At 43.2% G+C, this 144,179-nt stretch overlaps 3 protein-coding genes and 1 pseudogene across 5 annotated transcripts; 1 reads left to right on the plus strand and 3 right to left on the minus strand.

The window, feature by feature from the left end:
• Positions 1–22,122: 22,122 nt before the first annotated feature.
• Positions 22,123–29,970, plus strand: LOC120056689 (septin-4-like). The gene is made up of 11 exons (XM_039004896.1): positions 22,123–22,270; positions 25,599–25,695; positions 25,860–25,946; positions 26,117–26,240; positions 26,941–27,075; positions 27,221–27,338; positions 28,596–28,697; positions 28,807–28,903; positions 29,116–29,278; positions 29,431–29,542; positions 29,732–29,970. Exons 1-11 carry the CDS (start codon positions 22,187–22,189, stop codon positions 29,801–29,803), a joined length of 1,191 nt encoding a protein of 396 aa, XP_038860824.1. The 5' UTR covers positions 22,123–22,186; the 3' UTR covers positions 29,804–29,970.
• A 2,614-nt stretch (positions 29,971–32,584) lies between these two features.
• On the minus strand, positions 32,585–59,642 carry LOC120057412 (max-binding protein MNT-like). The gene is made up of 5 exons (XM_039006032.1): positions 59,327–59,642; positions 52,804–53,413; positions 49,638–49,791; positions 45,883–46,075; positions 32,585–33,375 (listed from the first exon to the last, which is right to left on the minus strand). The coding sequence occupies exons 1-5, from the start codon at positions 59,397–59,399 to the stop codon at positions 32,618–32,620; spliced, it is 1,788 nt and encodes a 595-aa protein (XP_038861960.1). The 5' UTR covers positions 59,400–59,642; the 3' UTR covers positions 32,585–32,617.
• Positions 59,643–60,299: 657 nt separating this feature from the next.
• Positions 60,300–61,011, minus strand: LOC120057628 (annotated as a pseudogene).
• Positions 61,012–64,923: 3,912 nt separating this feature from the next.
• Positions 64,924–114,168, minus strand: LOC120057413 (lissencephaly-1 homolog B). 3 transcript variants are annotated; one of them, XM_039006033.1, is made up of 11 exons: positions 114,004–114,168; positions 98,748–98,899; positions 95,370–95,454; positions 95,169–95,243; positions 88,811–89,017; positions 78,115–78,283; positions 71,345–71,447; positions 70,880–71,108; positions 66,744–66,845; positions 66,240–66,396; positions 64,924–66,063 (listed from the first exon to the last, which is right to left on the minus strand). In XM_039006033.1, exons 2-11 carry the CDS (start codon positions 98,777–98,779, stop codon positions 65,990–65,992), a joined length of 1,233 nt encoding a protein of 410 aa, XP_038861961.1. In that variant the 5' UTR covers positions 98,780–98,899; positions 114,004–114,168; the 3' UTR covers positions 64,924–65,989. The 3 variants fall into 3 exon arrangements, with proteins under 3 accessions (XP_038861961.1, XP_038861962.1, XP_038861963.1); XM_039006034.1 differs by lacking the exon at positions 114,004–114,168 and adding an exon at positions 113,879–113,955; XM_039006035.1 differs by lacking the exon at positions 114,004–114,168 and adding an exon at positions 102,491–102,511.
• Between the last annotated feature and the right edge of the window lie 30,011 nt (positions 114,169–144,179).

Consider the following 144,179-nt stretch of genomic DNA (forward strand, 5'->3'; position numbering starts at 1 on the left):
AAATCCATATGTACATGTACTAGCTAGCACTGTAGTAGTGCCTAATATAGAATAGTCCAAGACAGACGGACAGGCTGGCAAACAAACACACATACACACAATCTGAGACCTGGGCAAAATAGGCAAATGCTAAACAAATGTTGCTATTCATAGGTTGCACCTCAGTCATTGGGCCATGTCATGCCATTGGTGGAGTTCGTTTTGCATGTCCAGATGCCCCGGGTGAGTGGATATTTCACTTAAGAAATAATGCAATGGAATACAATTGACAACCTCCGCTCACCCGGGGCATCGGGCCATGCAAAATTAACTCCACCATTAAGAACGTTCTCAAGCCGCCCTCTACCGGTGGCGCCATACTGGGATCGGAGGGTCAAATTGGCATCTACACCCTCAGTTTTGGGATGCTTGCGCATAATGACAGGTGCGTGTAAATGCCCAAATGGGAAGGGAAGTGGAGAGGTTTGGAGGCGGACTTCAGGTTCCAGGAAATCGAGGAATACGGGAGAAAGAGAGCGTTGAGGTAGATATTGGTAAAGAAGAACATCAAGACGAAGTGGCTGCTTTACAAGTGGGATGCATTGTTGAGTGCTACATCCGGAGGGGTTTGTGCTGGTTGTACGGAGATTGTGACAGCTGGTTAAATGGTCATAAGGCAAGAACAAGATGTATGTCAAGAGAAGTGCAGCATTATCATAAGGAGAAAAAAGAGGCGGTCTGAGAGAGGGAGGAAGAGGTTGAGCTTGAGTTGGTTAAAAATTGTGGGGAAAAAGAGATGGTTTGTTAAAGAAGAATGGTAGAAAGTGTAAGCAGAGGGAGCTGAAGACAGGAGGAGAAATGGAAGTGAATGAGGGCGAAGTATTGGAGGTGGTTGGTGTGAAGTTCTCTGAGCCCGAGGCTTGCACCAAGGGTCAGGATAAAGATGAGTCTGTGACAATAGGAGTGAAGTTTTTGGTAAAGTGGACCCTTGCCTTTTGGCTGATCCATTTGAGGTTTCAGGGTGGTTGAAAACAGAGTTGGGTGCTGTGGAATCGGTGAGGGTAACCAGAAGTGGTCTTGTGATAATTGTATGTGTTTGCTGGTTAGAGGGAGCAGGTGCTCCGTGTTAAACGAATGGGGGCAAGAGATGTGAATTGTTTTGCTCTCAAGAAAAGGGTGCCATTGAAAAGAGTGATTACTGGGGGTAGCAGTAAATGTGAAAGCCGACCAACTGAAGGGGAAGATTCCCGGTGTTTGTGATGCTCGCCGCTTGGTGCGACGCAGACAGGATGGCGTGAGTGGAGAAACAGAGGAGTCATTGTCTGTTCTGTTGAGTTTTGATGTTGAGTCTTTGCCTGACAAAGTGATGTTAGGAAATATAAATGATCCTGTACAAGCTTTTGTGCCGACTACATTATGTTGTTACAGGTGGCAAGCTTATGGGCATGTGGCAGCAATGTGTTGGAGGGAGGTTCCAACGTGTGAGATGTGTGCAAAAGGGCATGAGACAAAGAAATATGTAGCATTGGGGAAAGTTGTGGTATGTGTTAATTGTAGGGGTGCCTATGGGGCTGGGGATCAGATGTCCAGTGCGAGAGAGGCAGGTTGAGGTTTCGAGTAGTGCAGAAGTTGTCATATGCTGAGGCAGTGAAGAAAGTAGAAGAAGATTGGTCAAGGGGGAGGGTTTCTGAGAGGAGGGGTGTGAGTAGTAGATCTGTACAAGTGATATATGTTTCAGTAAGATTGGATTTTTGGCATTTATAGTAATGGTTATCAACTGTACTGCAGGGATGGATTGTAAGTCGTGGAAAATAGAGGTTGTGGTGGCAGCTGCAGAGAGGTATTTGGGTGTGCGAGACTTCAGAGTAGTTACAGGGTGTTAAGTGGTGGTGTCCCATCCTTTCAGGCTGTTGGCCTGAAGTAGAACTAAATAGATTCAAATAGTGGAGTATGGTATTTATTGTTATTTTTTTGTGAGTATAGTGGTAGATGGTAGGGTATTTGTTGTTATTTGTATTATTATTATTATATATATACAGTGGTTGGCATCCAATAAATGTAGATGTCAATCAAAGAGGCACTGAGTTTGAAGGTAGGCCTTGAAATACATCCACAGGTACACCTCCAGTTGACTCAAATGATGTCAATTGGCCTATCGGAAGCTTCTAAAGCCATGACATAATTTTCTGGTATTTTCCAAGCTTTTTAAAGGCACAGTCAACTTAGTGTATATAAACTTATGACCCACTGGAATTGTGACACAATGAATTATAAGTGAAATAATCTGTCTGTAAACAATTGTTGGAAAAATGACTTGTGTCATGCACAAAGTAGATGTCCTAACCGACTTGCCAAAACTATAGTTTATTTACAAGAAATTTGTGGAGTGGTTGAAAAATGAGTTTTAATGACTCCAACCGAAGTGTATGTAAACTTTTGACTTCAACTGTATATATAGATATTTATACACAGTACCAGTCAAAAGTTTGGACACCTACTCATTCAAGGGTTTTTCATTATTTTTACTATTTTCTACATTGTAGAATAATAGTGAAAACATCAAAACTATGAAATAACACATGGAATCATGTAGTAACCAAAAACGTGTTAAAGAAATCAAAATATATTTTTGATTTTAGATTCTTCAAAGTTGCCACCCTTTGCCTTGATGACAGCTTTGCACACGCTTGGCCTTCACCTGGAATGATATTCCAACACTCTCGAAGGAGTTCCCACATATGCTGAGCACTTGTTGGCTGCTTTTCCTTCACTATGCGGTCCAACTCATCCCTTAACCATCTCAATTGGGTTGAGGTTGGGTGATTGTGGAGGCCAGGTCATCTGATGCCGCACCCCATCACTCTCCTTCTTGGTAAAATAGCCCTTTCACAGCCTGGAGGTGTGTTGGGTCATTGTCCTGTTGAAAAACAAATGATAGTCCCACTAAGCGCAAACCAGATGGGATGGCGTATTGCTGCAGAATGCTTTGGTAGCCATGCTGGTTAAGTATGCCTTGAATTCTAAATAAATTACTGACAGCGTCACCAGCAAAGCACCCCCACACCATCACACTTCCTCCTCTATGCTTAACGGTGGGAACCACACATGCGGAGATCATCCAGTCACCGACTCTGCATCTCACAAAAACACGGCGGTTGGAACCAAAAATCTCAAATTCGGACTCATCAGACCAAAGGACAGATTTCCACCAGTCTAATGTCCATTGCTCGTGTTTCTTGGCCCAAGCAAGTCTCTTCTTCTTATTGGTGTCCTTTCGTAGTGGATTCTTTGCAGCAATTCGACTATGAAGAACTGATTCACTCAGTCTCCTCTGAACAGTTGATGTTGAGATGTGCCTGTTACTTGAACTCTGTGAAGCATTTATTTGGGCTGCAATTACTGAGGATGGTACCTCTGCAGCAGAGGTAACTCTGGGTCTTCCTTTCCTGTGGCGGTCCTCATGAGAGGCAGTTTCATCATAGCTCTTTAGGGTTTTTGCGACTGCTCTTGAAGAAGTTCTTGAAATGGTCCATATTGACTGTCTTTCATGTCTTAAAGTAATGATGCACTGTTGTTTCTCTTTGCTTATTTGAGCTGTTCTTGCCATAATATGGACTTGGTCTTTTACCAGATAGGGCTATGTATACCAACCATAACTTGTCACAACACAACTGATTGGCTTAAGAAGGAAAGGAATTCCACAAATTAACTTTTAACAAGGCACACCTGTTAATTGAAATGCATCCAGGTGACTACCTCATGAAGCTGGTTGAGAGAATGCCAAGAGTGCGCAAATCTGTCAAGGCAAAGGGTGGCTACTTTGAAGAATCTCAAATATACTTTGATTTGTTTAACACTTTTTCAGTTGCTACATGATTCCATATGTGTTATTTCCTAGTTTTGATGGCTTCACTATTATTCTACAATGTAGAAATAGTAAAAATAAAGAAAAACCCTTGAATTAGTAGGTGTGTTTGGGGAAGGCCCTTTCCTGTTTCAGCATGACAATGCCCCAGTGCACAAAGCGAGGTCCGTACAGAAATGGCTTGTCGAGATCGGTGTGGAAGAACTTGACTGGCCTGCACAGAGTCCTGACAGAGCCCCAATCGAACACATTTGGATTGAATTGGAGGCGGGAGGACCAACTCCATATTAATGCCAATGATTTTAACATTAGATGTTCGACAAGCAGGTGTCCACATACTTTTGGTCATGTAGTGTAGATGAAGTTTGCAATTTTCTTACAGATTGACCAATGGTGTTTATATAAGTAGTGAAGTGAACACGTTCCAAAATTGACCCCTGTGGTACACCTTTATGTACTTTAAGAAATTCAGAGTTAACCCCATCAGTCACGTTAGCCCGAGTTCTGTCACTAAAAAACCATTTCATTTTAGTGTCTAAAGCATTAACAAGATCATTAACAACTAAAATGGTTGCTTTAATGATTTGATTTTGTTTTGATAAGTGCTATGCCCATGCATAAACCTTGACTGATTTACATTAAAAAATATTTTTCTCATACTTGTGGAATATTTCCTGATAACAATGTTAAGTAAAAAAGTGTGTTATTGAGCCAACAATGATGGGCGCTGCACACTTAAGCAGACCAGGATCCAATTGGTCGGACTCTGTGGATTCCTTGTCTATTGCTAGCAAAGCACCAGGACTTATTTGTCTATAAATAGCCTAAAAGAAAAGATTTGACTATCATTTCACTGATCATTCAGCAAGTTTACAGAGTAAATTCTTATTTACAATGACGGCCTACCCCGGCCAAACCCGGACGACGCTGGGCCAATTGTGCGCCACCCTATGGGACTCCCAATCACGACTGGATTCGAACCAGGGTGTCTGTAGTGACACCTCAAGCACTGAGATGCAGTGCCTTAGACCGCTGTGCCATCGGGAGCCCGCTGGAGTAAAATGATGCATCAATGATGGCATTTTCTTCCGAAATGAGGTCAGTGTCTTAATTAATATCTTGTGGCAGAGAGGAGGAAGTAGAACCCTTCAGGGATTTGACAATTTTCCAGAATTTAGCAGGGTTACCATGACGTTCTGATAGAGTGGTTACATAGTAATCAGATCTATCCATTCTGATTTGTTTTTCAAAATGATTCCTGAGTTGCTTAAAAAGCTTTTCAGTCTAGGCCTAAGACTGTGTTCCTGGCCTTGACCCAAGCATCATCACTTTTATGAATGACTTGAATTCTGGGGTGTACCCGGCATTCGGTCTACCTTTTAATCCTTAATTCTTTGAAGGGAGCATGATTTTCCACAACAGTATTGAAGACATCTGCAAAGAGGCAGCAGTCTAAATCAGGTTCAGGGATAGCTGAAATATAATCAAGGTCACTAAAATAAAGATCACAGAATTTTTAAATGTTCCTCTTTGTGATGACACGAGGCTTGGATTTTTGTATACACACATCTCTAACACAAACAACTGGGCAATGGTCACTAATGTCTTGGGCGAAGACACCAGTGTATTCATTAAATTAAGATCAATCAGAGTTGACTTTGCAGGATCTCTAGGGTTGGGCCTTGTAGGTTTAGTCACCAGCTGGGTTAGGTTTAGATCATTACACATGCTGTTTTGATTGACTGAAGCCTGCATTTCCCAATCATAATTTAGGTCACCCAGGATACTTACTTCTGGTTTAGTAAAAGAAGACAACAAACTAGTTAACCCCTATATCAGTTATGGATACATTTTTCCCCAGACCAAAGTAAAGAGGTAAAAATATAATTTACCCCTGAGTCAATACTTTGTAGAAGCACCTTTGGTAGCGATTACAGCTGTGAATCTTTCTGCATAATTATCTAAGAGCTTTCCACACCTGAATTGTGCAGCAGAATTGTGCAGCATGTCCATTATTCTATTGAAAATTCTTCAAGCTCTGTCAAATTGGTTGTTGATCATTGCTAGACAACCATTTTCAGGTCTTGACCTTTTTAAATAGAGTCAAGTTAAAATTGTAACTCGGCCACTCAGGAACATTCACTGTCTTCTTGGTAAGCAACTCCAGTGTAGATTTGGCCTTGTGTTTTAGGTTTTTGTCCTGCTGAAAGTTGAATTAATCTCCAAGTGTCTGATGGAAAGCAGATTGAAACAGGTTTTCCTCTACGATTTTGCCTGTGCTTAGCTCCATTCAGTTTCCTTTTTATCCTGAAAAACTCCCCAGTTCTTAACAATTACAAGCATACCCACAACATGATGCAGCCACCACTATACTTGAAAATATGGAGAGTGGTACTCAGTGAATTGTTGTATTGGATTTGCCCCAAACATAATGCTTTGTATTCAGGACATAAAGTTAATTTATTTGCTACAGCTTTACTTTAGTGCCTTATTGCAAACAGGATACATGTTTTTGAATATTTTCTTTTCTGTACAGGCTTCCTTCTTTTCATTCTGTCATGTTGTTGATCCATCCTCAGTTTCCTGAGGACATTTCAGCTTTTCATTTTTAATTAATTTGTAAAAATATTGTAAAACATAATTCCACTCTGAAATTATGGGGTATTGTGTGTAGACTAGTGACACATCTCAAGTTAATCCATTTTAAATTCAGGCTGTAACAACTTTTTCCACATTTTGTTAAGTGGTGTGAATACTTTCTGAAGGCACTGTAGCTTGAGCAAACATCCTACCCATTTGATTTATCATAGTAGGAGGCTAACAGAAGGCAGTATCAAGAAATGACCAGACCGAAACATGCAACTTCGGGTAAAATTACGAAGTGAAGCGAGTGGATTTAGAAATACATTGTCGCTTTATCCAGTCAGAGCAGCAGGATCAACGTACAGCCTGCCCATTTCTTTACAGACACATAGCACCTTGAATGTGATTGAAAGATGCGCGCTGGCACCCGATTTGAAAAATGATCACGGATAATAACAAAAAAAAACTCTGATCATAATCGTATCAGGACAATTTCCCATATCCGAAATAATACTTGTTTTGTCCAACTACTCGGCACACCCCTAATTGTCAGCTATACTCTGGTCATTATTTGAATTGGCCAACCAGCTAGCTAGCAACGAACCTGAAACATTGTTTAGAAAATTGCTTGTAGTTGCCTGGCTTGCTAGGTGTACATTTACAGAATGTTTTAAACGCATGGGTTTATTGGTGTTAACATTCTGGAGAGAAATGCACATATATATATATATATATATATATATATATATATAAACATAGCTGATATGGCTGACATGCTTTAAAAGAATTGGTTTCTACTGACAATTGAGATCTCCAAACTATGTCATAAGGGGACAACGAGCGGATAAGAGGTAATCTGTAATTTCGATTAAGACATTAATGAGCGAGCTAGGATGGACGTAGACAATAACTATTTGTTCAGCACTTTTGAAGTGTACAGCGACCAAATTCAGAATATGGGCCTTTCTTACAGTATTCTCCTTGTACACCAAGTCAGAACCGTAGGATAAATAAAGGGGGTATATAAGCAGACAATGAAAGCTCTTACAATATTCGATGATTACATTTCTCTAAAATAGACTATAGTCTACATGTGCACCATCAAGTCAGAACAGTAGGCTAAATTATGAGAGGGAAAGGGGGACCTAATTATTAGGTTGAGGCACATGGGCTACTAACAGCTTACTACGCAACATACACTTAGTATTATTATTTTGTTAGCTACAGTATACATATCTCCCTGGCATATTACATAATTTAAGCAGCAGCATACAATACATTTTTGGACTCACTTTGTTGTGCTGTGCTCACTTAAACAGGAAGGTGGCACGGCGGTCCTTCTTGGGAAAATTTTGTCATCAATGTCTAACATTCTCTGGATTTATGGTGCTTTCAAGACCACGGGGAACTCATAAAAAAAACAAGGTTGAATCATGACGTCAGTGATCTTCAGGTCAGAGCTCTAGAAAGAGGCCTGAGTTCCCGACTTGGAATTCCGAGTTGGATGACCGTTCCCAGTCGGAGCTCGTTTTTTTACGATTTCCCAGTTGTCTTGAACTCACTGAAGTCTTAGATTTCCCAGTTCTGAGTTTCCAGTTGTTTTGAACGCAGCAAAAGTCATGCTGGATTGACAGCATGTTCAATGTGGAATGTTTATCCTTTTAAGCTTGGAAGAGAGACCCTTTTTATTTTTTATTTCACCTTTATTCAACCAGGTAGGCAAGTTGAGAACAAGTTCTCATTTACAATTGCGACCTGGCCAAGATAAAGCAAAGCAGTTCGACACATACAACAACACAGAGTTACACATGGAGTAAAACAAACATACAGTCAATAATATAGTATAAAAAAGTCTATATAAAATGTGAGCAAATGAGGTGAGATAAGGGAGGTAAAGGCAAAAAAAGGCCATGGTGGCGAAGTAAATACAATATAGCAAGTAAAACACTGGAATGGTAGATTTGCAGTGGAAGAATGTGCAAAGTAGAAATATAAATAATGTGGTGCAAAGGAGCAAAATAAATAAATGCAGTAGAGGAGGAGGTAGTTGTTTGGGCTAAATTATAGATGGGCTATGTACAGGTGCAGTAATCTGTGAGCTGCTCTGACAGCTGGTGCTTAAAGCTAGTGAGGGAGCTAAGTGTTTCCAGTTTCAGAGATTTTTGTAGTTCGTTCCAGTCATTGGCAGCAGAGAACTGGAAGGAGAGGCGGCCAAAGGAGGAATTGGCTTTGGGGGTGACCAGAGAGATATACGTGCTGGAGCGAGTGCTACAGGTGGGTGCTTCTAAAACACAGATTTGGGCCACGCACCCACTCCAATGAATAGCAGGCTAGTGATTACTTTGCAAGGCTTGCAGTGAGCCACTGATTCCTTCCAAACCACTCATTGTTGAAAATGCAATTTCCAACTTGTTGTGTAATGGTTATGTCCAATGGCCAATGAGCACCGATACGTTTTATCTTCATACTTTCTCTTCATATGACAAGGATTGAAAATAATTTGCCAGTAGATTGTTGACTTGATTCATGATGATGACTGCTAGCTTGCTAGCTAAGATTTTGAAAGTATGATGTTGACATGATCAGTCCAATCAAAGCTACGGTAGATATAACCTGATTTGACATAATATTATCTGGTGCCAATGACCTTGAGCCTTCTTGGAGGGGTACTTCTAATGTAACTATGGCAGCACCCAGGGGGGTTGAATTTGAGTTATACCCGTAGTTTCTGCTGTGACGTAGAGTCCCCATGAGTGACAGAACACTGAGCCAATCACGGCGCAACTAGAGAACATTACCAACCCCTACGCTCCGTATTTTCTGCTGGTTGCCCCACCACCACAGAAAGCACTGAGCTAGGCTTAAACACCTGCATTTTAGAGCTCCCTTATACAAGAAAGCAAAAAAAAGACCATGTTTGTATGCAGAGCCCCACCTGTTTTGAGCCCCACCTGCCCTGAATGACAGGTCGCCACTGCATAGGCCTATGCACTTGTGATTTGAAACAATCCACAGCATTTTTTTAAAAAGAAGGTAATGATCCTGTGTAGCTAAGTATTTTTAAATGATTTCATTTAGACAGGAGTAATTATATAGTTGTGGAAAAACATCAATTTGGTTTAGGGGAAGTCAGCATCCGAACAATGCACCCACCAACTTTTCTTTCTAATTTGCAAGTGGCTGAAACCAGAGATCCATATATAATGACAAGGCGGTAATGCAGTCGACAAATTTAGGTCTGCATATTATTTTGATCGAAACGCATTGAGCTTATTCAGGACAGATTTTAGCGAGAGTGACCCCTCTCGCTTAGCCTCTCCCTCTCTGCTGAAACAACACCCCTGTCTTACATTGACTACATATCTGATACTGTCTGGACAGAAAAGGTGACACGCCATACTCCTTTTGTCCAGACAAAAGATTGAAACGCTATTAGCGAGCACCACCGCTAACTAGCTAGCCATTTCCCATCGGTTACACTGACTTCGGTAGTCAGTTGGACAGTGTTCCCTCCGACATATTGGTGTGGCTGGCTTCCGGGTTAAGCGGGTGGGTGTTAAGAAGCACGGTTTGGCGGGTCATGTTACGGAGGACGCATGACTCGACCTTTGCCTCTCTGAGATAAGATCGAAATTGGGGGCGAAAAGGGGGTAAACATTTTTTATAAAAAAATAACCTGCCAACCTGTTGTCAGCTATCAGCATACAGTTCCCTTAGAAAGCCTTCATAGTTGCATCCTTTCTAAAAACATTTTGGGGATGTCCAAATGCAATTGTTTTGTATTCTCATTTTTTTTAATTATTGTTAGATTACAAAACAACTTTTTCATAGCATGTTTGTCACATTGGTCTTCACACTGACTTTTGTGGTAACTTAAACAAAGACAACTTGGAGCTTATGATTCAGATGGTCTAAAGTAAATGCAAGTCTCATGTCCAGGGTGAATACATTTGTATTCATGTATATCAGACATCACACAGGTGTGTCAACTAAAATATATCCCAGACAAGATTGAAGAATGGGACAAGTAGACATTGTGAATATAAGTCAGTGATTGCATCTGTAGTGGTTCGCATGAATTTGAGTGGTTACATACAATGCATGTTGAAAGAATGGCTGTGAGACAGAGAGGGGCTTTGTGCTTACGGCACCACTGAAGGTGGAGTGCAGTGCAGTGGCCTGATAAGAATATGCCAATAAAAGCATTATGTACCTTTCATCACCAAAGCCATGTTAGCATTTACTGCACATGTTGCTTAACAATTCAACTCTTTTGTTAGTGTCATATAGAAATTCACATACAATATTCAGTTCATAAGCATTGACTAATGGTGTTTTCAAGACAACTGGGACCTCGGGAAGAAACAAGGTCAAATCATGACGTCAGTGAGCTTCAGGTCGGAAAGTCAGAGCTCTAGAAAGATGCCCGAGTTTCCGACTTGGAATTCCGAGTTGGATGACGATTTCTCCCCAGTCGGATCTAGTTTTCTTTCCGAGTTGTCTTGAACCCACTGAAATATGTAGGCAACCCTGGTCTTGGTGTGGCGCAGGCACTTCATGTTTGTTATTTAACCGACCTGGAAGACCAGGCGTGTTGAAGTGAGCTGATCAATTAGCTCAGTTGGTCAGGGCTGCGTTGAATACATAAAAATTGTACAGAACATCCAATTGAAAAGGAGCGGCGTAACCAGTTGAAAAACGGGGAAAGGTTGGCTTGTGGGCTCAAAATTCACCGCTGCCCTTTAAATAGGTCACTCGTTGCTGCAAGCCACACCCCCGCACACATATCTCAGTCTGTTCAAGAACGTTTTGGGAAAACGTGTCGTTAAGTACAAGCAGTTCTGCAGCGTAGCAAACGTTCAAGCAAACTGAACGTACCCCTGGTTTAAGGCCTAGTTGGATCAAAATCCGGTCATTGACGGAGCGAGTTTGTTTTGACAGACACGGAAGGTACGCGATCCAGCCGTCCGATGACCAGCTGACAGCGCACTGCACCGCAACATGGACCACATATCGACGCCTGTCAGGTTACGTAGCAGCTTCAAACCTGGTAAATTCGGGGTGCAGTCATGGGATCTAACACTTTGAAATAGCAACTGCAATATTATTGAAAAAGAGCCTACGCTCTGTTCTATGTATGATTTAACATTTTCTACTTTTACTTGCAGTTATGGTGGATAATGTTTTTTTGTGCAATAGATGGTCTATATTTTAGTTTATTCTGCTATAGTCTATTTCATTTTCTTTCTTTTTTCTGATATCCGTTTGGCCAGGTCAGACAGTTTTACATTGATCAATTCATCTCTTTATTGATTGAACAGCATGTTATCTTCCCATAACTTCTTGTGTCCTCCCTACCCTCTCCTCTGGTCTCTATTCTGCACTCTGTTCAGACATCCAGGTAGGACCTTTTAGTACCCCATTCATAGACTTTAGTGCGATAGTATCTTTGTTAAGAGCCCAACACTTCTTCTAAACATTAACTCACATTGCTTGCCGTACTGTTTTGGAAACATAAGGAATATATCTTTCATATCAGCAAGAAATAATAAAAAAACTAAAGGTAAATTACTACACACCTTTTATAGGGTTAAGGTTAGTGTTCCCACATTGCCAGATCTCCATGTTACAGCACTTGTTTTCGGGAAAGACTGGCCCCCACATATGCTAATTAGCTAACTGCTTTGAACACCTGTGTGTAGCTAACTGGGGAGGAAGTGTAGTTTCTCAACTGGAGGCACACACGGTGTATGGATCTGTGCAAAACTGCTACAGTAAGTGTATCTTTTTAATTTGAAAGATTCTCGTTTAGCTGAAAGATAAGAGGCACATCAGTATATGTTTAGAAAAACCTTATTGAAAGTGCTGATTTTTGACGTTTCTAAATGTTAAAATAGTGTCGGAATTGTAGTTTACACAGAGCCAAATGTGGGCAAATGTAATTGCTGAAAACCCTACATACGGAGAAGAAGAGTTTAAGATCTAGACCTTTAGTTACATCTATATTTGTTGAATTGTTGTAGGTTACAATGTACTGTAGTAGGTAAACAAGTGTGTGTTCGTGTGCTAGACTAAGTCGCCAACCCCCCCTCCCCCTCTTACCGGAGATCAGCGTATTAGAGAGAGCCTAGCGTTAAGCCTGTTGTAGTGGGTTGTGGGTAATATGATGTGACGGGTAGGATGTTGGTCCCATAGAATTAGAATGATTTAGAACAGTGGTAACCAACCGGTCACAATCGACTGGTCGATCTTCAAGGCATTCTTAGTCGATCACCAAACATTTCTGTAAAAAAAACAACGAAAACCTTGCATTACAATTATATATTTTTTGCGCTGTTGGTGGTAGGTGCACTTCAATTAGTAGCCCTAGCGCTGGGAAGGCAAATAGTGTCCAGAGAGCAAATCAAGTGCACATACAGGCTTACCACTGGCCAATCAGATATCTCAGATCCCTGTGTCTGTACAGTAGAGATCATCAACTAGATTCAGCCACGGCCCAATTTTTTTTCTTGAGCAGATGGTCGGGGATCCGGAACATAATTGCAAATCATTTGTAGACTGTAAATTGACTGCAAGAAGCCCAAACATATGTTTGACTAAAACATACATTTCCAACCTTGCTTACATTTGCACACAATCACGTGTCTCTTTATTATGTGTGGGAATACTTGGGAACAGATTTCTGAAATAAAATCATATGGAGCTAATTTCCTGGTGTTTTTACAGTCTTATGTCCAGCAATAAAAATAAAATAAATATATATATATATATATATACACACACACAATATACCAGTCAAAAGTTTGAATGCACCTATTCATTCCAGCGTTTTTCTTTGTTTTTACTATTTTCTACATTGTAGAATAATAGTGAAGACATCAAAACTATGAAATAACACATATGGTATCAGTTAGTAACCAAAAAAGTGTTAAACAAATGAAAATATATTTGAGATACTCCAAAGTAGCCACCCTTTGCCTTGACAGCTTTGCACACTCTTGGCATTCTCTCAACCAGCGTCATGAGGTTGTCACCTGGAATGAATTTCAATTAACAGGTGTGCCTTGTTAAAAGTTAATTTATGGAATTTCTTTCCTTCTTAATGCGTTTGAGCCAATCAGTTGTGTTGTGATAAGGTATGGTTGGTATACAGAAGATGTCCCTATTTGGTAAAAGACCAAGTCCATATTATGGCAAGAACAGCTCAAATAAACAAAGAGAAATGACAGTTCATCATTACGTTATGACATGAAGGTCAGTCAATCCGGAAAATGTAAAGAACTTTGAAAGTTACTTCAAGTGCAGTTGCAAAAACCATCAAGCGCTATGATGAAACTGGCTCTCATGAGGACCGCCACAGGAAAGGAAGACCTAGAGAAACAACTACTAAAATACCCTAATAAGAAGACTTGCTTGGGCCAAGAAACACGAGCAATGGACATTTATACTGATGAAAATCTGTCCTTTGGTCTGATGAGTCCAAATTTTAGATTTTTGGTTCCAACCGCCGTGTCTTTGTGAGATGCAGAGTAGGTGAATGGATGATCTCCACATGTGGTTCCCACCGTGCAGCATGGAGGAGGAGGTGTGATGGTGCTTTGCTGGTGATACTGTCTGTAATTTATTTAGAATGCATGGCACACTTAACCAGCATGGCTACCACAGCGTTCTGCAGCGATACACCATCCCATCTGGTATAGGCTTAGTGGGACTATTATTTGTTTTTCAACAGGACAATGACCCAAAACACACATCCAGGCTGTAAGAGCTATTTGACCAATGAGGAGAGTGATGGAGTGCTGCATCAGATCACCCGACCTCAACCCAATTGAGATGGTTTCGGATGAGTGAAGGAAAAGTAGCCAACAAGTGCTCAGCATATGTGGGAACTCCTTCAAGGTTGTTGGAAAAGCATTCCAGGTGACTACCTCATGAAGCTGGTTGAGAGAATAGCAAGAGTGTGCAAAGTTGTCATCAAGGCAAAGGGTGGATAGTTTGAAGAATCTAAAATATGTTTTGATTTGTTTAACACTTTTTTGGGTAATACATGATTCCATATGTGTTATTTCATAGTTTTAATGTATTCTCTATTATTCAAAAATGTAGAAAATAGTGAAAATAAAGAAACACCCTTGAATGAGTAGGTGTGTCCAAACCTTTGACTGGTAATAAATATATATATATATATCAGCAAAAAAAGAAACGTCATTGTCAACTGCGTTTATTTTCATCAAACTTAACATGTGTAAATATTTGTATGAACAAAACACGATTAAACAACTGAGACATAAACTGAACAAGTTCCACAGACATGTGACTAACAAAAATGTAATAATGTGTCCCTGAACAAAGGGGGGTCAAAATCAAAAGTAACAGTCAGTATCTGGTGTGGCCACCAGCTGCATTAAGTACTGCAGTGCATCTCCTCCTCATGGACTGCACCAGATTTGCAAGTTCTTGCTGTGATATGTTACTCCACTCTTCCACCAAGGCACCTGCAAGTTCCCAGACATTTCTGGGGGGGAATGGCCCTAGCCCTCACCCTCCGATCCAACAGGTCCCAGACGTGCTCAATGGGATTGAGATCCGGGCTCTTCGCTGGCCATGGCAGAACACTGACATTCCTGTTTTGCAGGAAATCACGCACAGAACAAGCAGTATGGCTGGTGGCATTGTCATGCTGGAGGGTCATGTCAGGATGAGCCTGCAGGAAGAGTACCACATGAGGGAGGAGGATGTCTTCCCTGTAACGCACAGCGTTGAGATTGCCTGCAATGACAACGAGCTCAGTCCGATGATGCTGTGACACACCGCCCCAGACCATGACGGACCCTCCACCTCCAAATCGATCCCGTTCCAGAGTACGGTCCTCGGTGTAACGCTCATTCCTTCGACGATAAACACGAATCCGACCATCACCCCTGGTGAGACACAACCGCGACTCGTCAGTGAAGAGCACTTTTTGCCAGTCCTGTCTGGTCCAGCGACGGTGGGTTTGTGCCCATAGTCGACATTGTTGCCGGTGATGTCTGGTGAGGACCTGCCTTACAACAGGCCTACAAGCCCTCAGTCCAGCCTCTCTCAGCCTATTGTGGACAGTCTGAGCACTGATGGAGGGATTGTGCGTTCCTGGTGTAACTCGGGCAGTTGTTGTTGCCATCCTGTACCTGTCCCGCAGGTGTGATGTTCGGATGTACCGATCCTGTGCAGGTGTTACACGTGGTCTGCCACTGCGAGGACGATCAGCTGTCTGTCCTGTCTCCCTGTAGCGCTGTCTTAGGCATCTCACAGTACGAACATTGCAATTTATTGCCCTGGCAACATCTGCAGTCCTCATGCCTCCATGCAGCATGCCTAAGGCACGTTCACACAGATGAGCAGGGATCCTGGGCATCTTTCTTTTGGTGTTTTTCAGAGTCAGTAGAAAGGCTTCTTTAGTGTCCTAAGTTTTCAGAACTGTGACCTTAATTGCCTACCGTCTGTAAGCTGTTAGTGTCTTAACGACCGTTGCACAGGTGCATGTTCATTAATTGTTCATTGAACAAGCATGGGAAACAGTGTTTAAACCCTTTACAATGAAGAACTGTGGAGTTATTTGGATTTTTACAAATTATCTTTGAAAGACCGTGTCCTGAAAAAGGGACGTTTCTTTTGTTGCTGAGTGTTTTATGTATACACATGAATAGAGTTGAAGTCGGAAGTTTACATACACCTTAGCCAAATACATTTAAACTCAGTTTCTCAATTCCTGACATTTAATCCAAGTAAAAATTCCCTGTCTTAGGTCAGTTACGATCACCACTTTATTTTAAGAATGTGAAATGTCAGAATAATAGTAGAATATTATAGAGAATATTAATAGAGAGAATATTTATTTATTTCTTTCATCACATTCCCAGTGGGTCAGAAGTTTACATACACTCAATTAGTTTTTGGTCGCATTGCCTTTAAATTGTTTAACTTGGGTCAAACATTTTGGGTAGCTTTCCACAATAAGTTGGGTGAATTTGGGCCCATTCCTCCTGACAGAACTGGTGTAACGGAGTCAGGCTTGTAGGGCTCCTTGCTCGCACACGCTTCTTCAGTTCTGCCCACGAATTTTCTATAGGATTGTGGTCAGGGCTTTGTGATGGCCACTCCAATACCCTGACTTTGTTGTCCTTAAGCCATTTGCCACAACTTTGGAAGTGTGCTTGGGGTCATTGTCCATTTGGAAGACCCATTTGCGACCAAGCTATAACTTCCTGACTGATGTCTTGAGATGTTGCTTTAATATATCCAAATATTTTCCCTGCCTCATGATGCCATCTATTTTATGAAGCGTACCAGTCCCTCCTGCAGCAAAGCACCCCCACAACATGAAGCTGCCACTCCCGTGCTTCACGGTTGGGATGATGTTCTTCAGCTTGCAAGGATCCCCCTTTTTCCTCCAAACATAATGATAGTCATTATGGCCAAACAGTTCTATTTGTGTTTCATCAGACCAGAGGACATTTCTCCAAAAAGTACGATCTTTGTCCCCATGTGCAGTTTCAAACCGTAGTCTGGCTTTTTTATGGCGGTTTTGGAGCAGTGGCTTCTTCCTTGCTGAGCGGCCTTTCAGGTTATGTCGATATAGGACTCGTTTTACTGTGGATATAGATACTTTTGTACCCGTTTCCTCCAGCATCTTCACAAGGTTCTTTGCTGCTGTTCTGGGATTGATTTGCACTTTTCACACCAAAGAACGTTCATCTCTAGGAGACAGAACGCGTCTCCTTCCTGAGCGGTATGAAGGCTGTGTGGTCCCATGGTGTTTATACTTGCGTACTATTGGTTGTACAGATGAACGTGGTACCTTCAGGCATTTGGAAATTGCTCCCAAGGATGAACCAGACTTGTGGAGGTCTACATTTTTTTTTTCTTCTGAGGTCTTGGCTGATTTCTTTTGATTTTCTCATGATGTCAAGCACAGAGGCACTGAGTTTGAAGGTAGGCCTTGAAATACATCCACAGGTACACCTCCAGTTGACTTAGGCTAATTGACATCATTTATCTGAAGCTTCTAAAGCCATGACATAATTATCTGGTATTTTCCAAGCTGTTGAAAAGCACAGTCAACTTAGTCTATGTGAACTTCTGTCCCACTGGAATTGTGATACAGTGAATTAATCTGTCTGTAAAACAATTGTTGGAAAAATTACTTGTGCCATGCACAAAGTAGATGTCCTAACTGACTTTCCAAAACTACAGTTTATTTACAAGAAATTTGTGGAGTGGTTGAAAAACGAGTTTTAAGTGTATGTAAACTTTCGAATTCAACTGTACATACAGTGCATTCGGAAAGTATTCAGACTCTGTCCCTTTTTCCACATTTTGTTACGTTACAGCCTTATTCTAAAATGATTTAAATAAAACATTTTCCTCACCAATCTACACACAATACCCAATAATGACCAAGTGAAAGCAGGTTTGTAGAAATGTTTGCAAATGTATAAAAAATAAATAAAATGAAATACCTTATTTGTGTAAGTATTTTAAACACTTTGCTATGAGACTTTAAATTGAGCTCAGGTGCATCCTGTTTCCATTGATCATCCTTGATGTTTCAACAACTTGATTGGAGTCCACCTGTGGTAAATACAATTGATTGGATATCATTTGGAAAGGCCCCACAGTTGACGGTGCATGTCAGAGCAAAAACCAAGTATTGAGGTCGAAGGAATTGTCCTTAGAGCTCCGAGACAGGTTTGTGTCAAGACACAAATTTGGGGAAGGGTATCAAAACATTTCTGCTGCATTGAAGGTCCCCCAAGAACACAGTGGCCTACATCATTCTTATATGGAAGAAGTTTGGAACCACCAGGACTCTTCCTAGAGCTGAGCAATCGGGGGAGAAGGGCCTTGGTCAAGGAGGTGACCAAGAACCCGATGGTCACTCTGACAGAGCTCCAGAGTTCCTCTGTGGAGATGGGAGAACCTTCCAGAAGGACAACCATCTCTGCAGCACTCCACCAATCAGGCCTTTATGGTAGAGTGGCCAGACGGAAGCCACTACTCAGTAAAAGGCACATGACATTCTGCTTGGAGTTTGCCTAAAGGACTCTCGGACCATGAGAAACAAGATTCTCTGGTCTGATGAAACCAAGATTGAACTTTTTGGCCCGAATGCCAAGCGTCACGTCTGGAGGACTCCTGGCACCATCCCTACGGTGAAGCATGGTGGAGGCAGCATCATGCTGTGGGGTTGTTTTTCAGCGGCAAGGACTGGGAGACTAGTCAGGATCAAGGGAAAGATAAACAGAGCAAAGTACAGAGAGCTCCTTGATGAAAGCCTGCTCCAGAGTGCTCAGGACTTCATACTGGGGCGAAGGTTCAGTTTCCAACAGGACGACAACCCTAAACACACAGCCAAGACAACGGAGGAGTGGCGTCGTGACAAGTCTCTGAATGTCCTTGAGCTGCCCAGCCAGAGCTTGGACTTGATCCCCCATCTCACATTTCTGGAGAGACCTGAAAAAGCTGTACAGCGACGCTCCCATCCAACCTGACAGAGCTTGAGAGGATCTGGGAGAAACTCCCCAAATACAGGTGTGCCAAGCATGTAGCGTCATATCCAAGAAGACTCGGCTGTAATCGCTGCCAAAGGTGTTTCAACAAAGTACTGAGGAAAGGGTCGGAATACTTTATATAAATGTATTAGTTTATTTTTGCTAAAATAAAATAACCTTTTTTGCTTTGTCCATTATCGGGTATTGTGAATAAGGCTGTGGAAAAATAATACTTTCCGAATGCAAGGAGCGAGGTGGAACTCAACAAAGTGCAGGATGCTACTGATGTCAGGGCAGAAGTCCTTTCCTAATTTTAAAGAAATAAAATACCAAACTGGTCTGGTCCTCCATAACACCGGACCAGTGGCAAGTGCCTGTGTGGCTGGGGCAGGTGAGAAGTGCAATCATATGGCTGGACTTCTGTTTGGGCTTTTGGATACAATCAGCACCGGCATCAACACTGCAGACCCAAGCAGTACTTCCCAGGAGCAGAGATGTTACCAGCCCTCCAGAAAGTTCAAGAAAAATACTCGACCAGTAAGAATAGTTAAGTCTCCTGACCTGTTTCAATAATTTCCAGTTTCGTAATGTCATCTAGACACTCTGTGGCTCCTCTCAAAAACAATAACACCAAATTCACACCTGCAATATACTTGTAGTACAATAATGTTGAACTGATCTTCATTCACTGTCTCCACAGTGCTTGAGGTGCCTTCTCCCACTGTGCACGGACCCAAGAGGAGCCTGAACGAGACAGAGGAGATATATTATTCTTGCCTCTCTGAATCAATAACACTAGTATAATATACACTGTTGCATGTACTCACAAATGTCCTACACAGCAAGGTGTTATTGTAGAGGTAAGTTATTAGGTCTATAGAGGCCTACGAGGCTTGGGCCTATTCCTATTTCCCTTTTAACCACTGTGGTAAGAATTTAATGCATGTGAAACAGACAAGGATCTCGTCCTTGCCCCAAACTGGGATCATGAAAGTCACATGGTCCAGCATGCTTTTTGAGGTGCAATGGGTAGCATGACTTCATGAACGCGTAGCAAAACCTTTTAGTGGCCGCTCTATTGACAGCAGAGATACATTTCTTAAGTTTTAGAGTTCATTCTGTGCAATTCACTTATTTTGCCTTGGGCGGAGAGGAAAATGAGCTGTTGTACAACAAATTTCCTGCAATTCTACACATTTTGCCATAGGCTGGAGAGAAATGTTTGCAGTTTTTAATATGATATCTGAGTGGGACTGACCAACAAAGTAAATGGGGGGGAGGGGCCCGGCTGGTAATTTAACCATGATAACAAGTTTAGATAGTTTAGCGGCCAGCTAATTCAGCAATCTAAAAAAAAATATCTGACATGGGCTAATTGACTATCAGTGACTGACCTAACAAGAGAGCTGCTAATGCACTATCCTAACTCGCAACAGTAGTTGAGACCTAGACCGAGTTCCTAAAAAAAAAAAGTGGAGGGGGATTGATCCGAGGGCCTTCAAAATGGGGACCACACATCCCTGCCCAAGACAGTTTTCTTTGTCACAATTAGATGACAGCCTCTCTTTGCTCACAAACTACTCTAAAGGTAAGTCACCATATTGGAACGTGTGGACTAGAAAAGCCTAGTTATTTATAAGCCTGTTATTTTAGGAGTACCTAGCTAGTTACCTAATCATTCTCTTGCAGTTCTTGGCCATTACTCAACACTTGATAAAAAATAAAAAATGTGGTTTTGAACAGTGTCTCTACTCTTAATTTTTTTGTTTGTAGGTTAGCCCAATACCAGATTGTGGCTTTAGGTAGCTATGAAGCTGTGTCTTGTAAGACCGCTACATAGATAAAGCCAGGCACAATCCACATTCAGGTATGGGCTGAATAAAGCAGAAACAGCCTCTTCATTATGCTTGTTTTAATATTATTGTTGGCTGCCAAAAAGAGCACCGTAAGCAACCTGGTTAGCTACAAAAGATCTGTTAACTAGCTAGCTAATTAACAACAACATGCGTCAAGCTAACTTAGCTAGCAAGCAGATGATGGTCCTCTTCATCTGGGCGCAGCTGGTTTCTTCCAAAGGCCTTTTACAGTCGATGGGGCAAGTTGGGGTTCATTCAGGGGAATTTGTGCATTAGGGTAGGTCAGGTTGTGTTTTGATTATGTCAGGCCATTCCTTGAACCAGGGAAATATTGTTGACGTATTCTGGTCATATGCCCTGGCACCCCCTCAAAATGCAGTTTACATACAGATGTCCACTTACTACTTTTACGTATGTCGTTCCGAATTAAAGTGTTCCAAATTGCTTGTTGTTTTGGGTTAGTCTGTAGTTGGTGAAATTGCACGTTGTGTCGTGTGGAATCCAACCGGCAGTAGGGTACACAGCAGTTTACTTTGGATATGTTGTGTCAGCACAGGACCCCGTGTTTCACCTAACTCAGTCAGTGTTTACCTCAGACTTTGCAAATTTACCACCTATCGATCCCAGAGTGAAACGCACTGTTTAAGGTGTGAAGTAGGGCAATTCTGTGGTTAACTAGTGTGAGAAGGTAGACGGGCCTGTTGATCAGACAGTTAGTGTGAGCTGACTGTGGATTCTTCCCTACGAAGCCCTACATTCAGCACAGACCCCCCCCCCGCCAGGAAGCGATGCTTAGGCCATTTCCTGTACATCTCAATAGTCTAAAGAGGCTTCCTTTACTCATGTCCTTTAACATAAAAAAACGAGACAGATGTTAGTAATGTGGTGGACAATCTGTTCTGCCTGTATATATCCTAGTTTCCCTCCTCCACTATGTTTCTGCTTTGCTTGCGCTTCAGTGTCTAGGCCGGTATTTGTTAAGCACTTTCAGACAACTGCTGATGTAAAAAGGCTATATGATTGATATTTGGCTTTATAACCCCCTCCTCCCCCAGTTGTCCAGTCTGTCTATCGAGGAGCCAGAGGATGCAGAGCTGGCCTACACCATGAGAAACCTGCCCCCCACCCCCCCACCCCGGGGTGCATCTGTGGACCAAAACACAACCCCGGGATGCCACACACCTGTCGTTGACCGAGAACCAGAGGGAACTGGGCTCGAGATGGGGCGACCCCCTCACACCCCAGGAGGGACACCCCTGCTTTCTCGGCCCTCCCCTGGTGGCCCCCCTCCCTTCACCCCCCCCAGGACCAAACGTGCCCCCCTGGAGGGAGAGTTTGAGCCGCTGCAGCTGAGGAAGTACCAGCTGACCTCTATGGGGTCGCGGTCCATGGACTCCTCCCCTCTGTCCCGACCACGCAGCCCCTGGGGACACTTTGACCCGTACGACTCTGCAGAGGTGGGTGAGGGGTGGACACGTGTGTGAGTGAGACCTATGTGTGCACAGATGTAGTGCTAGAATCATTCTGAAAACTTCAGGAAGAGTGTGCAGAAGTGTGATAGCATTTGCATCTAATGATGTCGTGACCAATAAGCATCTTTTATAATGTGAAACTACAGTGCTTTCGGGAAAGTATTCAGACACTTGACTTTTTCCACATTTTGTTATATAACAGACTTATTCTAAAATATATTGCATTGTTTTCCTCCTCAATCTACACACAAGTGAAAACAGGTTTTTAGAAATGTTTGCAAATGTATTACAAATAAACATACCTTATTTACATAAGTACTTAGACCCTTTTGCTATGAGACTCTAAATTGAGCTCAGGTACATCCTGTTTCCATTGATCATCCTTGAGCTGTTTCTACAACTTGATTGGAGTCCACCTGTGGTAAATTCAATTGATTGGACATGATTTGGAAAGGCACACACCTGTCTAATATTAAAGGTTCCACAGTTGACGGTGCATGTCAGAGCAAAAACCAAGCCATGAGGTCGAAGGAATTGTCCGTAGAGCTCATGGACAGGAATGTGTCGGCACAGATCTGGGGAAGGGTACCAAAAAATATCTGCAGCATTGAAGGTCCCCAAGAACACAGTGGCCTCCATCATTCTTAAATGGACACAGTTTGGAACCACCAAGACTCTTCCTAGAGCTGGCCGCCCGGCCAAACTGAGCAATCGGGGTAGAAGGGCCTTGGTTAAGGAGGTGACCAAGAACCAGATGGTCACCTTCCAGAAGGACAACCATCTCTGCAGCACTCCATCAATCAGGCCTTTATGGTAGAGTAGCCAGACGGAAGCCACTCCTCAGTAAAAGGCACATGACAGCCCGCTTGGAGTTTGCCAAAAGCCACCTAAAAGATTCTCGGACCATGAGAAACAAGAATCTCTGGACTGATGAAACCAAGATTGAACTCTTTGGCCTGAATGCCAAACGTCACGTCTGGAGGAAGCCTGGCACCATCCCTACGGTGAAGCATGGTAGTGGCAGCATCATGCTGTGGGGATGATTTTCAGCAGCAGGGACTGGGAGACTAGTCAGGATCGAGGGGAAAGACGAACGGAGCAAAGTACAGAGAGATCCTTGGTGAAACCCGGCTCCAGAGCGCACGGGAACACAGCTGGCCCTTTTAAAAGTACACAGAGAGCTAAAATTAATGACATGCATGTCAGTCTCTCATGGCTTAAAGTGGAAGAGAGATTGACTTCATCACTACTAAGCTGAATGTAACGAGCTGTCTGTTTTTAAAATAGTTGGACATCCATGCATACCCCACAAGACATGCTACCAGAGGTCTTTTCACAGTCCCCAAGTCCAGAACGGACTGTGGGAGGCGCATACTACTACACAGAGCCATGCCTACATGATATTGTTGTATGGTGGTATCAAATATTTTGTATTGTAGATATGTTGTACTGTTATCTTTTGTTTTATATGTAATGTGGGTGCTTTAATGTGTCTGGACCCCAGGAAGAGTAGCTGCTGGGGATCCCTAATAAATACAAATACCTTAGACTGGGGCAAAGGTTCACCTTCCAACAGGACAACGACCCTAATCACACAGCCAAGACAAATCAGGAGTTGATTTGGTACAAGTCTCTGAATGTCCTTGAGTGGCCCAGCCAGAGCCCAGACTTGGACATCTCTGGAGAGACCTGAAAATAGCTGTGCAGCGATGCTCCCCATCCACCCTGACGGAGCTTGAGAGGATCTGCAGAGAAGAATGGGAGTAACTCCCCAAGTACAGATGTACTTGTAGCGTCATACCCAAGAAGACTCGAGACGTTAATCGCCGCCAAAGGTTCTTCAACAAAGTTCTGAGTAAAGGGTCTGAGAATACTTATGTAAATGTGATATTTCACTTTATTTTTTATATATTAGCAGCATTTCTAAAAACCTGTTTTTGTTTTTCATTATGGGGTATTGTCTGTAGGTTGAGGGAAAAACTTTTTCCCTTTTTAGAATAAGGCTGTAACAAAGTGGAAAAAGTCAAGCAGTCTGAATACTTTCCCAATGCACTGTAAATGGCCCAACATACAGTGCCTTCAGAAAGTATTCATACCCCTTGACTTATTTCCTGTTTTGTTACAGCTTGAATACAAAATGGATTAAATTGATATTTTTGGACATTTATTGAAAATGAAATACTGAAATATTTAATTTACATAAGAATTCACACCCCTGAGTCAGTACTTTGTAGATTCTCCTTTAGCAGCGATTACAGCTTCGAGTTGTATTGGGTATGTCTATCTTTGCTTTGCAGATTTTCTCAAACTCTGTTAAGCTCTGTTTCTCAAGCTCTGTCAACGTCAACAGTGAAGAGGAACCTCCGGAATGCTGGCCTTCTAGGCAGAGTTGCAAACAAAAAAGCCATTTCTCAGACTGGCCAATAAAAATAAAATATTAAGATGGGCAAAAGAACACCGACACTGGACAGAGGAACTCTGCCTAGAAGGCCAGCATCCCGGAGTCGCCTCTTCACTGTTGACGTTGAGACTGGTGTTTTGCGGGTACTATTTAATGACGCTGCCAGTTGAGGACTTGTGAGGCGTCTGTTTCTCAAACTAGAAACTCTAATGTACTTGTCCTCTTGCTCAGTTGTGCACCGGGGCCTCCCACTCCTCTTTCTATTCTGATCAGAGCCTGTTTGCGCTGTTCTGTGAAGGGAGTAGCACACAGCTTTGTAAGAGATCTTCAGTTTCTTGGCAATTTCTCACAAGGAAAAGCCTTCATTTCTCAGAACAAGAATAGACTGATGAGTTTCAGAAGAAAGTTCTTTGTTTCTGGCCATTTTGAGCCTGTAATCCAACCCACAAATGCTGATGCTCCAGATACTCAACTAGTCTAAAGGAGGCCAGTTTTATTGCTTCTCTAATGAGAACAACAGTTTTCAGCTGTGCTAACATAATTGCAAAAGGGTTTTCTAATGATCAATTAGTCTTTTAAAATGTTAAACTTGGATTAGCTAACACAACGTGCCATTGGAACACAGGAGTGATGGTTGCTGATAATGGGCCTCTGTACACCTATGTAGATATGCCATTAAAAATCAGCTGTTTCCAGCTACATTTGTCATTTACAACATTAACAATGTCTACACTGTATTTCTGATCAATTTGATGTAATTTTAATGGACAAAGATTTTGCTTTTCTTTCAAAAACAAGGACATTTCTAAGTGACCCTAAACTTTTGAACGGTAGTGTGAGATATTTCTGTATTTCATTTAATACATTTGCAAACATAGCGTGTTTATATCCTGTCTTCTGTCTTCCCTACAGGACATGGACAGGGAGTATGTGGGCTTTGCCACTCTGCCCAACCAGGTACACAGGAAGTCAGTCAAAAAGGGTTTTGCCTTCACCCTCATGGTAGCAGGTGAGACATCTAAATTACTCAGATTACTACTGAAATGAATTATAGACAGAGAATAATCTATTCCAAATAACTTTGTTTTTTATTTAGGTGAACATTGCCCAACGTGTATTTGCGCAGAGAAAAGTAGATGATAGAAGAATGACTGATTTGCCTTCTTTCTCTAGGAGAGTCTGGTCTGGGTAAATCCACTCTGGTCAACAGTCTGTACCTTACAGACCTCTACAACAACAGGAAGGTGCTGAATGCAGAGGGTGAGACAGAAATATTGTCAGTAAAACTCATTTCTCAATGTGTCCGTTACTATTAACTACTATTATTGTTTTGCTAGAACAGCAAGTTGTGTCCTTTTTGGAATGATTTGCCTCTACTGTTACAACCCTGATCTTCAAGATTGCTTTTATACATCCGTGTGTGTGTGTAGAGCGGATCGCACAAACCGTGTTCATCACCAAACACTCCGTGGGTATCGAGGAGAAGGGGGTCAGACTCAGACTCTCCATCGTAGATACACCAGGGTTTGGTGACGCTGTCAACAACACAGAGAGGTACATGGGTTATCTAGGCCGGAATCATGGTTATCTCATGATGATTTGCTGCTATCATTGTCCCTCATGGAATGAAGATTCAGTGGCCACGCCCCTCTACTGGGGCACAGATGTAAAAAAAATCCCTCAATCTGCCCGTTGGCACCAAGTCACATTAGTCCCAAGGTTATCTTGTTAAATCTTGTTCCTACTTTTAAATGAAATACTCATTAGCTAGGAATGCTGTTTGAAATGTCTAATACAGCATACTTTGGTGATATTGTTATCAACCTGCTGCATACCCCTTAAAAATATAAATGTACGTGTGCAGGTTGTGCCAACACTCATTAATACAGACTGGTAGATTAGCTAGCATAGCTAGCCATTGCTAGCATTCACTGGTTAAGTAACTTTTGAGTGTAATGGAGTTGACTGGTAACTATAACATATACTTGTGTGTGTTTACTGTATATCATTCACGACATTTGGACGGGAGCTATGATTGAAGAAATGCTTTTAACTATGCACGTTGTTATTGCTTGAACTCGGGCTTGTCTTGACTACTTTCAATGGGGTAAGATTGCTTCTATGCCCCACTTCCGTGATTTTCGTAGAAAACGTCACTTTGCCGTGTGGAGCTATAGTGGAGAGTGTACATCTATCATCATGTTGATCCACCATGTTTGTAGTTTCCTCTGAGTGGTGTTTGTGCTCTTTATAGTTGGAAAGAGATAGAGGACTACATTGACCAGCAGTTTGAGCAGTACTTCAGAGACGAGAGCGGCCTGAACAGAAAGAACATCCAGGATAACAGAGTCCACTGCTGCCTCTACTTCATCTCTCCCTTCGGACATGGGTACCAGACTACACACACATGCTACACACACAATACATATTTTCTTTCTCTCTCTCGACACAAGTATGAGGTAGATACACACAGTTCTTTCACAGTAAACCTGCTTTTCCACGATTTAATTTTGTCTGTGTGTGTGACTCTCCAGTCTGCGGCCGTTGGATGTGGAATGTATGAGGGCTCTGCATGAGAAGGTGAACATAGTCCCTGTTCTGGCCAAAGCTGACAGCCTCACGCCCACTGAGGTCCGCAGGAAGAAGATGAAGGTAAGAGACTGTACTGTACCTGTGTTATGGTAATCTTTAATCATCTTTACCAGTGCTAATTTTTTCCTGTGATATTCCTATCTGTGCTACAGAATTTCTGGAATCTATATCTGTTCTATAATGTTTGGTTATATACTTGTGCTGTAATGTTGGGTTATATACTTGCCCTGTGCTATAATGTTGGGTTATATACTTGCCCTGTGCTATAATGTTATATTATATACTTGCTCTGTGCTATAATGTTGGATTATATACTTGCCCTGTGATATAATGTTGGGGTATATACTTGCCCTGTGCTATAATGTTGGGGTGCAAAATGGGATTCCAATGGATTTGTCTTCTTTTTTTTTTCAATCTACACAAATTACTCTGTCAACATGGAAGAACATTTTTAACATTTGTAAAAAAGAATATGAAAAATAAAACACATATCTTGATTAGATAAGTATTCAACCCCCTGAGTAAGTACAGAATTACCTTTAGCAGCGATTACAGCTGAGAGTCTTTCTGGGTAAGTCTCTAAGAGCTTAACACACCTGGAATGTACAATATTTACCCATCCTTCTTTTCAAAATTCTTCAGCTGTCAAATTGGTTGTATATCATTGCTAGACAACCATTTTCAGATCTTGCCATAGATTTTCAAGCAGATTTAAGTCAAAACTGTAACTCGGGAAAATTCACTGTCTTCTTGGTAAGCAACTCCAGTGTAGATTTGGCCTTGTGTAGTAGGTTATTGTCCTGCTGAATGGCGAATTCATCTCCCAGTATCTGTTTCTCTAGGAATTTGCCTGTGCTAAACTTCATTTCTTTTTTATCCTGAAATGACCCAGTCCTTAACGATTACAAGCATACCCATAACATGATGCAGGCACCACTATGCTTGAATATATGGAGATTGATACTCTGTAATGTGTTTAAGGTAAATCCAATACAACACTTCATATTCAGGACAAACAGTGAATTCCTTTGCCACATTTTTTGCAGTATTTCTTTAGTGCCTTGTTGCAAACAGGATGCAAATTATTGTGACTTGTTAAGCACATTTTTATTCCTGAACTTATTTAGGTTTTCTTAAAAGGGGTTGAATACTTATTGACTCAAAACATTTCAGCTTTTTATTATTTTATTCATTTGTAAAAATCAAGACATCTATTTGACATTATGGATGCAATTGAATCCATTTTAAATTCCGTCTGCAACACAACATCGTGGAAAAGTCAAGGGGTGTGAATGCTGCATGTGTGTGCCTGTGTAGATCCGAGAGGAGATGGAGAAGTTTGGCATCAACATCTACCAGTTCCCAGACTGTGACTTTGATGAAGATGAGGAGTTTAAACAGCAGGAGCAGCTGCTCAAGGTGACTTCAGACCTGGAGAGGATAGAAGGATATTAGGGCATCTGTATGTGTTTTGTCCATTGCATATAACGCTGACCACATGAAAACCTCGATCTCTCTCTCTCTCTAGGACAGTATTCCTTTTGCTGTAATAGGCAGTAACATCCAGGTTGAGAGTAAAGGACGCAAGTTCAGAGGTCGGCTCTACCCCTGGGGTGTGGTGGAAGGTACGCTGCACAGGCACACCTTCACGTTTACACTACAGATCTCTCACACACACACACACACACACACAACTGAACTTTCCTCGCTGCGGTGAACAGTAGAGTTGGGCCTCACTGAGCTTGTCTGTAAAAAAAAAAATCGATTTCGATTGAATCCCAGCCTAAATGTCTTTCTATGAAAACACACTGACCTAATACCAGTGTTGTGTTGTCAGTGGAGGACCCGGCCCACAGTGATTTCCTGCTGCTGAGGAACATGTTGGTGAAGACTCACATGCAGGACCTGAAGGATGTCACCAGAGAGACACACTACGAGAACTACAGAGCACAGTGTATACAGAACATGACACGCATGGTGGTGCAGGAGAGGAAACGCAGGTTGGTACTAGACACACACACACATAGAATAGACGTACACAGAATTACCCAGCCCCATACACACTAAAGTTGTACTGATGTACAACACATTTGGCACAACGGTTGTGCACAAAAATAATGACATTTATTTTACCTTTTGTTCTGTGTGTTAGCTTGCGTGATAAGATTGGGAGTGAGAGCAGCGTTGACTTCCCCATGACCCCACTCCCACTGGCTCCCGTAAACCGCGAGACAGAGAGGCTCATCTGGGAGAAGGACGAGGAGGTGAGAACACACACACACACGCGCGCACTCCTAGACCGACACCATACACACCTGTACCTGGATGTATTGCACTGCATAGAAGTTGGTCTTCTTCCAGTCTACGTTTGGAACGTTCTTCTTCAGCGTCTCAAGAAACCTAGACCGACACACACACACACTCACTTTCCTTACCTTCTCTCTCACCTCTAGTTGAGGAGGATGCAGGAGGTGTTGGAGAGGATCCAGGAGCAGATGCAGCAAGGACAGAAACCAGACGACTGATTTACCAACAATCCTCCCGGGCCTCTGAGATCCATACCGTAGACACCTAGAAAAGGGAAGAAGAAATTTGCATCAAGAGGAAGAAACGTGATCACCTCACTCAAACCAGCACCATTCACCTCATTGGTGTATCAGCCTTTCGAGGTCTCCATGGAGATGAGATCAGGCAGGAATCCTCTGCATCTGAATGTTCTGAACCCATGTCATCCCCCCCCCCCCCCCCCCCCAAACTGTTTTATGAGAAATAAGGAGGGTCCTGTAAACGTTTGTTACTAATGCTGTGGCCTAGTCTTGATTCCCTACATACCCGAGGTGTCAATTCAGGAAGTGAACTTAGACCGTTGGAAGTGTCAGGAAAAAAAGAAGCAGCACAAACAGTGTGTAGTAAATGTAATATGATTTATTAAGAATCTTCATTATTATTTGTTTTCATCATACTTTTGTCCTAATGACTAGTTTGTAGTACTGTTGTTATCTTTTAAACATGGTGGACAGTTGGATCCGAAAGGCAGCCCAAAATGTACAGGCGATATATAACTTCAACTTTCTCCATAGGGAAAACATCTGTGTTTTTATATTTATATATAATAACATTGTAGCATGAGGTCCAACATCCTGCCCACATCATACAATATTGTACATGGTCCCGGAAAGAAAGAAAAAAGTACAAAAAAAAAAACTACATTGAAACGGAACCTAAAATCGCAATCTACATGCAAGGTTAAAGAGTAAAATACACACACGTATATGCAAAACAGCGTGCATACAATCACACATATACAAAAATACATCCATACGTACCTACACACATATTAGAAAAGGCAAACATCAGAGTGTTCCAAAGAGAAAATATTCAGTTCCTCCACGTTTCAGTCTCTCTCCTACCAAACACACACACTTGAACACAAAAAGGGACATCACACACCCACTGCTATTCTGCTTGCTCTCAGATCATCTCCGTGCGTCGATCAAGGTTGTCACAGTGCTATGGTTGAAGGAGAATGTTTTATGACTGATTACACACCGACAGGAGCGCGCTGCATGCACACACACGTCAAAATGCTACAACAAAAATAGAACCATGCACCAGGAACAGTAGGTTTATCCACCGTAGTGTAGAATAGAAAACCTACTGAATATAGGCATACGTACACACACACCTGAAACAACCAGTAGGACCATATGAGATTGCTTACATACATATATGATGGTGACTCGAACGTAGTCAGACATGCATAGGCTGGCAAAGGGGCATATAATTCACTATCTCTTACACACACACACAGCAGGTATGCTATGTGTCCAGCCCGCAGAGCTGATCTCTTGTTCTAACACCAGGATAAGGTTTTCAGTGGCTATGATGGGAGAGGGGCAAAAGGGGGGGGCTATTGAGCAGGAGAAGAGAAGTCCTTCCGGATGAGACTGCCATGTTGTGGTACTGTTTTATGAATGAGTAGGGACCCTGATGCCTGAGTGAATACTCATCTTATGTTAGTGCGTCTGAGGAGATGAGGGAAAGAGAAAGACTGTCAGCGGGTAGACTGAACCTCTACCTGTGTCTACAGATAACTTCTACCCAAAGCAGGCTCTGGCTGTAACAGGAGTCGGTGTCCTCTAGAACAATTCATGTATGAGTTCATCCACGGTTCTGTCCCAAATGGCATCCTATTTCCTATTCACTTCCTATTTTGACTAGGGCCCATAGTAGTGCACTATATATGGAATAGGGTACAATTTGAGTGCTACCCATAAGTCTTGAGAGTTAATGTTCTGGGGAGGAATGTTCTGGTCACAAATCCTGTAGTCTGAATCAACCTGATGATGTACTCCTTGGTACCTGGGATCAATGCTCCAATGAGCACCAATGCCTTCGCTCGCTCTTTCTCTTCCTGCCCTGTCCGTCAGGTTGTGACCAGGGTTGCATTCAGTACGGCAGAACGGTGTGCAACGTTGAATTCAGCGGAAATCGTACTGAACGACCAGTTGATGAACTTTGATTATGGAGGCAAAGAGGGCGATTACTATATGGTGTGCTGCATGAGTTTTGCGAGTTTTTCAAATGGTCACACCCATATTGATCAGGCCACACCTCGCTATACTCACCAAACGGGAGCAAACGTTGAAGAATGGTACAAACGTCACACTGTGTAGCAAACGTTGAAGCGAACTGAACGCACCCCTGCTGTCCCCACTCTGTCGCGCCCTCCCCCTCTCGCGCCCTCCCCCTCTCTCTCTCTCGCCCTCTCTCTCTCTCGCCCTCTCTCTCTCGCGCTCTCCCCCTCTCTCTGTCGCGCCCTCCCCCTCTCGCGCCCTGCCCCTCTCTCTGTCGCGCCCTGCCCCTCTCTCTGTTGCGCCCTCCCCCTCTCTCTCGCGCTCTCCCCCTCTCTCTCTCGCGCCCTCCCCCTCGCTCTCTGTCGCGCCCTCCCCCTCTCGCGCCCTCCCCCTCTCGCGCCCTCCCCCTCGCTCTCTGTCGTGCCCTCCCCCTCGCTCTGTCGTGCCCTCCCCCTCGCTCTGTCGTGCCCTCCCCCTCGCTCTGTCGCGCCCTCCCCCTCTCTCTCTGTCGCGCCCTCTCTCTCTCTGTCGCGCCCTCCCTCTCTCTCTCTGTCGCCCTCCCCCTCTCTCGCTCTCTCTGTCGCGCCCTCCCCCTCTCTCTCTGTCGCGCCCTCCCCCTCTCTCTCTGTCGCGCCCTCCCCCTCTCTCTCTGTCACGCCCTCCCCCTCTCTCTCTGTCACGCCCTCCCCCTCTCTCTCTGTCACGCCCTCCCCCTCTCATTCTGTTGCGCCTTCCCCCTCTCTCCCCTCCCTGTCCTGTCTCTCAGGCCAGTTTGAGTGTGCTAACAGGGAATGGTGGTACAGTCACCATGGTGACTGGGTTGAGGACGGTGGTTTGTCCCACCAGCTGTGGGTGGTGGTGGTGGTGATGGTGGTGGGCCAGCATGGTTGTGGGCTTCCCCAGGGACGAGCCACACTGGCCAGGCACTGCCGCCCCATTGACCTGGGGCACGTTAGCGGTAGCATGGCTAGCCTGGACGTGGGGAAGGGTGTGGTGGGTGAAGGTGTGGGTGATATGCCCCAACACTGTGGGCTGGGAGACCGTCAATCCCTGGGGGTACATGTGGGGGGGCAGGGGACCCCCCAGGTGGGCCACAGGGTGGACGGTGATGTGTCCGATGGGCTGGGCCGTGATTGTCTGGTGGGCAGCGGCGGCGGCTGCTGTGATTGGCTGCGAGATGGAGGAGGCAGGACTGGGGGAGGGAGCGATGTGCGTAAGGTGTTTGTGATTAGCCGGGAGGACGTGATTGACAGCCTGGATGACGGAGGGGTGGGCGATGACTTTGGGCGAGACTTGGACTGTCGGATGGGGGTGAGGTGGCGGGGCGGGGGCGATAGCTTGGGGGTGAGGAGGGGGGGCCAAGAGGGAGGGGCTGGTCAGAACCCCAGAGGAAAGGGTCTTGTGTGTGATGGAGAGGTGAGGAGTGAGGAATGATTTGGCCTGTATAATGGGGAGGGAGAAGGGTGGAGGAGGAGGGGAGAGGTCTTCATCAATGTCCTGGTTAAAGTTGTCTTCCCCTTCTGAAAGAGAGAGAGGGAGAGCGATTACTCATACGGCACATGTCACTATAAGAACACATCACACATATTGACATGTATGTCTACACCAGGGTTTCTGTGGTGCTGGACAGCGTGACCGGGAAGATTTCAATTTACCCTCCATCTGACAAATGACCCGGACCCATATGCATAACTGTGGTGCGTAACCCATTAGGGAATCCACTCACTGTGCTCAGAATGACAAAAATCACATATAGATTATGGTCATTCGTTTTAGAAGAACATGCAACTCCTGTATTGAAGTAGCCAATAAAACACAATTTTCAAACAAAAATGTAATTTGAGGTAAAAGTCTATTCTAAACAGTGAAACTGAGAAGAGCAGTTGTGATAGAGATGAAAATCTGTTAAACTTAGATTTGTTGCTAATATGACTTAGGATAATGCCTTTGGCTTCTGGACAACGGAAGAAAGTTGATATGAAAACCAATAGAACAGGAGAGAAATGGCATATGAAGTCAAATAGGCTAGGAAGTAGACAAAGTTATAAATAATTACTCCTGTCTATACATCAAATAAATCACCAGAAAGCATGACTTAGCCACAAAGGAATCGAGGATCATTCACTTTTTTTTATTTTTTTATTTTTTTATATATAGCTGTGGATTGTTTCAAATCACAAGCTTGTAGGCCTACGCCTATTTGGGAATAAGGCAATTTGGCCAGAGCGCATGGCAATAGGCCTAGCTGATTGAGCTGCGGCTGTCAGTGAAAAGTATCTAAGATATGTGTGAAGATAAGGTGCCTCGAGTATAATTTAAAAATGTTGAGACAAGAAGGGAAGAGGTGTGTGTGGCATAGATATAGGTGAGTCTCTCTCCAGAATGGCTGGCTCAGCTGTCTCCTGACAATTCTTGCACATTCATTGTGTAAATTATTTGCCCTTTTGATTGTTAATTTTAGTTGGTCAATTCCCCATTACATATGTCCCCAGCAGTAAACGTATGTAGGCCTAATGGGGAATTGATTAAAAAAAAGAGAGAAAGGGGGGCAGTGAGGCTGAGTAGAGAGATGAATGAACCTGAATTGATCTAGTTTTTATTTGTCGGGTTTTACGCATTTCGACTTAGTTGAAAATGGAAGTTACAGGCCTACTGCTGCATTGGCCTATAGACTATGAGTTCCATGCGCTCATTTCTTTAACTGCCAAAGGATCACGTGTATCAATGTGACGACGTGCTCTCGCATTAGTTACATTTTTACTTTCACATTTTTATGATGAACCACGTGACAATGATTTTGAGAAACAAAAACGGTGTCATTGAAATGAAACTGTTCCACGAACATGCGCATATGAAAATCATGACTGGCACACAGATCGATTAGAAATGGTAGGATAAATTGTAAGGTTCCCAAAATGTGAAACTCACGCGTCGCCTATGAAGTCTATAAAATAATTGCCTCCGCGTTTCCATGGTCAGATTTGCCTATAGGCTGCTATGAAGCAAGGTAAGATGTCCCTGGTCAGATTTGCCTATAGGCTGCTATGAAGCAAGGTAAGACGTCCATGGTCAGATTTGCCTATAGGCTGCTATGAAGCAAGGTAAGAGGTCCTTGGTCAGATTTGCCAAAAGGCTGCTCTGCTATGAAGCAAGGTAAGATGTCCCTGGTCAGATTTGCCTATAGGCTGCTATGAAGCAAGGTAAGAGGTCCTTGGTCAGATTTGCCTATAGGCTGCTCTGCTATGAAGCAAGGTAAGACGCCCCTGGTCAGATTTGCCTATAGGCTGCTCTGCTATAAAGCAAGGTAAGATGTCCCTGGTCAGATTTGCCTATAGGCTGCTATGAAGCAAGGTAAGACGTCCCTGGTCAGATTTGCCTATAGGCTGCTCTGCTATAAAGCAAGGTAAGATGTCCCTGGTCAGATTTGCCTATAGGCTGCTATGAAGCAAGGTAAGACGTCCCTGGTCAGATTTGCCTACAAGCTGCTATGAAGCAAGGTAAGATGTCCCTGGTCAGATTTGCCTATAGGCTGCTATGAAGCAAGGTAAGACGTCCCTGGTCAGATTTGCCAATAGGCTGCTCTGCTATAAAGCAAGGTAAGATGTCCCTGGTCAGATTTGCCAAAAGGCTGCTCTGCTATGAAGCAAGGTAAGACGTCCATGGTCAGATTTGCCTATAGGCTGCTCTGCTATGAAGCAAGGTAAGACGTCCATGGTCAGATTTGCCAAAAGGCTGCTCTGCTATGAAGCAAGGTAAGACGTCCATGGTCAGATTTGCCTATAGGCTGCTAAGAAGCAAGGTAAAACGTCCCTGGTCAGATTTGCCTAAAGGCTGCTATGAAGCAAGGTAAGACGTCCCTGGTCAGATTTGCCTATAGGCTGCTCTGCTATGAAGCAAGGTAAGATGTCCCTGGTCAGATTTGCCTACAGGCTGCTATGAAGCAAGGTAAGACGTCCATGGTCAGATTTGCCTATAGGCTGCTATGAAGCAAGGTAAGATGTCCCTGGTCAGATTTGCCTATAGGCTGCTCTGCTATGAAGCAAGGTAAGACGTCCATGGTCAGATTTGCCAAAAGGCTGCTCTGCTATGAAGCAAGGTAAGACGTCCATGGTCAGATTTGCCTATAGGCTGCTCTGCTATGAAGCAAGGTAAGACGTCCATGGTCAGATTTGCCAAAAGGCTGCTCTGCTATGAAGCAAGGTAAGACGTCCATGGTCAGATTTGCCTATAGGCTGCTATGAAGCAAGGTAAGACGTCCATGGTCAGATTTGCCTATAGGCTGCTCTGCTATGAAGCAAGGTAAGATGTCCCTGGTCAGATTTGCCTATAGGCTGCTATGAAGCAAGGTAAGATGTCCCTGGTCAGATTTGCCAAAAGGCTGCTCTGCTATGAAGCAAGGTAAGACGTCCATGGTCAGATTTGCCAAAAGGCTGCTCTGCTATGAAGCAAGGTAAGACGTCCCTGGTCAGATTTGCCTATAGGCTGCTCTGCTATGAAGCAAGGAAAGACGTCCATGGTCAGATTTGCCAAAAGGCTGCTCTGCTATGAAGCAAGGTAAGACGTCCCTGGTCAGATTTGCCAAAAGGCTGCTCTGCTATGAAGCAAGGAAAGACGTCCATGGTCAGATTTGCCAAAAGGCTGCTCTGCTATGAAGCAAGGTAAGACGTCCATGGTCAGATTTGCCTAAAGGCTGCTATGAAGCAAGGTAAGACGTCCCTGGTCAGATTTGCCTATAGGCTGCTCTGCTATGAAGCAAGGTAAGACGTCCCTGGTCAGATTTGCCAAAAGGCTGCTCTGCTATGAAGCAAGGTAAGACGTCCCTGGTCAGATTTGCCAAAAGGCTGCTCTGCTATGAAGCAAGGTAAGACGTCCATGGTCAGATTTGCCAAAAGGCTGCTCTGCTATGAAGCAAGGTAAGACGTCCATGGTCAGATTTGCCTAAAGGCTGCTATGAAGCAAGGTAAGACGTCCATGGTCAGATTTGCCAAAAGGCTGCTCTGCTATGAAGCAAGGTAAGACGTCCCTGGTCAGATTTGCCTACAGGCTGCTATGAAGCAAGGTAAGACGTCCATGGTCAGATTTGCCTAAAGGCTGCTATGAAGCAAGGTAAGACGTCCATGATCAGATTTGCCAAAAGGCTGCTCTGCTATGAAGCAAGGTAAAACGTCCCTGGTTAGATTTGCCTATAGGCTGCTATGAAGCAAGGTAAGACGTCCCTGGTCAGATTTGCCTATAGGCTGCTATGAAGCAAGGTAAGATGTCCCTGGTCAGATTTGCCTATAGGCTGCTATGAAGCAAGGTAAGATGTCCCTGGTCAGATTTGCCTATAGGCTGCTATGAAGCAAGGTAATACGTCCATGGTCAGATTTGCCTAAAGGCTGCTATGAAGCAAGGTAAGACGTCCATGATCAGATTTGCCAAAAGGCTGCTCTGCTATGAAGCAAGGTAAAATGTCCCTGGTCAGATTTGCCTATAGTCTGCTATGAAGCAAGGTAAGACGTCCCTGGTCAGATTTGCCTATAGTCTGCTATGAAGCAAGGTAAGACGTCCATGGTCAGATTTGCCAAAAGGCTGCTCTGCTATGAAGCAAGGTAAGACGTCCATGGTCAGATTTGCCAAAAGGCTGCTCTGCTATGAAGCAAGGTAAGACGTCTCTGGTCAGATTTGCCTATAGGCTGCTATGAAGCAAGGTAAGACGTCCCTGGTCAGATTTGCCTACAGGCTGCTATGAAGCATGGTAAGATGTCCCTGGTCAGATTTGCCTATAGGCTGCTATGAAGCAAGGTAAGACGTCCATGGTCAGATTTGCCTAAAGGCTGCTCTGCTATGAAGCAAGGTAAGACGTCCATGGTCAGATTTGCCAAAAGGCTGCTCTGCTATGAAGTAAGGTAAGACGTCCATGGTCAGATTTGCCTAAAGGCTGCTATGAAGGAAGGTAAGATGTCCTTGGTCAGATTTGCCAAAAGGCTGCTCTGCTATGAAGCAAGGTATGATGTCCCTGGTCAGATTTGTCAAAAGGCTGCTATGAAGCAAGGTAAGATGTCCCTGGTCAGATTTGCCAAAAGGCTGCTCTGCTATGAAGCAAGGTAAGACGTCCATGGTCAGATTTGCCAAAAGGCTGCTCTGCTATGAAGCAAGGTAAGACGTCCATGGTCAGATTTGCCAAAAGGCTGCTCTGCTATGAAGCAAGGTAAGACGTCCATGGTCAGATTTGCCAATAGGCTGCTCTGCTATAAAGCAAGGTAAGATGTCCCTGGTCAGATTTGCCAAAAGGCTGCTCTGCTATGAAGCAAGGTAAGACGTCCATGGTCAGATTTGCCTATAGGCTGCTCTGCTATGAAGCAAGGTAAGACGTCCATGGTCAGATTTGCCAAAAGGCTGCTCTGCTATGAAGCAAGGTAAGACGTCCATGGTCAGATTTGCCTATAGGCTGCTAAGAAGCAAGGTAAAACGTCCCTGGTCAGATTTGCCTAAAGGCTGCTATGAAGCAAGGTAAGAGGTCCTTGGTCAGATTTGCCTATAGGCTGCTCTGCTATGAAGCAAGGTAAGACGCCCCTGGTCAGATTTGCCTATAGGCTGCTCTGCTATAAAGCAAGGTAAGATGTCCCTGGTCAGATTTGCCTATAGGCTGCTATGAAGCAAGGTAAGACGTCCCTGGTCAGATTTGCCTATAGGCTGCTCTGCTATAAAGCAAGGTAAGATGTCCCTGGTCAGATTTGCCTATAGGCTGCTATGAAGCAAGGTAAGACGTCCCTGGTCAGATTTGCCTACAGGCTGCTATGAAGCAAGGTAAGATGTCCCTGGTCAGATTTGCCTATAGGCTGCTATGAAGCAAGGTAAGACGTCCCTGGTCAGATTTGCCAATAGGCTGCTCTGCTATAAAGCAAGGTAAGATGTCCCTGGTCAGATTTGCCAAAAGGCTGCTCTGCTATGAAGCAAGGTAAGACGTCCATGGTCAGATTTGCCTATAGGCTGCTCTGCTATGAAGCAAGGTAAGACGTCCATGGTCAGATTTGCCAAAAGGCTGCTCTGCTATGAAGCAAGGTAAGACGTCCATGGTCAGATTTGCCTATAGGCTGCTAAGAAGCAAGGTAAAACGTCCCTGGTCAGATTTGCCTAAAGGCTGCTATGAAGCAAGGTAAGACGTCCCTGGTCAGATTTGCCTATAGGCTGCTCTGCTATGAAGCAAGGTAAGATGTCCCTGGTCAGATTTGCCTACAGGCTGCTATGAAGCAAGGTAAGACGTCCATGGTCAGATTTGCCTATAGGCTGCTATGAAGCAAGGTAAGATGTCCCTGGTCAGATTTGCCTATAGGCTGCTCTGCTATGAAGCAAGGTAAGACGTCCATGGTCAGATTTGCCAAAAGGCTGCTCTGCTATGAAGCAAGGTAAGACGTCCATGGTCAGATTTGCCTATAGGCTGCTCTGCTATGAAGCAAGGTAAGACGTCCATGGTCAGATTTGCCAAAAGGCTGCTCTGCTATGAAGCAAGGTAAGACGTCCATGGTCAGATTTGCCTATAGGCTGCTATGAAGCAAGGTAAGACGTCCATGGTCAGATTTGCCTATAGGCTGCTCTGCTATGAAGCAAGGTAAGATGTCCCTGGTCAGATTTGCCTATAGGCTGCTATGAAGCAAGGTAAGATGTCCCTGGTCAGATTTGCCAAAAGGCTGCTCTGCTATGAAGCAAGGTAAGACGTCCATGGTCAGATTTGCCAAAAGGCTGCTCTGCTATGAAGCAAGGTAAGACGTCCCTGGTCAGATTTGCCTATAGGCTGCTCTGCTATGAAGCAAGGAAAGACGTCCCTGGTCAGATTTGCCAAAAGGCTGCTCTGCTATGAAGCAAGGAAAGACGTCCATGGTCAGATTTGCCAAAAGGCTGCTCTGCTATGAAGCAAGGTAAGACGTCCATGGTCAGATTTGCCTAAAGGCTGCTATGAAGCAAGGTAAGACGTCCCTGGTCAGATTTGCCTATAGGCTGCTCTGCTATGAAGCAAGGTAAGACGTCCCTGGTCAGATTTGCCAAAAGGCTGCTCTGCTATGAAGCAAGGTAAGACGTCCCTGGTCAGATTTGCCAAAAGGCTGCTCTGCTATGAAGCAAGGTAAGACGTCCATGGTCAGATTTGCCAAAAGGCTGCTCTGCTATGAAGTAAGGTAAGACGTCCATGGTCAGATTTGCCTAAAGGCTGCTATGAAGCAAGGTAAGACGTCCATGATCAGATTTGCCTATAGGCTGCTCTGCTATGAAGCAAGGTAAGACGTCCATGGTCAGATTTGCCTATAGGCTGCTCTGCTATGAAGCAAGGTAAGACGTCCATGGTCAGATTTGCCAAAAGGCTGCTCTGCTATGAAGCAAGGTAAGACGTCCCTGGTCAGATTTGCCTACAGGCTGCTATGAAGCAAGGTAAGACGTCCATGGTCAGATTTGCCTAAAGGCTGCTATGAAGCAAGGTAAGACGTCCATGATCAGATTTGCCAAAAGGCTGCTCTGCTATGAAGCAAGGTAAAACGTCCCTGGTTAGATTTGCCTATAGGCTGCTATGAAGCAAGGTAAGACGTCCCTGGTCAGATTTGCCTATAGGCTGCTATGAAGCAAGGTAAGATGTCCCTGGTCAGATTTGCCTATAGGCTGCTATGAAGCAAGGTAAGATGTCCATGATCAGATTTGCCAAAAGGCTGCTCTGCTATGAAGCAAGGTAAAATGTCCCTGGTCAGATTTGCCTATAGTCTGCTATGAAGCAAGGTAAGACGTCCCTGGTCAGATTTGCCTATAGGCTGCTCTGCTATGAAGCAAGGTAAGACGTCCATGGTCAGATTTGCCAAAAGGCTGCTCTGCTATGAAGCAAGGTAAGACGTCCATGGTCAGATTTGCCAAAAGGCTGCTCTGCTATGAAGCAAGGTAAGACGTCTCTGGTCAGATTTGCCTATAGGCTGCTATGAAGCAAGGTAAGACGTCCCTGGTCAGATTTGCCTACAGGCTGCTATGAAGCATGGTAAGATGTCCCTGGTCAGATTTGCCTATAGGCTGCTATGAAGCAAGGTAAGACGTCCATGGTCAGATTTGCCTAAAGGCTGCTCTGCTATGAAGCAAGGTAAGACGTCCATGGTCAGATTTGCCAAAAGGCTGCTCTGCTATGAAGTAAGGTAAGACGTCCATGGTCAGATTTGCCTAAAGGCTGCTATGAAGGAAGGTAAGATGTCCTTGGTCAGATTTGCCAAAAGGCTGCTCTGCTATGAAGCAAGGTATGATGTCCCTGGTCAGATTTGCCAAAAGGCTGCTCTGCTATGAAGCAAGGTAAGACGTCCATGGTCAGATTTGCCAATAGGCTGCTCTGCTATAAAGCAAGGTAAGATGTCCCTGGTCAGATTTGCCAAAAGGCTGCTCTGCTATGAAGCAAGGTAAGACGTCCATGGTCAGATTTGCCTATAGGCTGCTCTGCTATGAAGCAAGGTAAGACGTCCATGGTCAGATTTGCCAAAAGGCTGCTCTGCTATGAAGCAAGGTAAGACGTCCATGGTCAGATTTGCCTATAGGCTGCTAAGAAGCAAGGTAAAACGTCCCTGGTCAGATTTGCCTAAAGGCTGCTATGAAGCAAGGTAAGAGGTCCTTGGTCAGATTTGCCTATAGGCTGCTCTGCTATGAAGCAAGGTAAGACGCCCCTGGTCAGATTTGCCTATAGGCTGCTCTGCTATAAAGCAAGGTAAGATGTCCCTGGTCAGATTTGCCTATAGGCTGCTATGAAGCAAGGTAAGACGTCCCTGGTCAGATTTGCCTATAGGCTGCTCTGCTATAAAGCAAGGTAAGATGTCCCTGGTCAGATTTGCCTATAGGCTGCTATGAAGCAAGGTAAGACGTCCCTGGTCAGATTTGCCTACAGGCTGCTATGAAGCAAGGTAAGATGTCCCTGGTCAGATTTGCCTACAGGCTGCTATGAAGCAAGGTAAGACGTCCCTGGTCAGATTTGCCAATAGGCTGCTCTGCTATAAAGCAAGGTAAGATGTCCCTGGTCAGATTTGCCAAAAGGCTGCTCTGCTATGAAGCAAGGTAAGACGTCCATGGTCAGATTTGCCTATAGGCTGCTCTGCTATGAAGCAAGGTAAGACGTCCATGGTCAGATTTGCCAAAAGGCTGCTCTGCTATGAAGCAAGGTAAGACGTCCATGGTCAGATTTGCCTATAGGCTGCTAAGAAGCAAGGTAAAACGTCCCTGGTCAGATTTGCCTAAAGGCTGCTATGAAGCAAGGTAAGACGTCCCTGGTCAGATTTGCCTATAGGCTGCTCTGCTATGAAGCAAGGTAAGATGTCCCTGGTCAGATTTGCCTACAGGCTGCTATGAAGCAAGGTAAGACGTCCATGGTCAGATTTGCCTATAGGCTGCTATGAAGCAAGGTAAGATGTCCCTGGTCAGATTTGCCTATAGGCTGCTCTGCTATGAAGCAAGGTAAGACGTCCATGGTCAGATTTGCCAAAAGGCTGCTCTGCTATGAAGCAAGGTAAGACGTCCATGGTCAGATTTGCCTATAGGCTGCTCTGCTATGAAGCAAGGTAAGACGTCCATGGTCAGATTTGCCAAAAGGCTGCTCTGCTATGAAGCAAGGTAAGACGTCCATGGTCAGATTTGCCTATAGGCTGCTATGAAGCAAGGTAAGACGTCCATGGTCAGATTTGCCTATAGGCTGCTCTGCTATGAAGCAAGGTAAGATGTCCCTGGTCAGATTTGCCTATAGGCTGCTATGAAGCAAGGTAAGATGTCCCTGGTCAGATTTGCCAAAAGGCTGCTCTGCTATGAAGCAAGGTAAGACGCCCCTGGTCAGATTTGCCTATAGGCTGCTCTGCTATGAAGCAAGGTAAGACGTCCATGGTCAGATTTGCCAAAAGGCTGCTCTGCTATGAAGCAAGGTAAGACGTCCCTGGTCAGATTTGCCTATAGGCTGCTCTGCTATGAAGCAAGGAAAGACGTCCATGGTCAGATTTGCCAAAAGGCTGCTCTGCTATGAAGCAAGGTAAGACGTCCCTGGTCAGATTTGCCAAAAGGCTGCTCTGCTATGAAGCAAGGAAAGACGTCCATGGTCAGATTTGCCAAAAGGCTGCTCTGCTATGAAGTAAGGTAAGACGTCCATGGTCAGATTTGCCTAAAGGCTGCTATGAAGCAAGGTAAGACGTCCCTGGTCAGATTTGCCTATAGGCTGCTCTGCTATGAAGCAAGGTAAGACGTCCCTGGTCAGATTTGCCAAAAGGCTGCTCTGCTATGAAGCAAGGTAAGACGTCCCTGGTCAGATTTGCCAAAAGGCTGCTCTGCTATGAAGCAAGGTAAGACGTCCATGGTCAGATTTGCCAAAAGGCTGCTCTGCTATGAAGTAAGGTAAGACGTCCATGGTCAGATTTGCCTAAAGGCTGCTATGAAGCAAGGTAAGACGTCCATGATCAGATTTGCCTATAGGCTGCTCTGCTATGAAGCAAGGTAAGACGTCCATGGTCAGATTTGCCTATAGGCTGCTCTGCTATGAAGCAAGGTAAGACGTCCATGGTCAGATTTGCCAAAAGGCTGCTCTGCTATGAAGCAAGGTAAGACGTCCATGGTCAGATTTGCCTAAAGGCTGCTATGAAGCAAGGTAAGACGTCCATGGTCAGATTTGCCAAAAGGCTGCTCTGCTATGAAGCAAGGTAAGACGTCCCTGGTCAGATTTGCCTACAGGCTGCTATGAAGCAAGGTAAGACGTCCATGGTCAGATTTGCCTAAAGGCTGCTATGAAGCAAGGTAAGACGTCCATGATCAGATTTGCCAAAAGGCTGCTCTGCTATGAAGCAAGGTAAAACGTCCCTGGTTAGATTTGCCTATAGGCTGCTATGAAGCAAGGTAAGACGTCCCTGGTCAGATTTGCCTATAGGCTGCTATGAAGCAAGGTAAGATGTCCCTGGTCAGATTTGCCTATAGGCTGCTATGAAGCAAGGTAAGATGTCCCTGGTCAGATTTGCCTATAGGCTGCTATGAAGCAAGGTAATACGTCCATGGTCAGATTTGCCTAAAGGCTGCTATGAAGCAAGGTAAGACGTCCATGATCAGATTTGCCAAAAGGCTGCTCTGCTATGAAGCAAGGTAAAATGTCCCTGGTCAGATTTGCCTATAGTCTGCTATGAAGCAAGGTAAGACGTCCCTGGTCAGATTTGCCTATAGGCTGCTCTGCTATGAAGCAAGGTAAGACGTCCATGGTCAGATTTGCCAAAAGGCTGCTCTGCTATGAAGCAAGGTAAGACGTCCATGGTCAGATTTGCCAAAAGGCTGCTCTGCTATGAAGCAAGGTAAGACGTCTCTGGTCAGATTTGCCTATAGGCTGCTATGAAGCAAGGTAAGACGTCCCTGGTCAGATTTGCCTACAGGCTGCTATGAAGCATGGTAAGATGTCCCTGGTCAGATTTGCCTATAGGCTGCTATGAAGCAAGGTAAGACGTCCATGGTCAGATTTGCCTAAAGGCTGCTCTGCTATGAAGCAAGGTAAGACGTCCATGGTCAGATTTGCCAAAAGGCTGCTCTGCTATGAAGTAAGGTAAGACGTCCATGGTCAGATTTGCCTAAAGGCTGCTATGAAGGAAGGTAAGATGTCCTTGGTCAGATTTGCCAAAAGGCTGCTCTGCTATGAAGCAAGGTATGATGTCCCTGGTCAGATTTGTCAAAAGGCTGCTATGAAGCAAGGTAAGATGTCCCTGGTCAGATTTGCCAAAAGGCTGCTCTGCTATGAAGCAAGGTAAGACGTCCATGGTCAGATTTGCCAAAAGGCTGCTCTGCTATGAAGCAAGGTAAGACGTCCATGGTCAGATTTGCCAAAAGGCTGCTCTGCTATGAAGCAAGGTAAGACGTCCATGGTCAGATTTGCCAAAAGGCTGCTCTGCTATGAAGCAAGGTAAGACGTCCCTGGTCAGATTTGCCTATAGGCTGCTATGAAGCAAGGTAAGACGTCCATGGTCAGATTTGCCTAAAGGCTGCTATGAAGCAAGGTAAGACGTCCATGATCAGATTTGCCAAAAGGCTGCTCTGCTATGAAGCAAGGTAAAACGTCCCTGGTCAGATTTGCCTATAGTCTGCTATGAAGCAAGGTAAGACGTCCCTGGTCAGATTTGCCTATAGGCTGCTCTGCTATGAAGCAAGGTAAGACGTCTCTGGTCAGATTTGCCAAAAGGCTGCTCTGCTATGAAGCAAGGTAAGACGTCCATGGTCAGATTTGCCAAAAGGCTGCTCTGCTATGAAGCAAGGTAAGACGTCTCTGGTCAGATTTGCCTATAGGCTGCTATGAAGCAAGGTAAGACATGCCTTTATAATATGAAGTAAAACAGTCAGGTTTCGAACTATTAAGTAGGTCTGTGTGTTCAGAATGCATACTGCCTCCAGCTCACATTGTAAAGTGGTGGTGACGCTCTGGTAGCCTGTTGCCTGCCCTTTAATGGTGAATGGGAGGTGTGCTTCAATATGGCTACCAGTTGACAAATACAAATAGTACGCCTAGTTCTTTTTAATTGTTCACCGAAACTTAACACAAGATTGCATTTCAAATTGTTGCACAATGAACGGGCTTACAAAAGCACACGTTGTACTTCAGTAGCACCAGCCGAGGAGAAACATCCTGCTCAAAATAGGCACTGTGTGCTGTGCACGTGTGACAGTTGTGTTGGATAAATAAGAGAGGCTACATGATGACTAACGGAAATACACACACACACACACACACACACACAGCAATTTAATTCCACAATATTATGCAAATGAACCGGTAGGCCAGCATTTCCCAAACTCGGTCCTGGGGACCCCAAGGTGTCCCTGTTTTGGTTTTTGCCCTAACACTACACAACTGATTAAAATAATCAAAGCTTGCTGATTATTTGAATCAACTGTGTAGTGCTAGGAGACCCTTTGGGGTCCCCAGGACCAGGTTTGGGAAATACTGCTATAGACTGATAAGCATGACGGTCAAATGTGTTTCTAACGGAAACCCTGGTATGCACACAGCATGCTTCCTTCTGCAAGTGTCTGTGTACCTGAGGCAGTAGAAGTAGAAGCCTGGTCGTCCTCTGGTTGTACGGTCTGTCTGAGGACCTTGTCTATCTCCATAACGTCCATACACTGACTTAGCTCGTTCTTCAGCTCAGCCAGTCTCTGTTGCGTGGAGATCTTCTCTCTCGCCAGACGCTCCATCTCATGTTCATACTCCTTCTCCTTTCGCTTCAGAGTCTGGGGGACAGGGAGACACACACACCGGCATATGTAATACCAACACACTTGTTACACGTGACCATAAGTTAAACTCATTCACAAAGTCGGAGAAAAGGGACATGAACACACTCCTTGCTCATAACACACATGCAAACACACACATCACGTAAACCAATAACAGCTGCCCAAAACTGACCCACCCGTGTGTGTGTGCACTCCAGACAACACGGAGAGAGGAGAGTAAACTTATGAGAGGGAGCGAGGGAAAGAAGTGATGGGGGAAAAGGAAGGGAGAGAGAGGTGCGCAGTAGTCATGCAGACAAATGGTTCTCCGGCCAAGTTACTGAGTGGTCTGAGGGGCTCCTAAACACAGGCACACGCAACTCTCTACTGAGAGGGAGAATGGGGGAGTGAGAGAGCACAGGGTGGAAAGAAAGAGTTAGAGAACAGAAGATCACAAGATGGCGGCGATAATAGAGATGGGATCGAGGAGAAGACGGATAGAAAACAAACGAAAAAGGGAGAGAGAGAGAGAGGGACATCACATGATCCGACTACAGGGCACTGAGTTCAGTGAGCAAAGCGGTTTACTCTTAGCAGGCACGTGATGGAGTCCCACACGCGAGGTCAGTTTCTCTCCCCACCCCTCCAAATACACTACATTCACTGCTAGCCAGGAACACTCCATTCCGGCTCAACATTCAAAGGGCTCCCATTTCTCTCTGCAGAGGTGTTACTGGAGCTTTGTAAGAGAGCTGTGTGTGTAGTCCAGTGATCAGGATTAGCCTATACGCTTGTACCGTCTGTGTGGTTTGTTGTACCATTAATCATATTGATAATCCTATCATGTGAGACAAAGCATTCCTTTTTACATTGCCTATTCATTCATCAATATCCGCGAAGAAATGAAACGAGTCATTTTGATAGCTATATGTATGATAGCCTTTCCTTCTCTCCGTGCACTACTGACTATTCATTGACCAACTGGCTCGGTGTCTGGATGCGAGTGTGTTTGTCTAACTGTGTGTATTGGTGTAATTGTGTGTGTTGGTGAACAGACCAGCTCAACACACACACACCTTCCCGATGATGACACGCATGGTGGTGCAGGAGAGGAAAACGCAGGTTGGTGGGTGTGTGTGTGTGTTCATTAGGTCTACTTGCGTCTCCAACACCACGGCAACAGCAGCCACACATAGCCGTTTCCTTGGTAACAACATCCACAAGGGTTTCTGCGGTTGAGCAGGGGAGTGACAGTATATAAGGAGGAATCTAATTGGAAGATATAAAGGTGTAATTTCATCTAAAATGTCATGTAATTGGCTGTTTTCCAGCTTACTGCTCTAGCTGACGTCTCCCCTCTCTTCCTTAATCCCCCCTTCAATCCCCCTCTCCTTTCCTCCATCCCCCACTTCCATATACACTATAAGGCCAAAAGTATGTGGACTGGTCGTCGAACATATCATTCCAAAATCATGGACATTAATATGGAGTTGGTCCCCTTTTGCTGTTATAACATCCTCCACTCTTCTGGGAAGGCTTTGCACTAGATGTTGGAAGATTGGAATCAAGTCCCCGCAGCATTCAGCTGAGGTCGGGCATTGATGTTGGGCGTATAGGCCTGACTCGCAGTCGGCGTTCCAATTCATCCCAAAGGTGTTCGATGGGGTTGAGGTCAGGGTTCTGTGCAGACCAGTCAAGTTCTTCCACACCGATCTCAACAAACCCTTTCTGTATGGACCTCGCTTTGTGCACGGGAGCATTGTCATGCTGAAACAGGAAGGAGCCTTCCCCAAACTGTTGCCACAAAGTTGGAAGCACAGAATCATCTAGAATGTCATTGTATGCTGTAATGTTAAGATTTCCCTTCACTGGAACTAAGGGGCCTAGTCCGAACCATGAAAATCCAGCCCCAGACCATTATTCCTCCTCCACCAAACTTTACAGTTGGCACTATGCATTTGGGCAGGTAGTGTTCTCCTGGCATCCGTCAAACCCAGATTCGTCTGTGGGACGGCCAGATGGTGAAGCGTGATTCATCACTCCAGAGAATGTGTTTCCATTGCTCCAGAGTCCAATGGTAGGGAGCTTTACACCACTCCAGTCGACGCTTGGCATTGCGCATGGTGATCTTAGGCTTGTGTGTGTGGCTGCTTGGACATGGAAACCCATTTCATGAAGCTCCCGACGAACAGTTTTTGTACTGACGTTGCTTCCTGAGGCAGTTTAGAACTCGGTAGTGAGTGTTGCAACCGAGGACAGACAATGTTTATGCGCTACACTCTTCAGCGGTTCTGTTCTGTGAGCTTGTGTGGCCTACCACTTCGCAGCTGAGCCACTGTTGCTCCTAAACGTTTCCACTTCACAATAACAGCACTTACAGTTGACCGGGGCAGCTCTAGCAGAGCAGAAATTTGACAAGCTGACTTGTTGGAAAGGTGGCATCCTATGACGGTGCTACGTTGAAAGTCACTTCATTATAGCCATTCTACTGCCAATGTTTGTCTATGGAGATTGCATGGCCGTGTGCTCGATTTTATACACCTGTCAGCAACGAGTGTGGCTGAAATAGACATCCACTTACATGAAACTTTTGGCCATGAAGTGTATCTCCTACCCCCCTCTAAGGTTCCCTCATCCCTTTCCCTCATCTCTCTTTGCTCCCCCTCTCTCTCTCCGTCACTAGGATGGAGATCTCCTGTCGATACCCTCCCAGAGATCATTGTATCAGTGACCAGTGTGCTTCCAGAGATATCATCCTCAAAACAACCACAGCACCTGTTTTTGAAAAGCCTTCGTCATCATGATCCTCATCATCAATCAGCATAATATTTTTCATTTTGTCTGCCCTTGTTAAAAGGAGCAGTGTGCTGGTGTAAGTACAAAGCCTGCAGACTTAACACACAATTCCACAAACACATCCTTGAATAAATACACCCGTGAACACACACACACACACACACACTGAGTAAAGAACTGGACCTCCTGCAGTGTTCTGACCACCTGCCGCCTGTCTCTATGGTTACCAAGTGTTCTAAAGGGCAGAAACCGAGAGAGGGGGGAGGAGAGGAAAAGGGGGAGAGAAAGGGATGTATAACTGGAAAGAGAAAGCATGAGAAGGAAAGAGGGATGACAGTGCGAAAAAGAGAAAGAAACAGAGGTAGACAGAAAGAGAGAGAGGGAGGTAGAGAAAAAGAGGAAGCAGCAGAACAGTGTGCTCAGTGTGTCTCTCCCACTCTGCCATGAGGGCGAGGGAGGGGCATAGCCAAGCGGGCCAGAGGGAGGGGGTAGAGGGAGGGAGGGTTGACTTCACTGAGCTCCCGTTAGCCATGTGCTCTCAACTCACGTGGCCAAGGATCCAGGAAAAGAGAGGGAGGGAGGGAATGAGAGAAAAAGGAAATGGTAGCTTAATTAGAATACAGCTCAGATCGCTTTGTTTTCCGTGAATTTTGGCTAATAAAGAAAAAAACATTTATTTGAAATGGAAGCGAGAATGAGAGCAAGAAAAGCAAGATAAAAGGCAGAGGGAAAGGGAAAAGGAGAATGCACCACCCTAACGTCACACACACATGTAGCCTACCTGTATGTATCTCAGGGCGCTGCGTAGAACACTGAGGTTGGAGGTCTTCTTCTCATCTACGTTTGGAACGTTCTTCTTCAGCGTATCAAAACAATCCTTCAAGTGAGCTCTTCTGTTCTTCTCCAGTTTGTTGTGCACCTCTCTGGTTCCAGCTCTGCAAAACACAACATCTGCATAAAAACTGACTTCCACACCAATTGTTGGTGTTTGACTACACTGTGCGTGTTCGATGACATGCCATCATGTTTGACTACACTGTTTGTGTTTGATGACATGCCATCATGTTTGACTACACTGTGCATGTTTGATTACATGCTATCATGTTTGACTACACTGTTTGTGTTTGATGACATGCCATCATGTTTGACTACACTGTTTGTGTTCGATGACACGTCATCATGTTTGACTACACTGTTTGTGTTTGATGACATGCCATCATGTTTGACTACACTGTTTGTGTTCGATGACACGTCATCATGTTTGACTACACTGTTTGTGTTTGATGACATGCCATCATGTTTGACTACACTGTTTGTGTTCGATGACATGCCATCATGTTTGACTACACTGTTTGTGTTCGATGACATGCCATCATGTTTGACTACACTGTTTGTGTTCGATGACATGCCATCATGTTTGACTACACTGTTTGTGTTCGATGACATGCCATCATGTTTGACTACACTGTTTGTGTTCGATGACATGCCATCATGTTTGATTACACTGTGCGTGTTCGATTACATGCCATCATGTTTGTGTTCGATTACATGCCATCATGTTTGACTACACTGTTTGTGTTCGATTACATGCCATCATGTTTGACTACACTGTGCATGTTTGATTACATGCCATCATGTTTGACTACACTGTGTATGTTCGATTACATGCCATCACGTTTGACTACACTGTGCATGTTCAATTACATGCCATCATGTTTGACTACACTGTGCATGTTCGATTACATGCCATCATGTTTGACTACACTGTGTATGTTCGATTACATGCCATCATGTTTGACTACACTGTTTGTGTTCGATTACATGCCATCATGTTTGACTACACTGTGTATGTTCGATTACATGCCATCATGTTTGACTACACTGTGCGTGTTCGATTACATGACATCATGTTTGACTACACTGTGCGTGTTCGATTACATGACATCATGTTTGACTACACTGTGTATGTTCAATTACATGCCATCATGTTTGACTACACTGTTTGTGTTCGATTACATGCCATCATGTTTGACTACACTGTGCGTGTTCGATTACATGCCATCATGTTTGACTACACTGTTTGTGTTCGATGACATGCCATCATGTTTGATTACACTGTGCGTGTTCGATTACATGCCATCATGTTTGTGTTCGATTACATGCCATCATGTTTGACTACACTGTGTATGTTCGATTACATGCCATCATGTTTGACTACACTGTTTGTGTTCGATTACATGCCATCATGTTTGACTACACTGTGTATGTTCGATTACATGCCATCATGTTTGACTACACTGTGCGTGTTCGATTACATGACATCATGTTTGACTACACTGTGCGTGTTCGATTACATGACATCATGTTTGACTACACTGTGTATGTTCAATTACATGCCATCATGTTTGACTACACTGTTTGTGTTCGATTACATGCCATCATGTTTGACTACACTGTGCGTGTTCGATTACATGCCATCATGTTTGTGTTCGATTACATGCCATCATGTTTGACTACACTGTGCATGTTCGATTACATGCCATCAAGTTTGACTACACTGTTCGTGTTCGATTACATGCCATCATGTTTGATTACACTGTTTGTGTTCGATTACATGCCATCATGTTTGTGTTCGATTACATGCCATCATGTTTGTGTTCGATTACATGCCATCATGTTTGACTACACTGTTTGTGTTTGATGACATGTCATCATGTTTGACTACACTGTGCATGTTCGATTACATGCCATCATGTTTGACTACACTGTGCATGTTCGATTACATGCCATCATGTTTGATTACACTGTGTATGTTCGATTACATGCCATCATGTTTGACTACACTGTGTATGTTCGATTACATGCCATCATGTTTGACTACACTGTTTGTGTTCGATTACATGCCATCATGTTTGACTACACTGTGCATGTTTGATTACATGCCATCATGTTTGACTACACTGTGCGTGTTCGATTACATGCCATCATGTTTGACTACACTGTGCATGTTTGATTACATGCCATCATGTTTGACTACACTGTGCATGTTCGATTACATGCCATCATGTTTGACTACACTGTGCATGTTCGATTACATGCCATCATGTTTGACTACACTGTGCATGTTCGATTACATGCCATCATGTTTGACTACACTGTGCGTGTTCGATTACATGCTATCATGTTTGTGTTCGATGACATGCCATCATGTTTGACTACACTGTGCGTGTTCGATTACATGCCATCATGTTTGTGTTCGATGACATGCCATCAAGTTTGACTACACTGTGCGTGTTCGATGACATGCCATCATGTTTGACTACACTGTGCGTGTTCGATTACATGCCATCATGTTTGTGTTCGATGACATGCCATCATGTTTGACTACACTGTTTGTGTTCGATTACATGCCATTATGTTTGACTACACTGTTTGTGTTCGATTACATGCCATCATGTTTGACTACACTGTTTGTGTTCGATTACATGCCATTATGTTTGACTACACTGTTTGTGTTCGATTACATGCTATCATGTTTGTTTGATTACATGCCATTATGTTTGACTACACTGTTTGTGTTTGATTACATGCCATCATGTTTGTGTTCGATTACATGCCATCATGTTTGACTACACTGTGCATGTTTGATTACATGCTATCATGTTTGACTACACGGTGCATGTTCGATTACATGCCATCATGTTTGACTACACTGTTTGTGTTTGATGACATGTCATCATGTTTGACTACACTGTGCATGTTCGATGACATTCCAATTTGTTCAACTACACTTGTGGTGTTCCACTGTTGACTGGCTGATCTACAAATCACCTTGCATCCTAAATAACTACTCATTTATTATTTGTAGATCATTCAGTTTCCTTAGTCGGTGATCAGTGAAAATCCATGCAAAATGTATGCCCTCAAAAACGAGGACTCTCTCTCACCCTCCAGGTCGTCTCTTCCCGTCCAACCCTCTCAGGTCATCCATGATGGTTCCGTTTGGGCGTGGCTGCGTGGGAATGGCTTGCTGGGGAAGTAGTGCATGTTGGGAAGCGGCTTTGGTGATGATGGAGGTCGGGTACGGAATCTGAGTTGGAGGTTGGGATTGGCTAGGGCTTCCGCCCGTCTGTGGCGTCATCGAGTTAGGCTCCGCCTTCACCTGGACTGCCAGCTGGCGCTGGATTGGCTGCTGCCGAGTAGGGGAGGAGCCTCCCTTCATCACCTGGGCGCCTCCGAGGTGGAGTGAGGTTGCCGCGGCAGCGATCGTTGTGATGACGGGAAGGGGCGGTACAGAGGGCGTAGCGGTGACAACGGGTACCATGGGGATGACAGCGATGGAGATGGGGGGAGGAGGGAGGGAGAGGGGAAGAGGGTGAGAGGAGGGAGAGAGGTGCTGGTGCTGACAATGTTGTGATGACTCAGGCCAATGCTGTGATGACCCCCAGGTGACATGGTTGAATCTGATTGGCTGGTCCGCACAGGTCACAACCTCTGCTCGTCTGGACTCTGCCTCCCGGCTGTGAAGCTCCGCCTTCTCTCTGCAACGCTCCTCCTCTTTGGGCGAGGAGAAGAATAACATAACAGGAAAGAGAGAGGGGGATGATGGTTAGAAATGTAGGGACTTCAAGGCTTCATCTCGTATAGCAGTACAAAAATGTAGTAGAATTCATATTTCACAGACAAAACTGTCTTAGGTGAAGTGGTGAACACACACCCACTCCCCCCCTCCCCACACACACACACAATGATGTCATCCTAGAGGCAGACCGACCGATGGGACGTGAGGACAGGGTCTCTCGCTGAAAGCCCTTGGTCCAGGCCTGTGATAGGCTGGTGGGTTGAATGGGGCGTTGGCCTGGGGTGGTTGTAATGGGTCTACCCAGCGGTGTCATTGGAGCCGGCAACATACGGCAATCCACACTAAACACGGTGTGCGCTTACACACATGCACACGTACACACACAGGTCAACACATATGCACATCAATAAACACAGCAGACACACAGGCAAGCAAAATCACACACACACATACACACACACACACTAGACAAAAGGGGTTTGTCTTAAATGAGCATGCTCAATGAAACGGCAGTAACCATAGATCCATAGCAAAATTAGATGCACACGACACGAGGGATCCCACAGGCAAGAACACTAACTAAAAAGATGACACACGGAGTTCACTCATGCTTAAATGTACTACATATCAAATATACACCGTACATACAGTATTCACGTTACTAAACCAACTGTGTGTACATTGCTAGAAGTTTGACAGGCACGCACACACACACATTGGAAAAAGACGCAAGTTTCAGTTTGTTCCACCTGAGCGAGTCTGACCACAAGTCAGAGACCATATTGACACCAAATGGGTTTGATGAATCGCTGGAAAAGGCTTTTGTAGGCTACAGTCCAAGCTATGTCTTCCAATGGTGTGACTGCTGTCAGCATCCAAGGATTATCCAGTACATCCAACTGGAGGTAAGGACGACAGCAGGGGTGTGGCCTACGGGCGATATGGATATCACTTATTATTGATATCTACATAGCACAATGATGTGAATCACACTGCTGCTCTCTCATTTAACTACAATCCATAAGGTGCAATTAGCTGTTTTTATTTAACCTTAATTTAACTAGGCAAGTTAGTTAAGAACAAATCCTTATTTACAATGAAGGCCTACCCTGGCCAAACCCAGGCCAAACCCAGGCCAATTGTGCAACGCCCTATGGGACACCCAATCACGGCCAGATGTGATTCAGCCTGGATTCGAACCAGGGACTGTAGTGACGCCTCTTGCACTGAGATGCAGTGCCGTAGACCGCTGCGCCATTCAAGAGCCCGTTGTTGTGGAAGGCTGTAAACAAATGTAGGCCTATGTCTGTATTTTAACCCAATAATAGTTGAATTGAAGAAGTTTAAGCTGCCTTTCAAGCATCGTTTTAGCAACCAGTGGACAGCCAGTGAAAAATGTGCTCTTGCAACAGCTGCATAGTGATTATCCAGTCTGTGGAATAAACGTTTGAGGGTGTTTCTCCCTTCTAAACTCCTCCGTGGTATTGTGCTTTACATACTGGCAAAAATGACTTTAATTTAACACGACCATGACTGGGGCTTTTATTGCTCAATCTAATTTGTCCTGGGATTTTTTCTTCTTCTTTTTCATAGGGCTAACGGACACATGCTCAAACTCGCACACTTTCGATGGACTTAAACAGCTGCAAATGATCAAGATATCAAAGTGTCACCAACAAAAACCGTAAACAATAGGCCTATAACAAATGTAGCATATTGCATTCATTTTCACATGCAAATAGACCGCCATTGTAAATAAGAATTTGTTCTTAACTGACTTGCCGAGTTAAATAAAAGGTACAAAACAAATGTTGGGTAGTGCACAAAGCATGCCATTCCACGAGAGCAGTACTTATTTTTCAACTCGAAGCAATGAGCCCCGATCAGTTCTCCATGACAACAAAATCATAAACAACAGAGTAGGCTAATAAGTCCTTTGTTTTTGGGTTATGCTCAGGTAAAACAATTTGGCTAATCTATATATTTCTAAGTCCTATTCTTGAAGATCAAGTGGTATTAAATGAATTGGAATGACTAGAAATCTGACAGCCTTTGGTTTTTAATGTAAAGATATAGCCTAATCAAATGAATATCTCTATTGAAGTAGAAAGCAATGAGTTAGAAGAATCCTACATAACCCATACATTTAAATGCAGCATCCATTTATGGCCAGCTATGTAAACTCTAAGATTGATTATCCTAATATATATATGTTGTTTTTATGGGGAATATATGGAAATTGTATGTCGTTCAATTGGTAATATTAATTTTGGTCTAAAAAGTAATCTAAAAGTTACTGAAAGTAATTAGATTACGCTAATCCAAAATTGTTACTGATTGCAATTTTGGACATGTAACTAGTAACTAATGGATTACATTTAGAAAGTAACGGATAAGTAAACGAGAAAACAAGAGAGAGGTAGGTTGGGAGGGAGAGATGGACCTCTGCATTGCAACAGGGGGGGGGGGGGGGGGGAATAAGCACACTTTTTCAGACTCCCTGACCTTTCTCTTCTGCTCTGAAAAGGTTCTCACACATACATACACTATATATACAAAAGTATGCGGACGCCTTTTCAAATGACTGGATTTGGCTATTTCAGCCACACCCGTTGCTGACAGGTGTATAAAATTGAGCTCACAGCCATGCAATCTCCATAGACAAACATTGGGAGTAGAATGGCCTTACTGAAGAGCTCAGTGGCTTTCAACATGGCACCGTCATATGACGCCTCCTTTCCAACAAGTCAGTTCGTCAAATTTCTACCCTGCTAGAGCTGGCCCGGTCAACTGTAAGTGCTGTTATTGTGAAGTGGAAATGTCTAGGAGCAACAACGTCTCAGCCACAAAGTGGTAGGCCACACATGCTCACAGAACGGGACCGCCGAGTGCTGAAGCGCGTACAAATCGTCTGTCCTCGGTTGCAACACTCACTACCAAGTTCTAAACTGCTTCTGGAAGCCTGGAAGCAACGTCAGTACAATAACTGTTCGTCGGGAGCTTCATGATATGGGTTTCCATGGCCCGAGCAGCCACACACAAGCCTAAGATCACCATGCGCAATGTCAAGCATTGGCTGGAGTGGTGTAAAGCTCGCTGCCATTGGACTCTCGAGCAGTGAAATCACATTCTCTGGAGTGATGAATCACGCTTCACCATCTGGCAGTCCAATGGACGAATCTGGGTTTGGCAGATGCCAGGAGAACACTACCTGCACCAATGCATACTGCCAACTGTAAAGTTTGGTGGAGGAGGAATAATGGTCTGGGGCTGTTTTTTTGTTCTTTTTCTCTTTTTTTAATTGTACCCCATCTTCTCCCCAATTTGTAGTTATGATTTTGTCTCATCGCTGCAACTCCCCAACAGGCTTGGGAGAGGTGAAGGGCAAGTCATGCGTCCTCCGAAACATGATCCGCCAAACTGCGCTGCATCTTAACACACTTAACCGGACGCCAGCCGCACCAATGTGTCGGTGGAAACACAGTTCAACTGATGACCGAAGTCAGCTGGCAGGCACCCGGCCAACCATCGCTGAAGGGAAATCTTAACGCTACAGCATACAATGAAATTCTAGACAATTCTGTGCTTCCAACTTTTTGGCAACAGTTTGGGGAAGGCCCTTTCCTGTTTCAGCATCACAATGCCCCTGTGCACAAAGCCAGGTCCATTCAGAAATTATTTGTTGAGATTGGTGTGGAAGAACTTGACTTGCCTGCACAGAGCCCTGACCTCAACCCCATCGGACACCTTTGGGATGAATTGGAACGCCGACTGCGGGACAGGCTTAATCGTCCAACATCAGCGCCCGACCTCACTAATGCTCTTGTGGCTGAATGGAAGCAAGTTCCCGCAGCAATGTTCCAACATCTAGTAGAAAGCCTTCCCAGAAGAGAGGAGGCTGTTATAGCAGCAAAGGGGGGACCAAATCCATATTAATGTCTGTGATTTTGGAACGAGATATTGGATGAGAAGGTGCCCACATACTTTTGGTCATGTAGTGTACATACATGCAACACACACACACACACACACACACACTGTTTCTGTTCAGCCCTGCTCCAGATGTAAAAACATGCAAACATTAATTACATAACTCTTTCATTGAGAGAGGGAGAAAGGTGTCCATATACTTTTGATTTGAAAAAAAGGGAGGAGATAGAGGAGGGGGAGAAAAGAGAGAAGGGGGTGTTGCCCTACTTTCCCCCCACTGTGACCTGTGCGCCAGTCATTCTGGCATGCACGTGGTGGTCGGGGGCAGGCCCTCTAAGGCACATGTGCCACTAGGGGCGTGTGGATGAACTGACACGTCACCAGATGAGTGAAACAAAAAGCCCTCTTCCCAATATGTGGCGATAAATCACCAACCGTCGATGAAATATCCTGTGAATAACTGTGATTCAGTTCTCAACCCCGTTAAACGAACACCCATGCTGTGTTTAACGTTTCACACACACAGCTCTGTCATAGGGAGGGAGTTACTTTAGTGGACAGGGAGTAGGGTTGTGTGTGTGTCCCGCCCCGGAGTGTCATAAGATATCTGAGCAATGTCAGAGCATTATGTAAAAGAGAGAGCCTGCTTGCAGGAGCCTCTCCGGTCGTTCTGCTGCCTGCCACCGCCCTATGCAACCTGGTATCAGATAATTTTGTATTATTCTGTACGTAAGTCAGAGACACTCCATTTAGTGTGATATGTTATGTTTCGTATAGTATGTACTAATTTGTGGATGTCCAGCACCCATTTCGTACGATATGTTACAAATTACAATTCATAATATATCATACGTTTAGCAAATTCGTAACATATGTTACAAATTCTAGTTAGGTGGCTAACGTTAGCTAGCTTGCTAACATTAGCTAGGCCAGGGGTTTGGGTTAAGTTTACAAGTTAACTACATATTAAATAGTTGCAAAGTAGCTAGAATGTAGTAAGTAGTTGAAAGTTGCTAATTAGCTAAAATGATAAAGTTGTCTGTGATAAAATTTGAACTCACAACCTTTGGGTTGCTAGACTTCCCATTATACACCCACCCGTGTCCACCTCAACCAACCACCCTTCTTTCGTTTTTGCCTTAACATATCATAAGACAGATGGTTACTTATGTTTGGTATGGTTACATATTAAATAGTGTCTCGGATTTATATAAAGAATAATACGAAATGCTCTGAGACCAGATTGCAACATCGACCATCAGTAGCCTTGCCAAAACTCTGCAATCATTAGTCTACTACTGCAAAACAAGCGTAACATATCACCCTTCTAGACCTATCTTTTACGCCCAAAACATGTTTAGAATTTCCAAGAGTATAAAAGACTGAACGCTGTAATGACGACATAGTATATGTAATGGTACTGTTGTAACATAGTAACACGCGTGTGTGTGATCCACAGTTGCAACATTGTAGCAAGCAACAACACACGCTTTGAAGCCAACCCGAAACAAACACAGAATGGTTCTGGAGTGCAGAACGCGCGGCAATATGTCAGTAGATACAGCGTAACTAGCCACACACAGACAGAGTGCGCATATGAGTAGCAGCGACGCTATATATAGCCGGGATTTAACCCGGAAACCGAGGTAGAAAAATACCTCCTGCTCCCCGTATTGATAAATGAAAATAAATGCATTCGTCAAAACTATAGAGGGTCAGTCAGGCTATGTTCATGAATGACCGATAAAGGGTCCATGAACAGGCTATTGAGTGAAAACGATGTTTCCCAGCAGGACGTAGGCTGATCGCTGGGAATGCATGACCGTTCGGGGTTAAAGTAGGTGTGGACCCCCCCCCAATAAACCGACCAAGCCAAATCGTGCTATTCCAAAGGCTTACCTAGACTGTGAACTCCCACAGGCCCCCCGCCGGTTCCCACCCGAGTACCTCGTTCTTACCATGTGTGATCTGTTGTTGCTGGGCTTGCCATTCCAGATATCTGGCCGCTTCCAGAAGAGTGTCGATGCTCATCGTGCGCCCCTCACCGTAGGCTACCCGAACGCCCAGGACAGAAGAAAAAGGCACAGCCGAGATCCGCCGGGGAGCACTGTCTGGAACGCAGCAGACACGAACGCGCACTCTGTTTATTCCTTTCTTCCTCTCACCGGAAAGAAAATGAGTAAAAATATATTCCTTGGATAAATGATTTCTCACACGTAAAAGATGGATTGCAACAAGATGGCGATGCGATCACGGGAATACATAACAAGGCGAATGCAGTCAGGGCCCGCCCTCCACGTTTCTACCCCTCCCTGTTACTACAGCCTGGGGTAAAAGACGGCTGGCGAGCGCTACTGTATGTAGAGGACATCAGACCCAAACAGAGGGGTTATCCCGCCTGTGGCCTGCTGCCTGCACACACTACAGGCCAGACACCGTCGCTCCAAAAGTCCAACGTTTATTGCGTCTATGAATATGAAAGCGTTTGGGTCGCTTTTTGACGTTAAACTGCGTGGCATCAACGCCTGGCGGGACTCTGGAGTCCCTGAGAGATTCCGTCCGTGTGATCCACTCGGGACCGCTCTCCAGGGTTTAGCCCCGCCCCTGGCCCGCAGCGCATTAAAACATGTCGATGCGAATTGGCCAATGAGTGCACAGAACAACAAGGCATGGTGCCTGTCCACATGGGCACCCGCTCCGCCCGAGCGCGGCTCATTTACATGCGCTCTCTCGGGTCCAGACCTGTCAGTCACACATAGAGGGGGGCGGGGCATCCGCTCGACAACATAAAGATGTCATGTTATATTTGTAATCGTGCTAATCTGCTTTTAATGTCTATGGTGCTAATATGGGATAGGCAAAAATAGACGTGTTTTTGTTCGGGAACAAAACATTTCATGTGACAGTGTCCCAAAGTGTCATTTGTTTTTCTTATATTTTGTGTTTCCATTTTTGTGTGAGCCTTTTCTTGCCCTTCCTGTCCTGCTTGGCTAGTTTATCCTTTTCATTTGGTATCTTGTCTGTTTCTTCGTATGTAAGTCTTAGCCTGGTCCCTCTGCTGCTTCATCCTGTTCAGAACCTCCTCCATGTTGGAGTTGTTAAACAGGGATTTATCACCACTGGGGGGAAGCAGCTATTGGCATATTGAGCCAGGATTGCTTCTTTAGCTCATTTCCTCTTGCTGGACTTCTGGTTCACCACAATCTGCGCCTGCTAATCTATCAGACTGGCAATGGTCAGTACGTCAATATCATATTTGTTCTTGGTTGCAGACTGAGCACAGCTCTCTACCCACTGCCTTATGATCCCTTCAAGTTTCTCACCCTCCAGAAAAACGCAGATAGTATTCCAAGCAGTGTGTCGTCCTTCTCTTCGTGACTCTCCTCCTAACCTAACATAGCAGGCGTAAAAGAAAACGCTTGAGTGGAGTTCCCACATCCGGTTTTCAGCAGAAAAGGAAGCTAGGTTGGTTTTCAGGGACACAGCTAATTCAGATACATCCGCTTGTTAGCAACTCCGCTAAGACCACTCTCCTACTTTTAAAATATAAGCTCCATACACCTCCTGGTCAACTTCTAAGGAGTCTAGTCGTTCATTCTGGCTACTTCTCAAACGCCTCGGCATCTGCTATGGACACCGCCATCTTGGCCGTTCCACATCCTCACCCTACCCGACCACTATGACCAACAGCAGAAAGCAGCACTAATGGATATCACTGCCCATTTCTTTACTTTGTAAAAAATCGGATGGTCATTGTCTTGATGTTAAGGCATTTTTGTAGTTGTTGCCACTTGCAATACTACCTCGATGGCCAACCATTCTCTCTCTGTCTCTCTCTCTCTCTACCATTTACTTTCTATTTCTCTCTCCCTAACTCTTTTACTTTATGTCGCTCCCAGCTACTCTCTTTCACTCCTTCTTCTACTTCTCTCACCTCCCACACGCTCACCCCTAATGTTGTCATTTTTGAGACTCGGGGGATGGCTCAGAGTTTCAACACAAGCGAGGGAACCTGTGTGTGTGTGTGTGTGTGTGTGTGTGTGATGTTGGAAATGCATTTGTGTGTCAATATGAGTTGTTGACTATGCATGTACAGCGTGTGTGTGTGTGTGGATGTGCTGGTACAGTGTGTGTCCCTGCATGGTAACAGTCTGTGATTGGACAGAGCTCAGTGGAATACCCTCTGCTCTCATCACAGATTCGAACTGTCTCGACCAATCATAACAACTGCTCAGAAGTGCGTAAGGGCTGCTCTAGCTTTACTGCACGCTCTTTCTCTCTCACACAGACACACACACACACACATACACACACGTATGGATACGCCATTTACCCTCCTCATTAACACTGAACACAGACATTATCCCCTACCACCAATGTAGGTGTGAAAGAGTATGTGTTTGTGTGTAAGCGTTTGTGTGTGAGACTCAACGAGCACATTGGCCTCAGAAAAAGCCACAAAATGCACACACACCAAAGCCATGCACGATTCACTATGATCAGTTGAGGGAGAAATATTCCACCTCCATGTTGATTACAGACAGAAAAGGTGCTGATCAATTGATGAGTGCAGATATATTTGTGGTTCAGCCATTTACCCTCTTCATTAACACTGAACACCGACACTACTAGAGGGAGGGAAGAGAGCAATATAGATGAGAGCGAGCAAGAAAGAGAATATAAAGACAGAAGGAAAAGACTACAGATTCATGAAAGAGACAGGAGCGGAGCACAAGCGAATGAAGAGAAGGAGAAAGACGGAGATTGTATGTCAGACAACGGTCTTTCCAGGCACATTCCAAGACCAACTGGGGATGGACACAGACAGACACGTACACGCCAGATCTGTTGTTCTCCGTTCGGACAAAATAACGATCAAATCAACTGATAAATACTGTACCAAATTAGCATGGGTATGACAGTCCTGGTTTGTTATCTCTGGGATTAGTTTCACAATGTTGCGGGTGTGGAGAAAGAAGTAGGCTAGTGTTTCTGCTCGAGTGGTTCTCTTGAGTAACAGAGTTCGACTCAGGGCAACCTGGGTCTAGGTAGGGGTCTCTACTCCAACCCCTTCACACTCCATCCTTCCTCTCATCCCCTTTCTATCTCCTCTCTATCCTTCATTTTAACTCCACCTCCTTTAACTCTGTTCTCTCCTCCCATTTCCCCTTTATGATACACTATTTTCTTCCTACAGTTTTGTATTTGTATTTATTAAGGATCCCCATTAGCTGCTGCCAAGGCAGCTACAACATCTATGTGTAGAGTGTGTGTCTTATCATATGTATGCGTGTCAGTGCCTGTGTGTGTGTCTCTTCACAGTCCCCGCTGTTCCATAAGGTGTATTTTAATGTTTTTTCAAATCTGATTCTACTGCTCGCATCAGTTACCTGATGTGGAATAGAATAGTGCTGTGTGCCTCCCATAGTCTGTTGTTGACTTAGGGATTGACAATCCACCTCTCTCTCTCTTTACCAAGGCTGCAAAAGGTGCTCATGCATTCACCGTTGTGGCAACTGTTGCCAAGATACGGTCCTCCGTGATACAGTAATAGCTCTGTGGGTGAGTGAGGGAGGGAGTGAGCAGGTGTGTGTGAGCAGTGAACGGTGCATTATTAATAATGGTGACCTGAAAATTTGGACACACCTACTCATTCAAGGGTTTTTCTTTAGTTTTTACTATTTTCTACATTGTAGAATAATAGTGAAGACATCAAAACTATGAAATAACACATATGGAATCATGTAATAACCAAAAAAAAGTGTCATAAATATATTTTATATTTGAGATTCTTCAAAGTAGCCACCCTTTGCACAATCTTGGCATTTTCGCAAGCTTCATGAGGCATTTTAGGCCATTATTATAAATAAGAATTTGTTCTTAACTGACTTGCGTAGTTACCTCAATATTGTTTTTTATTTATTTAGTCACCTGGAAAGCATTTGAATTAACGTGTGCCTTGTTTAAAGTGAATTTGTGGAATTTCTTGCCTTATTAATGCGTTTGAGCCAATCAGTCGTTTTGTGACAAGGTAAGGATGGTATACAGAAGATGGCCCTATTTGGTAAAAGACCAAGTCCATATTATGGCAAGAACAGCTCAAATAAGCAGAGAAATGACAGTTTCTTCAAGTGCAAGTGCAGTCGCAAAAACCATCAATCGCTATGATGAAACTGGCTCCCATGAGGCCCGCCACCGGAAAGGAAGACCCAGAGTTACCTCTGCTGCAGAGGATAAATTCATTAGAGTTACCAGCCTCAGAAATCGACAATTAACTGCACCTCAGACTGGAGCCTAAATAAATGCTTCACAGAGTTTAAGTAACAGACACATCTCAACATCAACTGTTCAGAGGAGACTGCGTGAATCAGGCCTTCATGGTCAAATTGCTACAAAGTGGTGGCGTGATGGTGCTTTGCTAGTGACTGTCAGTGATTTATTTAGAATTCAAGGCACACATAACCAGCATGGCTACTGTTAACTCGAAATGACACAACGACAAGGTTCCAGTTTAACAAAGTTTACTCTACTATATGAACACACTACAAGGTAGCCATTACACTCAAGGCTAGGTCCAACAACGACAAGACTTCCTGTGCATGCGCACTCTTGACTGAGTGATAGCCCCGTAATAACAGAAATATAGGGATACTTAAAACATGAACTTAACAGCTACTGTCATGGAAATTCTTACACAGGGACACTCAAAGTCAATCTTAAATGAATCATCCTTCATTGGGACCTCTCCAGTGCGCTGACCAATCAACTCAATGCAGCATGGTACATGTCAGTCAGGAGCTCTCTTTGGGCAGACCCAGCAGTTGTCTGTGTATAGCCGTATATAAGACAAGTTATATATGCACGATTTAGCATAATTCATTAATCATTACCGTTTTGTTTCATTCATGTGACCGACCAATACCGCACAAGGCTTCTTCTCTCCAAGCTGAGACCTTGAAACAGATATCTTTTGTTCTCGTTCTCAAAATAAGGTCTGGGTGTACTGCCAAATTCCAGATACTGATAAGTGAGGATTCGTTAAATCAGTCACTTGCATGAACACATCCATTGGTTATTAGAACAGCACATGAATACAGCACATGAATAGAACACAGAAATGAGTTATCAGAAAAGCACAAACATTGAAATTCCCATTACACTACCAAAGCATTCTGCAGCGATACGCCATCCCATCTGGTTTGCGCTGAGTGGGACTAAGGAAAAGCAGCCAACAAGTGCTCAGCATATGTGGGAACTCCTTTGAGACTGTTGGAAAAGCATTCCAGGTGAAGTTGGTTGAGAAAATGTCGAGTGTGCAAAGCTGTCATCAAGGCAAAGGGTGGCTATTTTGAAGAAACTAAAATATATTTTGATTTGTTTAACACGTTTTTGGTTACTACATTATTTCATAGTTTTGATGTCTACAATGTAGAAAATGGTAAAAATAAAGATAAATGCTTAAATGAGTAGGTGTCCAAACTTGACTGGTACAGTAGTTTGGTGTCCTGAAGCTGTGCAAAACTTATACACCATTGATACAAAAAACAAGGCCAACTTTATATTTACAGATTTTTATTTTTTAAATTATGGTGCAAACAATGACATCCAGATATATTGATACACAATTTTACTGTGCATGTGTGTATGTGCATCTGTGTGAGTATGAGTGTATGTGTATATGAAAGAGAGAAAGAGCGCACAGAACTTAGTGAGCATACTCTTATGAGTAGCTACTAGAAGCCAGTCAGTCAGTCAGAGAGTAAAAACAGAGGGAAATAAGCCTTGCCTCCACACAATTCTCTACCTCTGTATAAACAGACGACCACAGAGAGAGATAAGAGGTTATCCTATCATTATGTACACACATGTACAGTACGCATTGCACGCACGCAGACGAACACACGCGCACACACTTTGTCACCTCAACTAAAGGACTAAATGTCCATTTCAATTTTTTCCCCCGCTCTTCCCCCCCACATCTTTTATCCTACTCCTTCTCCTCCCCACTTCATCCTCTCTTCCTTCTTTCACAGTCCTCTCCTTCCCTCTCTCCCAGGTAGCGTCAGACTATAACAGCGGAGGCAAGATACTAAATTAAGGGTTTTAAGGACATACGTGATTGGGTTGCGTGCACTGTGTCACAATTACCCAGCATCCACTGGGGCAGAACACAAACCATTTACCCCCCCCATCAGGACGTCATGACAATGGTATGCAAATTTACAGTATACAAGTTTTGGGTGAATTCACCATGCAAGGAATACTTTTCTCTTTTAGTGTGTGTGTGAGAGAGAATGTGTGTGTTAAAGAGTGTGTAACATTTATTAAGCGTACTCTATATCCAGAATAATTTACATAAAAGGACAATATTTATTTGAACAGGGCAGGGCTGGAGAGCCTGGGTAACCATGGTATGGTGTGCGAAAGGTGGGGCTTAGGTGAGTGTCAAAGAGACAGGGTAGGATAGGGGGGGAAGAGGGGGTTATAGGGCTGCTGTTTGGGGGGTATAAAGGAGGAGGTTGCGGTGAGTTTGTGGGAAAAGAGGTGGTTGGGGGGGGGGGTTATAGGGCTGTGGTTGTGGGGTAGAGAGGACGATGAGGATAGGGAGGTTGCAGGCAGACTCAGCGACACTCCCACACTTTGACTGTCTGATCAACGCTGCCTGTTACCACGTATGGGGCAGTCCGGTGCATATCTGGAAGACAGAGATACAGATGTAAGAGACAATGGAAGATGGACTGGGTGGAGGCAGAACTGTGGAACTGGCAGAAGTGGATTGGCGATTACACACACAAATAGGTGGTTTTGACTAGACGTACAGCAATTTGAGGGAATGCACACAGACACATGGACACAAACACACACTCTTACCCAGAGAGGTAACAAAGTGTTCATGGGCACAAAGGGTCTTCATGCAGCGCTTGTTCTTGTAGTCCCAGATCCTCAGAGTCTTATCATCAGCACAGCTCACTATGAACTTGCCTCCAGGGTGCACCAACACACCACGCACCCAGTTATCATGACCCACCTAGAGAGAGGATAGAACACGTTACACACACTAGACCAGTGTTTCCCAACTCCAGTCCTCGAGTACCCCCCCAACAATACATGTTTTTATTGTGGCCCCAGACAAGCACACCTGATTCAACTTAATCATCAAACCCTTGACTTGAATGAGGTGTGATTTTCATTGTAGCCCTGGACAATGTGTACGGTTGGGGGTACTGGAGGAGGGGGTACTGGAGGAGGGGGTACTGGAGGAGGGGGTACTGGAGGCCCGGCGTTGGGAAACACTGTACTAGACCAACCTGTGAAAAAAACACTGGAAACCAAATCGGCTTACCTGAGGAGGAGGTAACACACACACAAACTCACCAGAGTCATAAGGCACATGCCAGTGCTAATGTCCCACATCTTGATGGTCTTATCTCTAGAGCCAGAGAGAAGGAACGGACCAGACTTCCCATTCTTCTTACTCTACAGGGAGAAAGGGCGAGAGACAGGGGGAGAGAGAATATGCTCATCATTGAAAAACAAGAGTGTGTATGCACTGTTACATTGTTAACCTACAAAAGTACGCAAGGTTTTGAAATTAATATCTAGAAAATTACAGAGGGTTACAGAATGGTTTGACACTAGCTGCCCTTTTAATTTCTCCTGGTTAAAATCCTGCAATCTTGTGGCCTAGTGGTCTTAACCTGTCTAGGACTGGGGTGCCGCTAGCGGCACCCCCCCCCCCCCCACTGAAAAGCCAGGGCGCGAAATTCAAAAAAAATATTTTTTTTAAAATATTTAACTTTCACACATTAACAAGTCCAATACAGCTAATGAAAGATACAGATCGTGTGAATCCAGCCAACATGTCCGATTTTTAAAATGTTTTACAGGGAAGACACAATATGTAAATCTATTAGGTAAACACCTTAGCAAAAGAGACCATTTTTTCTTTGTCCACCAACACCACTAGCTATCACCAATTCGGCTAAACTAAGATATTGATAGCCACTAACCAAGAAAAAACCTCCTCAGATGACAGTCTGATAACATATTTATGGTATAGGATAGGTTTTGTTAGAAAAATGTGAATATTTCAGGTAGATATCATAGTTTACAATTGCACCCACCGTCACAAATCGACTAGAATAAATAGATAGAGCAACGTGTCTTACCTAATTACTAATCATAAAACATTTCGTAAAAATACACAGCATACACTAATCGAAAGACACAGATCCTGTGAATACAGACAATATTTCAGATTTTCTAAGTGTCTTACAGCGAAAACACAATAAATCGTTATATTAGCATACCACATATGCAAACGTTACCCCAGCATTGATTCTAGCCAAAGAGCGCGATAACGTCAACATCGCCAAAAGATATTAATTTTTTCACTAACCTTCTCAGAATTCTTCAGATGACACTCCTGTAACATCATATTACAACATACATATACAGTTTGTTCGAAAATGTGGATATTTAGCCACCAAAATCGTGGTTATACAATGAGAAAAGTAGCCGAGCTGGTCAGAAAATGCCGTGCGCCATATTAGACAGTGATCTAGTCGTATACATAAATACTCATAAACGTGACTAAAAAATATAGGGTGGACAGCGATTGATAGACAATTTAATTCTTAATACAATCGCGGAATTACATTTTTTAAATTATCCTTACTTTTCAATACAGTTTGCGCCAAGCGAAGCTACGTCAAAAAAGATGGCGTCCTAAGCCACTAACATTTTTCGACAGAAACACGATTTATCATAATAAATTGTTCCTACTTTGAGCTGTTCTTCCATCAGAATCTTGGGCAAAGAATCCTTTCTTGGGTCTAATCGTCTTTTGGTCGAAAGCTGTCCTCTTGCCATGCAGAAATGCACATTGCGTTCGGCATGAACTGGAACGGTGCCCAGAGATTCACAGTGGCTCAGAAATAAATGTCCCAAAATCGCACTAAACGGATATAAATTGCTATAAAACGCTTTAAATTAACTACCTTATGATGTTTTTAACTCCTATAACGAGTAAAAATATGACCGGAGAAATATAACAGGCTACACTAATGCTTGGAAAAACAGTAGGTCGGTATCCTCCGCGCGCATGACGCACCTAGAAAAGAGGTCCTACCTACAGGATTTTTTCATTTATAGTGGCTGTGATTGGGCAATCGATACCATTCAAAGCGTCATCACGTAAAGGCATCCAGGGGAAGACGTAAGCAGTGTCCGTATACTAATAGGAATAACAGTGGCCTTAAAACTGACTCCAGAACAGGGGCCAAAATGTGTGAAATCTGACTCCATGTCAGGGAAATTGCTGTAGAATGAGTTCTGTTCCACTTAGAGACAAAATTTCAACGGCTATAGAAACTATAGACTGTTTTCTATCCAATAATAATAATAATATGCATATTGTACGATCAAGAAGTTTGTAGGAAGCCGTTTCAAAAATTACACGATTTCCATAAATAGTGACAACAGCACCCCCTAGCCTTAACAGTTAAACCACTGCCTCAGGATCACATTTACTGCTGTAGCATGGGTTCGAATCCAGCCCACTGCTATTGCACCAAAAATCATCTTTCTACGGTCTCTTCTCTATCCAATAAAGCATAAAATGCCAAAAATATGCCTTAAAAAAAAATCTGCTATCTTATTGGTTGAGCTCTGGTACTATGTTCACTGGTTTTCAAAGACACCACCAGAGAGTCTTTAAATTAATTACAGGGTTGCAAAATTCCAGGTTTCACAGACATCCTGGTTGGAGGATTACGGATTTCCTGCTTATTCCTTCCTGATTCAGGGAATCTTCCAACCAGGATTTCTGGTAAACCTGGGAATTTTGGTAGAGTTACCAAATCTTTGCAACCCTAACAAAATGTGACTCACCATCTGGATTTGGTCTTATGTAGCAACATTTTAAATTGTGTTTTTTACATTGGATAGTAGAGACAAAATGGTTTATCATACACTGCATTTTTGAGGAACAACGGGAAAGTAATTCTGCTTTGAAAGTTGATAAACTTGTAAACTCACTTTTGAGAAAATCGCCTTTGAATATTTTTGGTACCTACTGGAGAGCTCTTCTTTGTCTAAACCCATTCAGCATCGTTCACACCCTCTTAAGCTTTAGCCCCACCCATCTCCTTGCGTTCAGAGCTCACACTTGAGGCTCTGGTTGATGATTTGTTTACCTCTGGATAACATGAAAACGGCCTAACAAGCTCTGCTGGCAACAATTTCATTACACTTTTTTTGCCGACGTTTACTGACACTGACCATTTTCAACGCGTGTTGTATCCTTTAGCTTAAAACATGTAGCTAAACAATTAACCTAGCTAGGTAAACAACATGTAAGATCACACATGTCACGTAACGTTAGCTAACGAGCCAGCCAGCAAACGTTAGCTAGTTAAACAATAATGAACATAGTGCCAAATCATGCCGCTACTACCCTGCATGAATCTGCTGGGAGCTAACCAACCAGGTTCAATGTTAGCTAGCTAACATTAGCCTTTAACTAGCAAAGCAAACGGTTCTGTGATACGAATAGTCATACACGTAATGTTAATTATAGAGCCAGCCAGCTAACGTTAGCCAACTAGCTAACAGTACACTTTAGCTTGAAATGTAACCACTTTCTGTCAAAATTAGAAAATTAATATCTGAAAACGTAGCTAGCTAGACTATCTTACCCTTATACATCCTCGTGCATGGACGTGTCTCCCTGTCATGAAGACCATGCCACAGTTGCCCTTAGTTTGACGATGTAATCCAGAGACAGGTGTTTTCTCCATCTCTTTAGCTATCATACTCTAATTCCACTGATTTCAAAACTCAATCCTCCAGAAAGTGGAGAGCAACACTTATGCAGCTCCACTACACAATACATTATTAAAAAAGCCACATTCAACAGGATTACCAACACAGACTGACCAGCTCAAATAGACAGAAGCCTTCTATATGGCAGACCAATCCAAACTCCTCTCTCTGCATGTCCAGCCCACTCATTATCAATTATCAATAATGGCTAGTGGGAAGGTTGCTGGATTTTTCTGTGTGCTTAACCAACAAGGCTTGTAATGTAACAATTGTATTTGTATTTACAGATGGCATACACGTTTGTTATTAAGGCACATGAAAGTTCACATGTACAAGATGGCATTTCGATTAAAAAATAAATAACTTTCAAATGGCTCTCCTGTGAAGTCGTAACTTGCGACATACGCCAAGTTTCCTGAAACGGGTCACAAATAGGGTTACTGCAGTGTTTCCCAAACTCGGTCCCGGGGACCACAAGGGGTGCATGCTTTGTTTTCTGCTCTAGCACTATACCGCTGATTCAAATAATGAAAGCATGATGATTAGTTGATTATTTGAATCAACCGTGTCGTGCTAGGTGAAAAACAAAACGTGCAACCCTTGGGGTCCCCAGGACAGAGTTTGAGAAACACTGGGTTACTGAGTCAGGATTAGGGTTAGTGTGTGTACATATAGGTTCTCCTCACCTCCGAGCTGGTAGCCTCCAGGATGGTAGGGTGAGCAGTATCGGGGGCCCAGGCGATACACTCCACCACATGTTCGTGCTCCCGCAGCTCAGCCTTACACTCCTTGGAGGTGGCCACCCACACACGCACCGTCTGGTCGTTGGAACAGCTGGCGATAAGAGAACCATCCTGGTTGGGCCGGACCATCCTCACCCACTCCCTGTGGCCTGTAAATGTCTTCACACAGTACCTAAAGAAAGAAAACACTCAGAGTTATATACATACACAAAGACATACACACCTGCAGCAACACTCAAATACGGGACATTTTGCAACACCAGAATGTGTCTGCCACTGGATTGATAAAACATGAGATTAAGTATTTCAGCACCTGATAAGTGAGATAAGTCAATCAAATGTATTTCAATCAAATGCATTTATAAAGCCCTTTTTACATCAGCCGATAAGTGTGTTTGTGTGTCTCACCCAGTGGCCACCTCCCACATTTTGATGGTCTTGTCTCTGGAGCCGGAGACTATGTGGTCTCCGTTGGGCATGATGGCTACAGACGACACGTTATGGTCATGACCTGAAACAGACAGACGGAGGAGAGAGGGAAAGAGATATTAGTAAGCCTAATACAAAAGAACCAGGTCCACTTTACAGTAATTACATAGTACTAACCAAATATTTAGACATATTTATTAAGGGTTTTCAGGTCATATTTCATACATACACTTCATGACCAAAGTATAAGGACAACTGCTCGAACATTTCATTACAAAATCATGGGCATTAACATGGAGATTGTCCCCCCTTTGCTGCTATAACAGTATCCACTCTTCTGGGAAGGCTTTCCACTAGATGTTGGAACATTGCTGTGGGGACTTGCTTCCATTCTGCCACAAGAGCATTAGTGATGTCAGGCACTGATGTTGAGCGATTAGGCCTTCCTTGCAGTCAGCGTTCCAATTCATCCCAAAGGTGTCCGGTGGGGTTGAGGTCAGGGCTCTGTGCAGACCAGTCAAGTTCTTCCACACTGATGTTCAAGAAACCATTTCTATATGGACCTCGCTTTGTGCAGGGGGCATCATCATGCTGAAACAGGAAAGTACCTTCCCCAAACTGTTGCCACAAAGTTGGAAGCACAGAATCGTCTAGAATGTCATTGTACGCTGTAAAATTCAAGGCACACTTAACCAGCATGATTACCACAGCATTCTGCAGCGATACGCCATCCCATCTGATTTGCGCTTAGTGGGACTATCATTTGTTTTTCAACAGGACAATGACCCAAAACACACCTCCAGGCTGTGTAAGGGCTATTTGACCAAGAAGGAGAGTGATGGAGTGCTGCATCAGATGACCTGGTCTCCACAATCACCCAACCCAATTGAGATGGTTTGGGATGAGTTGGACCACAGAGTGAAGGAAAAGCAGCCAGTGCTCAGTATATGTGGGAACTCCTTCAAGGCTGGTTGAGAGAGTGTGCAAAGCTGTCATCAAGGCAAAGGGTGGCTACTTTGAAGAATCTAACATATTTTATGATTTGTTTAACACTTTTTTGGTTACTTCATGATTCCATGTGTGCTATTTCATAGTGTTGATGATGTTGCACACTATTATTCTACAATGCAGAAAACAGTAAAAGAAAAACCCTGGAATGAGTAGGTGTTTCCCAAACTTTTGACTGGTACTGTATGTGTTTGTATATATAAATAGTACACATTTCATGGTTTACAATTTCAGATAGATACAATGCATTCGGAAAGTATTCAGACCCCTTGAATTTTTCAACATTCTTACGTTACTGCCCTACTGTAAAATGGATTAAATAAATTTTTCCTGAATCTCCACAATACCCCATAATGACAAAGCGAAAACAGGTTTTTAGAAACGTATATATATATATATATTTTTTTAAACGTACTTACATAAGTATTCAGACCCTTTGCTATGACGCTCGGGATAGTCTGAATACTTTCCAAATGCACTGTATCTTTAGATGGGTTATGTACATTCAAGGATTTAGACATTTTCACATTGTTAGAAGGCAGTGCTTCTGTAGTCCCGGGGACCAAAATAGGTGCACCCCCCCTTCATACATCGAACTCCAATGAGAGGTTTGATGGGTCCCGAGGGCAAGGACCAAGAAGCACAGCTCAAAGATGTATGGACAGGTATGGTAGCAGATTCTCAGCGGGACCAAGCCATAAATAAAGTCAAAAGTCAAAAGGAGGGTTTGGTCTTTGTAGGTCTACTGTGGAATGAAATACAATTGTTTTCCCTTTTTAAGGTAAAACATATTTTTCCAGTTTTAAAAAAGTCAAACAAATACTGCTGCCATTGACTACAATGGAGGGTGGACCTTTTTCCACTCAAGAACTACAAGTATCTTATAGAAAAACCAGCTGCACTGGCCTGGACACCATTAAACCAGTAGGTGGTGGGCCAAAAAAAAGGCCAGCGGAGGGCACAATTATACACTGACTCCAAAAATTACAGACAATGTTGCAAAAACATTTGGCCAAAATAGGGATGGGCATTTGACTTTTTTTTTTTGTCCTGTTCAGTACACATTATATACTTTTTAGTATTCAAGTACTCGAATAAAAACAAATAATATTTAGAACAGGCCCACATAGATAAATACGTACACTTTTTTTTTTTTTTTTTCAATCAACCTATGCCAACAGTGCGCAACTAACACCTCATTTATCATAACCATTACAGATAAATTATGATTGCAACATTTCTCCATATATACTGAACAAAAATATAAATGCAACACATAAAGTGTTGGTTCCATGTTTCATGAGCTGAAATAAAAGGTCCCAGAAATATTCCATATGCACAAAAAAGCTGATTTCGTTCAAATTTTGTGCACAAATTTACATCCCTGTTAGTGAGTATTTCTCCTTTGCCAAGATAATCCATCCACCTGACAGGTGTGGCATATCAAGAAGCTGATTAAACAGCATGATCATTACACAGATGCACCTTGTGCTATGGACAATAAAAGGCCGCAAAAATATGCACAACACAATGCCACAGCTGTCTCAAGTTGAGGGAGCGTGCAATTGGCATGCTGACTGCAGGAATGGCCACCAGAGATGTTGCCAGAGAATTATGTTAATTTCTCTGCCTCCAAAGTCGTTTTAGAGAATTTGGCAGTACGTCCAACCGGCCTCACAACCGCAGACCACGTGTAACCATGCCAACCCAGGACCTCCAAATCAGGCTTCTTCACCTTCGGAAGCATCTGAGACCAGCCACCCGGACAGCTGATGAAACTGTGGGTTTGCACAACTAAATCATTTCTGGAGGCACATTGTCATGCCATTCATCTGCCGACATCACCTCATTTTTCAGCATAATAATGCACGGCCCCGTGTCAAGCTGAAAATGTCCCAGTTCTTCCATGGCCTTCATACTCACCAGACATGTCACCCATTGAGCATGTTTGGGATGCTCTGGATCAACGTATACGACAGCGCATTCCAGTTCCCGCCAATATTCAACAACTTGGCACAGCCATTGAAGAGAGGGACAACATTCCACAATCAACAGCCTGAGATGCGAAGTAGATGTGTCACACTGCATGAGGCAAATGGTGGTCACATCAGATAATGACTGGTTTTCTGATCCATGCCCCTACCTGTTTGTTTTTTTACGGTATCTGTGACCAGAGGTATATCTGTATTATCAGTCATGTGAAATCCATAGATTAGGGCCTAAGTCATTTATTTCAATTGACTGATTTATGTAGTGGCAAGAAAAATTATGTGAACCCTTTAGAAATACCTGGATTTCTGCATAAATTGGTCATAAAATTTGATCTGATTGTCATCTAGGTCACAAGAATAGACAAACACAGTCTGCTTAAACTAATAACAAACAATTATAGGTTTGTCTTTATTGAACACACAGTGTAAACATTCACAGTGCAGGGTATGTGAACTCTTGGATTTAATAACTGGTTGACCTTCCTTTGGCAGCAATAACCTCAACCAAACGTTTTCTGCCGTTGCGGATCAGACCTGCACAACGGTCAGAAGGAATTTTGGACCATTCCTCTATACAAAACTGTTCCAGTTCAGCAATATTCTTGAGATGTCTGGTGTGCACTGCTCTCGAGGTCATGCCACAGTATCTCAAATCGGGTTGAGGTCAGGACTGACTGGGCCACTCCAGAAGGCGTATTTTCTTCTGTTGAAGACATTCTGTAGTTGATTTACTTCTGTGTTTTGAGTTGTTGTCCAGTTGCATCACCCAACTTTTGTTGAGCTTCAATTGGCGGACAGATAGCCTAACATCCTCTTTCAAAATGTCTTGATAAACCTGGGAATTCATTTTGACGATAGCAAGCTGTCCAGGCTCTGAGGCAGCAAAGCAGCCCCAAACCATGAGCTTTTAGAGATACTTTTGTAACCCTTTCCAGCTTTATGCAAGTCAACTATTCAATCTTAGGTCTTCTAAGATGGTTCACATCAGGCAACGCCTCGTGAATAGCAAACTCAAATTTTGTGAGTGTTTTTTATAGGGCAAGGCAGCATCTCCATTCTCGTCTCATTGATTGGACTCCAGGTTAGCTGACTCCAATTAGCTTTGGAGAAGTCATTAGCCTATGGGTTCACATACTTTCCCCAACCTACACTGTGAATGTTTAAATTATGTTTTCAATATAGTTAATAATGTGTGTGTTATTAGTTTAAGCACACTATGTTTGTCTATTGTTGTGATCAGATCAAATTTGATGACCAATTTATGCGGAAATCCAGGTAAATCCAAAGGGGTCATACTTTTTCTTGCCACTGTATATGAACTGTTACTCAGTAAAATCGTTGAAATTGTTGCATGTGTATATTGAAAAAAAAAAAAAAAAAAAGGAACGAAATCAGCGATAAACCTTTGTAAGACATTCATTTTCACAGTATTTATGCATCCAGATAAAAGGGAAGAAGCAACCAGCGCTCAAAGTCAAGATCTAGTAACTTCTTAAAGTTTGCCTTTAGGTCTTTAAAATGACAGGTAACAGACAACCAGTATTCAGACCCATTCACTTTTTGTTGATACGTTACAGCCTTATTCTAAAAAGGGCTCAAAAAATTGTTTTCCCCGATTCAAACTACACACAATACCCCATAATGACAGTGCAAACAGGTTTTTAGTTTTTTTTGTGTGCAAATGTAATACAAAAACAAAAAACAAGGTATTTACATAAGTATTCGAACCCTTTGGTATGAGACTCTAAAATGAGCTCATCCTGTTTCCATTGATCATCCTTGAGCTGTTTCTACAACTTCTGTGGTAAATTCATTTGATTGGACATGATATAGAAAGGCTATAGTTTGTCCAGTTTGGCCGGGCGGCCAGCTCTATGAAGAGTCTTGGTGGTTCCAAACTTCTTCCATTTAAGAATGATGGAGGCCACTGTGCTCTTGGGGACCTTCAATGCTGCAGACATTTTTTGGTACCCTTTCCCAGATCTGTGCCACGACAAAATCCTGTCTCGGATCTCTACGGACAATTCCTTCGACCTCATGGCTTGGTTTTTGCTCTGACATGCACTGTCAACTGTGGGACCTAATATAGACAGGTGTGTGCCTTTCCAAATAATGTCCAATCCATTGAATTTACCACAGATGGACTCCAATCAAGTTGTAGAAACATCTCAATGATGATCAGTGGGAACAGGAAGCACCGGAGCTGAATTTAGAGTCTCATTGCAAAGGGTGTGAATACTTCTGTAAATGAGGTATGTTGTTGAAAACCTGTTTTCGCTTTGCCATTATGGGTTATTTTGTGTAGATTGATGGGGGGGAAAAATGAATTTAATCCAATTTCAAAAAAGGCTGTAATGTAACAAAATGTGGAATAAGTCAAGGGGCCTGAATACTTTCCGAATTCTCTGTACAATATTAAACAGGTGTCTCAATTTTTTTTATTTTTAAGAATGCACGTTTTGAATAAATCCTGTCTGATCGGGGTTGATTATAGAAGGTAAGTGCTAGGGTTTTAGCTAATATCCAATCCAAAAGCGAGAGGGTCCTCAACTTTCTTTAGAATGAGTGATATAGTGGCTCGATAAAAAGGCTGGGGTATAGAGATGTATCAAAGCAGTGGGAGTAGACTGAAGCTAATAGTGGACAGAGTTGTTTAGAGAATGTCTTCAAATTCAGCTGAGAACCCGTCTCGTCCCGGTAAAATTTCTGAAGTGGTAAATGGTTAATCAAGATCCATTCTCACTGCATCTGTTAGCTTGGGTATTGGTAAACTTGAGAGGAAAGCATCTGTCATCTCCAGAGGCTTCAGTGCGATATAAATCAAATCTCATTTGAGATCAACCCTGTTTCGGTACGATATTAGGCTGTGGATTGTCTTAATTGGTGGGCTAGAATTCTGCTAAAATTCTATTTCTATGGTAGTAACCATGTAAGTACACTAACAACAGTGTAGGTAGATCAGGGTTTCTGTTAGCCGGTAAATGCCGGCTTTAAGACATGCTGTAGGTCATGTAACGGTTTGTCACATGCAATATGCTTTGTGGACTTCACCGGACAGAGGTTGCTCTCCGGTTTTGTGAGTAAACAAAAAGGTGTGGTATCTTCATATTGTCTCGGCCTTAGGCATATACCACGGCTCAATCATGGCTAGAAGGGATCCAGCTTTTGTCAAATTAACGTCAAAAGTTGATTTTCTTACCATTTTAGCTAACCTTAACCCCAACTCTGTTACCCTTACCTTTTCCTAGCCTTAGCCGGTTAGGATTATTAGGTTATGTTAATTATCCTAACCTGCTGCCTAAATTCTCCTAACCTGCAATGAAAAGTCAAATATGACGTTATTTGACAAAAACTGGATCGCTTTAAGCCATGACCTGCCGGCCCTGCTGTTTGCAGACAGTCATGTTTTGTTATTTATTAGGCCTAATTAAAAATGTTAATGCCTAGGCTAAATTAAAGAGGCCTAACATTTTCAAACAAATAGCCTATAGGACAGGTCGTTTGCAAATAATATTATACAAATATTATATTTTGAAGTAGTGCTTTATTACTATATATATACTATATATGGATGGCCAGTATATTTCTCAAATGTCCAGTAAATTCAAATCTTGCCGGTCACATTGTCCTGCGCCAAAACATAAATCCTGAGGTAGGTACACATTGGTAAATAGTGCTTGTTATGCTGTTATACCACTTGGAGGAACACACAACCACACACACATACACACACACACCTCAGCCCCTCACCGTGCATGGTGCGGATGCACTCGAAGCCCTGGAAGTCCCACAGCTTGATGGTCATGTCTGCAGAACAGGAAGCCAGCAGCTTGCCCGTCTGGTCAAAGGAGATGTCCTGGACAGAGTCTGTATGGCCCTTCAGTGTCCGCTCAAAGTCCCCTGCCTCATAGTCCCACACCTAGAGAAATACACACACATTACAAACACACAGTCAGTTAATATCGCTTTGAAACATTTTCAATATGACAATAAACTTCCTCTGGATCAATGCAAATGAGCATAAAATGTTTTGGAAATTGGAATCATACCCAATGCAAGTGAGAGAGAAAGAAAGGAGAAAAATAAAAGAAAGAGTAGAGGGAAAGAGAGACAGCGAAAGAAAAGAGAGAAAGGCGGTGAAAGAAAGAGCAGGAGGAGATTTGCATGTATCCCAGGGTACAGTGCTCGGTGCTCTGCCAACGTTGCCCCTGGTTACCAGAGCATCACCCCATCTCAACGTAGATAAGCAGTGACACAGCAGAAAAGACAAACGAGTGAGGGAGAGAGATTGAGAGAAAAAGCAAGAGAACAGGCTGAATGAACAACAAAACACTGAATGGAATATGAAATATTTTGGGGAATGGCCTCGTCTCCGAGGGAAGATGGCAGGTAGCCCTATGTGGGGCTGCTGGCATCGAAACCCACCCCACTGGGGGAGAGGAGCTCCAATGATGGGCCTTAAGGTTATTATAGCTGGTGGTGGTGAGGGTGGTGGATGGTTGTCGAAAACTGTTGCTGAAAAACAGCAAGTGAGAGAACGAGGGTAAGTTGACACACACTTAGGTTGGAGTTATTAAAACTCGTTTTTCAACCACTCCACAAATTTCTTGTAAACAAACTATAGTTTTGACAAGTCGGTTAGGACATCTACTTTGTGCATGACACAAGTCATTTTTCCAACAATTGTTTAGACAGATTATTTCACTGTATCACAATTGCAGTGGGTTAGAAGTTTACATACACTAAATTGACTGTGCTTTTAAACAGCTTGGAAAATTCCAGAAAATTATGTCATGGCTTTAGAAGCTTCTGATAGGCTAATTTACATAATTTGAGTCAATTGGAGGTGTACCTGTTGATGTATTTCAATGCCTACCTTCAAATTCAGTGCCTCTTTGCTTGACATCATGGGAAAATCAAAAGAAATCAGCCAAGACCCCTTGTGAGACCATATGCTGACACATGCACATTTGTGGCCTGCTGGAGGTCATTTTGCAGGGCTCTGGCAGTGCTCCTCCTTGCACAAAGGCGGAGGTAGCGGTCCTGCTGCTGGATTGTTGCCCTCCTACGGCCTCCTTCACGTCTCCTGATGTACTGGCCTGTCTCCTGGTAGCGCCTCCATGCTCTGGACACGACGCTGACAGACACAGCAAACCTTCTTGCCACAGCTCGCATTGATGTGCCATCCTGGATGAGCTGCACTACCTGAGCCACTTGTGTGTGTTGTAGACTCCGTCTCATGCTACCACTAGAGTGAAAGCCAGCATTCAAAAGTGACCAAAACATCAGCCAGGAAGCATAGGAACTGAGAAGTGGTCTGTGGTCACCACCTGCAGAACCACTCCTTTATTGGGGGTGTCTTGCTAATTGCCTATAATTTCCACCTTTTGTCTATTCCATTTGCACAACAGCATGTGAAATTTATTGTCAATCAGTGTTGCTTCCTAAGTGGACAGTTTGATTTCACAGAAGTGTGATTGACTTGGAGTTACATTGTGTTGTTTAAGTGTTCCCTTTATTTTTTTGAGCAGTGTATATCCACAGTAAAACGAGTCCTATATCGACATAACCTGAAAGGCCGCTCAGCAAGGAAGAAGCCACTGCACCAAAACCGCCATAAAAAAATCCAGACTACGGTTTGCAACTGCACATGGGGACAAAGATCGTACTTTTTGGAGAAATGCCCTCTGGTCTGACGAAACAAAAATAGAACTGTTTGGCCATAATGACCATCGTTATGTTAGGAGGAAAAAGGAGGAGGCTTGCAGGCCAAAGAACACCATCCCAACCGTGAAGCACAGGGTGGCAGCATCATGTTGTAGGGGTGCTTTGCTGCAGGAGGGACTGGTGCACTTCACAAAATAGATGGCATCATGAGGGAGGAAAATTATGTGGAAATATTGAAGACACATCTCAAGACATCAGTCTTGAGGAAGTTAAAGCTTGGTCGCAAATGGGTCTTCCAAATGGACAATGACCCCAAGCATACTTCCAAAGTTGTGGCAAAATGGTTTAAGGACAACGACGTCAAGGTATTAGAGTGGACATCACAAAGCCCTGACCTCAATCCTATAGAAAATTTGTGGGGAGAACTGAAAAAGCATGTGCGAGCAAGGAGGCCTACAAACCTGACTCAGTTACACCAGCTCTGTCAGAGCTGGAGGAATGGGCCAAAATTCACCCAACTTATTATGGGAAGCTTGTGGAAGGCTACCCGAAACGTTTGACCCAAGTTAAACAATTTAAAGGCAATGCTACCAAATAATAGAGTGTATGCAAACTTCTGACCCACTGGGAATGTGACTAAAGAAATAAAAGCTGAAAAATCATTCTCTCTACTATTATTCTGACATTTCACATTCTTTAAATACAGTGGTGATCCTAACTGACCTAAAACAGGGAATTCTTACTCGGATTAAATGTCAGGAATTGTGAAAAACTGAGTTTAAATGTATTTGGCTAAGGCGTATGTAAACTTCTGACTTCAACTGTAAATGCATCCCAGGATTTACACCCATTGGTTGAGAGAGAAGAAGGTGATAATTGCAAGAGTGAGCCCATAGGCTGAACAGCAAGCATGAGGAATGTGCATTTTTGTAAACAGGGTAAATAGGTGAATGATATTCCGCACATGGTTAATAGGAAAGAGGAGAAGAAACAAGACGCCGGTAGAATAGGAAAAAGTGAATTGTGTGATTACTGGATGAAATCAATCAAGCATTCAGCCTTCCTGGTAGAACTATCGTAAACTACAGCGCATTCGCAAAGTATTCAGACAACCTTATTCTCAAAGTGATTAAAAATAAAAATAAATTCCCGCCCGCAATAAATCTGCACACAATATCCCATAATGACAAAGCAAAAACAGGTTTACACATTTTTGCTAATGTATTAAATGTAAAAAACTGAAATATATATTTTTAAGCAAATATAATAAAAATAAACTGAAATTACATTTTTAAGTATTTACTCAGTATTTACTCAGTACTTTGTTGAAGCACCTTTGGCAGCGATTACAGTCTTGGGTATGACTCTACACGCTTGACAACTGTATTTGGGGAGTTTCTCTCATTCTTCTCTGCAGATCCTCTCAAGCTCTGTCAGGTTGGATTAGGGAGCTTCGCTGCACAGCAATTTTCAGGTCTCTCCAGAGATGTTCGATCGGGTTCAAGTCCAAGCTCTGGCTGGGCCACTTGGACATTCAGAGACTTGTCAGAAAAGCCACTCCTGCATTCTCTTGGCTGTGTGCTTAGGATCGTTGTCCTGTTAGAATGTGAACCGTCGCCCCAGTCTGAGGCTGTGAGCACTCTGGAGCAGGTTGTCATTTTTCCCTTGATCCTGACTAGTCTCCCAGTCCCTGCCACTGAAAAACATCCCCAAAGCATGATGCTGCCACCACCATGATTCACCGTAGGGATGGTGCCAGGCTTCCTCCAGACGTGACGCTTGGCATTCAGGCCAAAGAGTTCAATCTTGATTTCATCAGACCAGAGAATCTTGTTTCTCATGATCTGAGTGCTTATAGGTAGGTGCCTGGCCAATCTACCATAAAGGCCTGATTGGTGGAGTGTTGCAGAGATGGTTATCCTTCTGAAAGGTTCTCCCATCTCAACAGAGGAACTCTGGGGCTCTGTCAGAGTGACCATCAGGTTTTTGGTCACCTCCAAGGCCAAGTCCATTCTCCCCCTATTGCTCAGTTCGGTCGGGCGGCCAGCCAGCTCTAGGAAGAATCTTGGTGGTTCCACACTTCTTCCATTTAAGAATGATGGAGGCCACTGTGTTCTTGGGGACCTTCAATGCTACAGAATTGTTTTGGTACCCTTCGCTAGATCTGTGCCTCGACACAATCCTGTCTCAGAGCTCTACGGACAATTCCTTCGACCTCATGGCTTTGTTTTTGCTCTGACATGCACTGTCAACTGTGGGACCTTATATAGACAGGTGTGTGCCTTTCCAAATCTTGTCCAATCAATTGAATTTACCACAAATGGACTCCAAGTTGTAGAAACATCTCAAGGATGATCAATGGAAACAGGATGCATCGGAGCTGAATTTAGAGTCTTATAGCAAAGTATCTGAATACTTATGCAAATAAGGTATTTTATCAATTTGAAACATTTCTAGAAACCCGTTTCATTTTCTCATTATGGGGTATTGTGTGTAGATTGATAAGGACATTTTTTGATTGAATAATTTTTCAGAATAAGGCTGTAATGTAACAAAATGTGGAAAAAGTCAAGTGGTCTGAATAGTTTCCGAATGAGGAATAAGGAAAATGAGAGCAACAGAGCAAGAGTAGGAGAGAGAGAGAGAGAGGATATAGAGAAGATTATGAGGACGAAAGCTAATGGACAGGGTGGGGCTGCTAAGAGATAATATCTAATGGGACACAGTCACTGACATACAGTATGTGTTAAAAAAAAAATTAAAAAAAATTGTGGACCAGGGAACCGTAGGCCTACATAAGATACATAGACCTATTGAAACAACCAGCTTGGATTGGAAACAATACTACCATATAAAAGGTTCAAAGAAATACTTTGTTTCTAGGAGTGACCGAAGACAGACAGACAAAATGAATAAAGTGAGCAAAAGAAGCATATTGTCATATAAAGTGTATAAACTCACAATCTCAATTCAATTAGACCCCCAAATAAAGTTCTGAATGTCCAAGTCCCAAACCCAACAAAAAATGAGCAAAATTCAAAATTCAAAATACAAAAATATAAGTAATCCAATATAAGCACAAACTAATACAGTCAACAGGATCAATCTCACCGGATGGTTGAGGAAGAGGAAAATCCCGCCTGGTGGAGATTTCCTTATCAAATCAAACTTTATTTGTCACATGCGCCAAATACAACAAGTGTAGACGTTACAGTGAAATGCATACTTACAAGCCCTTAACCAACAGTGCCGTTCACGAAGAGTTAAGAAAATATTTCCCAAGTAGACTAAAATAAAAAGTAATAATAAAAATAACACAATAAGAATAAAAATAATGAGGCTATATACAGGGGGCACCGGTACCGAGTCAGTGTGCGGGGGTACAGATTAGTTGAGGTAATTTGTACATGTAGGTGGTGGTGAATGCATAGATAATAAACAGCGAGTAGCAGCGGTGTACAAAAGGGAGGGGTCAATGTAAATTGACCGGTGGCGATTTTATTCACTGTTCAGCAGTCTTATGGCTTGGGGGTAGAAGCTGTTAAGGAGCCTTCTGGTCCTAGACTTGGCGCTCCGGTACCACTTGCCGTGTGGTAGCAGAGAGAACAGTCTATGACTTGGGTGACTGGAGTCTCTGACAATTTTATGGGCTTTCTTCTGACACCGCCTATTATATACAGTTGAAGTCTGAAGTTTACATACACTTAGGTTGGAATCATTAAAACTTGTTTTTCAACCACTCCACAAATTTCTTGTCAACGAACTATAGTTTTGGCAAGTCGGTTAGGACATCAACTGTGTGCATGACATGTAATTTTCCCAACAATTGTTTACAGACAGATTATTTCACTTATAATTCACTGTATTACAATTCCAGTGGGTCAGACGTTTACATAGACTAAGTTGACTGTGCCTTTAAACAGCTTAGAAAATTCCAGAAAATGATGTCATGGCCTTAGAAGCTTCTGATAGGCTAATTGACATAATTTGAGTCAATTGGAGGTGTACCTGTGGACGTATTTCAAGGCCTACCTTCAAACGCAGTGCCTCTTTGCTTGACATCATGGGAAAATAAAAATAAAATCAGCCAAAAAAATTGTAGACCGGCCTCCCGGGTGGCGCAGTGGTCTAGGGCACTGCATCGCAGTGCTAACTGCGCCACCAGAGTCTCTGGGTTCGCGCCCAGGCTCTGTCGCAGCCGGCCGCGACCGGGAGGTCCGTGGGGCGACGCACAATTGGGCTAGCGTCGTCCGGGTTAGGGTGGGTTTGGCCGGTAGGGATATCCTTGTCTCATCGCGCTCCAGCGACTCCTGTGGCGGGCCGGGCGCAGTGCGTGCTAACCAAGGGGGCCAGGTGCACGGTGTTTCCTCCGACACATTGGTGCGGCTGGCTTCCGGGTTGGAGGCGCGCTGTGTTAAAGAAGCAGTGCGGCTTGGTTGGGTTGTGCTTCGGAGGACGCATGGCTTTCGACCTTCGTCTCTCCCGAGCCCGTACGGGAGTTGTAGCGATGAGACAAGATAGTTATTACTAGCGATTGGATACCACGAAAATTGGGGAGAAAAGATAAAAAAAAAAAAAAATTGTAGACCTCCACAAGTATGGTTCATCTTTGGGAGCAACGCATGAAGGTACCACGTTCATCTGGGCAACCAATAGTACATAAGTATAAACACCATGGGACTACGCAGCCGGATTAATACTAGGTTTAAATGTCAGGAATTGTGAAAAACTGAGTTTAAATGTATTTGGCTAAGGTGTATGTAAACTTTCGACTTCAACTGTAGGTCCTGGATGGCAGGAAGCTTGTATATTTGGACCATGATAGTTCGTTGGTGATGTGGACACCAACGAACTTGAAAAACTCTCGACCTGCTCCACTACAGCCCGTTGATGTGAATGGGAGCCTGTTTGTCATGCCTTTTCCTGTAGTCCACGATCAGCTCCTTTGTCTTGCTCACATTGAGGGAGAGGTTGTGGTCCTGGCACCACAATACCAGTTCTCTGACCTCCCTATAGGCTGTCTCATCGTTGTTGGTGATCAGGCCTACCACTGTTGTGTCTTCAGAAAACTTAATGGTGCTGGAGTCGTGCTTGGCCACGCAGTCGTGGGTGAACAGGGAATACAGGAGGGGACTAAGTACACACCCCTGAGGGGCCCCAGTGTTAAGGATCAGCGTGGCAGTTGTGTTGTTGCCTACTCTTACCACCTGGGGGCGGCCTATCAGGAAGTCCAGGATCCAGTTGCAGAGGGAGCTGTTTAGTCCCAGAGTCCTTAGCTTAGTGATGAGCTTCGTGGTCACTATGGTGTTGAACGCTGAGCTGTAGTCAATGAACAGCATTCTTACATAGGTATTCCTTTTGTCCAGATGAGAAAGGGCAGTGTGGAATGCGATTGAGATTGCATCATCTGTGGATCTGTTGGGGCGGTATGCGAATTGGAGTGGGTCTAAGGTGTCTGGGAGGATGCTGTTGATGTGAGCCATGACCAGTCTTTCAAAGCACGGGGCAGAAATAATTTAGGCAGGTTACCTTTGCTTCCTTGGGCACAGGGACTATGGTGGTCTGCTTGAAACATGTAGGTATTACAGACTCGGTCAAGGAGAAGGTGAAAATGTCAGTGAAGACACTTGACAGTTGGTCCACACATGCTTTGAGTACACGTCCTGTTAATCCGTCTGGCCCAGCGGCTTTTGTGAATGTTGACCTGTTTAAAGATTTTGTTCACATCGGCTACCGAGAGCATTATCACACAGTCTTCCAGAACAGCTGGTGCTCTCGTGCATGCTTCAGTGTTGCTTGCTTAGAAGCGAGTGTAAAAGGCATTCTCTGCCTCTAACCCTATTACAGGGGCTGAGTCACTGGATTACTGGTGCTCTTTCATGCCGTCCCTAGGAGGGGTGCGTCACTTGAGTGGGTTGAGTTACTGACGTGATCTTCCTGTCTGGGTTGGCGCCCCCCCTTGGTTTGTGCTGTGGTGGAGATCTTTGTGGGCTATACTCGGCCTTGTCTCAGGATTGTAAGTTGGTGGTTGAAGATATCCCTCTAGTGGTGCGGGGGCTGTGCTTTGGCAAAGTGGGTGGGGTTATATCCTTCCTGTTTGGCCCTGTCCGGGGGTATCATCAGATGGGGCCACAGTGTCTCCTGACCGCTCCTGTCTCAGCCTCCAGTATTTATGCTGCAGTAGTTTATGTGTCGGGGGGCTAGGGTCAGTTGGTTATACCTGGAGTACTTCTCCTGTCTTATCCAGTGTCCTGTGTGAATTTAAGTATGCTCTCTCTAATTCTCTCGTTCTCTCTTTCTTTCTCTCTCTCTGAGAACCTGAGCCCTAGGACCATACGTCACGACAAACCGGGCATGATGACTCCTTGCTGTCCCCAGTCCACCTGGCCTTGCAGCTATTCCAGTTTCAACTGTTCTGCCTGCGGTTATGGAACCGCCACCTGTCCCAGACCTGCTGTTTTCAACTCTTAATGATCGGCTATGAAAAGCCAACTGAAAATTATTCATGATTATTATTTGACCATGCTTGTCACTTATGAACATTTTGAACATCTTGGCATAGTTCTGTTATAATCTCCACCCGGCACAGCCAGAAGAGGACTGGCCACCCCTCATAGCCTGGTTCCTCTCTAGGTTTCTTCCTAGGTTTTGGCCTTTCTAGGGAGTTTTTCCTAGCCACCGTGCTTCTACACCTGCATTGCTTGCTGTTTGGGGTTTTAGGCTGGGTTTCTGTACAGCACTTCGAGATATTAGCTGATGTACGAAGGGCTATATAAAATAAACTTGATTGATTGATTGATTTAGCTTGTCTGGTAGGCTCGCGTCACTGGGCAGCTCGTGTCTGGGTTTCCCTTTGTAGTCTGTAATAGTTTTCAAGTTCTGCCACATCCGACGAGCATCAGAGCCGGTGTAGTAGGATTCAATCTTAATCCTGTATTGCCGCTTTGCTTGTTTGATGTTTCGTCTGAGGGCATAGCGGGATTTCTTATAAACGTCCGGTTTAGTCTCCCGCATCTTGAAAGAGGCAGCTTTAGCCTTTAGCTCGATGCTGCCTGTATTCCATGGCTTCTGGTTGGGATATGTATGTACAGTCACTGTGGGGATGACGTCGTTGATGCACTTATTGATGAAGCCTATGACTGAGGTGGTGTACTCCTCAATGCCATTGCATGAATCCCGGAACATATTCCAGTCTGTGCTAGCAAAACAGTCCTGTAGTGTAGCATCCGCATCATCTGATCACTTCCGTATTGAGCGAGTCACTGGTACTCCCTGCTTTAGTTTTTGCTTGTAAGCAGGAATCAGGAGGATAAAATTATGGTCAGATTGCCAAATGGAGTGCGGGGGAGAGCTTTGTATGCATCTCTGTGTGTGGAGTAAAGGTGGTCTAGGATCTTTTTTTCTCTGGTTGCACATGTGATTTGCGTGTAAAAATTTGGTAGAACTGATTTAAGTTTGCCTACATTAAAGACCCCGGCCACTAGGAGTGCCGTTTCTGGGTGAGCATTTTCTTCTTTGCTAATGGCCTTATAGAGTTGGTTGAGAGCGGTCTTAGTGCCAGCTTCGTTCTGTGGTGGTAAATAGATGGCTACAAATAATATAGATGAGAACTCTCTTGGTAGATAGTGTGGTCTACAGCTTATCATAAGGGACTCTACCTTAGGTGAGCAATACCTCAAGACTTCTTTAATATTCGACATTGCGCACCAGCTTTTATTGACAAATAGACACACACCCCCACCCCTCGTCTTACCAGAGGTAGCGTCTCTGTTCTGCCAGTGCATGGAAAATCCCGCTACCTCTATATTGTTCGTATCGTCGTTCAGCCACGTCTCGGTGAAACATAAGATGTTACAGTTTTTAATGTCCCGTTGGTAGGATAATCTTAAATCGTAGGTCATAAATTGTATTTTTCAATGATTGCACGTTAGCAAGAAAAACGAATGGCAGTGGGTGTTTACTCGCTCGCCTACGGATTCTCAGAAGACTGCCCGATCTGCGGCCCCTTTTCCTGCGTCTTTTCTTCACGCAAATGGCGGGAATCTGGGCCTGTTCCAGTGAAAGCAGGATATCCTTCTCGTCGGACTCGTTAAAGGAAAAAGTTTATTCCAGTCCGCGGTGAGTAATCGCTGTTCTGATGTCCAGAAGTTATTTTCAGTCATAAGAGACAGTAGCAGCAACGTTATGTACACAATAAGTAAAAAAATAAGTTACACAAAACACAAAAAAACTAACTAAATAGCACAATTGGTTGGGAGAATGTAAAACGTCAGCCATGTTCTTCGGCGCCATCTTATAACATCTCAATGTTCATGGCATCCTCCAAAACGCCCAACATATAAATGATTTGTAGTTAACAATTCACAAATGATCAACAATTATTACATGGAATGACGAATATAGGTTCTTAAAAAGGTTTTTCCAAACAAATAGAACCTCAGCCAGGTATACACCAAACATTAGAAAATTCTCCTCCATTTCTAAAATAGACATGCCGTCTTAAAAGGTATAGCCCACCAAACTGACAATGGCAGCCATCTTAGATTTGACAGTGAAAATAATGCAGTCTAAACTGGCAGATACATAATACAACAGCATGAAAATGAAAATATACATAAAGTTTCACCTTGCAAGGATTTTTAAAAATCTTTCAAACCTGACATAATTATATGTCTATCACCTCATACTTGTGCCAGCATCCCAACTATGGCTCCCTGGTCCACATACACTTTTGCTGTACTTTTAAACCAAGAGCTTAGCAAATAATTGAAGCACACACCTTGATGGTGGCGTCCTCGGAGGAGGTGACCATGACGGAGAAGACAGGATGGAAGATGACCCGTGTGACGGGGGAGCGGTGGCCGCTCAGGGCGTATCTCTCTGGAGGACGGGGGATCCACTCCTTAGGGTCCCTCTTCTGGGCCACCGGACCCCCTAGAGTGATCTCCTCTTTGGCCTCATTTAGCTTCGACTCCAGCTCCATCACCTGGAGGAGAGAAGGGGTGGGAAAGAGCGACGAGAGAGGTATAAAAAGAAGGAATAGTTGGAAGATTAGGGGTGGAAAAGAAGACAACAAGAGAAGAGAGGAATAGAGGTGATAGTTCAGTTGGTTGTTTATTATTCTCCAACAGTGTTGTTTCACGCATACTCCAGATAAACAGTGCATTCAAAGTATTCAGACCCTTTCACATTTTCCATATTTTGTTACGTTACAGCCGTATTCTAAAAAAAAATGTATACAAAAAATGTGTCTACACACAATACCCCATAATGACAAAGCAAAAACAGGTTTGTAGAAATGTTTTCAAATGTATTAAAATTTAAAAACAGAAATACCTTATTTACATAAGTATTCAGACCCTTCGCTACGAGACTCGAAATTGAGCTCAGGTGCATCCTGTTTCCATTGACCATCCTTGAGTTGTTTCTACAACTTGATTGGAGTCCACCTGTGGTAAATTCAATTGATTGGACATGATTTGGAAAGGCACACACCTGTCTATATAAAGGTTGACAGTGTATGTCAGAGCAAAACCAAGCCATAAGGTAGAAAGAATTGTTCATAGAGCTCCGAGGCAGGATTGTGTCGAGGCACATATCTGGGGAAGGGTACTAAAAATGTATTGCAGCATTGAATGTCCCCAAGAACACAGTGGCCTCCATCATTCTTAAATGGAAGAAGTTTGGAACCACCAAGACTCTTTCTAGAGCTGGCTGCCCGAGGGAGAAGGGCCTTGGTCAGGGAGGTGACCAAGAACCGATGGTCACTCTGACAGAGTTCCAGAGTTCCTCTGTGGAGAACCTTCCAGAAGGACAACCATCTCTGCAGCACTCCACCAATCAGACCTTTATGGTAAAGTGGCCAGATGGAAGCCACCCTTCAGTAAAAGGCAGATGACAGCCCGCTTGGAGTTTGCCAAAAGGCACCTAAAGGACTCTCAGACCATGAGAAACAAGATTCTCTGGTCTGATGAAACCAAGATTGAACTCTTTGGCCTGAATGCATTGTGTCTGAATACTTATGTGAATGTGATTTAAGTTGTACCTTTTTAATACAATTTGCCAATATTTCTAAAAAACAGTTTTTCTTTGTCATTATGGGGTATTGTGGGGTATGGGGTATTGTGTGTAGATTTTTAAATCAATTTTATAATAAGGCTGTAACATAAAATGTGGAAAACGTGTAGGGGTCTGAATTAGGGATGCTCGATATATCGGTAAGCATATAGGACTGGCCGATATTAACTAAAAATGCCAACATCGGCATCGGCCCGATGTGTAGTTTAACGCCAATGTGCAAAACCGATGTCAATGCTGACGTGCATACAGTGGGGCAAAAAAGTATTTAGTCAGCCACCAATTGTGCAAGTTCTCCCACTTAAAAAGATGAGAGAGGCCTGTAATTTTCATCATAGGTACACTTCAACTATGACAGACAAAATGAGAAAAAAAAAATCCAGAAAATCACATTGTAGGATTTTTTATGAATTTATTTGCAAATTATGGTGGAAAATAAGTATTTGGTCACCTACAAACAAGCAAGATTTCTGGCTCTCACAGACCTGTAACTAACTCCTCTGTCCTCCACTCGTTACCTGTATTAATGGCACCTGTTTGAACTTGTTATCAGTATAAAAGACACCTGTCCACAACCTCAAACAGTCACACTCCAAACTCCACTATGGCCAAGACCAAAGAGCTGTCAAAGTACACCAGAAACAAAATTGTAGACCTGCACCAGGCTGGGAAGACTGAATCTGCAATAGGTAAGCAGCTTGGTTTGAAGAAATCAACTGTGGGAGCAATTATTAGGAAATGGAAGACATACAAGACCACTGATAATCTCCCTCGATCTGGGGCTCCACGCAAGATCTCACCCCGTGGGGTCAAAAGGATCACAAGAACGGTGAGCAAAAATCCCAGAACCACACGGGGGGACCTAGTGAATGACCTGCAGAGAGCTGGGACCAAAGTAACATAGCCTACCATCTGTAACACACTACGCCGCCAGGGACTCAAATCCTGCAGTGCCAGACGTGTCCCCCTGCTTAAGCCAGTACATGTCCAGGCCCGTCTGAAGTTTGCTAGAGAGCATTTGGATGATCCAGAAGAAGATTGGGAGAATGTCATATGGTCAGATGAAACCAAAATAGAACTTTTTGGTAAAAACTCATCTCGTCGTGTTTGGAGGACAAAGAATGCTGAGTTGCATCCAAAGAACACCATACCTACTGTGAAGCATGGGGGTGGAAACATCATGCTTTGGGGCTGTTTTTCTGCAAAGGGACCAGGACGACTGATCCGTGTAAAGGAAAGAATGAATGGGGCCATGTATCGTGAGATTTTGAGTGAAAACCTCCTTCCATCAGCAAGGGCATTGAAGATGAAACGTGGCTGGGTCTTTCAGCATGACAATGATCCCAAACACACCGCCCGGGCAACGAAGGAGTGGCTTCGTAAGAAGAATTTCAAGGTCCTGGAGTGGCCTAGCCAGTCTCCAGATCTCAACCCCATAGAAAATCTTTGGAGGGAGTTGAAAGTCCGTGTTGCCCGGCAACAGCCCCAAAACATCACTGCTCTAGAGGAGATCTGCATGGAGGAATGGGCCAAAATACCAGCAACAGTGTGTGAAAACCTTGTGAAGACTTACAGAAAACATTTGACCTCTGTCATTGCCAACAAAGGGTATATAACAAAGTATTGAGATAAACTTTTGTTATTGACCAAATACTTATTTTCCACCATAATTTGCAAATAAATTCATTAAAAATCCTACAATGTGATTTTCTGGATTTTTTTTCTCATTTTGTCTGTCATAGTTGAAGTGTACCCATGATGAAAATTACAGGCCTCTCTCATCTTTTTAAGTGGGAGAACTTGCACAATTGGTGGCTGACTAAATACTTTTTTGCCCCACTGTACTTATATAACGTACACACTACCGTCCAAAAGTTTGGGGTCACTTAGAAATGTTCTTGTTATCCATGAAAACATACATGAAATGGGTTGCAAAATTAATAGGAAATATAGTCAAGACATTGACAAGGTTATAAATAATGATTTTTAACTGAAATTTAACTGTGTCCTTCAAACTTTGCTTTCGTCAATGAATCCCTCATTTGCAGCAAAATACAGCCTTGCAGACCTTTGGCATTCTAGTTGTTAATTTGTTGAGGTAATCTGAAGAGATTTCACCCCATGCTTCCTGAAGCACCTCCCACAAATTGGATTGGCTTGATAGGCATTTCTTATGTACCATACGGTCAAGCTGCTCCCACAACAGCTCAATAGGGTTGAGATCCGGTGACTGTGCTGGCCACTCCATTATTGACAGAATACCAGAATACCAGAATACCTCTTCCCTAAATAGTTCTTGCATAGTTTGGAGCTGTGCTTTGGGCCATTGTTCTGTTGTAGGAGGAAATTGTCTCCAATTAAGAGCCGTCCACAGGGTATGGCATGTTGCAAAAGGGAGTGATAGCCTTCCTTCCTTGTGTATAAGGTAGTCATTGTGAATATGTTAGATTACTTGTTAGATAATTCTGCACTGTCGGAACTAGGAGCACAAGCATTTCGCAACACTCGCATTAACATCTGCTAACCATGTGTATGTGACCAATACAATTTAATTTGATACCCTGTACAAATCTCCCACTTTACCATCACTAAAGCACCCCCAGACCATCACATTGCCTACACCATGCTTGACAGATGGCGTCAAGCACTCCTCCAGCATCTTTTCATTTTTTCTGCGTCTCACAAATGTAATTTTTTGTGATCTGAACACCTCAAACTTAGATTCGTCTGTTCATAACACTTTTTTCCAATCTTCCTCTGTCCAGTGTCTGTGTTCTTTTGCCCATTTTAATATTTTATTTTTATTGGCCAGTCTGGGATATGGCTTTTTCTTTGCAACTCTGCCTAGAAGGCCAGCATCCCGGAGTCGCCTCTTCACTGTTGACGCTGAGACTGGTGTTTTGCGGGTACTATTTAACGAAGCTGCCAGTTCAGGACTTGTGAGGCGTCTGTTTCTCAAACTAGACACTAATGTACTTGTCCTCTTGCTCAGTTGTGCACCGGGGCCTCCCACTCCTCTTTCTATTCTGGTCAGAGCCAGTTTGCGCTGTTCTGTGAAGGGAGTAGTACACAGAGATCTTCAGTCTCTGTGTATGAGATCTTCAGTCTCTGGCAATTTCTCGCATGGAATAGCCTTCATTTTTCAAAACAAGAATAGAGTGACGAGTTTCAGAAGAAAGTTCTTTGTTTCTGGACATTTTGAGCCCGTAATTGAACCCACAAATACTGATGCTCCAGATACTCAACTAGTCTGAAGGCCAGTTTTATTGCTTCTTTAAATCAGCACAACAGTTTTCAGCTGTGCTAACATAATTGCGAAAGGATTTTCTAATGATAAACTTGGATTAGCTAACACAACGTGCCATTGGAACACAGGAGTGATGGTTGCTGATAATGGGCCTCTGTACGCCTATGTAGATATTCCATTATCTACAATAGTCGTTTACAACATTAACAATGTCTACACTGTATTTCTGATTAATTGATGTTATTTTAAAAATGGACACAAGTGACCCCAAATCTTTTGAACGGTAGTGTAGGTAGGTGACGTAATGACGTCACAAAAAATACAGCGCTACACGTGCAACACGGCATTCCAAACCTAGCCCACAATGTCTGCAGTGTGGATCTATTTTGAAGTTTCAAAGGAAGATAAAGGCCATTTGCAACATTTGTGCTGCTATTATTTCCAGAGGGGAGAAAGTGAAATCTTTCAATACCACAAACCTAATTACTCATTTGAAAGTGCATCACCACCAGACGTTCAGCGACTACTTAGAAAAAAAGCACAAAAAAACTAAGCGCACAATTCCAACAACTAAACAAGTTAAAGTCGAGCAGTCATTTGAAAGAGTAAGAACATTTCAGCGAGACAACTCAAAGGCGAAATCCATTAACGCCAAGATAATGGGATTCATTGCCCTTGACAATCAACTGTTCTCTGTCGTGGATGATGTTGGCTTTCGCCGACTGTTCGAGCACCTTGAGCCCCGGTACACAATACCAAGTAGGCGCTATTTTTCATATGTTACCCTACCGGAGTCACACATTATTGTTGAAAAGCACATCCATGAGCTACTTGCTGTGGGCATCACTGCTATTAGCTTCATGACTGACATTTGGACCAGCGATGTCAGCCCCATGGGCATGCGGAGTCTGACAGCACAGTGGGTCGACGAGGATTTCGTAATATGGAAAACAGTATTGCATGCTCAAGAATGTGCTGGTTCTCATACCACTGCTGCCATTTCAATGGCATTTGAGAACATGTTTGAAACTTGGAAACATGAACACACTCCTAGCGCCATTCGAACAACTGACTCGAGAAATAAGCTCATCAACTGTCTGCAGCAGATGTGATACCCTCTGTCATGGCATTGAAACGCCTGCTCAACTAAACTGCCGACACAGACCGTGGGGTTATAACTTGCAAAAGTACTCTACTTGTGGCTGTGAACAAGCGATTCGGTGTCATTCTCTCTGAGCCTCTTCACTGTGTCGCCACCATGCTCGATGCTAGGTACAAGGGCCGCTACTTCAATGCAGACAAGAAAAAGGGTTTTTACGTGAAATGTTAGACACAGCTGGACAAGATGGAAACGGACACAGTGACAGTGTGCACCGAGGAAGAGGCCACTGACAGACAGAGCTGAATCTTCACTGCTTGACATGTATGATGAAATCCTGGTTGAGAATTAAACAACTGAACAAATGAACAACAAAACAGCACAGCAAGTAAATTAAAGAAATAGGTTTTGATTATGTTTTACTGGTAATGGGGACATACGTAAATGCCAACAAAATAACTTTTTGGTGTGTGTTTCAACTATTTAACTTAACTAGAATGCTTAAAAAAGGTAGCTAAACTGTTAAATATCAGTTATCGGTATCTGTTTTTTTGGCAAGGAAAATATCAAATATCGGTATCGGCCAAAAATTTTATATCAGTGTATCCCTAGTCTGAATACTTTCCGAATGCACTGTTCACACATACAACAGTCACAGTCAACTGACATACACATCAACTACCATAACGCCACAAACGTGACGTCAACAATCACCTTCTTCTGTAATCTGATGACAGAGGTCCATTTCTTTTCCAAAAGACCAGCGTACTTCTTATCTAACTCCTCATTCTGTGGAAGAGAGGGAGGGGAGACAGAAATGGAAATATGAGAGAATGACCGAGGTTTAAAATTGTTGTGAGGAAATAAAAGAATAGGTTAGTGTTGGTTAGTTAGTGTGTGTGTGTGTGCTCTTACCATATCTAATTCAGCCTCTTTCTTGAAGGTGGAGTAGGCTTCCTCATAGCCATTGGAGCGTAGGTAGTCTGCTATTGCTCGGTTTCTAACACACACAGAGAGAGAGAGAGAGAGAGGAAGAGAAAACAGATCTGGTAGTCCTTTCCACTCACAGCCCATCATCCCGTAAACGTGTTAAATGGCAGATTGTCCTTTATACGCGCCTAAATTGGAATGCAGTGGCTGTACAGACACATGCTATACATAACGTCAGGGCTCAGGTTCTCCGCTTCACGGCACTGTATACGTTTTGACTGACAGCCATTATAAAGTTGAGCAACACACGTGACAAAATGCCTCCATCCCTCTCGCTAATTGGGCTACTTTTGCACATTTGTTGTCTGAGTGAAGGAAAAATTGAGTATTGTAACACTGCTTTGATGTCACAGAAGCAAACCACACACCCTTGAGTCCAAATGTGCACTACACATTTTCATTATCAAATATTTATGACTGCCATGTTTGATCCACAGTTACAAGGATAACATGCGTGACATCCTGGGTTGTCCTGAACAGAATGAGCCTGTTTGTCATATTGTGAAGAACATCTGCTGTGGAACAAGCACTTGAAAGCACTCATGATTGCATTCTATGCGCACCAAAATTACAATCCGTTTGTCTGAAGTACCTTCTGAAAGCCGAACACTAAAATCCGATTTTTTTAACAACCCATGTTGGATTCAAGTTACGCGCACACCTGACCCAGATTGGGATTTATAAAAGGAACTTTTGGGGATTGCGTAAACAACAGTAATTGTGTTGGGGTGTGGACGCAGGGCGGTATTCCAAACAAAAAAACTGCAAGTGTGCTTGCTTCAGTTCCTCAACGGCAAAGCTAGGAGAGCTAAAAGAAAGCACCTCTTTCCTTGAGTCAAAAGTGCATTGAAATGACTTAGGAACTGTGCACAGTTTGGAGGGGTGTGTGGCCACTTGGAGACACCAGCTAGACCTCTCACTCAAACCCTTGTAAAAGCGTTCTTTTAATTACTGCCATGGTCATGCATATGCTTTTTAAAGTTCTTCCATATTAGGCCAATTTCCAAGAGTGTAAGGTGCTAACACACACATAATATTGCAAGGTTTTCAAAGTCTTCATAAAAAGGTATGTAACCTACAAAAACTATCTGTAACGTACATTGAGTTAGTCCACCATTCCAGTTTCAACCGAGCATGTTTTATTGAGTCAGTGTTTTCTGTGATGACTTATTGCTAAATGTATCCTTGAATGACAACAGTGACATCAGCAGTTCCACCTTAAGAGAAACCTCAGTTCCACCTTAAGACAGAAAGAGACCACACCCTGTCTGTCTGGCAGAAGCTGTGCTGCAGTGAAAGTGGGTGTGTGTGCTGGAGTGTGATGTCCAGTGATATGTTTCCTCTAGGAAAACCACACCGAGAATTGAATCACAGATGGTGTGTTTATGGTTGTCAAGGAAACATGGCGACACTCAGGAGAAGCAGATCGACCAACGCGACCAAAACCGCATGCGCACACACAGAGTTGTATGTCTGAGTGGCAGCCTGGTTCCATTCTCTGATGAGGGCTACATTTTCTATGAGCAGCAACAAAAAATCTCTGACATCCTCAGCACTCCTCAAATGGCTGTTGGATAATTGTAATATGTGTGCGTGTCGGAGAGAGGGAGAGTGAGAGTGTGTGCGCACAATTCTTTCAGAGAGAATGTGGTGTGTGTGTCACATTCACATAAGTATTCAGACCCTTTACTCAGTACTTTGTTGAAGGACCTTTGACATCGGTTACAGCCTCGAGTCTTCTTGGGTATAACGCTACAAGCTTGGTACACCTGTATTTGGAGAGTATCTCCCATTCTTCTCTGCAAATCCTCTCGGGCTCTGTCAGGTTGGATGGGGAGCGTTGCTGCACAGCTATTTTCAGGTCTCTCCAGAGATGTTCGATCGGGTTCAATCCCGGGCTCTGGCTGGGCCACTCAAGGACATTCAGAGACTTGTCCCGAAGCCACTCCTGCGTTGTCTTGGCTGTGTGCTTAGGGTCGTTCTCTTGTTGGAAGGTGAACCTTGACCCCCAGTCTGAGGTCCTGATAAGGTTTTCATCAAGGACTTTGCTCAGTTCATCTTTCCCTCGATCCTGATCAAATATTTTTCACTGTGTGCCTAAATTTCTTTGCGTGCGCCTACATTTTTTAACTTCGCACACCTTGCAAAAAAGGGTCAGCGTAGAGCTCTGGGATACAGATTCCTGAAAACAGCCTGCAGTTCCCTGCAGCCTGCAGTTGACATTAACCTTCATGGCTTCAAGGAGAGGGGGCTGTCATTCTCCCCTGGTTTTACAAGAAAATACATTTTAATATTTTTCACTGTTTTTAGCGTAGGCTACTGTTACCCCAAAACTACCAGAATATTACCCTAAAAATAAGTGTGCATTGTTTGCTGTTGTGGCCTTTTTAAGCGTCATTCTGATTGGTCAAGAGACTAAAGCAAATATTTTTGAATTTCAACTATCCGGATATCCCCCCAAAAATAATGATATTATTTAAATAGGGAAAAAAGTTCAAATGCCCATCTAAGGGTGTTTTCACACGTGTTCTCTTTCAGCTAATTTTTGTGAACTCAAACCCCCTCAAAAGAGCCCCTGAAGCAAACCGAGACCACCCCCGGTTCCCTTTTTTAGGACAATGTTAATGCAAAGCTCCCCAAGCTCGCATGTCATAATTCCCACACCACCCACTAGAGTACTGCAACACCGTTTACCCTGCCATAAACCCTCACATTGGTGCCACAAAAGAGAGAACTCAAAAAACCTCTGTTTGGTTCACGTCGGGGGCACTTTTGAGGGGTCTGAGATCCTTTGGAGTGTTCAAACTGCACAAAAAAATTAAGCAAAACGCACAAAGTTAAAAACATTGTCTGAAAGGGACCAAGTGTGAAAACATCCGAACACACACCCCAAAAAAAATGGAGGTGGGAATTGCCAGGGACCTCACAAAATGACGTGTATACGATATGTATTGCGATTTGAGATTTTATTGCAATCTGATGTTCCAAACATATTGCTCACTATATTCCTGCTGCAGAGAGAAAGAAAAAAAGAGCATGACAAAATTTGTTTTGAGCAATCAAGGAAATAGGTGCGGAAAACATGTTGCCGCACTGTTTAAAAAGATTTAGAACAAACCATAGGATGAAAAATATCGCCGTTTTGGCAAATGTACAGCCAGCTATCGCTAGCTAATGCTACCTAGCATTACAAATCGATACTTTGAGTCAAAGTATCAATGTAATATCGTCCAAAATAATATTGCGATATGTAACTATCGATCCCCGCCCCCCCATATCACTAGTGTGTGTGTGTGTACTTACAGTTCGTCTCTTTGTCTCTGTGACAGCACCATGTTGGCTGTAGTGGCTGCTCTCTCCCTCTGGGGGAGGCGGGTGAGACAGGGTGAGATGGTGTAGGGGGGTTCTCAGGTCCCTCGGTCAGTCGTTCAGACTTCAACCCTCAGAAACTATAACTGGTATTCCACAAAAGACAGAGAGAGCGAGAGAGCGAGAGAGAGGCAGCCAGAAAACACGGGGGAGAAAAGCAAAGCAGAGGTAGAGGGAGAGTGGAAGAGAGACAAAAATGTACTGGTTGTTGACGGAAAACAATTACAGATAAGAAATGAACATGGTACACAAACAATGACTGATATCTGCCATTCTGCCTAATGGCAAGGCTCACCTGCTCCTCTCAGTCTGGACTGACAGGTGTGGAACAGGTTTAGGCTAATAGTGCTATATAAACTCAGCAAAAAAAGAAACGTCCCTTTTTCAAGACCCTGTCTTTCAAAGATAATTCATAAAAATCCAAATAACTTCACAGATCTTCATTGTAAAGGGTTTAAACACTGTTTCCCATGTTTGTTCAATGAACCATAAACAATTAATGAATATGCACCTGTGGAACGGTTGTTAAGACACTAACAGACGGTAGGCAACTACGGTCACAGTTCTGAAAATTAGGACACTAAAGAGGCCTTTCAACTGACTCTGAAAAACACCAAAAGAAAGATGCCCAGGGTCCCTGCTCATCTGCATAAACATACATTAGGCATGAGGACTGCAGATGTGGCTAGGTCAATAAATTGCAAGAAATGTCTGTACTGTGAGACGCCCAAGACAGCGCTACAGGGAGATAGGACGGAAAGCTGATCGTCCTTGCAGTGGTAGACCACGTGTAACAAAAACCTGCACAGGATTGGTACATCCGAACATCACACTTGCGGGACAGGTACAGGATGGCAACAACTGCCCGAGTTACACTAGGAACACAAAATCCCTCCATCAGTGCTCAGACTGTCCGCAATAGGCTGAGAGAGGCTGGACTGAGGGCGTGTAGGCCTGTTGTAAGGCAGGTCCTCACCAGACATCACCGGCAACAACGTCGCCTATGGGCACAAACCCACCGTCGCTGAACCAGACAGGGCTGGCAAAAAGTGCTCTTCACTGAACGAGTCGCGGTTTTGTCTCACCAGGGGTGATGGTCGTATTCGCGTTTATCGTCGAAGGAATGAGCGTTACACCGAGGCCTGTACTCTGGAATGGGATCGAGTTGGAGGTGGAGGGTCCGTCATGGTCTGGGGCGGTGTGTCACAGCATCATCGGACTGAGCTTGTTGTCATTGCAGGCATCTCAACACTGTGCATTACAGGGAAGACACCCTCCTCCCTCATGTGGTACCCTTCCTGCAGGCTCATCCTGACATGACCCTCCAGCATGACAATGCCACCAGCCATACTGCTCGTTCGTGCGTGATTTCCTGCAAGATAGGAATGTCAGTGTTCTGCCATGGCCAGCAAAGAGCCCGGATCTCAATCCCATTGAGCACATCTAGGACCTGTTGGATCGGAGGGTGAGGGCTAGGGCCTATCCCCCCAAAATGTCCGGGAACTTGCAGGTGCCTTGGTGGAAGAGTGGGGTAACATCTCACAGCAAGAACTGGCAAATCTGGTGCAGTCCATGAGGAGAAGATGCACTGCAGTACTTAATGCAGCTGGTGGCCACACCAGATACTGACTGTTACTTTTGATTTTGACACCCCCTATGTTTTGGTACACATTATTCAATTTCTGTTAGTCACATGTCTGTGGAACATGTTCAGTTTATGTCTCAGTTGTTGAATCTTATGTTCATACAAATATTTACACGTTAAGTTTGCTGAAAATAAACGCAGTTGACAGTGAGAGGATGTTTATTTTTTTGCTGAGTTTACAGTTGATGTCGGAAGTTTACATACACCTTAGCCAAATACATTTAAACTCAGTTTTCCACAATTCCTGACATTTAATCGGAGTAAAAATTCCCAGTCTTAGGTGAGTTAGGATCACCACTTTATTTTAAGAACGTGAAATGTCAGAATAATAGTAGAGAGAATGATTTATTTCAGCTTTTATTTATTTCATCACATTCCCAGTGGGTCAGAAGTTTACATACACTCAATTAGTATTTGGTAGCATTGCCTTTAAATTGTTTAACTTAGGTCAAACTTTTCGGGTAGCCTTCCACAAGCTTCCCACAATAAGTTGGCTGAACGTTGGCCCATTCCTCCTGAAAGAACTAGCATAACTTAGTCAGGCTTGTAGACCTCCTTGCTTGCACACGCTTTTTCAATTCTGCCCACACATTTTCTACAGGCTTGAGGTCAGGGCTTTGTGATGGCCACTCCAATACCTTGACTTCGTTGTCCTTAAGCCATTTTGTCACAACCTTGGAAGTATGCTTGGTGTAATTGTCCATTTGGAAGACCCATTTGCAACCAAGCTTTAACTTCCTGACGGATGTCTTGAGATGTTGCTTCAATATATCCACATTTTTCTTCCTCATGATGCTTTCTATTTTGTGAAGTGCACCAGTCCCTCCTGCAGCAAAGCACCCCCACAACATGATGCTGCCACCCCCATGCTTCACGGTTGGGTTGGTGTTCGTCGGCTTGCAAGCCTCCCCCTTTTTCCTCCAAACATAACGATGGTCATTATGGCCAAACATTTCTATTTGTTTCATCAGACCAGAGGACATTTCTCCAAAAAGTACAATCTTTGTCCCCATGTGCAGTTGCAAACCGTAGTCTGGTTTTCTTATGGCGGTTTTGGTGCAGTGGCTTCTTCCTTGCTGAGCGGCCTTTCAGTTCTGTCGATATAGGACTCGTTTTACTGTGGATATAGATACTTTTGTACCAGTTTCCTCCAGCATCTTCACAAGGTCCTTCGCTGTTGTTCTGGGATTGATTTGCACTTTTTGCACCAAAGTACGTTCATCTCCAGGAGACAGAACGCGTCTCCTTCCTGAGCGGTATGACGGTTGCGTAGTCCCATGGTGTTTATACTTGCGTACTATTGTTTGTACAGATGAACATGGTACCATCAGGCGTTTGGAAATTGCTCCCAAGAATGAACCAGACTTGTGGAGGTCTACAATTTTTTTCTGATGTCTTGGCTGATTTCTTTTGATTTTCCCATGATGTCAAGCAAAGAGGCACTGAGTTTGAAGGTAGGCCTTGAAATACATCCACAGGTACACCTCCAATTGACTCAAATGATGTCAATTAAGCTTCTAAACCAAGACATCATTTTCTGGAATATTCCAAGCTGTTTAAAGGCACAGTCAACTTAGTGTATGTAAACTTCTGTCGCACTGGAATTGTGATACAGTGAATTATAAGTGAAATAATCTGTCTGTAAACAATTGTTTGAAAAATTACTTGTGTCATGCACAAAGTAGATGTCCTAACCGACTTGCCAAAACTATAGTTTCTTAACAAGACATTTGTGGAGTGGTTGAAAAACAAGTTTGAATGACTCCAACCTAAGTGTATGTAAACTTCCGACTTCAACTGTACGTATGAGATGAGTAATGTAGGGTATGTAATCATTATATAAAGTGGCATTGTTTTTAAAGTGACTAGTGATAAATTTTTTACATCCAATAATTAATTATTAAAGTGGCTCGAGATTTGAGTCTGTTGGCAGCAGCCACTCAATGTTAGTGATGGCTGTTTAACAGTCTGATGGCCTTGAGATAGCTGTTTTTCAGTCTCTCTGTCCCATCTTTGATGCACCTGTACTGACCTCGCCTTCTGGATGATAGCAGGGTGAACAGGAGTGTCTCGGGTAATTGTTGTCCTTGATGATCTTTTTGGCCGTCCTGTGACATCGGGTGGTGTAGGTGTCCTGGAGGGCAGGTAGTTTGCGTAATGCGTTGTGCAGACCTCACTACCCTCTAGAGAGCCTCTCGGTTGTGGGAGGAGGAGTTGCCGTACCAGGTGGTAATACAGCCCGACAGGATGCTCTCGATTGTGCATCTGTAAAAGTTTGTGAGTGTTTTTTGTGACAAGCCAAATTTCTTCAGCCTCCTGAGGTTGAAGAGAAGGCGCTGTTCACCACGCTGTCTGTGTGGGTGGACCATTTCAGTTTGTCCGTGATGTGTACGCCGAGGAACTTAAAACTTTCCACCACTACTGTCCCCTCGATGTGAATAGGGGGGGTGCTCCCTCTGCTGTTTCCTGAAGTCCACGATCATCTCCTTTGTTTTGTTGACGTTGAGTGTGAGGTTATTTTCCTGACACCACACTCCGAGGTCCCTCACTTCCTCCTTGTAGGCCGTCTCGTCGTTGTTGGTAATCATGCCTAACACTGTAGTGTCGTCTGCAAACTTGATGATTGAGTTGGAGGCGTGCATGGCCACGCAGTCATGGGTGAACAGGGAGTACAGGAGAGGGCTGAGAACGCACCCTTGTGGGGCCCCAGTGTTGATGATCAGCGGGGTGGAGATGTTGTTTCCTACCCTCACCACCTGGGGGCGGCCCATCAGAAAGTCCAGGACTCAGTTGGACAGGGCGAGGTCGAGACCCAGGGTATGGTGTTAAATGCCGAGCTGTAGTCAATGAACAGCATTTTTAATCATAGGTAAAGTTTGTATTGGTACGGATTCTGCAACACGGTGAGACTTTATGGCTGGAACTGCAAGTGTGTGTCCAGGATTCCTGTTAAGTAGCAGTTAGCTGCTAGCCATTGTGAAAACAGAGCAGGCTAACACTAGCAGTGCTAGCCCACCAGTGTTTTTATCCACACCTGGGCACAAATGTAACAAAAAAAAGAAAAAGTGTGAGATGATTTAGTTATTATGCCCACAGCCTCTGGAATAGCCTGCCAGAGAACCGAAGGGGGGGCCGAAACTGTGGACATATTTAAAACATTTTTATTTATTTATTTTTTTACATTGGAGTATTGTGTAGATCGCTGATAAAAAAAATACAATTAAATCCATTTTAATCCCACTTTGTAACAACTAAATTTGGAAAAATCAAGGGTGGTGTGAATACTTTCTGAAGGAACTGTATCAGTATCTAATGCAGTCCAGTCACTGTCCAGTCAAACATTCAGTTTTGCGCCAAAAGTTCATGTAGCATGCGCCACAGATCTCAAGGTAGGTCAGTTACTTGTCTCCTGTCCAGCTCTCATTCTCTCAATCTGTGAACTACATCATACACAACAGCCAGACCGTACAGTAAGTAATACCACAGTAGACTTAGCTAGGAGACTAACTCTCCAAACCATCCAGAGAGTCACAGACACACAAGGCCCCTATAGACAACCGGGTTCTTAGAGAGGAGCTAGGGGTAGTATTACTGGACAACATTTAGGCCACACACAAAGGGATGGGCATTTGACTGTTCGTGTACTGGCCTAGGCTGACCAAATCCGAATGGCACTAGCAGTTCGCAAAGTAGCCTAAGCGGAAAATAGACAAAGAAATTATTTCAAAACTGCAGCTCGTTGGAACACATTTTACTACTTCAAATCAACCATTGGATTTAGAATTTGGGATTAAACGGTTGTCTTTTGGTAAGGAATGTAACTCGCGTCAGATACACATCTCATTCTAAAATCATGGGCCTTAATATGGAGTTGGTCCCCTCTTTGCTGCTATAACAGCCTCCACTCTTCAGGGAAGGCGTTCCACTAGATGTTGGAACATTGCTGCGGGGACTTGCTTCCATTCAGCCACAAGAGCATTAGTAAAGTCGGGCACTGATGTTGGGAAAATAGGCCTGGCTTGCAGTCGGTGAGGTGTTCAATAGGGTTGAGGTCAGGGCTCTGTGCATGCTAGTCAAGTTCTTTCACACCGATCTTGACAAACCATTTTTGTATGGACCTTGCTTTGTGCATGGGGGCATTGTCATGCAGAAACAGGAAACGGCCTTCCCCAAACTGTTGCCACAAAGTTGGAAGCACAGCGTTAAGATTTCCCTTCACTGGAGCTAAGGTGCCTAACCCAAACCATCAAAAACAGCCCCAGACCATTATTCCTCCTTCACAAAACTTCAGTTGGGACTATGCATTGGGGCAGGTAGCATTCTCCTGGCATCAGCCAAACCCATATTCGTCCATCGGACTGCCAGATGTGGAAGCGTGATTCATCACTCCAGAGAATACGTTTCCACTGCTCCAGAGTCCAATGGCAGTGAGCTTTACACCACTCCAGCCGACGCTTGGCGTTGCGCATGGTGATCTTAGGCTTGTGTGCGGCTGGTCGGCCATGGAAACCCATTTCATGAAGCTCCTGACGAACAGTTATTGTACTGACGTAACTTCCAGACGCAGTTATGAACTTGGTATTGAGTGTTGCAGCCTAGGACAGACGATTTTTAACGCGCTGCGAGCTTCAGCAATCAGCGGTCCCGTTCTGTGAGCTTGTGTGGCCTACCACTTTGAGGCTGAGCCGTTCTTGCTCCTAGAGCAATAACAGTACTTGCACTTGACTGGGGCAGCTCTAGCAGTGCATACATTTAACAAAGTGACTTGTTGGAAAGGTGGCATCCTATGACAGTAAGGTCTACACCTGTGGTATTCGATGCATGAGACAAATAAAACCTGATTTGACGATGCCATGTTGAAAGTCAATGAACTCCCCAGTAAGGTCATTCTACTGCCAATGTTTGTCTAAGGAGATTGCATGGCTGTGTGCTTGATTTTATACACCTGACAGGAAAGGGTGTGGCTGAAATAGCAGAATTCAGTAATTTGAAGGGGTGTCCTCATACTTTTGTGTATGTAGTGTAGATAATATCCCCATAATCTAAAATAGACAGAAAAGTGGCCTTGACAATTTATTTCCTATTAAGAAAATTCAGACATGCTTGAACCTTGAACTTCAACTTCTTCAGCTCAGTGACATGTTCTTTAAATTACAGTTTGGTATCAAGCCAAATACCAGGATATTTGTAGGAAGGAACTCGCTCAAATTGTGTACCGTTTAGGGATGTGGTGATCATTTCCTCAGATGGTGATTGTCAAGCAAATAACTGGGTCGGTCTCACGGTAATTGACCGTTAATGAACATAAACACATTTAGCATCTCCTGGCTTCAACGTATAGCCTACAAGCCACTGATGCAGACCTTTGGAACTTTTTAAAAAGTCTAATAAATCCATGTAATATAGCCTACACCTTCACAATAAATCCATTTAGTTATTTTAGACAGGTCTAAAGAAACATGATATGAAGAAAATGTAGTCTATTTCAGAAGAACAGAATAGCATAGTCTGAGTAAAAAAATATATATATACACATTATTTAACTAGGCAAGTCAGTTAAGAACGACAGATTTTTAACTTGTCAGCTCGGGGATTTGATCCGTTACTGGTTAAACGCTCTAACCACTAGGCTCTGCCGCCCCTTATCTGGCTATGCCAAATGGCTGTGGGCTACACATTTAGCAGATAAGATTTCCTTCGAATTCTGTAACATTATTTTATAGTATGAAGAATACAATTGAACAAAGCTGAATAATATATAAATATTTTCTCCAAACGCTTTGAGGGAGTGCGCACATGCGGCTATTCTGTGTTGAGCGGTTAACAAAGAAATAGGTACTCCTACATGCTCAATTTAGAGTTATTAATGTAACTTTAGTTGTTCTACATGTTTTGATTTTTAATACATTGTACGGCTGCATGATGCAACTAATGATGATTTGAAAAAAGTAGCTTGAAAGGCATGAGCTCTGCTTTATTTATTTTTGTGTGCAGGGCGTACACACTTTATCAGTTTCTCATTCACAATTTGACAAGCACTTGATAATGCCTCAAATTTCATGGCGGCATCCCCTCTGTGTGGCAGTAATGCACCCTAAAACAATCCATGCCTTTTGCCTCCAGTGGCAATTGTGCCCTTGGCCCGGAGTGCTGCGTTGTGCCCTTCTCCGAGCGCTGCAAGCGTCAAAGCATCTCTCACTCAAAAAGCTCTCAATCACCTGATCGACTCTTTCTCACAGGCTACAAATGAAGCCAGACACATTGGGGACGCACCCTTATCCAATTCCGAGATGCATATTGAAGATATTGGAAGAACTGTCCACATTTACTTTTCATCAGCAAACAACTAACAAACAGCAAAAGCGCTAGCCTATGTCAATCTACTATCCCCCATAGTACAAAAGTTTAACTATTCTATGCTAAAAAATAATATTCCACACATAGTCTGGGACAGTTGTGGGATGCGATAGATGCCAAATTAATACAAATACTAGCATCAAAATAAAAAAAAATACGCATTGTGGCTCACGCAACAGATCAGAACATTTAGCTTAAAATGTTGTTAAACTATTAGGCTATTTCCTCACATTATAAGCACAGCAATGCGCACATGGCAGTAAGCTATAAGAGTGAATGTTCCATTAGTAAGAAAACACCATTATCAAAAGTGACCGAAATGCGATTATGCATGTAATGCTTTTATTATAAAGGTGAATTTTTACGGTGAAAATTATCTTCCCCAAACGTGAAACTCACGCGCTGCTTATGTATGCTAATTAAGCTCTACAACCCTTGTAAAGCGGATTAATGGGCTTCGTTTTAAAGAAGTTATTTGGCCACTTAAATTGCGATACAAAACCTTATCAAAACATACGGGCCAGGCTACATGAGGTGTGCGACTATGAGTTGAAAAAGTCACAAAAAAGTCCTTGTTTCTTATGCTGGGCATCATCCACAAGTGATAACATAGGCTAATATTGTCACCCATCAGACTATTCTTGATTTAATCTCGTCTTTACATATACTAAATAATAATAATATATATATATATATATATGTGTGACATTTGTTTTGATGCAGCTGTCTCCAAACAGGGGCAGCGGGAAAAAGTACGTAATCTATGCACTTGAATAGCAAATGGAGGACGCTAATAATATAGTGTGGTATAAGCACAGCACTTATTAATGAATAAAGAGTTCCTATTTACTATTTTACCATTATGAGTTCTTAAATAACTTAAAGTTAATTATTTATTTATTCAGGCAGCCATAGCCTTATGATTGTGTAATGATGCATAAGTAGGCTCAATCATTAAAATGTAATATCAAAATGCCTTAAAAACATGTAACACGTAGCCTACCGATTACAAGGTGTAGCCTGTGTTCAAAACATTGGAGTCTGGTCCAGTCATTCAACGCGACATGTTTAAACTTCTCCCTTAATTTTGTTATAGTGCTGGGATGGCGACTTGGGAGAAATATGATGGAATATTGAATCTCCTGTCCAGCTTGTTTATCATATTCTTGAAGCTGTCTTTGCAACTGTAAATAGGAACCATGTATTTGGCTATGTGATAGGTGATAGCCTCTGATGTGTCTGCGGGATGTTTTAGGTAGGGCATTATACTTGAAAACACATCGGCAATCAATGCCTGTTTGACGTAGATGGCTGGTTGTGGCTGAGGGGCTTTGCTGCTGGGTTTTTTCACCACCATTCTTCAAATGATTGAATCAATTTGTTGTGTTGCCTCTTGTAGTCGCCACAAATCTGAGGTACTTTTATTAACACAACTTGCATTTGGTTGTCATTGGTTTGCCTGGTGCCAAAATACTGCCATACTACTGAAGAGGCGCCCTTATTTGGCACCATATACGACACTGTCGTTAATACTAACAGCACTCATGTTTCCAACACACAGAGTTAAAGGTAAAGCCACAGAGTTTCTAAACCTCATATTGTACCGTCTTTGGTAAAGCACTTTCTCTCCCCGCCCACCAGCACCTAACTGCGTGCTCTAAGCGGGGAAGCTTGTGATTGGTCTGCATGTGCATTCCAAGCAGAGAGTGAATGAACAGTCTAGATCGTCTCATTGGAGGAGGTACCGGAGTCTAGTTGTTTTAACAGATCGTCAAAGAAAGGAGAAAATCGCAGCCTCTTGCGATACGGATATTCAACATACCAATATCACAATTTCGATCTGAATTGCATTAATCATGCAGCCCTAGTTTCGATGTTCCAAACATATTGCTCATCATGTCTTCTGCAGAGGGAAATGAGAGTCATGAGAAAACGAGTATTGATCAGTCATGGAAATATGTGCTGAAAACAAATTGGCTCCCTATTTAAAAATACTGAGAACAAGCTACGATAACAACACTGGAGCTTTGTTGCAGGCACAGCCAACTAACTCAACATTTTGAACGCGATATTGTCGCCACATCGCCAAAAATAATATCCCGATATTAGGGATGCACATTTCGGGCAATTTTGCTGCCGACTCACCGACCCTCATTCACCGGTCACAAATTGTTAAAAAATGTCCAAACAAAATGACGTGACCAACAGAAAATACTATACATGCTTGTACAAGGAACTGACATTTTTCATTAAGCGCTTAGTGAAAGCATGCAACAATAGCACACCCATTGTCTTACAGTAAAAAGTCTATAACCCATTATTGAATATGCAACTGCTGTAATGAAGCAGCTAAATAAACATGTTTAAACATTTACCAAAATGCAATTTGTGGGAAAACACTGACATGGGGCTGGGCGGTATGCCGTATTCTACTATATAGCGGTATTTAGGCACGGACGGGTTTGGGTTTTTACTTTACCTTCTATAACGGCATTTGAATGTTTTGGATTGTTAAATGTGATACGCCGTGTGTAACGTCCATTTTTATAGTTTACTCCGCTACTTGAGTCCTCTCTCTCGCTCTCCCTAGTCCCTGTCACTCAACGAGCGCATTTGTTGCTTGACCACGAGACACTTTCGTTCAGTCTGCATGGTCAATGCAGCACATGCAACAATGTTGATGACAACGATGTTGCTTCCACTTTGATGTTAATATAAATCCAAAAGTGTTCTATAATAGCAATATTAGTTTGTCATTCTTACATCTGCAAACAGCTAGTTTGTATTCTCTTAGCAAGTTAAGCTAAATTATGTTAGCCACTAATGCTAATCGCTAGTTAGCTGGCTAGCTAACTAGATAAAAGTACTGAGTCAGAGCAAAGGTATCTAGCTAATACAGCCCGATACCAGTACTGGTGGAGGCTTAAAATCAGCATGTTTTTTTGTGCAACAGTATCTTCTAAATCAAATAGGAATATGCGAAGCATGAATATGTTGGCTATATGAATAAAGATTTAATGTAGCCAAAAATTATAGGGTCCCCTAGGAAACACTGAACATCATATTGGTTCCTAACCTGTCACAATAACACGTCCATGGCATTTTCATTCGTTGTCATGTCAAACAACACTATTCAAAGTGCACACTATTATTTATATTATAACTATAGAATTATAATAAACATTCTATTTCCATGATTCCAGAAGTTCACTCAAGTGTTTTGATCTAAATCGCAATTGCAACATATGGTTAAAAATAAGGCCTAATATTTTTGCCCACATCGTGGAAGTCTGGAAAAGATCTCAAATGAGTGCAGGAAATGCAGAAATGGATGGAAATTGTTTTAGGTTGAAGTTGAACTGAAAAGTATAAATAATTTAGAATATATGTGTTGCCACCCTAGGGTCACACACTACTCATAAAGCAAATGTTGAACTTCTATTAATCAAAAACATAAAATACCGTAATATCGTCAAAGATTTGAAAAATACCATATATGATATATTTTGGCCATATCACCCAGCCCTAATCTGACCGAGACAAACATTTATGTTAGAAACTTAGAAAGCGAGGGAATATAACAGCAACAACTAATATGGGTTGCTAATATGACTAGGATTGTGCCTTTGGGTTCTGGACAACGAAATAAAGTTATGAAAACCAATAGAATAGGAGAGAAATGCTGGTTAATGACATGAGGTAGTCTTTATAAAGAATTGCCTCCACATTTCTATGGTTGGATTTTGGCTAGGCTATTTTGAAGCCAGGTAAGACATTCCTCATTATTTGAAGTACAATTATACTGCCTCAACCTCACATTGTAAAGTGGTGGGTGACACGCTGATACTATAGAAGATGGAGTTGAATGGTGAAATAAAAATATTAGCTATTTTAAAATGGTGGGCATCAAAACAGTTATTAGCATGCAATTTAATTTTAAATTATTTGTTGCACAATGACTGGGCTTATAAAAGCACATTTCACTCCACTACCAGCTTTTTGAGGAGTTGCTCTCGCACTGACTGACAGGTGATAGGCCATTCAGCTCCTCAAACTAGGTTTTGTATGCTGCGCCAATTTAATTCCACTAAATTACTCAAATGAACTTATAGCCTGATAAGCATGACCGGTTAAATGCATTTCCAGCAGCTAAACGATTAACATCACTACCTGATATGTAACTATCAATTTTTGCCCCCATCACTAATACCTACTGTAAAACATGGTGGTGGAACTATGTTATGGGGCTATTTTGCTTCCACTGGTCCTGGGGCCCTTGTTAAGGTCAATGGCATCATGAACTTTACCAAGTACAAAGACACACAAAAAAACGATATATATACATACACGTTTGCCTCTGCCAGGTGGCTGAAACTTGGACACAAGTGGATCTTCCAGCAAGACAACAACCCCAAGCACACATCAAAATCCACAAAGAAATTGTTAATTGGCCACAAAATCAATATTTTGCAAATGGCCATCTCAGTCTCCAGACATGAAGAGGCCAGTCCATAAGTGCAGATGAATGATATCAAGGATCTGGAAGGATTCTGTATGGAGGAATGGTCTTTGCTCTCTCCCAATGTGTTCTCCAACTCATAAAACATTTTAGAAAAAGGCTCTGTGTCATTATCCTCACAAGGTGAGGTATTGAAAGGTGTTAAAACATAGTTGTCAATCATTTTGACCCCTACCTTTGAGAAGAAAAAAAAGTATTAGTTAAACAAAATCTCATTCTCTGAGCAACTGTATTAGTATAAAATAATATAATAACTCAATATTTTAATTATAATGTTTGCTCATCTTTTTTAAGCGTGTCAATTTCAGACCCACTAATAATAGCAGACTGACAAAAACAGTGAAGTTTAGCACAGGCTCATTAATTGTTGTTTTTAATGTCCTGTTGCTCGCTGTTCGTTCCACCCTCACTCAAATCATGGATGACAGCTGCCTTCTAGCTTAAATGCAAATAATGACCTAGAATTCAGATCAGATGTACCTTGATGGTTGGTAAAAAAACAACATTGAATTGTTAGTGGGTTCAAAGGTAATGTCAGCCCACATCACAAACAGCTGTGTCAAGACAGCATTGGGAGAGTTCGTTTTGTATGGCCCAGTGCCCCAAGTTTGCTGAGTTAATTAAGCAATAAGGCACGAGGGGGTGTGGTATATGGCCAATATACCACGGCTAAGTGCTGTTCTTAAGCACAACGCATAGTGGAGTGCCTGGACACAGCCCTTAGCCATGGTATATAGGCCATATACCACAAATCCCTGAGGTGCCTTATTGCTATTATAAACTGGTTACCAATGTAATTAGAGCAGTAAAAATATATTTGTGTCATACCCATGGTATACCACGGCAGACAGCCAATCAGCACCCAGGGCTCAAACTACCCAGTTAATAATTCATTTTAGACCATTCAATTGGTCCTCAAGGGTAATCTCCACCCACCGGGTGGGCCATGCAAAACAAACTCGGCTAATAGAGCTCGCCAGCTTGTTGTCCTAAAAAACGGAAATGAATTACCTCTGGTTCATTCAGCCATTCCTATGGGGGAATGGGGTTTTGGGATAAACACCAAAAATAGGGTCTAAGGTTAACACAGGCTTAGAAGATCTTATATGGTTTGTTCTGTGAAATAAAGAGTCAGTTAACATGACCTTTATGAATTATGACGCCTTTACATGCGGCAGGTAGATAAGAGCGTCTGCTAAATTACTAAAACGTAATGTGCTTGTTCTGATTACATAATTCAAAATTCACAAAATGTGACATTAGCTGCTTAAGAGCATCTCAGAACAATATGTATAAGATCTAAGCATGCGTTTACCACAGACCTTATACGCCATTCATTTTCACATTGGCCTCTGCAAACAAACCATGGCGGAGTTAGTGCTTACAGAAATACGCCATTAACGTTACTTTTATTTTCTATGAGTCCCCTCCAGTGAAAGCTAACGTTAGCTAGCTCAAACTACGTTGTCTTTGCCATAAAGGCTCATGAAAATACCCTTCTGGCTTGCTAACTGTTGACAACACAAATCGTGAATATAACGTTAGCCAGTTAGCTAGCTTAACGTTATAATATCTGAAGCGAAATGTAGATATACACCCAGCGAATGTTCGATGTAGAGTAGCCACTAGACAACCAGAAACAACTTTCTGTGTAACGTTATTCATGATAAACACCATAATGCGAAAACTCCACCCTGTTTAGCTTATATTCTGGTGGCAAACAAGCTGTTTCATCACACGAACGATGTGATTTATTTTGGACATTCAGCCCATTTAAGCCTTGATCGACATGTATATATGCTCGAGGAATCAACACCAGAAATGTGATGTTACTAATTTAACTCAAATGGCACGCAAGATCGCTAACGTTACCTAGTTAACGTTAACGCCCTAGTTAGCTAACGTCTAACATTAACGTTACAATAGTTAGCCATTTTCCAAAAGTGTTTACACAAGTAGACAACTCCTTACCTTAGCTAGATTAAATATCGGCGCAGGTAGTAAAGCAAAGGTGATACTTAAATAGGTGGTTTACTAGCCAACATACCGGTAGGTAGCTACATGATCTAGCATGGAGGGAATTGGCTATCCAAGGTTGCAGCAATGACCAACATACGCCCTTCCAGCCAGTTAGCTAGTTGACGAATGCAGCTTGTTACGTTAGCTAGTAAGACCGAAATTGAAGCGGTTCGTTAGCATTTTATCTTGCCCAAGTCCTCTCACCAAACATGACATTGTCACCTAATAGAAGTAATAAACCAATACTATATTCTATAGTTCTGTAATTTCAATCAATCATTCCGCATTCGGACAATTTAAAGTCGAACCAACTGAGCCGTGGCTAATTGCTATGCTGACTTGCTATGTTAGCTACTAAAGTTTAAAATCTTAGTAAGCTAACGTTCCACGTAAACAAACTCGACGTGAATGCTAGCCAAGTTTCCAAATGTCATGGATTAAAACTACACGTCGAGACAACATTGGATACATGTATCAGAACAAGATAGAATGTCATGATTTAGCTACAATAATCAATTTCCCAACCGTTTGTTGTTGCTGTAACTGCCTCTCCGCCATTTTGAGACAGACGGGAAGCGCAAAACAACTGCAGCCACATCGTCATCATTACCGCTTCGTTTTATCAAGATAATAAAATCAACTCAACTCACCCTTCTATGTATGATCTGTCTCAAAGTCCGTGTTCTGTGATCTAAATAGGCGATAAAATGTTATGTTTTTGCTGGGATATGTCCTATCACCAGGCAGGATCAATCTTGTTTTCAGTACGCGCACCGGTTGGTGTTGCTTCGCAGGCGGTGACAGCGCAGTGCGCACGCCCGGTTCAAATGAACAATAATAATAATAATAATAATAATTCTTCTTCTATGATATCATGGCGGTCCGCAAACAATCGTTTAAGTGCACGCCACCACCTACTGTGCTGGAATGTACGATCAATCATGGTCTGCCCAATTCTGTACTACCATGAACAAATTCTAAACCAAATAAATCCCTAACTTCTTCCACACCCTCCTCCAAACCCCCAACCCCATTTAACGTTATTTATATCATGCTGAAACACTCCACCCTTAGGTTTGTTCAGCATGTCAACAACCATTTCAACAATAACATCTGTTACCCCCAATATCTATTTTGCCATCTCCACAATAACCTTCAACCTGGCATTTCTGCTTTCCACAACCCGAGTCGTATTGATAACCTTACCAATAAAAGGTATGAAGTCCACTTTATTCATTATCAAAGTGTCCTTTGATGCCGCACATTCATGAGAACATATTTCTGAACAGGCCTCGAAACCATGCCAGGACCATCAGAAGCACCAGCCCTGACAGTAGGTCCACAGGTACATCCATGTACGATCCATCAGTCAGACAGCAGGTCCACTTAGTACAGGAGCATCCATGTAAGATCCATCAGTCTGACAGTAGGTCTACTTACTACAGGTACATCCATGTAAGATCCATCAGTCTAACAGTAGAATTGCAGAAAATAACTGTTACACACGACTGTTACATGTCATTATTATCATGTCAATATTAGCTAGCTAGCTATGAACCTCAGCTATCATAGCCGGTTGTATTGACATCAACACAGTCTGAATAGAATCAATGAAGCCTATGGATTGAATAGAATAGAATATAATATTATTGTGCCAAAGATGCAAGTCGTATATACATGTAGTTATTTACAAGCATGAGTTCGCCACATTGTAGCCTGTACATTGAATATATTCACTGATCATATACTCTACCTTGGCAAATAAAGGTGCGGTTCAGGTATGAATGTCTGTGAGACATTTTTTTTCAGTCATATCCAATACCAGGAGTATCAAACTACATTCTTTGAAATGATGCTGTACTGTATGTGCGTGTTTGTATTACAATTATACAATTAAACAGTGTTTACCAATCCTGGTCCTGGGACATCAATGGTTACACATTGTAACTCTGCAATGAACTACAACACATTATTTAACTAATTAAAGGCTGATTTGTAATACATATTGTAACGACCCTGGGTTTATAAGCGCGGAAATCGACTCTGCCGCTTGAGCATGCTTTTGCTGCACAGTCGATAGCGCGCCGGACTTCGGGCTAGAAGGTCGAGGGTTCGAGACCTGCTCCCTGCTGTTTCATTACAATATATATATAGAACCAGAATTGTAAAAAACTTACACTACACTTCCTATGCGTCATGTAAATACTCTAAAACAGGTTCATCTCCATATCTAATTTCCTTCATCTGCACTGATCTGAGGACACAGGATAGATGTAGTATGTCATCAAATGAGACTTAATTTCAACCAGTAGAGAATGTGAACCAATTCCAGTAGAGAATTTGAAAAGCTTTAACCTGTTTGGGCTGCAGGGGCAGTATTGAGTAGCCAGATAAAAGGTGCCCATTTCAAACGGCCTCGTACTCAATTCTTGCTCGTACAATATGCATATTATTATTACTATTGGATAGAAAACACTCTCTAGTTTCTAAAACCGTTTGAATTATATCTGTGAGTCAAACAGAACTCATTTGGCACAAACTTCCTGACCAGGAAGTGGAAAGTCTGAAATCGAGGCTCTGTTCTACTTCCTGCCTATAAATGGGAATGATACGTATTAGTATACATGCACTTCATAGACCTTCCCCTGGATGTCAAGAGGCGGTGAGAGAAGAAATTTAGTGTTTATCTTGGTCTGAAGTGGAATACAAGCTCTTTGTATGACGTGTCCCCCATTTCCGGTTTTCTGGAGAGCGCGAGGCGGTACCTGGATTTGCCTTCTGTTTAGCTGCCGTTATAGGCGACTACTATCTCCGGCTTTGATTTTATTTGATACATGTGACCATATCATCGTAAAGTATGTTTTTTCAATATAGTTTAATCAGATTATTGAAATTTTTTCGGGAGTTTTGCCGTGTTCCGTTCTCTGACTTTGTTGACGATGGAGAGATTCGGCCACTTGGCTAGTGCGCTTGCTAATTCAAGAGGGAAAATGGACGTTCTAAATCCAAACAACGATTGTTCTTGACAAAGGACCCCATGTCCAACATTCTGATGAAAGATCAGCAAAAGTAAGAAACATTTTATGATGCTATTTCATATATCTGTCGTGCATGTGAACTAGTCGTCGGCGCCCAACTTTTGGGTACTCTAGCTATACCGAAGCTGGATGTCGTAATGAAGTTATTTTTTAGAATTCTAACACTGCGATTTCATTAAGAACTAATGGATCTATCATTTCCTATACAACATGTATTTTTTAGTTATGTTTATGAATAGCTATTTGGTCAGAATATGTGTGTCAGAAAAAGTGTCAGAAAAATATCCGAACGTTGTGGGAAATAGTAGCTACGTTAGCAGAATGTATAACCACTGATTTCAGCTCTAAATATGCACATTTTCGAACAAAACATAAGTGTATGTATAACCTGATGTTACAGGACTGTCATCTGATGAAGAATATCAAGGTTAGTCAAAAATTATATATCTTTTACTGGTTTGTTACGATCGCTAACCTTTTGCTACTGGGAAATGGCATGTGTTTCTGGCTATTGTGGTAAGCTAATATAACGCTATATTGTGTTTTCGCTGTAAAACACTTAATAAATCGGAAATATTGGCTGGAATCACAAGATGCCTGTCTTTCATTTGCTGTACACTATGTATTTTTCAGAAATGTTTTATGATGAGTAATTAGGTATTTGACGTTGGTGTCTATAATTATTATGGCTGCTTTCAGTGCAATTTCTGATTGTAGCTGCAATGTAAACTATGATTTATACCTGAAATATGCAAATTTTTCGAACAAAACATAGATTTATTGTATAACATGTTATAAGACTGTCATCTGATGAAGTTGTTTCTTGGTTAGTTTGGTTGGTTCTTGGTTAGTTAGGTTGGCTTTGTGCATGCTATCTGTGCTGTGAAAAATGTCTGTCCTTTTTTGTATTTGGTGGTGAGCTAACATAAATATACGTGCTGTTTTAGCTGTAAAACATTTTAAAAATCGGACATGTTGGCTGGATTCACAAGATGTGTACCTTTCATTTGCTGTATTGGACTTGTTAATGTGTGAAAGTTAAATATAAAAAAATATATATATTTTGAATTTCGCGCCCTGCACTTGAAGTGGCTGTTGTCATATTGTGGGCGGCCTCGGGCTGCAGCCATAAGAAGTTAATGAAAGAAGTTCATTATCCAAGTGTTATAAATACATAATACATGCATTATACATATTATAATTGTAGTATGATATTATAAATGCAAGTTCAATCTGTACTTCAATGCACATCTGGTGTGCATTATAAAAACACAGTAAGAAAGAAGTTTGGGAGAGAGGTGAGAGTGTAAAAGACGAAGGGAAAGAGTTAAGAACTGAGGAGCAGGGAAGATAGCATATGATGAATGAATTATAGTGCTACTAAACTTCATATTCTCTCAGGTCAACACAATTACATAAGTGTCTAGCAGTGTTTCCTAACCAGCCTTGGGCACCCAGTAGGCCCGTGAGTTATCTTAGAGCAGGTGAGGTGGAAATGACGGGACTGGGAGTTGGCATCCTCTCTCACATCAAAACATACAGTACCTGCAGATGAGAGAAAGAGCATGATTAAGCCTTGTGTTATTTTAATCCCAACACTGTCAGTCATCATAATCATCAGGAGGTGAATGCAAAACTGACCTTGGATCATTAATCAAATCAAATCAAATTTATTTATATATCCCTTCTTACATCAGCTGATATCTCAAAGTGCTGTATAGTCAAATAATAATAATCACAGTAGTTGTCGAGAGTGCAGCAAGTCAGCACCTCAGGAGTAAATGTCAGTTGGCTTTTCATAGCCGATCATTAAGAGTATCTCTATCACTCCTGCTGTCTCTAGAGAGTTGAAAACAGCAGGTCTGGGACAGGTAGCACGTCCGGTGAACAGGTCAGGGTTCCATAGCCGCAGGCAGAACAGTTGAAACTGGAGCAGCAGCACGGCCAGGTGGACTGGGGACAGCAAGGAGTCATCATGCCAGGTAGTCCTGAGGCATGGTCCTAGGGCTCAGGTCCTCCGAGAGAGAGAAAGAAAGAGAGAAAAAGAGAATTAGAGAGAGCATACTTAAATTCACACAGGACACCGGATAAGACAGGAGAAGTACTCCAGATATAACAAACTGACCCTAGCCCCCGACACATAAACTACTGCAGCATAAATACTGGAGGCTGAGACAGGATGGGTCAGGAGACACTGTGGCCCCATCCGATGATACCCCCGGACAGGGCCAAACAGGAAGGATATAACCCCACCCACTTTGCCAAAGCACAGCCCCCACACCACTAGAGGGATAACTTCAACCACCAACTTACCATCCTGAGACAAGGCCTAGTATAGCCCACAAAGATCTCCGCCACGGCACAACCCAAGGGGGGGGCGCCAACCCAGACAGGAAGATCACGTCAGTGACTCAACCCACTCACGTCAGTGACCCACCCCTCCTAGGGACGGCATGAAAGAGCACCAGTAAGCCAGTGACTCAGCCCCTGTAATAGGGATAGAGGCAGAGAATCCCAGTGGAGAGAGGGGAACCGGCCAAGCAGAGACAGCAAGGGCGGTTCGTTGCTCCAGAGCCTTTCCGTTCACCTTCACACTCCTGGGCCAGACTACACTCCATCATATGACCCACTGAATAGATGAGTCTTCAGTAAAGACTTAAAGGTTGAGACCGAGTCTGCGTCTCTCACATGGGTAGGCAGACCATTCCATAAAAATGGAGCTCTATAGAAGAAAGCCATGCCTCCAGCTGTTTGCTTAGAAATTCTAGGGACAATTAGGAGGCCTGTGTCTTGTGACCGTAGCGTACGTGTAGATATGTACGGCAGGACCAAATCGGAAACATAGGTAGGAGCAAGCCCATGTAATGCTTTGTAGGTTAGCAGTAAAACATTGAAATCAGCCCTTGCCTTAACAGGAAGCCAGTGTAGGGAGGCTAGCACTGGAGTAATATGATCAAATTCTTGGGTTCTAGTCAGGATTCTAGCAGCTGTATTTAGCACTAACTGAAGTTTATTTAGTGCTTTATGCGGGTAGCCGGAAAGTAGAGCATTGCAGTAGTCTAACCTAGAAGTAACAAAAGCATGGATTCATTTTTCTGCATCATTTTTGGACAGAAAGTTTCTGATTTTTGCAATGTTACGTAGATGGAAAAAAGCTGTCCTTGAAACAGTCTTGATATGTTCGTCAAAAGAGAGATCAGGGTCCAGAGTAACGCCGAGGTCCTTCACAGTTTTAGTTGAGATGACTTTACAACCATCAAGATTAATTGTCAGATTCAACAGAAGATCTCTTTGTTTCTTGGGACCTAGAACAAGCATCCCTGTTTTGTCCGAGTTGAAACGTTTTAGAACGTTTTCAGTAGAACGTTTTCAGCCATCCACTTCCTTATGTCTGAAACACAGGCTTCTAGCGAGGGCAATTTTGGGGCTTCACCATGTTTCATTGAAATGTACAGCTGTGTGTCATCCGCATAGCAGTGAAAGTTAACATTATGTTTTCGAATGACATCCCCAAGAGGTAAAATATATAGTGAAAACAATAGTGGTCCTAAAACAGAACCTTGAGGAACACCGAAATGTACAGTTGATTTGTCACAGGACAAACCATTCACAGAGACAAACTGATATCTTTCCGACAGATAAGATCTAAACCAGGCCAGAACTTGTCCGTGTAGACCAATTTGGGTTTCCAATCTCTCCAAAAGAATGTGGTGATCGATGGTATCAAAAGCAGCACTAAGGTCTAGGAGCACGAGGACAGATGCAGAGCCTCGGTCTGATGCCATTAAAATGTAATTTACCACCTTCACAAGTGCAGTCTCAGGGCTATGATGGGGTCTAAAAGCAGACTGAAGCATTTCGTATACCTTGTTTGTCTTCAGGAAGGCAGTGAGTTGCTGCGCAACAGCTTTTTCAAAAAAAATTGAGAGGAATGGAAGATTCAATATAGGCCGATAGTTTTTAATATTTTCTGGGTCAAGGTTTGGCTTTTTCAAGAGAGGCTTTATTACTGCCACTTTTAGTGAGATTGGTACACATCCGGTGGATAGAGAGACGTTTATTATGTTCAACATAGGAGGGCCAAGCACAGGAAGCAGCTCTTTCAGTAGTTTAGTTGGAATAGGGTCCAGTATGCAGCTTGAAGGTTAAGAGGCCATGATTATTTTCATCATTGTGTCAAGAGATATAGTACTAAAACACTTAAGTGTCTCTCTTGATCCTAGGTCCTGGCAGAGTTGTGCAGACTCAGGACAACTGAGCTTTGGAGGAATACGCAGATTTAAAGAGGAGTCCGTAATTTGCTTTCTAATGATCATGATCTTTTCCTCAAAGAAGTTCATGAATTTATTACTGCTGAAGTGAAAGCCATCCTCACTTGGGGAATGCTGCTTTTTAGTTAGCTTTGCGACAGTATCAAAAATAAATTTCGGATTGTTCTTATTTTCCTCAATTAAGTTGGAAAAATAGGATGATCGATACTGCACGGTACTGTCTTTCCAAGCTAGTCGGAATACTTCCAGTTTGGTGTGGCGCCATTTCCGTTCCAGTTTTCTGGAAGCTTGCTTCAGAACTCGGGTATTTTCTGTATACCAGGGAGCTAGTTTCTTATGACAAATGTTTTTAGTTTTTAGGGGTGCAACTGCATCTAGGGTATTGCGCAAGGTTAAATAGAGTTTCTCAGTTAGGTGGTTAACTGATTTTTGTCCTCTGACGTCCTTGGGTAGGCAGAGGGAGTCTGGAAGGGCATCAAGGAATCTTTGTGTTGTCTGAGAATTTTGCGATTGCAAACGTAATAAAATGGTGGTCCGATAGTCCAGGATTATGAGGAAAAACATTAAGATCCACAACATTTATTCCATGGGACAAAACTAGGTCCAGAGTATGACTGTGACAGTGAGTAGGTCCAGAGACATGTTGGACAAAACCCACTGAGTCGATGATGGCTCCGAAAGCCTTTTGGAGTGGGTCTGTGGACTTTTCCATGTGAATATTAAAATCACCAACTCTGGGACTACAACAGCTCTATCTGTATTTCAATGTAAACATCTCTTTAATAATACTTCTTGTTGACCTGACCAAGTGACCTTTCACCTCTGATCATGCTGTGCCCTCTGTGTCAGGCAGTTCACAAGCTGGAGGGGTTTACCGATACAGCTGATATAACATAGAAGATTTAGGGAGAGGGGGGAGAGAGATGAAGTGAAGGAGAGAGACATATTGAAAAAATAAGGTAGTTAAAGAGACCGTGTGTCACGCCCTGACCGTAGAGAGCTGTTTATGTCTCTATTTTGTTTTGGTCAGGGTGTGATTTGGGTGGGCATTCTATGTTCATTTTCTATGTTTTGTATTTCTTTGTGTTTGGCCGGGTGTGGTTCTCAATCAGAGGCAGTTGTCTATCGTTGTCTCTGATTGAGAACCATACTTAGGTAGCTTTTTCCCACATGGTTTTTGTGGGTAGTTATTTTCTGTTTAGTGTTTTGCACCTTTACAGGACTGTTTCGGTTTCATTTTCTTCTCTTGTTCTTTTGTTATATTGTTCTGCTCTAATAAAAAAGCATGAACACTTACCCCGCTGCGCTTTGGTCCAACTACTCTTCTTCAGACGACGAAAACCGTTACACCGTGTTCAACAGGAATATTTGTGTGTGGCCTCACCTGGTGTCCCACACGGAGTGGCTGCAGAGTACTTTATACTGAAAAACAGACGAGGCACACTAGGACAAACAAATAGCTTCGATGCATAAATATAAATAATTGAGTGTCTTATTATTCTCCATGGTTGGTCCTCTTGCCTATTCTTTGAAGGTGGAAGGAGCCACAGTTATACAAGGGAGCCTGCTTACTGCACAACACAATCCATCAATCAGATTGATACACAAGTGTGTACTGTAGGTTTGGGTTGTAGGGTGTCTAGTTGTTCTACATTTTTTTCAACATGGGTGACTCTTAAAAGAGCCTGTTGTTTTTGTATAGACATCCCCCTTATCCTGAACAGCGCCCTCACCTGAGAAGTAGAAATCCAAGGGAGAGAAAATGGTAATTGAACAACTGTAGTTGACATAGATAAGTAAATGGAAGAATACTCTTATTGCAATGTGAGTGGCTCTTAAAAGAGTTGTGCATAGTGTAGTCTATGGTGTTGCCAGGGAACAGCACCCTCTTCGAAGACGTAGGAGGTGAAGATCTCCCGCATACGGATTGCCTCCCGTGCTGTGTTGTTGGCCCCCATCCTTGCAACATCCTGCAGAGCAGCAGACCTCTCCTATGGCAGACAGCGGCGAGCTGCAGGTCCCCTCCTGGTCCTCATGTCCATCATGAAGTTATGCAGGACACAGATAGCTTTCACACATACTTGAATTCCCCCACGAGGCAGTGCCCTACATGGCAATTGTCAGCAGTTGTTTTGAAGGAATCTCCAGTTGGAAGGTATCTACAGAAATATGGAAGATAATGTCATTATTAGGCTTTTACATAACCAGGTCATTGTGGATTAGTAATATATAATATTATAACAAATCATGATAACATTGGATAGATAGATAGATGCATGTGAACACACATAGCAGGATCATACCAAAGATAACATCACAAATGCATACATGAAGACCACTTGAAGCTTGATGAGTTGATCATTTGCATCAGCTGTGTAGTGCTAAGGCAAAAACTAAAATGTGCACCCCTTTGAGTCCCCAGGACCAGGACTGAGAACCACTTCTCTTCATTGGGACCTCATCTGCAAACAGGCTTTCACAGCTCTCTGTATCTGAGGACAGAAAACATCAAAAGAAACAAACTTCATTATACTCAAATTAGACAGAATCAGTGGTGGCCCGTCATTTTGCATGTTATTTTGGCATTAATAGATTTGCTATTAAAAACCTCTTGGAAATAGGGGGCGCCCTTTTCACTTCTGGATAAAATTGTGCCCAATTTAAACGGCCTCGTACTCTGTCCTAGATCATATGATATGCATATTATTATTAATATTGGATAGAAAACACTCTGAAGTTTCTAAAACTGTTTGAATTATATCTGTGAGTAAAACAGAACTCATTTGGCAGGCAAACTTCCAAACAGGAAGTGAAAATTCTGAAATGGGTCTCTGTGAAAGGCATCGCCTATTCAATTGTCTTGTATTTATGGATCTGTATGCACTTCATACGCCTTCCACTAGATGTCAACAGGCAGTAGAACATGGAATGAAGTGTCTAGCCTTCTGTGGGACCGGATGAGAGTCGTTGGAGTGAGAGGTCAGCCATATTGGCAGTATTTGGCTACGCACTTGGGTTTGTCATATCTTTGTCTGCAATGCGTTAGGTAGACACGAAGAAATGCTCCGTCTGGGACGTTATTGGATATATATGAAAAAAACATCCTAAAGATGGATTCTCAACTGAGTTTGTGTCACGATCGTCTTTGGGTGAGAGAGAGGACCAAGGCGCAGCGTGTGCAAAAGACATCTTCTTTTATTATAGAAGAGAGAAAAAACAAGAAACGAACAACTATACACAAACTAACAAAATAACAAACTGACGACCGTGAAGCTATACATATAAATAGTGCTGACACAAACACTAGACATAGACATAGACAATTACCCACCAACAGCTAAAGCCTATGGCTGCCTTAAATATGGCTCCCAATCAGAGACAACAATAACCAGCTGTCTCTGATTGAGAACCAATTCAGGCAACCATAGACTTTCCTAGACACCTACACTGAACACTAACCCATCTACTCTATTTAACCCCCTAAACCATACAACACCCTAGACAATACAAAAAACACACAAACTTCCCCATGTCACACCCTGACCTAACTAAAATAATAATGAAAACAAAGATAACTAAGGCCAGGGTGTGACAGTTTGACCAGTTTATTCGACTTTTATTATCACTTTTTGAATTTTTCGTTCATGCGTAAAATCTTCATGGACACGTGAGCTACACATGCTAGCCAAAGTTGCTAATTCGACAGAAGAAATGGACATTCTAAAACAAAACAACGATTTATTGTGGAACTAGAATTCCTGGCACTGCATTCTGATGAAAGTTCATCAAAGGTAAGGGAATATTTATGATGTTATTTCGTATTTTTGTTGGCTATGTTGACTCCAACATGGCGGAGAATGGCTGAGCGCTGTCTCAGATTATTGCATGCTGTGCTTTTTACTAAAGTTATTTTTTTAAATCTAACACAGCGGTTGCATTAAGAACCAGTGTATCTTTAATAATATGTACAACATGTATTTTTCAGCAAAGTTTATGATGAGTTTTTCTGTTAGATTACGTGACTGTCTAAAATTTCTCCGGACATTTTGGTGCCATTTGTGACCATGGCGGCAATGTAAAACCACGATAAAACCACAAAACATAAATGTATTGTATAACATGATGTCATAAGACTGTCATCTGATGAAGTTGTTCAAAGGTTAGTGATTAATTTTATCTCTATTTGTGGGTTTTGTGAAAGCTATCTTTGCGGTGAAAAAATGGCGTTGTGTGTTGGGCTATTGTGGTGAGCTAACATAAATATTTGTTGTGTTTTCGCTGTAAAACATTTTAAAAATCGGACATGTTGGCTGTATTCACAAAATGTTTATCTTTAATTATGTGTACAACATGTATTTTTCATAAATGTTTTATGATGAGTATTTCTGTATTTCACGTTGCTCTCTGTAATTATTCTGGCTGTTTTGGAGCCATTTGTGACCATGTCGCCAATGTAAAACCACAATTTGTAGCTATAAATATGCACATTTTCGAACAAAACATAAATGTATTGTATAACATGATGTCATAAGACTGTCATCTGATGAAGTTGTTCAAAGGTTAGTGATTAATTTTATCTCTATTTGTGGGTTTTGTGAAAGCTATCTTTGCGGTGAAAAAATGGCGTTGTGTGTTGGGCTATTGTGGTTAGCTAACATAAATATATGTTGTGTTTTCGCTGTAAAACATTTTAAAAATCGGACGTGTTGGCTGGATTCACAAGATGTTTATCTTTCATTTGCTGTATTGGACTTGTGATTTCATGAAATTATATTATATGATATTCCCTGTGGCGCTAGGCTAGGCTATGCTAGTCAGCGTTTCTGATGAGGAGGATCCTGGATCCGGGAGGGTGATTAAGTAGAGGTGTTCTTAACTGACTTGCCCAGTTAAAAAAAGATACAAAAATAAAAATCTGGACTGACCACCGCAACCTGGAGTACATCCGGGCAGCGAGGAGACTGAATCCTCGTCAGGCAAGGTGGGCTATGTTTTTTTACTCGTTTTGTGTTTACCTTATCCTACAGACCAGGTTCCCAGAATAAGAAGGCAGACGCACTGTCCAGACTGTATGACACAGAGGAGCGGCCCATGGATCAGACTCCCATACTCCCGGCCTCCTGCCTGGTGTGGGATCTGGATCTGGATGCGGACATTGAGCAGGCACTGCGTTCGGAGCCCGCTCCCCTCCAGTGTCCCGTTGGGCGTAAGTACGTTCCGTCTGCTGTCCGTGACCAGTTGATCTCTTGGGCCCACACGTCTCCCTCCTCTGGTCATCTGAGGATAGGTCTGGGAAGTACTTGTGGCCCACTTTGGCAAAGGACGTGAGGGTTTATGTTTCCTCCTGCTCGGTGTGTGCCCAGTGTAATGCTCCGAGACACCTGCCCAGAGGTAAGTTACATCCCTTACCCGTTCCACAACGACCTTGGTCACATCTGTCAGTGGATTTCTTAACAGATCTTCCTCTCTCACAGGGAAATACCACGATCCTGGTCGTTGTGGATCGTTTTTCTAAGTCCTGTCGTCTCCTCCCTCTGCCTGGTCTCCCTACGGCCCTACAGACTGCGGAGGCCCTGTTTACACATGTCTTCCGGCACTACAGGGTGCCTGAGGATATAGTGTCGGATCGGGGTCCCCAGTTCACGTCGAGAGTTTGGAGGGCGTTCATGGAACGTCTGGGGTTCTCGATCAGCCTTACCTCAGGTTTTCACCCTGAGAGTAACGGGCAGGTAGAGAGAGTCAACCAGGATGTGGGAAGGTTTTTGTGGTCCTATTGTGGTCCCATCTCTGTCCGGCGCCGACAGAGATGGCCGCCTCGCTTCGCGTTCCTAGGAAACTATGCAATATTTTGTTTTTTTTACGTGTTATTTCTTACATTGGTACCCCAGGTAATCTTAGGTTTCATTACATACAGTCGGGAGGAACTACTGAATATAAGAGCAACGTCAACTCACTATCATTACGACCAGGAATATGACTCTCCCGAAGCGGATCCTGTGTTTAGCCTTCCACCCAGTACAATGGATCGGATCCCAGCCGGCGACCCTAAACAACGACGCCGTAAAAGGGGCAAACGAAGTGGTCTTCTGGTCAGGCTTCGGAGACGGGCACATCGCGCTCCACTCCCTAGCATACTACTCGCCAATGTCCAGTCTCTTGACAACAAGGTTGATGAAATCCGAGCAAGGGTAGCATTCCAGAGAGACATCAGAGACTGTAACGTTCTTTGCTTCACGGAAACATGGCTCACTCGAGAGACGCTAACGGAGTCGGTGCAGCCAGCTGGTTTCTTCACGCATCGCGCCAACAGAAACAAACATCTTTCTGGTAAGAAGAGGGGCGGGGGGGTATGCCTTATGATTAACGAGACGTGGTGTGATCATAACAACATACAGGAACTCAAGTCAGTCTGTTCACCTGACTTAGAATTCCTCACAATCAAATGTCGACCGCATTATCTACCAAGGGAATTCTCTTCGATTATAATCACAGCCATATATATTCCCCCCCAACCAGACACATCGATGGCCCTGAACAAACTTTATCTGTCTCTATGTAAACTGGAAACCACACACCCTGAGGCTGCATTCATTGTAGCTGGGGATTTTAACAAGGCTAATCTGAAAACAAAACTCCCTAAATTCTATCAGCATACAGATTGTGCTACCAGGGCTGGTAAAACCCTGGATCATTGTTATTCTAACATCCGCGACGCATATAAGGCCCTCCCCCGCCCCTCCTTTCGGAAAAGCTGACCACGACTCCATTTTGTTGCTTCCAGCCTACAAACAGAAACTAAAACAAGAAGCTCCCGCGCTCAGGTCTGTTCAACGCTGGTCCGACCAATCTGATTCCACGCTTCAAGACTGCTTCGATCACGTGGATTGGGATATGTTCCGCATTGCGTCCAACAACAACATTGACGAATACGCTGATTCGGTGAGCGAGTTCATTAGAAAGTGCATCGGCGACGTAATACCCACAGCAATGATTAAAACATTCCCAAACCAGAAACCGTGGATTGATGGCAGCAGTCGCGCGAAACTGAAAGCGCGAACCACTGCTTTTAACCAGGGCAAGGTGACCGGAAACATGACCGAATACAAACAGTGTAGCTATTCCCTCCGCAAGGCAATCAAACTAGCTAAGTGCCAGTATAGAAACAAAGTAGAGTCGCAATTTAACAGCTCAGACACAAGAGGTATGTGGCAGGGTCTACAGTCAATCACGGATTACAAAAAGAAAACCAGCCCCGTCGCGGACCAGGATGTCTTGCTCCCAGACAGACTAAATAACTTTTTTGCTCGCTTTGAGGACAATACAGTGCCACGGCCCGCTACCAAAACCTGCGGGCTCTCCTTCACTGCAGCCGAGGTGAGTAAAACATTTAAACGTGTTAACCCTCGCAAGGCTGCAGGCCCAGACGGCATTCCCAGCCACGTCCTCAGAGCATGCGCAGACCAGCTGGCTGGTGTGTTTACGGACATATTCAATCAATCCTTATCCCAGTCTGCTGTTCCCACATGCTTCAAGAGGGCCACCATTGTTCCTGTTCCTAAGAAAGCTAAGGTAACTGAGCTAAACGACTACCGCGCCGTAGCACTCACTTCCGTCATTATGAAGTGCTTTGAGAGACTAGTCAAGGACCATATCACCTCCACCCTACCTGACACCCTAGACCCACTCCAATTTGCTTACCGACCCAATAGGTCCACAGACGAAGCAATCGCAACCACACTGCACACTGCCCTAACCCATCTGGACAAGAGGAATACCTATGTGAGAATACTGTTCATTGACTACAGCTCAGCATTTAACACCATAGTACCCTCCAAACTCGTCATCAAGCTCGAGACCCTGGGTCTCGACCCCGCCCTGTGCAACTGGGTACTGGACTTCCTGCGGGCCGCCCCAGGTGGTGAGGGTAGGTAACAACATCTCCACCCCGCTGATCCTCAACACTGGGGCCCCACAAGGGTGCGTTCTGAGCCCTCTCCTGTACTCTCTGTTCACCCACGACTGCGTGGCCATGCACGCCTCCAACTCAATCATCAAGTTTGCAGACAACACTACAGTGGTAGGCTTCATTACCAACAACGACGAGATGGCCTACAGGGAGGAGGTGAGGGCCCTCGGACTGTGGTGTCAGGAAAATAACCTCACACTCAACGTCAACAAAACAAAGGAGATGATCGTGGACTTCAGGAAACAGCAGAGGGAGCACCCCCCTATTCACATCGAGGGGACAGTAGTGGTGGAAAGTTTTAAGTTCCTCGGCGTACACATCACGGACAAACTGAAATGGTCCACCCACACAGACAGCGTGGTGAACAGCGCCTTCTCTTCAACCTCAGGAGGCTGAAGAAATTTGGCTTGTCACCAAAAGCACTCACAAACTTCTACAGATGCACAATCGAGAGCATCCTGCCGGGCTGTATCACCGCCTGGTACGGCAACTGCTCCGCCCACAACTGTAAGGCTCTCCAGAGGGTAGTGAGGTCTGCACAACGCATCACCGGGGGCAAACTACCTGCCCTCCAGGACACCTACACCACCCGATGTCACAGGAAGGCCATAAAGATCATCAAGGACAACAACCACCCGAGCCACTGCCTGCTCACCCCGCTATCATCCAGAAGGCGAGGTCAGTACAGATGCATCAAAGCAGGGACCGAGAGACTGAAAAACAGCTTCTATCTCAAGGCCATCAGACTGTTAAACAGCCACCACTAACATTTAGTGGCCACTGCCAACATACTGACTCAACTCCAGCCACTTTAATAATAATGGGAATTGATGGAAATGTATGTAAAAATGTATCACTAGCCACTTTAAACAATGCCACTTAATATAATGTTTACATACCCTACATTACTCATCTCATATGTATATACTGTACTCTATATCATCTACTGCATCTTGCCATCTTTATGTAATACATGTATCACTAGCCACTTTAAACTATGTCACTTTATGTTTATATACCCTACATTACTCATCTCATATGTATATAATGTACTCTATACCATCTACTGCATCTTGCCTATGCCGTTCTGTACCATCACTCATTCATATATCTTTATGTACATATTCTTTATCCCTTTACACTTGTGTGTATAAGGTAGTAGTTGTGGAATTGTTAGGTTAGATTACTCGTTGGTTATTACTGCATTGTCGGAACTCGAAGCACAAGCATTTCGCTACACTCGCATTAACATCTGCTAACCATGTGTATGTGACAAATAAAATGTGATGTTATTTGATTTATTGCCAGGTCTGTCCGGGGGTGTGGGCAGCGTTCGTGCCCTGGGCCGAGATGACATAGAACTCGCTTCGCCACTCCTCCACTAGCCTCTCCCCCTTTCAGTGTGTATTGGGGTACCAGCCGGTTCTGGCACCATGGCATCAGGGTCAGACCGATACTCTTGCGGTGGACAACTGGTTTAGGCGCACGGAGGAGACATGGGAGGCCGCTCGTGTCCATCTCCAGCGACCGTCACCGCAGTGAGACCCCTGTGTTCGCACCGGGGGACCGGGTCTGGCTCTCGACCCGTAACCTGCCCCTCCGACTGCCCTGCCGGAAGCTGGGTCCGCGGTTTGTGGGGCCATTTAGAGTCTTGAGGAGGGTGAACGAGGTATGTTACAGATTGCAACTTCCCTCTTATTATTGTATTAACCCCTCGTTCCATGTGTCTCTCCTCAGGCTGGTGGTGGCTAGTCCGCTCCAGGAATCTGAGGTGCGGGAGGTCCCTCCGCCCCCTTTGGACATCGAGGGGACCCCGGCGTACATCGTTCGTTCCATCCTGGATTCGAGGCGTCAGGTGGGGGGCCTTAAGTACCTCGTGGAGTGGGAGGGGTACAGACCGGAGGAGAGGTGCTGGGTTCCGGTTGCAGATATTTTGGATCCTGAACTACTGCGGGAGTTTCACTGTCGCCGGCCGGATCGCCCTGCGCCTCGTTCTCTGGGTTGTCCTCGAGGCCGGTGTCGGCGCGCCGCTAGAGCCGCGCGTCAAGGGGGGGGTACTGTCACGACTTCTCCCGAAGTCGGCTCCTTTTTTTCTTCGGATGGCGTTCGGCGATCGACGTCACCGGCTTTATAGCCATCGCCGCTCCATTTTTCATATATCCATTTGTCTTGTCTTGTTTTCATACACACCTGGTTTTCATTTCCCCAATCAATCTACTTGTATTTAACCCTCTGTTTCCCATCATGTTTTGTGTGTAATTGTTTTCATGTCAAGTGATGTTCGTTTAGCGCTTTAATTTATTGTTCCGTTTTTTGAGACTTCTCATTCCTGTTGCAGATGATGAGGAAGGGGTATCAGGGCGTGCATCAGGGCAGGTAAGTTAGGGGAAGGTATGATGGCCTCATGTTCTGGCTGCAAGTCATCTGGTGACTAAGGTGTTGTGTTGCCTGATAGGTAGGTCTCCATTGCAACTGTTCTCTTTAAAGTCTGTCTTCTATTCCGTTGGTTACATTTCCATTGCCATCTCTTGCTTCTTTGTTCTCGCTTTGTAAGCTCAGAGATAGAAATCACTTCTCCCTTCTCTTTTTTCTTCCAGTATCTCTCCCTGTCTTTTTGCAGATGTTCCTGGTATCATATAGGACCATTTTAAAATTTTGTTTTTATGTCTGTGACCTCTGTGCTGTTTTATGTGGCATCTTCTAAAAACAAAGAAAAATACTACTTAAGTTTTCCAATTGTGCACACCTTGGAGCATTTTCTAGATTAAAGTAATTTAAAACATGATTAAATAAGCCTAAAGTAAAACATTTTTTTTAAAGTAATAACATTATGGATTTTTGTCATTTCCACCACGTTCTGTCATTTCCATCACAGTTAAGTTTGTGATGGAAATGACTGTGATGGAAATGATGACAGACTGCTTAGCTTTGGCCAGTATTACAGCTAGCATATGGTTTACACTAAATACATCAAATATATTTTAAAAATCAAAATTCTACCACAAATTAAAGAAGTTGTAGCCTGTTTGGAAATGACTGACAATAAAAATATTCTCTAAATATTTAAATATCTAAATATCTATATCTAAATATCTAATATCTAAATATTCTCCAAAGGACAGGTATATTTTGTGTAAATAACAATATAAAGGGCATACTCACAGTAAATATTGATCTATATTTTATTTAATTGACTCTTTCTCTAGAAGGTAACATTACATAATGTGTAATTATTAATGTTTTCTCATAGAAAAACATAGTAGAAGCTCAAAAGTCTGTGTCAGGGACTAGGGCAAAAAAGTAAAATTGAGATATGAAATGCATCTGAAAAAGAAGCTAAAATACTTGATAGAGAGGTGTTGAAAAAAATATGTGGTGATTGTAGTGTGAACTTAACATATAAAGAATAAAAACATATTTTTTTTTATTTTTTTTGACCCTGAGGACATAGAAGTTCCCGTAGTTGCAGAATTACCCATACAGTCTTATAGCAGAGTTCCTGCTCTCTAGCGCTGGAAAGCCCAGTGGTGGATTTCATTGTAGACTTCTTGAAAGCGAATCACAAGACAACTTTAAAACGCAAGCGATGGAAACGAGGGGGGATGCTATCTAACAAAGTAGTTAGCCTTGTAGTTAGATAGCTAGGAAACGGCCTTGAATGTTTATGAACTTCCGTTGGTACCACCCACGATAAAGCAATGCACGAGTTGAAAATATGGAAGCATGTGGTACACAGAACACACCACAGCCTAGTGCGGCATTTCCAACGCAGCGTTGTGGACTGCTTCATTGAAAATGCATGACTTCCACCGGAACGCAAATAGTTTGAAGCATCTGGTGGATATGAGGCTCAACTCGATCCGTTTGTATATGGCGACACGAGTGCTTATTTCAGTGAGCGCTATGTAAACCACAACCCAGTAGGCGTAGTTAGGCATGTTGCACTGGGACACATTTTAATATGTTAAAAAGCCTCTAATGTTACTATAGGTCCGCCGTGGTTCTATGTAGCCTAGTTATGCTAATATATTTGAGACCAGTGTATTGCAGTTAATTTTGATTTAATAAGTCAAATATCTTTAAGTAGTAAAACAGGGAAATAACGAGTCCCAGACAGTTCGCAATAGAACAGAGGGGGCCATCGTTTAATACCCACATTATTGGGCTCATCTGGTTACCAACCACCTGTGTTTGGAATACATTAGAAATACAAGTAAATATCTTTGAGTAGTAAACAGGAAAACAACGAGTTTACTACCAAAATTATTTGGATGATGTGGTTACCACCAGTGTTTGGAATAGATTGAATTGGTTGGCAAAACAGGCCATGGGACGCTTTTTCACATGGAGATTTATTTGTTTATTTGTATCTGTGTAAACTATGCGATTTAATATGGAGACAGGTTTATAGCAGTGAATGTCATCTATTAATTTACTGTTACAGTACTTCTAAGTAGCAGCCATATAACAAACAGCCAGGGAAACTAATTGTTCTCACTTTATGATATAACATTCAGATTGTTCTGCCTGACTTTAGCGCTTTTTAACTGGTTTGTTCGGATTTTCTTGTGATCCAACAAAACTACTTATTTTGCTCAAATAGATACATAATTAAATGTGTTTTCTTTGACAAGATGGGCCTGGCTGAGAATAGAACATTCAGTTTTCTGCCTGAGTGTGGCGCTGTTTACCATAACTTTCTGGAATATCTTGTGACCAGAACAAAGCTACTTATTTTACTCAACTATAGATTGAAATAAATAGTGTTTCTTTAAAAAGATGGGCCTGATTGACATGGACTGTTTCCTCACCTTATTCACCTCGTGGTTATCCATCTACCACTCAAAGATATTTGACTTATTAAGTCAAAGACAAAATTAACTGCAATACACTGGTCTCAAATATATGAGCAAAACTAGGGTACACAGAACCACGGCGGACCAATAGTAAAACGAGAGGCTTTTCATCATGTTTGATTGCCTTACGGAGGGAATAACTACACTGTTTGTATTCGGCCATATTCCCAGTCACCTTGCCATGGTTAAATGCGGTGGTTCGCGCTTTCAGTTTTGCGTGAATGCTGCCATCTATCCACGGTTTCTGGTTAGGGTAGGTTTTAATAGTCACAGTGGTTACAACATCTCCTATACACTTCCTGATAAACTCAGTCACCGTATCAGTATATTCGTCTATGTTATTCTCAGAGGCTACCCGGAACATATCCCAGTCCGCGTGATCAAAACAATATTGAAGCATGGATTCTGATTGGTCAGAGCACCGTTGAATAGTCCTTAGCACGGGTACTTCCTGTTTGAGTTTCTGCCTATAGGAAGGGAGGAGCAAAATGGAGTTGTGATCAGACTTGCCGAACGGAGGGCAGGGGAGGGCCTTGTAGGCATCCCGGAAGTTTGAGTAGCAGTGGTCGGGGGGTTTAACAGCGTGAGTACTACAGTCGATGTGTTGATAGAACTTCGGTAGCGTTTTCCTTAAATTTACTTTGTTAAAATCCCCAGCTACAATAAATGCGGCCTCAGGATATGTGGTTTCCAGTTTGCATAAAGTCCAGTGAAGTTCTTTGAGGGCCGTCTTGATATTAGGTTGAGGGGGAATATGTACAGGTCTTACTTTAACCGAAGAGAATTCTCTTGGGAGGTAATACGGTCGCATTTGATTGTGAGGTATTCTAGGTCAGGTGAACAAAAGGACTTGACTTCCTGTACGTTATCACAATCACACCATGAGTAGTTAATCATGAAACATACACCCCCACCTTTCTTCTTCCCGGAGAGATATTTATTCCTGTCTGCGCGATGAACTGAGAACCCAACTGGCTGTACGGACTCAGACAGTATATCCCGAGAGAGCCATGTTTCCGTGAAACAGAGTATGTTACAATCCCTAATGTCTCTCTGGAAGGGAATCCTCGCCCTAAGTTCGCCAACTTTATTATCCAGCGACTGGAAGAGGTGGGTACTCGGAAGCGGAGGGTGGTGTACGAGCCTCCTGAGTCGGACTAGAAGACCACTCTGAGTACCTCTTTATTGCCAGCGGTGTTTTGGGTGAGCCTCTGGAATCAGTTCAATTGCCCTGGGGGGCACGATAAAAGGACCCGATTCGGGAAAGTCGTATTCCTGGTCGCAATGCTGGTGAGTTACCGCCGCTCTGATATCCAAAACGTGCTGGGCTAATAATGTAAGAAATGTAGTGGAAATTCTAATCAAGTGAGAGAGACTTGGATAATTCTTCAAACAATCAATCTTTATAAGATATCGATAAATTATTGCAATAATGAAGCTGGTGACAAACCACCCGTAAGTGATTTGTTGAGAGCTCAATGATTCTGACTTATATAGCCCAACCTTGGTACATTTCCATAATCCACTACAACTGTTTCAATGTGTCGAACCAACCCGTATCTACTGGATGAGGTGGCCAAATATTCTGAGTCCTCTGTGTTCTCCTGTGAGTACTAAGAACTGTTTGTTCTTAGAATAGAAGATAAGGAGAGACTTTGTTCGGAACAAATATACCTCGTTCCGAACATGCAAGTTTCATATTACAGAGGGTGGGGGTAAGAACACAAGATGTGCACAACCGTGGTGGATTAGGTACAGACTTATACAACCAGAGTAACAGGATTGTACATACCTATCCTTTAAAGTAATGCTCATACACATATTTTCCCCCCGCAGAAATAACACATAAAAAAACGAAATACTGCAAAGTTTCCTAAGAGCGAGAAGAACGGCAGCCCTATCCGTCGGCGCCATTTTCACTATGCGTTCTCCTGTTCTATTGATTTTCAACTTTCTTTTGTTGTCTAGCAGCCCAAGGCATTATCCTAGTCATATTAACAACCTGTGATTGTTGTTCAATTTTAAAATCCCCTCTCTTTGATATTTCCATCTATGTCCATAAAACCTGTTGCATGTGTGGTGTGCATTTTAGAATGGTGTTTTCCTGCAAATTGCATTTGGAACATTCACGCAAAGGCCAACTGCCGTGTGTATATTGCTGCACCTAAAATGTGAAGAATAAATAGTTATCAACATTTTAAGTTAAACATTCCGATCTGTTCCATCAGCCCTGTTAATTGATACGGCGTATACCTCCACTACACTACTTTGATGTGTATCAGTGGGGATTAAGAAGTGAGTAGACACAATGCCCACTGAAAAATAAGTGGGTATATGGCATACACTTAGGTTGGAGTCATAAAAACTTGTTTTTCAACCACTCCACAAATTTCTTGTTAAACAGCTGCCGCCGCACTACTTCCACCTCTTATCATTTTTCGAGGCACCTTAGAGGATTGGAGTGATCCAATAGCTCACATAACCGTGGTTACATACATAACCTTTGTTTTGTAGCACTATATTGGATCAATCCAATATGGTATCACAATTCCAGATTAATCAGTGAACTAGGTCTGGGCCAGACAGACAGCAAAGTCCTGTAGGACTGAGCTCAAGGCAGTCATAGTTGCTGTGTCCTTCCGTCCCCACTCAGGGACGCGGAGGCAACACTCAGCACAGCCGTCCCAACCTCATTGGTGGGGTCAACATTGACTCAATAGTACCTAAAAAGGATGCTCGACGAGGCCCAACTGGCCGAGGGAATGCTTCGGAGTAGGGACAACGATGTAGCTACTCGGTTATGCTATAGTATTAGTGTCCACAATCCAATGTGAGAGTCTTTGTATCGATACTCTCTGGCCCAGAACTCTCTCACCGTAGCAAACTAATAGCCGATCAGACTGTCGTATTGCCTGTGTCTGTGTAATGTAAGTGTCCAAGGCCCTGACCCGGGCAGGGCACACTTGGGTAAAACACCCAGGTCACCCGCAGCCGCCGGTGGGCGTATACGGACAAATGTAAGGGCCGGTTCACACGTCTGTCAGACAGGAACTTCGGAAAGAATGAGTAGTTAAGATGGAGGGAGACACTCCTCTTGTCTGAACCAATTCGTAAAACATTCAGTGCTTCAAAGGCATTGACTCTAGGGGCTCGAGGGAGGCTTAGCAAGCACTGACAGCACCACGTCAAGGTTCCAGCTTGGCACCGAGCGGGCCATTACTGAACACAGACATCGACCATACATTTGGAGAGCAATAGGTAGCCACCCATGGGTCCCTCTTGGCCGTCGTCATGAAATGCCGAGATAACAGCTAGACACAGTCTCAATGTGGATGCCACTTGGTGACTGTAAAACCGTTTGCACATATGGTTCACACACTGGGTACAGAATATGCCCCACCACATTTGATATGACGCATTGGTGGAGGAAGCCATGGTGCTGTCATGACGTTGCCCTCTTTGGGTACAGCGAGCACCATCCCCCTCTCTCTGCACCATCACCCCCCCCCTCTCTCTCTCTCTCTCTCTCTCTCTCTCTCTCTCTCTCTCCTACACCCAGGCTGCTGTTAGGCAGGTCATAAATTCCTGGAGGATATTCTTCCTCATGGCCAGACAGTATAGAGAGAGAGTGAGTTTTCATAGAGAGAACAAAGGAACTTCTTCCACCTCACAGAGCTTGAGAACTGAACAATATTCATGTTCTGGAGAATGTATAAATGGTCGGTGAAGTAGCCAGCTACGAACTGGTCCGTTTGGTACAATTTTGTGAAACTCATGAGACTCCCTTGAAGAGTGTGCTCCTAATCTCAGCTCTTTACCTGTATAAAAGACACCTGGGAGCCAGAAATCGTTCTGATTGAGAGGGGGTCAAATACTTATTTCCCTCATTATAATGCAAATCAATTTATAACATTTTTGACATGCGTTTTTATGGATTTTTTTGTTGTTATTCTGTCTCTCACTGTTCAAATAAACCTACCATTAAAATTATAGACTGATCATTTCTTTGTCAGTGGGCAAACGTACAAAATCAGCAGGGGATCAAATACTTTTTTCCCTCACTGTAATTGCTGTATAAAATGAATGAGTAAAGATAAAACTGTGAAATTATGTAATGTGATTTTTAAACTGTTTAATGAAGGAAACTCCAATTCCCTTTAGAGTTTAACTAAATCTTAGGCCCGCCCCATGAGCACAGACATTGATCTGGCGTCATGGGACAGTCCTTTTCTGCTCTTCCGAATATAACCCCCACCTTGGGAATTTATCTTCAGACCATGCTTCTCTCAATTACGAGAGGGCTAAGGTTTGAGTAGAGACCAAGCTTACCTCAATTACGAGAGGGCTAAGGTTTGAGCCCATTGCTGAATTCTTAACCATACCACGTGGTTAAACTCTGAGATTATCGAACCGACAGAATAAGAACAAATCTTTGATACTAATTATTAGTCTGCAGCTAGGAATTTCGGTATCATTGAATGCAAAGACCGACAACCGCCGAAACATCTATTCTATAACAACATTGCTGAATGTTACTCTGAACTATCCATTCTAACCATGGCAGAGAGAGAGAGAGAGGGCGCACAAACTCTCCAACAGAAACAAACTTTCCAACAGAGATCACGGCGACACACTGAGCGTAAATATATATATATTGATTGCAATTATTCCCGAATGAGTGAGTGTTCATGTGCAAAGGATTAGCATTTCAATTGTTATAATTATCACTTTGTAGTGTCTTTTATCTCTGTCGTCCCCCACTTCCCTTTTGTCCACCAAGCCGCGATACCAGTTTATCCCACTAGGGAAACTCCGCTATCATTTCCTTGTAACCATATCTACTGTTTGTTTGTGTGCATTTCTGTGATTATTTAGTTAGAAAATAAATGATTTAAGACAATTGATGTATGGATGACTCAAAGTGAAGACTGGGTTCGTGCAGATAACCAACAATTTACGACGTTTGGAAGGAGACTAATGTGAGGTAATGAATAATTCATTAATTGGAAGACCAATTGATCAGATATTAAAAATTATAACTTTGTAATCTGAATATTTTGCTTTGTGCCCCGACTTCCTAGTTAAGCTCTCTAGGGTACGTGAGATGGTAGCGTCCCACCTCTTCAACAGCCAGTGAAACTGCAGGGCGCCAAATTCAAAACAACAGAAATCCCATAATTAAAATTCCTCAAACATACATGTATTTTACACCATTTTAAAGATACACTTGTTGTAAATCCAGCCACAGTGTCCGATTTCAAAAAGGCTTTACGAAGAAAGCAAACCAAACGATTATGTTAGGTGAGTGCCTATTCACAGAATAACACGGCCATTTTTCCAGCCAAAGAGAGGATTCACAAAAAGCAGAAATATAGATAAAATGGATCACTAACCTTTGATGATCTTCATCAGATGACACTCATAGGACTTCATGTTACACAAAAGATGTATGTTTTGTTCGGTAAAGTTCATATTTATATCCAAAAATCTGAGTTTACATTGGCGCCTTACGTTCAGAAGTTCCAAAACATCCTTTGATTTTGCAGAGAGCCACATCAATTTACAGGAATACTCATAATAAACATTGCTAAAAGATACAACTGTTATGCATGGATTTTTAGGTGCACTTCTCCTTAATACAACCGCTGTGTCAGATTTCAAAAAAGCTTTACGAAAAAAGCAAACCATGCAATAATCTGAGTCGGCGCTCAGAGCCCTATCAAGACACAAATATATCCGCCATATTATGCAGTCAACAGAAGTCAGAAGTAACATTATAAACATTCACTTACCTTTGATGATCTTCATCAGAATGCACTCCCAGGAATCCCAGTTCGACAATAAATGCTTGTTTTGTTCGATAATGTCCGTCATTTATGTCCAAATTCCTCCTTGTTGTTCTAGCGTTCAGTACACTTTCCAAACTCACGACGCGCGGGCAGGTCCAGCGGAAAGTACGGACGAAAAGTTAAAAAAGTTATATTACAGTCCGTAAAAACATGACAAACGAAGTATTGAATCAATCTTTAGGATGTTTTTAACATAATTCTTCAATAATGTTCCAACCGGAGTATTCCATTGTCTTCAGAATTGTGATGGAACAGAGCTCGCTCTCACGTGAACGCGCATGGTCAGAGCATGGTCACCTCATGGCAGACCTGACTCATTCCTCTCTCCTTCGGCCCCACTAAACAGTAGAGGCATCAGACACGGTTCTAACGACTGTTGACATCTAGTGGAAGCCTTAGGAAGTGCAACATTACCAATATCCCACTGTATCTTCAATAGGAGCTGAGTTGAAAATTGACCAACCTCAGATTTCCTACTTCCTGGTTGGATTTTTTCTAAGGTTTTTGCCTGCCTGATGAGTTCTGTTATACTCACAGACATCATTCAAACAGTTTTAGAAACTCCAGAGTGTTCTCTATCCTAATAATATGCATATTCTAGCTTTTATGGCTTTGTAGCAGGCTGTTTACTTTGGGCATGCTTTTCATCCGGACGTGAAAATACTGCCCCCTACCCCAAAGAAGTTAATTACAGTTACATCATTAAGTTAGTTTAATCACATAATAATAATTACAGAGAATTTTTGATAAAAACAAGTCTTCAGTTTAATGATGCCAAAGACACGACAGCTCTGCAATGTGTTCAGCATATTGTCTTGAATGCATAGACTGGTCCACTAACACCTCTCAGAGGCCAAGCCCAAAGCTGGAGGCGGTGCGGGGTCTGGATACCACAGTGTCCCCCGAGCCTGAAAGAGCAGGTCGGGCCTCAGTGGCAGCTGCCATGGGGTTCCCGAGAGGAGAGACAACAGCAGGCTAAAACATGGTGGTCTTGGCCAATATGGAGCTGTCAAGATTAAGATGATACTGTCTAGCGTAGCTGTGATCAAGTGAAATGGTGTGAACGTGTAAAGCGCTGTTGCCAGCCAATCGTAAGCGAGGGTGTCCAGACCCAGAGGGCCTGTAGGGTCCGACATTGAGAACCAGCTGGGGCAATGAGTGTTCTCCTGAGATGCAAACAGGTCCACCTGTTCACTCTCGAACCTGTTCGAATGCTGTATAACCACCTGAGGGTGTAGACTCTAATCCCCCTCCGACAGGCCGTCTCTGCATGTCCACTGCATTGTTCAGGACCCCGGGGGTTTATGTGCTGCCTGCAGTAATGCCAAGCGATTCTGAGCCCAACCTGTCAGAGAGGCACCAGCGCACACCAGCTCTCTGCGGTGGACTCTGAAGGAGTGGGATAGCCACTTTGATAGGGTCCTCAAACAGGCGGTCATCACCAACAGTTGACGGTGTCTGTGTTGTTTTGGGTGCTGGCTGTGGGAGTTGAACCGTCGCTGGAGTGTCCTGATGGAGAATGCCCAGCGAAACCAACAGTGAAGCCACGTCAGTAGGCCGAGTAGCCGTTGACACACTAACACCGACATGGCTTGTCCGAGCTGGAAACGGTTGAGTTATGATAGGATTTTGTTACTCTCACATGAGGGAGACTTGACCTCATGAGAGGTGCAAATTGTCCAAACAGATCCTCAAGGTAGATGGATGATTTTAAATCTGTTATTGGACCATAAACAGATATGGCTTATTAACCTATACGGTCCAAATAATGATGATCCAAGCTTCTTTGAAAATATATATAAGAATGTATCAATTCTACAAGCAACACTAGACTCTATTATTATGGTGGGGGATTATAATACGGTTTTAAATACCTCTATGGATCGTAAAGGAAATCACATTACAAACTATCACCTTCATGCACTTAAGGAAATCATGAACGTCATGGATATATTGAAAATAGTGGATATATGGAGGCTTAAATATCCTGACCTATTGAGATATACATGGATATAATAGAACTAGTGGATATATGGAGGTTTAATATCCTGACCTAGTGAGATATACATGGTGGAGGCTTAATCAAGCTAGTCATCTTGATTACTTTCTTATGTCATTCTCTCTGGCACCAAAAGTTTCAAAAGTGTTGTAAGGGACAGAATGCGGTCGGTCCATCACATAATTGCCATATATATTACTCTTACAGAATTTCCACATGGGCGAGAATATTGGAAATGTAATCAAACCCTATTGGATGATAACTTGTTTTTAACCAGGACAGAATAATTTATTTGTTATTTTATTTATCCTTTATTTAAGTAGGCAAGTCAGCTAAGAACATATTGAATATATTGGGTACCATGGGTTCTTTGACCTTTTGGTACCCCAGAGAACAACACTGTAGCCTAACCACACCCTTATTTTTGAGAGTGTATCCACATCACCATCAGGCCATTTTATTGGTAAACTACACGGTAATGTAAAAGAGTTTTTTTTTTATTCGTTAAATCCAGGGGTTTGAAAAATGATCTAGATTCTCTATGAGGCTGTGGAGGGTTCCAAGTTATGGATTTAAAAGAAAACATGAATCATCAGCGTACAATGACACCTTTGTTTTTAAGCTCTGTATTTCTAATCCCTTGATATTATTGTTGGATCTGATTTTAATAGATAACTGATGGCCATAATAAATAGATATGCTGATAGTGGACAACCTAGTTTTACTCCTCTAGACAGTTTAAAACTTCCTGAGAAGTAGCCATTATTTGCTAGTTTACACCTAGTGTTACTATACATTATTTTAACCCATTTTATAAGAGATTCTCCAAAATTGAGAGAGCAGAGACTTACAGATTGATGTCTGCTCCTTGTTTACATCACACTTCCTGTGATTGGTAGATTGTTCCTCACCACCGCCAACACTTGGTCTAGAATGTAATTACATGCTAGCATGGCTAGTGAGTAACGTCAGCCAGTTTGAGCTAGATACCGAGCTAATACACAAACTCGGTAGCACAGAGTAGATCCTTCATATGATGTTGAGAAATAGTGCATTGTGGGTAGTTTAGAAGATGTCTAGAGATACGTTAATAAATATATAACAACCCAAAAACATAACTATGTTTGTACTTATAGGTAACCAGATTGTGACTACAACTAAATTACTAAGTCTTTGACCACACTTTGTTGTTATATTAGTAAGTAAAAACTCATGTTTCCTACCCTTTAACCAACTTACTCGATCCTTATATGCTAAGGAATCTTTTTAGAGTAGGACTAATTTGATTGACTGGTTTAGAATGTTGAAAGTAAAATACACGAACAGTAGATTGACTGTGTTTTTACATTCATCATTTAAAAAATCTGCCAGTTGAACTCTTTGGCTTGAATGCCAAGCATCACGTCTGGAGGAGACCTGGCACCATCCCTACAGTTAATTATGGTGGTGGCATCGTCATGCTGTGGGAATGTTTTTCAGCAGCAGTGACTGGGAGACTAGTCAAGATCGAGGGAAAGACGAACGGAGAAAAGTACAGAGAGATCCTTGATTAAAACCTGCTCAGGACCTATACATTTTATTTATTTTTGTACTTTTTACCCCTTTTTCATGATATCCAATTGGTAGTTACAGTTTTGTCCCATCTCTGCAACTCCCGTACGGACTCGAGAGAGGCGATGTGCCATTCAGTGGCTGAATGGGCAAGACAAAATATTTAAGTGTCTTGCAATGGGGTATGTGCCAGGTGCTGCGGTTTGGGGAAAGAACTGCAACATTGCTGGGTTTTTCACACTGAACAGTTTCCCACATGTGTCAAGAATGGTCCACCATCAAAGGACAACCAGTCAACTTGACACAACTGTGGAATGCATTGGAGTCAACATGGGCCAGCATTCCTGTCGAACGCTTTCGACACCTTCTCGAATCCATGCCCCGACGAATTGAGGCTGCTCTGAAGGCAAAACAGGGGGGTGCAACTCAATATTAGAAAGGTGTCCTTAATGTTTTTTTTACACTCAGTGAAGATTGTTTCATGCCTTTATCAATTTTATATTTTGTTTACTAGGCCTACTACTTGGTACCTCTGTTTTGTTCTGTTCGCATTCATTCGCATTCAGAATCTTGGAGATGGGGAAAGGGTCGATAAAATGCGAGGGACAGTTTGCGGGACTCTACCCGGAGGGTCAGATCCCAAGTGGACAGCCATACCCTCTGCCCGAGATGATAACGGGCAGCCGGGGTCCGGTGGTGGTCCGCCTGTCGTCGATACCTGGAGGTGGTCTTGAGCAGAGCCGACCGGGCTCTCTTCCAGGTATGGCGACAGTGGCGGACGAACATCTGGGCTGAGGATATGCTGAACTATTCCTCTTGCTCCGGGAAGATTGGGGGCTGATATCCCAGGGAGCACTCAAAATGCGAGAGAACAGGGGCTGAGAAAGGGAGGATGTTGCGGGCGTACTCTACCCACACGAGCTGCTGGCTCCAAGTTGTGTGATTAGCGGAGACCAGGCAGCGAAGAGTCGTCTCCAGGTCCTGATTGGCTCACTCCAACTGGCTGTTAGACCGAGGGTGGAAGCGGATGACCCAATGAGCATACAGAATGCCTTCCAGAACTGGGATGAGAATTGAGGACCCCGGTCGGAGACCATGTCCACCGGAAGTCCATGGATCCGGAAGACATGCTGCACCATGAGCTGGGCTGAGGGTAGCTTTGGGAGAAGAATGAAATGGGCGACTTTGGAAAAACGGTCCACCACGGTAAGGATAACCGTGTTACCATCAGACAGGGGGAGAAGAGTGACGAAGTCCAGGGATGTACGTGACCAGGCATGGTGAGGGATGGGAAGT

This window comes from Salvelinus namaycush, chromosome 12, assembly GCF_016432855.1.
Source record: "Salvelinus namaycush isolate Seneca chromosome 12, SaNama_1.0, whole genome shotgun sequence".
Taxonomy (NCBI): domain Eukaryota; kingdom Metazoa; phylum Chordata; class Actinopteri; order Salmoniformes; family Salmonidae; genus Salvelinus; species Salvelinus namaycush.

Excerpts from the sequence above, each read along its gene's own strand:
- LOC120056689 (XM_039004896.1), top strand. The coding sequence starts at position 22,187 with ATGGGGTCGCGGTCCATGGACTCCTCCCCTCTGTCCCGACCACGCAGC. Across the intron at positions 26,241-26,940 it reads GCTGTCAACAACACAGAGAG|TTGGAAAGAGATAGAGGACT; the intron begins GTACATGGGTTA and ends TGCTCTTTATAG. Across the intron at positions 28,698-28,806 it reads AGCAGGAGCAGCTGCTCAAG|GACAGTATTCCTTTTGCTGT; the intron begins GTGACTTCAGAC and ends CTCTCTCTCTAG.
- LOC120057412 (XM_039006032.1), bottom strand. The coding sequence starts at position 59,399 with ATGAGCATCGACACTCTTCTGGAAGCGGCCAGATATCTGGAATGGCAA. Across the intron at positions 53,414-59,326 it reads GCAACAACAGATCACACATG|AGGAGGAGCGTTGCAGAGAG; the intron begins GTAAGAACGAGG and ends CCTCGCCCAAAG. Across the intron at positions 46,076-49,637 it reads GCGCCCTGAGATACATACAG|ACTCTGAAGCGAAAGGAGAA; the intron begins GTAGGCTACATG and ends CCTGTCCCCCAG.
- LOC120057413 (XM_039006033.1), bottom strand. The coding sequence starts at position 98,779 with ATGGTGCTGTCACAGAGACAAAGAGACGAACT. Across the intron at positions 89,018-95,168 it reads TCATCAGATTACAGAAGAAG|GTGATGGAGCTGGAGTCGAA; the intron begins GTGATTGTTGAC and ends TCTCTCCTCCAG. Across the intron at positions 66,846-70,879 it reads TGGAGGCTACCAGCTCGGAG|AGTAAGAAGAATGGGAAGTC; the intron begins GTGAGGAGAACC and ends TTCTCCCTGTAG.